The following is a 121896-nucleotide window of genomic DNA, read 5'->3' as shown; positions in this document are numbered from 1 at the left end:
CTGTAGGAAGTGTTTCCTTAGCTCTGCTAAAGTCTTGTCCTCGTTAGTGAAAATGCAACCTATTAGAACAAGTGCCAACAAGCACAATTTAAAAAACTGGCTGTTCTTAACCTTAATGGGCCATTGCTTGTTATTTTGCAAGTAGTCTGAAGTCAGTGGTACCACTCATGGAATTAGATGTATGCCACTCTAGCAGGTATGTCATTTGCACTGCGGCAGAGGGGCCAGTTACCCCTTCCCCAAAGCCTTAGCTTGCCCCCCACTCCCAGACTTTTCATACCACAGTGCTGGCTGGCAAGGAGCTATGTCCCCCAGGCCTGCAGGAGCTCCTGTTCTGGCCTGGGCTCCTAATCACCACATTGTCAGCACCAATCCCCTCTCCCCACTGGCCAGACAGGAAGCAGCAGTGACATCCTGGGCTGCCACTGAGCCTGGAGAGAGCCAGGCCCCAACCCCTGCCCTGGGCTGGTCATCAGTGAGAACCCCCTCACCGCACATGGCATGCCACCTTTCTTAGAGATGGGACTGGCCTGCCAATGCCCTACAAGCAGTTGCAGCCCCAGCAGGGGAGGTAGAAGGGGAGATGCTGACAAAAGTTTCCTCCTCTAAAATTTTTCTGAAATGACACCCTTGCTACTCAGCAAGAATAAGGGAGCCACAGACTGGTCCAGAGTAGTGCAAATGTTTATACTACACAGCAGATAATACAGGACTCCATCGTGATGAAAACACCACCACTTTTGTCACAAGCAGATTTCACACACAGACGAACCTAACACTGGTGCTTTCTGTATTTCTAACTGCTGCACAAACATTATCTAATCCATCTGATTAACTAGTTAATGAACTAACACCATTGTAGCTTAACTGAAATAAATAAATACATTAATGCTGTGAATTAGAGTAGCCACCTTTTGATGGCTTCTGTTATTCACATTGCTTAAAATGTTAGTTTTACTCCAACTATTGAAGGACACATCTCCTCATGCCCCAGGGAAGATCGGCAAACATTTTTATTGGCCTTTTATTTTTGTACCATGTTTACTTCATATTTTTTCCCTCCCGGGATGTTTATTTTCAGTAATGTGTTTGGCAAACCTATAAAGCAGTAAACAAGCAAGGGAAATTGTCAAATCTTAACAACGACAAGACTGAGTAGCAATTTAAATTGGGGATTTTCTAAAGGGCTCTGTGTTGGCCTAATTCTCCTTCCACAGAAGTCCATAGGAATTCTACCTAGGCTTTCAATGGGAGAAGAGTTAGGACAATGCTGAGCATTTTTGAAAATTCCACTCACTATTTGTAGTCTTTTTGCACTAAGGGTTAAATCTAGCCCCCTTCCCCACCGCCCCAAATGGCCCCTTGCCAGTAAAACAGTTCCGTTCCCTACTTTCAGGGGGTTGTGGGCTGGATGATGCAGGGAGAGCAGAGGGAGCACATCCACTGTGTGGTGCAGAGTCCAGTTCTGTGTGGCAATGCGGCTGCATCCTTCCCCAAGTTGAAGGGCTGTGTAATGCTTTATGGAGGCTACTCTGCAGTCCTGGCGCCATGGATTCCTCCCCTCCCAATCCTCTCTAACCCATGTGCATCAGCCCAGTGACCAAGCCAGCTGCTTAGGCTGGGAGGTGCATTCTAGATCTCATCTTAAATGTGCTACAACAATGGTACCCAAACTATTGTCCACCTAGCTTTAACTAAGCTAGTGTAACGCCGACAGATCCTGGTCGTCGGTGGGCGGGATCGAACCGGGGATCTCTGGAGCTTAGTGCATGAGCTTCTAATGCATGAGCTAAAAGCCAAATGGCTGTTAGCTAAGGCTGTAGAGCAGACTCATTTTTTACCTCTCTCTAAGTTGTCTCGGTGCGACTAGATGGGACAGAACACCACTCCCAGGAGGTATGTGAGTTACCCTAGCATGGGTAAAAGTAGCAGAGAAGATGCAGTGGCATGGACTAACATACCAAAGGTCCCAGGAACACCTGTATTGCCCATGTTGAAGCCTGTACTGCCACATCTTCGTTGCTATTTTTAGCCATGCTAGCTAGATTAGAGCCAGAGTGGGCCTATCCTTGCTACAGTCACGCTTTTGATTGCAGGATGCTTAACCTGTGGGCCAAGCTTGTTAATCTCCACTCAATGCAGATTGATTACTCCCCGCTTTAATTTTTCTTTGAAATGATAAATTCATCAATTTGGGGGATATCTCTAGAAGAGCACAACTGACTTTATTTTTTTTTTTAAATGACCCTGGAATAAATACATTAGTCTTGCATGAAGCAAGAACATAAAATTTCAACTGAATGAAAGTCTGAGTCTATAACCTAGTACACTCCTGAGATAGCCCAATGCTGCTATTACATTTATTAATGAGGGCTGTGAGATCTTAACAGGAATGCTGGCACATCACTGCCATTTTGCTCTGTTGTTTTATAGTATTGGGGAAAGATTAATAATACAGATGATTAATTATAAGGGGATCTACTCATTGCAGTGGTTGGCTCTGGAGAGAAATGTTTCCTTTTTCATTCTGCCTAATTCTTTACCAGCTGTTATGCAACACTGCTACATTATCTGATGGTGTCCAGAATCAGGGCCCAATCCTGCCACCCATTAAAGTAGCCAGCAGTTTTATCATTGATGGAACAGCTGAGCAAGTAATTTGAGAATATGTTTATTTAAGAAATTTGGCTTTTTCTGGTCATCGCTATCAGTTGCTCTAGTTTCTAATAGGGTTGGTGGTGTTAGCTTCATTACCGTGCAATCACTGCATAATTGACTTGTGGCGCTGATGTTAGTGGGGTGCACAGAGAAGTAAACAAAAGGCAGCAGGTGTAGTGTTGTCTTCAGTTGCCTGAAATAGCTAATTTTAAAATAGCTCTTTTCCTTTGTAGATCTCAAGTAGCTTTACAAAGAACATAAGTAACAGTATCCCCATTTTACAGATGGTGGAGGCACAGACAGGTGAAGTGATTTGACCAAGGTTAGTCAGCAGACCACTAGTAAGATTGTCAAGTGGTTAGAGCACTAGGCAGGGACTTGAGAACCCAGGTTGAGTTCCCTGTTCTGCCACAGACTAGCTGTGTGGCCTTGGGCAAGTCACTTAGTCTCTTTCTCTGGCTTAGTTTCTGATCTGTAAAATGAGGATAACAGTACTTTCCAAACTCACAGGGGTGCTGTGAGGATAAATACGTAAAGGGTATGAGGTGCTCAGATACCACAGTGATGGAGGCCAGTTACCTTGACAGCAGAACCAGGAATAGAATGCAGGTCTCCTGAGTTCCAGCCCAGTGCTTTATCCACTGGGCCACACTGCCTCCTATTTGAAATAAGTTATGCAAAAAGCAGGGCAAGAATGCTACTTTCCAGTTTCTACGAGGGTGTCACAGCAACTGAAGGGCAAAGTTTTTAAAATGTTTGATGAAGCCTTTCTAATTTCAGAACTAGTTTTACAAACTTGGGCAAAGGTCTGAGCTTATGAGGAGCTGAGTGCACCCAGCATAGAGCAAAACACTCAACTCCCTGTAGAATCAGGCCCAGGGTTCTACCTCCACCTCCCCTTCAAAAAATAACACTAGGTTTGCCACACACCACACGTTAGCAGTTGAGAGCAAAACTGCTGCAGCAGCAGGAAGCTTGGAAAAAAATCAATGCTGAGCATTCTTCGTGTCGCCTAAGGAAGCAGTCTCCAGGCCCCTCATATATGTCCTTCTCCTAAGGAAGTGGTTTTGTGAGGGTAGAATGTCTGTGACTCTAATTCTGGTTTTTACAGAAACCATCAAAGGGAACCTTTGCAGCAGTGATTCTGCCAAGCTTAGCACAGCACATCCTTGTGCTCCAGAGTCTCTCCTGGGCTGTGGGCTTGGAATCTTTGATCACCATTGCTTGGGTTTTTTTTGCTGACACCTTGCAGCCTTTGTTTTCTCATATCCTTCTCTGCTTTGTGTAGACTTTTGTAATCATGGAAGGTGTAGAAACTTTCATATTAACCCCTTGTTTGCCCTGTGCTGTAAAAGAGCTCTAAGCCCTTTCTGGTTTTGTCATGCAAAGTCTTCTCTGTTTAGGGAGAAATCTGCCCGGCAGTGGAGGGTCCATTACAAACTTGAGCTTCAACACAACTACTGTAACCCCCACACATGCGTTCCCTGGAGTGTAAGGTAGGGTTGCCAACTTTATACTCTCACAAAAAAACAAACACCCTTTCAGTGCCCTGCCCCTTCTCTGAGGCCCCATCCCCCCGCTCACTCCAGCCCCCCTCCCTCTGTCTCTCACTCTCCCCACCCTCACTCACTTACTCATTTTCACCAGGCTGGCTCAGGGGGTTGGGGCACAGGGTGTGGGGGAGGGACCGTGAAGGCTCCGGCTGGGGGTGCTGGCTCTGGGGTGGGGCTGGGGATGAGGGGTTTGGAGGGAGGGAGAGGGATCAGGGCTGGGCAGGGGGTTGTGGCATGAGAGGGGGGTGAGGGCTCTGGCTGGGGGTGTGGGATCTGGGGTGCAGCTGGGGATGAAGGGTTTGGGGTGCAGGAGGGGGCTTTGGGCTGGGGCAAGAGGTTGGAGTCCGGGAAGGGGATCAGGGCAGGGGGTTCAGTCACGGGACAGGGTGCAGGCTCCAGGTGGCGCTTATCTCAAGCAGCTCCCGGAAGCAGTGGCATGTCCCCCCACCAGCTCCTATGTGGAGGCATGGCCAGGCGGCTCTGTGCGCTGTCCCATCTGCAGGCACCACCCCCGCAGCTCCCATTGGCCACAGTTCCCAGCCAATGGGAGCTGGCACTTGGGCTGGGGGCAGCCCTCAGAGCCCCCTTGCTGCCCCTACACCTAGGAGCCAGAAGGGGGACATGCCTCTGCATTCCAGGAGCCGTGTGGAGCCAAGGCAGGCAGGGATGCTGCCTTAGCCCCGCTGTGCTGCTGACCGGACTTTTAATGGCCTGGTCAGTGGTGCCATCAGGGTCCCTTTTCGACTGGGCGTTCTGGTCAAAAACTGGACACCTGGCAACCCTAGGGGAAAGTGGGAGTAGAGAGGCCACAGAGAGCATACACAGGGAAATCCATAGTCCTTTCCCTATAGCATGGCTGAGCTCAATAGGAACCATTGATGAGTGCCCAGTGGGAGTGGACAGCCAGGGGATTCATGAACTGTGTGGTACAAACCCCATATATGGGGACAGGAAGGGGGTGGAGTGGGTAACACACTCCTTATGGTGCAGTAGTTCCCACAGACTGGCTGTTTGGGTGCCCTGCAGGCCAGCTTTAAAGGGGCTCTATTGGAGTTGCACTCACTTAGACCAAGACTCAATCTGACCCACTGTCAGCTCAATGCCCATCATGGTAGAGGAGAGACAAGATTAGATTAGAGGGGTACTTTACTGAGGTTACTAGACACAGACAGATCCTGTTGTTTTGACAGTCTAGCTTCCAGGGCAATGCCTTCCTGGCCTGTCTACACTACAATCTGTATTGGTATAAACTAGATTTTTCCAATAGGAAAGCATACTGAATAAATCCAACATTTTGCTGTTATTTTCCCACAGCATCTTGAAAGGTGGATTTTAATGGGGCGAGGTGCCCCACTCCCTGAGGAAAAGGGCTAGAACAGGCCAGAGAGGCTGCGCAGACCAGCAGCCAATCAGCAAAGGCCTGTGCAGAGCCAATCAGGGTAAAGGTAGAGGCAGCCAATCAGGGCCAGCTTGAGTCCTATATAAAGGCTGCCTAGCAAAGGAGAAGGTAGTCTCTCCCTGACTAGCAAGGGAGTGGCTCTGCCTCCGCCTCCTGAGGTAAGGAGGTAGCACCTGGGACAGAGCAGTGCTGGGCAGGCTTGGGAGAGCAGAGGAGAGCTCCGGCCCGGGTACCTGCCAGGCTGCGGCCCCTGGTAAAAAGGGTCAAGAAGGTACAAGGGGCCAAAGGGGAAGTGGCCTGGGGAGCATAGGTGGACAAGAGGGAAGCGAAGGAGGGCAGAGAGAGGCTGCCAGTAGAGGGTCCCTGGGTTGGGACCCAGAGTAGCGGGTGGGCCTGGGTTCCCCTCTTCCTCCCTACACTGCACCTGGCCACAGAGGAGTGTGGCCAAGACAGACTGCAACTTGCCCCTGAGGTGAGAGGCTAGACTTTGGGGTTGTGGTTGGCCACCAAGGCAGGTGCAAACCGAAGGACTGCTGTTGCCCCCCCCCCCCCGAAGGTGGTGAGAACAGAGTAGGGGGGCACTGCCAGAGGGCAGTGTCCTGAAGCGGACACCGCCGAGTGGGGAGCCAGGCGATTCCCAACCAGCAGAGCAGACAATGGGCAAGACACCCCGCGCAGAGGGTGCCCTGCAGCTGACAAGAGCTAATTCCTGGAGAAACCAGCAGGAGGTGCCGGTGGTGGTGAGTCCTGACCCCGTCACAGGGACATAAAAATTATTGGAGCTTTTTACTTTTAGTCCAAAATACAACTGCATTTTTTGGCATTATTTTTATGATGGCTCATTTTTGCTGATATAGTTTAAATCCTGTCTCCATTCAACCACATCCTACACCTTCTTCTTTTTTTGTTTGTTTGAAGAAAAGCAGAGCTAAGAAATGATTTAGGGCTAGTCAAATCTCTGTGGATTTTTTTTGCATAAAGACGCTGAGTGCAAAATCCAGTGCAAACAGCTTTCCATGAAAATAGAGAAATAGCCATCTCTAAATCCTCAGTCTTGCAACGAGCTTCATCCAGAGCCCCACTGAAGTTAGTGGAGGTCTACGTACGGGTATAGCTCGTGACATAACCAGAACCTAAGTTCTTGCCTAAAGCTGGATGAAATTTTTTGGAAAAAATTTCACTCGATGAAAAATGCTGCTTAAGTCGAAGAAAACTATTTGTGAACTCGACCCAAATTTGCCAAGTAGTTTTGGTCAAAAAAATATTCAGGCTAGATTCACCAGAGGACTTGGGAGCCATTTGCAAAGGTGGTGAGGTACCCTTATGCCCTGTAGTTACAGCACTGCCACAGTATATGGGAGATGTTGCTTCAAGTCCCCACTGAGTCTGCTTTGTAGTATGGATTTGAACTTGGGACTACTTCCCCTTAATGCCCTAACCACTGGGCTATGGTGTGTGGGTCTCAATATCTTCTGGAGTGGGTCTCAATATCTCCTTCTGGAGCTGTTCCACTTTGGTCCACTAAATATTTAATTACGTATACAAAGAGACTCCATAGCCTGGTGATTGGGGGACTCACATGAGAGTGGGGACATCTGGGTTCCAGTCCCTGCTCCAATGGCTATTTCAGTGTCTTGTACAAAGTGGAACAGCTTCAGCAGGAGAGACTAAGCCTGTTCCCAGAATACCCCATAGCCCAGCAGTTAGGGCACTCACCTGCAGTGTGGGAGACCCAAGTTTTCAGAGCCCCGCTTTGAATCAGTCAGAATAAGGACTGGAACCCAGGTCTCTTCCCCCCAGGGGAGCATTATATCCTATAGGATATAAAGGTGGCTACCATCACCTCTTCCTCTTGTGACTGGGGTTTCCAAATTCCCTTTGCTTTTATTATTATTATTAATAGTTAATTAATAATTAGTAGTGATTACCTAGTGTCTGAAATAAAAAAAAAACTTTTTTGACCTGAAATCAAGGGGATATTTTTTTTTCAGTTTAGTCACCAAACCAAAAAAGAATCAAGTATTCACACAGCTCTAGTCTTGTCTACATTAGAAAGTTGAACTGCTTTGATTATATGGCTGTAGTTAAAGAAGTATAACCCCCTAGTGTGGATGCAGAATCTGTATAAAGGTGATTTATATACCTGTGAAAAGTATAGCTGTTTCTCTATGGAAAGGGGAATAATGATACCTGTGTAAATCACCTCTTCAGTAAAATAAAAACATACCCCTAACCAGTTTTTACTCTTAAATCTTAGAGGTATAGACTACACTTAATACTGCAGTAGATTTAACAATAAATTGCAGGATTCTTTGCAATTCAGCAGTGAAAAGCACCGAAAACAAAAGTGTTCCCAGTTGGATTTAAAACCAGAAATTGATTGTTTTCTTGAATATGAATAAGGTTGGTGCCATAATTAAATCACATTGTTTACTTTTATTAAGAAGGTTTATCTAGAGCTCTGAGTGTCTTACAATCTCTCTCTCTCTCTTTTTTAAAAAACCCTATAAACACTGTGGGGCATAACTAAGGGCCTGAACTTTTCTAGAAGTAAGCACAACAGATTGTCCAGGTAACTGCATGTCTAAGTACTTGTCTGCAAGCACAGTTATCAGTTTGCATGCAAAGAAGGAGTGTTTCTGGGAGGTTAAATCTGTCTTCATACTGTGTTTGCTGAGGCAAAATCCACCATCGAACGTTTGGCCCACAGATCTCAAATTGTAAATGTCTCTAAATTGTGCCAAATCAGGGAAAATCCAATAACTTGATAAGTTCTGCTTCAAAAAAACCAAAGCAGAACAGGATAGCGTTTTTTTTGTTTTTTTTTTTTTTTTTGGGCAATCAGAAAGAGTGTTTAAGCCTATTTGCTTGTCTTTTGGTTCCATCAGTCATTTCCCCATTATCAACACAGAGCAATATCTGAAAGATGACCATTAAGTGGGAATCATATATCTGTAGCTAGGATCAATTCAGTGTGATGCTGTGTCAGTTTCTATAACCATTGACTTCACTGAAGAGCAAGAGAAGCAAGCAAAGGACAAACCTCACTTCTGCTCTGTGCTCTTTAGAAATATATATATTAGGGCTGTCAAGCAATTAAAAAAATTAATCGTGATTAATTGCACTCTTAATAATAGAATACCATTTTTATAAGTATTTGTGGATGTTTTCCACATTTTCGAATGTTGATTTCAATTATAACACAGAATACAAAGTGTACAGTGTTCACTTTATATTTTGTATTACAAATATTTGCACTGTAAAAAACAAAAGAAATAGCATTTTTCAATTGACCTATTACAAGTACTGTAGTGCAATCTTTATCATGAAAATTGAACTTACAAATGTAGAATTATGTACAAAAAACCTGCTTTAAAAATTTTAAACATAAAAACAATGTAAAACTTTATGCACCAAAGTTATGTCATTATGTCCATGCTGATGCAGGTTCTTCTCGATAATAATCCAAAGCAGTGCGGACCGATGCATGTTCATTTTCATCATCTGAGTCAAATGTCACCAGCATAAGGTTGATTTTCTTTTTTGGTAGTTCAGAGTGCTGCTCTTTTAAGACTTCTGAAAACATGTGCCACACCTCATCCCTTTCAGATTTTGGAAGGTACTTCAGATTCTTAAACCTTGGGTCGAGTGCTGTAGCTCTCTTTAGAAATCTCACATTGGTACTTTCTTTGCGTTTTGTCAAATCTGCAGTGAAAGTGTTCTTAAAATGAACAACATGTGCTGACTCATCATCCTAGACTGCTATAACATGAAATATATGGCAGAATGTGGCTAAAACAGAGCAGGAGACATAAAATTCTCCCCAAAAGAGTTCAGTCACAAATTTAATTAATGCATTATTTTTTTAACTAGCATCATCAGCATGGAAGCACGTCCTCTGGAATGGTGGATGAAGCACAGAGGGACATACGAATGTTTAGCCTATCTGGCACATAGATGCGTTGTAATGCTGGCTAAAAAAGCCCCATGCGAATGCCTGTTCTCACTTTCTGGTGACATTGTAAATAAGAATTGGGCAGCATTATCTCCCATAAATGTAAACAAACTCGTTTGTCTTAGCAATTGGCTGAATGAGAAGTAGGACTGAGTGGACTTATAGGCTCTACAGTTTTGTATTGTTTTGTTTTTTTGAGTGCAGTTATGTAACAAAAAAAATCTACATTTGTAAGTTACACTTTCACAATAAAGGGATTGCACTACAGTACTTGTATGAGGTGAATTGAAAAATACTGTTTCTTTTGTTTATCATTTTTACAATGCAAATATTTGTAATAAAAAATAATATAAAGTGAGCAGTGTACACTTTGTATTCTGTGTTGTAATTTAACTCAATATATTTGAAAATGTAGAAAAACATCCAAAAGTATATAATAAATTTCAATTGGTATTCTATTGTTTAACCGTGCGATTAAAACCGCGATTAATTTTTTTAATTGTGATTAATTTTTTTGAGTTAATTGCATGAGTTAACTGCGATTAATCAACAGCCTTAGATTAATCGACAGACCTAATTTATATATTTTATCTATAAAATATGCATGCATGCTAGTGAAAAATTTCACAAAATTCTTTCAAGTTTGCACAGTGCCTCTTCTTTCTTCTCTTGCCCCAAATCCTATAAAGCTTTCCTGTTTTTTCTTTCAAAAATTTAACCTAAAGAATTAGTTTCCCTCAGTGCTAGTGCTGAGCTAAAAGAAATGGCTTCTTCCTGCCAATGTTATATGCAAATCATTGGATTTGCTGGATGCATCTTGGGCCATCAGTTAAATGACTTCTTGGTCCATGCTTGATTTAGGGATAATTATTGTTAACAGTAATTGAATTAGTACCTAAAGGCCTTGACCAGCTCAGTGTCCCACATACACACTTTAACTGAGCTTAAAATCTAAAGAAATAAGATGTAACAGGTTGGTGAAACAAACAAGCAGTCAGGTGTAGAGGGAAAGCAAGGACACAATCATAGGAAGTTTACCATTGACTGGCTATCAATTGTGCACGCTGCTAACCAGTAGCAGCGATCAGAGCTCACCATTTGTCTAGCCATTATATGAGGGTAGTTTTTCTGTAGATGTCACGGTGGAAGTGAGTTTTAAGGGCTTATTTTACTGGTGTAGTTTTAAAAAATGGTTAGAGGAGGAAACCATATATTTTCAAAGAGGAAATATTTCTGACCTATGTCACCACAGATTAATGAAGGGATGGAAGCAACCTGATTGTATAATGCTGAGGTTTTCAAAGAGGGGATCTTAGGTAAGTGCCCAATTCCCATTGATTTTTCAATGGCAATTGAGTGCCTCACTCTCTTAGGCTCCTTTGAAAAATCCCAGTCTAAATAAACAATAATGCAAGCTCCATGAGGAAAACTTACTCTTTCACTTTTCTGTTTTCCTTCCAGATCCTCCACTTCATAGATTTTTAGCTGCATCTGGGCTATGAAGGGGAATACTACTTGGGAGAAGTCTCATGCATTACCACTAAAGTTCCAGGGCCAATTAAGAACACATCTATAACGTGAAGTGAGGTGAGAGAGCTAGTAGAGTGGAAGACCAGCTCTTCTTTCAGATCAATAGATGAGCTGACACTGAAGCTAGAGGACGGATAGAAGTAGTGGAGACGATAGACTTATTGGGCAGATTTCTGAAGGCATTCAATAGAATGAAACAGAGATGGTGCTGATAAATCTATAGCTCTAAGGGCAGATTAGATTGATGTTCTGAATGTATATGGAACTCTTCTAGCCGGGAAGACCTGAGCAACCGCTGAGGGAATAGATAAGCAGAGAAACAATTTCATATTGTAATATCATTTTAGTGTGGCTTTTATTTAAAGGCAATCCTGGAAATTCAAGAGTGGTTTCCTCTTCACAGCTGGAAAGCTAGATCATACAATGAGATGGGGTTGTACTGCTACCCTTTACGTTCCTTTTGCTGGTTGTTCTGGACTAAGTTAGCATTTATGAATAAATTATTGTTTGTGACAAAACCATTTGATGCTAAGGTTAACACCAAGCCATAATTGGGAGAATTGTGCTGTAAGTTCATTGGCAGAGCAGGAGTTGGCCCTATCTCACAATGTATATTATTTGTGCGTGGGTGTTCTCCAAAGCATATGATTGTAAGGAACGCATTATGGCAGAATTCCAAACCATGTGGTCACCAAGACTTGGGGCCTAATATATACCACCACTGAAGACAATGGGAGTTTTGTCATTGACTTCAATGGGAGCAAGACTGGGCCCTTATATACAGGACTTCGTACTGCTATTGGCCAATCAGACTGCCCCTCCAGTCTATGCATTTTATAAGACGTCATCAGCAAAAACAAACCAGCCTTATAAAGTGACATTAATCATCCTAAACTGCCTGGGCTGATATTGCAGCTGTTGAACTGTACTGATTAATATTATTCAAGTTCTTCCTTGACTCCTCCCCATCTTCACCCAAACTCTGCTGGAAGTTCAACTTGAAAAGTTTTCAGATTGGTGCTGCTCTTGTGTTCACCAGATGCTGAATTAAGGGATTGTTTACGTTAGTGGAATCTTTAAGCAGCCTGCGACTGAAACATCCTGGTGTTCAGAAAACTTAGCAAAGGTGGTTCTAAGCCACTATTTTGACTTCCTCTATCCTGAGCTTGGCCCAAAATGGACTCCAGCACAAGCCTGAGCAGCCACAGGACTTATAGCAGATAAAATGGTAACTCGAGAGGCTGGGGCTTGCCAGAGAGTCTGTTAAATGAAGATGTATATTACCCCAAAGTATTTTTCAAAAAGTTCTCATACCCTCTTGAAAATATGAAACCCCATTGATATAAAAGGCCTGTGAAGGAGGAAATAACATTGGTGCAGTGAAGTTAGTGGTTTTGTTTTTACTGTGCATACAGCTTCATCATAGACTCACAATGTATAATCCAGGGGCTCTCAAACTGGGGGTCGTGACCCCTCAGGGGGTTGCGAGGTTATTACATGAGGGGTCGCGAGCTGTCAGCCACCACTCCCAAACCCTGCTTTGCCTCCAGCATTTATAATAGTATTACAAATTAAAACCACATTTTTTATATATTTAAGGGGGGGATCCATACTCAGAGGCTTGCTGTGTGAAAGGGGTCATGAATACAAAAGTTTGAGAACCACTGGTCTAATCTGTTGCCAGCAAACTGTCACAGGAATAAAACAGTCCTGAGACATTTGCATTCTTAGTAATGCAGTCTTAGTAATACTTTGAAGGCTCTTGCCTCTATCCCTGCTGTGCTTGTTGTTGGCAAAATTGTCTCCTCCAAGATCACTGCCCCCCAAGGTGTCAACAGCAGGTAAGGCTGCTGCTCTGCAGGGCATTTCAATTAATTAGACTGTAAAACTGGAGTCTGGTGCAGGTAAAAACCAAGGGGAAGTGAAGATTAGCAACAATTTAGGGCTTTTATGAAATGCCCAGAGGGACTCCAGGATGGATTTCTTTACTCTGCCTTTTAACGGGTGATGGGCCTAAGCTGCAAATTTCAGATCTAGATCCAGATTTTCAAACCCCTTCCCACAAAAAGCTTGTGGATGTTCAGAAAAACGGGGTTTGGATCCACTGTCTGTACAGATAGAGGTGATATTTGGAGCTGGATGCACAACAGATTCCCAATATCCCAAAGGCGTTTGGCTCTGGATTTTTAGCTTGGTCGCATCTCTACTTTTAATCAAGGCAGCAACAGAAACATTGGAATAGAAATATCAGTTTCTCCACCAGACACTTGAGGGTGAGTATTGGTCTTAATTCCCTTGTGTGCGCACACCCACACATGCTTCTCCTTTCACAGTATGATTGATAAAATAACTACTTAGAGTTTACTAGAATCATGTATGATTTTTGTGGCCAACTGATGACATGCCTAGATTACTTTTTTGGAAGTCCTCTGAGCAGCAGGGTGTGTGCGTGTGTGGGGGGGGAGGTGAGGGGGAGAGTCTGTATGGCTTGTGTGCTTTTGGATGGGCTGTAGACCCTCCAACCAACAATTAAAATATGGTCCAGGTTGGGAGTGGCTGATTAACAGATTTTTCAGGCCAAAGCATTGGCAGCTTTGGGGCAATGTTTGTTCTTGGGTTTTCTGCCTGCTGTCTTGACTGTGAGCAATAAGCACCCAGGCTGATTTTGGTCTCACTGTGAAACATGCATATATGATGCAAAAACAATCTAAAAGTTACCAGTAGAGATGGAACTAAGCCAAAAAGTTTGGAATCAAATCTGCTGGGATTGGGAGGGGGAGAAATGGACAGAGAGAAGATAGAGAAATTTCTCTATTTCATTAAAAATCAGTTAATCTAAGGCATTTTAAGGATTTTGGTTCTAATCATCATCAACTGGTCAATTAACTGCATCACTTGTTGTTAAGGTTGTTTGGGCAGAATTAAGGTTGTTTGGGTGCATTAACTATGTGTATATCCATGTTATAACATAACTGGATTTCTTTTTAGTTTCATCTTAATTCTGAATTTTCTAGATTTATAATGCTTATTTAAAATAACTTTAATAGCCCTGTCATGTATTTTACCCTACTGGGGGGGGTGTGTGTGTGTGTACTCAGTGTTAACTCCACTTTCACATGTTTTTTGTGTGGGAATAAATATAGGTGATACGCTGACTGGTGGCTCTGGCTCTGGCCTGGGACCCAGGAGATCTTCATTCTCTTCTTGGCTCTGACACTGACCTGCTGGGTGGCCTTGGGCAAGTCACACACTTCTTTCTGCCTCTGTTTCCCTGCTCTTCTCCCGCCCCACCCCCTACCACAGCATACCTTTGTTCTGATTTGTCAATTTAGAGTGTAAGCTCTTTGGGATGGGGCATGTCTTTCTATGGTGTGCACAGTTTGATGCAGGCTTGATCTTGGATAGGGTCTCTAGGCACTATTGTGATACTACTAATAAACCTCAACTGAAAAGTTGATGGTGGAGCTAGTTGCAGACGTATCAGTGGTTTGAGTACAGACTACCATTCATGAACCCAGGAGTTAAGAATAACCTACCACACACACATCTGCTGGGAATAAACTAAACCATGGGGCTAAATTCTTCCCTGGTGCAGTGTTACACCAGCATGGCATTTGGCCCATTTCATCTGCAAATTAAACCAAGACATGAGTCTAGATTGCCAGAGGTGAATGATTACTGCACTGTTCCCCAAAGCTGCCACCCCCTTGGGTTGGCTGGTTTTTAGTTTAGTTTTCTTTTTGATAGCCTGACCTCGACTGGATGTGAAGACAGCGGCTCTCGAACTGAAAGGCTGCTGTCTCCCTCCTTACCTCCCACTTTCCCCTCTCCCCACCCCAGTCCTACTGCGTTCTTCAGCTACTGTCCAGCAGCCATTACCATCCATCATCCTAGCTAACATTGACAGTCTCCTGTCCAATGTGTTCTTATTGCTTCTGCTGCATTGATGTCACTGACAATAGATGGACACATTTGTCATAATTACATGCAAATCTCCATTAATTGGAAAGCATGTTGCTTGCCCTCAAGTCTGCACAGCTATCGATGTCAGATCACTGCGCTGGAGTTCCCTCGGGACTCTGTATCCGAGAGGAAACAGAACAGCTTCCAAAGAGCCTAACAGCTGCACCCTGTCAGCCTGTTGAAAAGCAATCTCCTTTAACAATAGACCACAACATTAGCTCTACTGCATAGACATCGCAGGCTTAAGCTCACTGAGCAGTGTGTTTGTGTATCTCATGGTTGCCACATTCAGGACCTTTCCCATCCATCAAGATCATCACTTGGGCGGGGGGGAGCGGTGGGGGAGGGAGGGAGGGAATAGCAGAGATGTTCCAAATGGCTTCTCACTAAAAGGAAGCGGCAGGCGTTGTGTTGGGCATGGTGCATTGGAAGTTCAGATGCTGGGCGGCACCTCTTGCCACAGACAGGCTGTATCAATCGCCTTCAGGACTTAGCGTCCTTAATTAAAACTGGCAATTCTGACTGCCTCCTGCTTAGTGAAATGTGACTGCTTGTGAGAGCACAAATGTGGGAGCCTGTTAGCCCCCACCAAAAAGGTCTCTATGATACTACTGAAAGCAAAATTAGCCCTCCTTGTCTTGGAACTTTGGGCATCGTTAAACAGAAACAGCTCCCTCAAAATCAAAGGCTCCCCTTTTGTTAATACACCCGAGCTCATGTGGCAAAAATCCCAGTTTGTTTTCAGAAAACTGGTTGATGATTAATACTGCCCTAACTAACTGCACCCCCCGGCACCGTTAGAGCTCTGAAAATCAAACTGAACCCTCCTCATGACGGCATTGGCCCTCTTCCCAGCCCCGCAACCACTGCAGAGTTGAAGCTTATTGCAAACGTAAAATGACTATCCAAGAACAGAGCAATTCCTAACTGCCAAAAGCAGATTTATATCAGCACAATAGTTGTTGGAAACTTGCAGAATCTTGTATTTCTGATGAGGGCTGGCTGAACCAGCTCTGTCTGATGGTATTACTCCTGTTGAGTTTTACACCAATCAAGCTTTGTTACTTCTGGTTTTTCCAATTCCTATCCAACGAGAGGTACAGCCACTAACAGCATTTGGAACCAGTGGCCCTGGCTTGCTGGCTGGTACTTAAAAATCTTCAGCACTGGGACTGAAGTTGAGATGTTTTGACTTCCCCGTTGGTTTCAAGGAAAGAGGTGGCAGGGAAGGAGGGTGGGGGAAGAATCACACTATGCTACTTCAGCTTAGATTCTATAGGACAGGGACTAGATGAATAAAGCCAGAAATATTAGATAGCTACATAGATGTGTCCTGAAAGTCAAAATGAAAGGCACAAATATGTTAAACCCAGCCACTACACCATTTGAAGTGAGTTTCTATATTCAGAGGAGCCCTGGATTTGAAATAGCAGGAGGTTTCTACAGGTTCAAAGTAAGGTTTTGTTAGCAGAGTGATCAGAACGTAGAGGTAGAATAGCAAGGTTGATGTTGAAGGCCAACATCCAAGTGTAATGGTAGACTGTGGGGCAAAAGTAAAGGGAGGACTACTAGACTACCTGAGGGTATTTCAGTTCAGGGTTGAGACATGTTGCCTAACCTGTGTATGGGGAGCTAGGACGGCAGCAGTAGAAGATGATGCAGAATGCCAAGTAAACGTGAAGTATTGAGCAGTTCAGCAGCGGGAAATACTAGACCATATATCCAAAGACCAAATAATATTTTCGTGATAGCCTTATCTAGTGTTACCTTGGTGCATGTGTTGCAGGGCAGTGTTGGGGCATTGTTCTCCCCCACAATTCAAGCAAAGGACCATGTTTTTCAACTCAAAAGCCATTCCTACGATATTTACCCTGAACACAAGAGGACGAGGCATGGGAGCTGTTCCACTGTCTCTGTGCCACTGGAAGATCTGTCTACAAGGAGTAATCCTCCCACAAACAAATAAACTATTTTTTCAGGCACAGTCTGCTACAGAGCACCCAATCTGGGGAGTTCATTGCCACAAAACAGAGTCAAATAACATAGTAAGATTGTAAAAGGGATTATACAAATTGTGTGCACAAAGAATTCATCTGCATTTACAACAGATGAGTTTATAACACTTAGCCCTGGTCTACACTAGGAGTTGAGGTCAAATTTAGCAGCGTTAAATCGATTTAATCCACACGACAAAGCCCTTTTTTTGACTTAAAGGGCTCTTAAAATCGATTTCCTTACTCCACCCCCAACAAGGGGATTAGCACTGAAATCGGCCTTGCTGGGTCGAATTTGGGGTACTGTGGACGCAATTAGACGGTATTGGCCTCCGGGAGCTATCCCAGAGTGCTCCATTGTCACCGCTCTGGATAGCATTCTCAACTCAGATGTACTGGTGAGGTAGACAGGAAAAGACCCGCAAACTTTTGAATTTCAATTTCCTGTTTGGCCAGTGTGGCAAGCTGCAGGTGACCATGCAGAGCTCATCAGCAGAGGTGACCACGATGGAGTCCCAGAATCACAAAAGAGCTCCAGCATGGACTGAATGGGAGGTACGAGATCTGATCGCTGTATGGGGAGAGGAATCCATGCTATCAGAACTACATTCCAGTTTTCGAAATGCCAAAACATTTGTCAAAATCTCCCAGGGCATGAAGGACAGAGGCCATAACAAGGACCCGAAGCAGTGTCGCATGAAACTTAAGGAGCTGAGGCAAGCCTACCAGAGAGGCGAACGGCCGCTCCAGATCAGAGCCCAAAACATGCCACTTCTATGATGAGCTGCATGCCATTTTAGAGGGTTCAGCCACCACTACCCCAGCCGTGTTGTTTGACTCCTTCAATGGAGATGGAGGCAACATGGAAGCAGGTTTTGGGGACGAGGAAGATGATAGCTCACAACCTGCAAGCAGAGAAACCAGTTTTCCCGACAGCCAGGAACTGTTTCTCACCCTGGACCTGGAGCCAGTACCCCCTGAACCCACCCAAGGCTGCCTCCCGGACCCGCCAGGTGGAGAAGGGACCTCCGGTGAGTTACCTTTTTAAAATACTATACATGGTTTAAAAGCAAACATGTTTAATGATTGATTTGCCCTGGCATTCATGGCTTTCCTGGATATACTCCCAAAGCCTTTGCAAAAGGTTTCTGGGGAGGGCAGCATTATTCCATCCACCATGGTAGGACACTTTACCACTCCAGGCCAGTAGCATGTACTCGGGAATCATTGTAGAACAAAGCATTGCAGTGTATGTTTGCTGGCATTCAAACATCTGTTCTTTATCTCTCTGTTTCAGAGTAACAGCCGTGTTAGTCTGTATTCGCAAAAAGAAAAGGAGTACTTGTAGCACCTTAGAGACTAACCAATTTATCAAGAGAGTGATATCATTCATGGTCACCTGGTTGAAATAGGGTGCTTTTCTTAAGGGGTCATTCAGAGGTGCCCATTCCTGCTGGGCTGTTTGCCTGTGGCTGAACAGAAATGTTCCCCGCTGTTAGCCATGGGGAGGAGTGAGGGGTGAGGGGCTAGCCATGCGCTGGGGGGAGGCAAAATGCAACCTTGGAACAAAAGCACACGTGCTATGTATGTAACATTAACAGCAAGGTTTACTGTGAAAGAGTGTACCCATTGTTCTATAAAATGTGTCCTTTTACATACCAGTGTCCCCCATTTTTTTCTCCACCAGCTGCATGTGTTTCAAGGATCACAGGATCTTCTCCTTCCCAGAGGCTAGCAAAGATTAGAAGGACAAAAAAAACGCACTCGCGATGAAATGCTCTCTGAGCTCATGCTGTCCTCCCACACTGACAGAGCACAGACGAATGCGTGGAGGCAGACGATGTCAAAGTGCAGGAAAGCACAAAATGACCGGGAGGAGAGGTGGCGGGCTGAAGAGAGGGCTGAAGCTGAAAGGTGGCAGCGTGATGAGAGGAGGCAGGATTCAATGCTGAGGTTGCTGGAGGATCAAACTAATATGCTCCAGCGTATGGTTGAGCTGCAGAAAAGGCAGCAAGAGCACAGACTTCCGCTACAGCCCCTGTGTAACCAACTGCCCTCCTTCCCAAGTTCCATAGCCTCCTCACCCAGATGCCCAAGAACGCGGTGGGGGGCCTCCGGCCACCCAGCCACTCCACCCCAGAGGATTGCCCAAGCAACAGAAGGCTGGCATTCAATAATTTTTAAACTTTTAAAGTGCTCTGTGGCCTTGTCCTTCCCTCCTCCACCACCCCGCCTGGGCTACCTTGGTAGTTATCCCCCTATTTGTGTGATGAATTAATAAAGAATGCATGAATGTGAAGCAACAATGACATTATTGCCTCTGCAAGTGGTGATCGAAGGGAGGAGGGGAGGGTGGTTAGCTTACAGGGAAGCAGAGTGAACCAAGGGGTGGGGGGTTTCATCAAGGAGAAACAAACAGAACTTTCAAACCGTAGCCTGACCAGTCATGAAACTGGTTTTCAAAGCTTCTCTGATGCGTACTGCACCCTCCTGTGCTCTTCTAACCACACTGGTGTCTGGCTGTGTGTAACCAGCAGCCAGGCAATTTGCTTCAACCTCCCACCCCACCATAAACGTCTTCCCCCTTACTCTCACAGATATTGTGGAGCGCACAGCAAGCAGTAATAACAGTGGGAATATTGGTTTCGCTGAGGTCTAACCGAGTCAGTAAACTGCGCCAGCGTGCTTGTAAACGTCCAAATGCACATTCTACCACCATTCTGCACTTGCTAAGCCTGTAGTTGAACAGCTCCTGACTACTGTCCAGGCTGCCTGTGTATGGCTTCATGAGCCATGGCATTAAGGGGTAGGCTGGGTTCCCAAGGATAACTAAGACATTTCAACATCCCCAATGGTTATTTTCTGGTCTGGGAATAAAGTCCCTTCCTGCAGCTTTTGAAACAGACCAGAGTTCCTGAAGATGCGAGTACCTTTTCCGGCCATCCCACGTTGATGTTGGTGAAACGTCCCTTATGATCCACCAGTACTTGCAGCACTATTGAAAAGTACCCCTTGCGGTTTATGTACTCGCCGGCTTGGTGCTCCGGTGCCAAGATAGGGATATGGGTTCCGTCTATGGCCCCACCACAGTTAGGGAATCCCATTGCAACAAAGCCATCCACTATGACCTGCACATTTCCCAGGGTCACTACCCTTGATATCAGCAGATCTTTGATTGCGTTGGCTACTTGCATCACAGCAGCCCCCACAGTAGATTTGCCCACTCCAAGTTGATTCCCGACTGACTGGTAGCTGTCTGGCGTTGCAAGCTTCCACAAGGCTATTGCCACTTGCTTCTCAACTGTGAGGGCTGCTCTCATCTTGGTATTCTTGTGCCTCAGGGCAGGGGAAAGCAAGTCACAAAGTTCCATGAAAGTGCCCTTACTCATGCGAAAGTTTCGCAGCCACTGGGAATCATCCCAGACCTGCAACACTATGCAGTCCCACCAGTCTGTGCTTGTTTCCAGAATCGGCGTTCCACCGCATGAGCCTGCCCCATTAGCACCATGATGCCCACATTGCCAGGGCCCGTGCTTTGAGAGAAGTCTGTGTCCATGTCCTCATCACTCTCGTCACCGCGCTGACATCGCCTACTTGCCCGGTATCACTTTGCCAGGTTCTGGTGCTGCATATACAGCTGGATAATGCATGTGGTGTTTAATGTGTTCCTAATTGCCAAAGTGATCTGAGCGGGCTCCATGCTTGCTGTGGTATGGCGTCTGCACAGAAAAAAGGCGCGGAACGATTGTCTGCCGTTGCCCTGACAGAGGGAGGGGCGACTGACGACATGGCTTTCAGTGTTGGCTTACAGGGAATTAAAATCAACAAAGGGGTGGCTTTGCGAGAAACTGAATGGCCCCCTCAAGGATAGAACTCAAAACCTCAAGGATAGAACTCAAAACTGGGTTTAGAAGGCTGTTGATTTCACAGAGGGAGGGAGGGAGGAGAAAATGAATACAAAACAAATCTGGTCTATTTCTTGTTTTGAGCCACTTCATCTATCTTTATACATCTTGCTGGCAGCAGACTGTGCAGTACAACAGCTAGCCATCGTCATCTCCTGAGTGCTCGGCAGAAGACGGTGCAGTATGACTACTGGCCATTGTCTTCTGCTAGCTGCAGATGAAAAGACAGTGCACTGCTGGTAGGACTCAATCGCCGTGAGACAAAACAAGGGAAATGACCTGGCTGAGTCACTCCCATGTTTGCCCAGGTGCCCAGTTAAAAGAGCACCCAGGACTACGTCCACGACGGCTACCAGTCATACCGCACTGTCTGCTGCTAAAAGGCAATGCAGTACTGCGTCTGCCAGCACCCAGGAGACATACGGTGATGGTTAGCTGAGCAGGCTCTGTGCTTGCCATGGTATGGCATCTGCACAGGTAACTCAAGAAAAAAGGCGCAAAACGATTGTCTGCCCTTGCTTTCGTGGAGGGAGGGACGATATGTACCCAGAACCACCCGCGACAGTGTTTTAGCCCCATCAGGCACTGGGATTTCTACCCAGAATTCAAATGGGTAGCAGAGACTGCAGGAACTGTGGGATAGCCAACCACAGTGCAACACTCTGGAAGTCGATGGTTGCCTCGGTACTGTGGACACACTCCGCCAACTACATGCACTTAGAGCATTTGTATGGGGACACACACAATCGACTGTATAAAAACTCTTTCTACAAAACTGACTTCTATAAATTCAACCTAATTTCGTAGTGTAGACATACCCTTAGAGAGGCTACCAGTCAACAGGCTTCAGGACATAAATTCATTAGCTACCACAGTCAGGAACAAACTTCTAGAGCTGTGCAGGGGACAGAAGTTCTGCTTCATGAAGTACCTCACATTTTGAAATTTGGCTTCATTCTGATTTGGAATGAAAATTTAAAATTTCCCACAAAGGAAAATTTCCAATGTTTTAGTTTTGGGTCCATTGCAGTGTTTTATTTTGACAAAAGCATAATGTTTCTTCCTTTCAATTTTTACTTTACATTTTTGTACTATAAAAAAATACAAAAAAAAATCAAAACAAAGTCATTTCAAAACAAAATTAAAACATTTTGTTCTGCAAGCATTGGAATGGGCAATTTCTATTTTGTGGGAACTTTTTTCAGCTTTCTTCCAAAACAAAAGGTTGGTGAAATAGACCAGATTTCAAAACTTTTCAATTTCCATGGAAATACATATTCCAACAAAATATTGTTCAATCAGAATTTCTACAAGCAGCTTTACAGATTTCCTCCATGCTTCACAGATGTCCAGGTTTATGGGTTGGTAGCTTTTCCTTTTGGATCTCCTTCTGAAGTGTCTGTGTCTTTGTCAGACAGTATGATATTGGACTACACAGGCAAGGCTACACTCCCAGTCTGATACTCTTCACCACCCAGTACCACTGTATTTTAACCAGCAGAGGTAGCTACCATATCCAGATATTACTGTTTCATACATTGTGTTATATGTGCAGATTTGACAAGTAAAGCATTTTCTGACAAACAAAACCAAGCCTTCCTCTTCTGTCTCGCTAACCTTTAGACAGCTGATTTAAAAAAAAAAAAGGAAATATCCTTACATAACAACAGCCATAGTTGGTCTAACCAATGGTCCATCTAGCCCAATATCTGTCTTCTGACAGTGGCCAGTACTAGATGCTTCAGAGGGTATGAGCAGAACAGGGCAATATTGAGTGATCCCTGTCATCCAGTTCCAGCTTCTGGCAGTTGGAGGCTTAGGGACACCTGGAGCATGGGGTTTTGTCTCTAACCATTTTGGCTAATATCCACTCTGGATAATAACACTGGAATGCGTTACCTAGGGAGGTGGTAGAATCTCCTTCCTTAGAGGTTTTTAAGGTCAGGCTTGACAAAGCCCTGGCTGGGATGATTTAACTGGGAATTGGTCCTGCTTTGAGCAGGGGGTTGGACTAGATGACCTTCTGGGGTCCCTTCCAACCCTGATATTCTATGATTCTATGAATCACTGATGGACATATCCTCCAGGAGCTTATTTAATTCTTTTTTGAACCCAGTTATACTATTGGCCTTCACACCATCTCCTGGCAATGAGTTCCACAGGTGCACTGTGTGTTGTGTGAAGAAGTATTTCCTTATGTTTGTTACTTTCATTGGGTGATCTCTGGTTCTTGTGTTCTGTGAAGGGGTAAATTACACTTCCCTATTCACATTCTCCATACCATTAATGATTTTATAGACCTCTATCATATCCCCCCTTAGTTGTCTGTCTGAGGCCTGGTCTACACTGGGCAGGGGAAGGGGGGGTTTCGATCTAAGTTCCGCAGCTTCACTACGTGAATAACGTAGCTGAAGTCGATGTACTTAGATCTACTTACTGTGGTGTCTTCACTGCAGTAAGTCGATGGCTGACGCTCTCCCGTCGGCTCTGCCTGCGCCTGTCACCCTGGTGGAGTACCGGAGTCGACGGGAGATTGCTCGGCAGTTGATTTATCGTGTCTAGACTAGACGCGATAAATCGACCCCTGCTGGATCAATTGCTGCCTGCCGATCCAGCGGGTAATGTAGACAAGCCCTAAGATGAGCAGTCCAAATCTTTTAAATCTCTGCTTGTATGGAAGCTGTTCCATACCCCTAATAATTTTCATTGCCCTTCTCTGCACCTTTTCCAATTCTAATATATCTTTTTTGAGATGTGGCGCCCAGAACTGCATGCAGTATACCAGGTGTGGGTGTACCATGAATTTATATAGTGGCATTATGATATTTTCTGTCTTATTACTTTCCTAATGGTTCCTAACATTCTGTTAGCATTTTTGCCGCCAGTGCATGTTGAGCAGATGATTTCAGAGAACTATCCATGATCTCTTACTTGAGCAGTAACAGCTAATTAAGACCCGAATATATTGTATGTATAGTTGGGATTATTCTTTCCAATGTGCATTTCTCTGCATTTATCAACATTGAATCTCATCTGCCATTTTGTTGCCCAGTCACCCAGTTTGGTGACATCCCTTTGTAACTCTTCATAGTCAGCTTTAAACTTAACTATCTTGAATGATTTTGTATTATCTGCAAACTTTGCCACTTCACGTTCACCCCATTTTCCAGATCATTTATGAATATGTTGAACAGCACTGGTCCCAGTACAGATCCTTGGGAGACCCCACTATTTACTTCTCCCCTTTGAGAAAACTGACCATTTTTTCCTACCCTTTGTTTCCTATCTTTGAACCAGTTCCTGATCCATGAGAGGACCTTCCCTCTTATCCCATGACCACTTAGTTTGCTTAAGAGCCCTCGGTATGGGACCTTGTCAAAGGCTTTCTGAAAAGCCAAGTACACTGTACATTGGCCAAACTGGACAGTCTCTATGTAAAAGAATAAATGGACACAAATCAGACGTCAAGAATTATAACATTCAAAAACCAGTCGGAGAAAACTTCAATCTCTTTGGTCACTCAATTACAGACCTAAAAGTGGCAATTCTTCAACAAAAAAACTTCAAAAACAGACTCCAAGGAGAGACTGCTGAATTGGAATTAATTTGCAAACTGGACACAATTAACTTAGGCTTGAATAAAGACTGGGAGTGGCTGTGTCATTGCACAAAGTAAAACTATTTCCCCATGTTTATTCCCCCCCTCCCCACTGTTCCTCACACGTTCTTGTCAACTGCTGGAAATGGCCCATCTTGATTATCACTACAAAAGGTTTTTTTTCTCTCCTGCTGGTAATAGCTCACCTTATGTGATCGCTCTCATTATAGTGTGTACGGTAACACCCATTGTTTCATGTTCTCTATGTATATAAAATCTCCCCACTGTATTTTCTACTGCATGCATCCGATGAAGTGAGCTGTAGCTCACGAAAGCTTCTGCTCAAATAAATTTGTTCATCTCTAAGGTGCCACAAGTCCTCCTTTTCTTTTTGTGGATACAGACTAACACGGCTGCTACTCTGAAACCTATATTGACTAGATCACCCTTGTCCATATGCTTGTTGACACGCTTAAAGAATTCTAATAGTTTAGTGAGGCATGATTTCCATTTACAAAAGCTGTGTTGACTCTTTCCCCAACTTATTATGTTTATCTATGTCTGATTATTTTGTTCTTTACTATAGTTAGAGCCCTGCACAGATACACGTTTATATACGCGGATGTGGATATCCGCAGACATAAATCGGTATCCATGGAACCGCAGGGCTCTTCCGGGAACCACAGAGGTGAAAGGAGCAGAATGTGGGGCCGCTGCTCCTGGGAGCCAGTGCCCCACACCAGCAGGTCCCCTAGCGAGGCTCTTCCACCGCCACCCCTGCTCACTGGGGTGGGCACCAGACTCGCCGACAGTTGCTCCTGGTCACGCTCTTGTGTTCAAGGGTTGCACAGGCCCCCAGACAGGAGATGTGGATAGCTGCATGGAAGGGACAGGGACAGGGCTGTGAGCGGGGCTGTGGGAGGTACTGGAGGAGCTGCCAGTGCAGGGCGCTGGCTCCTGGGAGCAGCGGCCCCACGTTCGGCTCCTTTTGTCACTGCGGTTCCTGGGAGAGCCCTGCGGTTCCGCGGATACCGATTTATATCCGCAGATATCTGCATCCACAGATATAAATTTGTATCTGTGCAGGACTCCAACTATAGTTTCAACAAATTTGCCTGGTGCTGAAGTTAGGTGTATCAGCCTGTAATTGCCGTGATTGCCTCAAGAGCCTTTTCTAAAAAATTGGCAATACATTAGCTACCTTCTAGTTATCTGGTACAGAGGCTGATTTAAGTTATAGGTTACATATCATAGTCAGTAGTTCTGCAATTTCATATTTGAGTTCCTTCAGAACTCTGGGGTGAATAGCATCTTTTCCTCATGACTTATTACTGTTTAATTTATTAATTTGTTCCAAAACCTCTTCTTTTGACAGCTCAATCTGGGACAGTTCCTCAGATTTGTCACCAAACGGAATGGCACATTTTGTTATCAGAAATACTATTTGATCAGTGGCCAAAAGGCCTGCAGTAACCCAACTATGAATTCTAGCAATTTGGTCTAATTGTGCAAGGTTTTATTAAAAGTAGTATTTGAGACTTTAGATTTACTTAGGGTTGGAGCAGGGTTTTGTTTTTACAGAGGAAGAACACATGCATTTCAGGAGCTCATAATTTCAAGGATGATTTGCTACTTCAGAGGTATATTCTTGTTTCTGTGTGTTTATGGAAGTGATGCATTTGGAGACTTATAACTGAGATAAATTCTGCAAATATAAGAAGAGTTGTATGCAATTCCCTTAACTTTTGGATTAAGAACATGCTGCTCGCAGCATTTAGGATTAGAGAAATTTACAGTTCCAGTGGTACTTGTGCAAAGCATTGTCTCCATAGAACAAGCTGCTGGTGATGGGACAATGTATCTGTAGCTGTATAGTGAATTCTTCCTCCCTCTTTAGTGTGATCACTGCAATCTTTTTTCCTTTTGTTTAAAGGGATCAATGAAATTGTGTATATAAAAGCAGAGAAGCCCAGGGGCATCTTGGAATCCTCTTAAGGAAATCGGAAGAAAAATAGTAAATCATTTGTGCTAAGAGATCGAAAATTACTCGTCTCTCTTTGTAAATTCACCTACTTATCCTAAGCTTTCCCCTACCAGAGTAGAATTGGAGACCACAACTGGATTCAAGTCTCACATGCCCATTTAAATGATTTAATTGCAAGAGGGGCGTGGTTGTTGTTGTTTTTTGGTAAATCTTTGTGTTTATATTTTGAAGACTTTGAGCAGAGATGAGAAAAAATCATTGTTACATTTCCTAGTGTATTACAGCACTGACAATTTTGGACTAAGAGCTGATCTAGAAGAAGAGTTGATCAAGGAACAGGTAACGTCCATCAATTCTATTAATTCCCTATATTGTTTGGACAGAGCCTGAAGCCAGTACCTGTCTGTATTTCCCAGGTGTGTATGTTTTGTCTTCTTTTGCATTCTCAGAAAGGTAGCCAGGGCCCTGATTCTCTGTTGACCTGTACCTTGTAAAGTGAGTGTTAAATTAGTGTAAAATGCTGCCAAACCCTACTGACGGTATGATCAATTACTAAGGCTGGTTGGGAATCCTTGTTGCCAACTCTTGCATTTTTATTGCAAGTCTCGTGATATTTCGTGTTTTCCTTAAAGCCTCAGTTGCTGGAGGCATGTGAAAATCTGTGAATCTCAGCTTTCTTATTTTTTTAAATAAAAGTTTAGCTATTATGGTGGTGGAGAAAAACTAAAAAAATGTGACCTCCAAAGGCTTGAAAACCAGAAGGATTATTATTTTAAAAATCTCGTCATATTTCAACAAGTTGCCCATCTGACTCTAAATCATTTTTGAATTCTTGGAGCTGGTAATATTGGGAATTTTTCATCAGCATGTTGATGGAAAAAGAAAAGGAGTACTTGTGGCACCTTGGATGCTCCAATAAATTTGTTAGTCTCTAAGGTGCCACAAGTACTCCTTTTCTTTTTGCGAATACAGACTAACATGGCTGCTCCTCTGAAACTTGATGGAAAATGTGGCTTCTACAAAACAGACATTTCCTACACACACAAAGGTGTCAGTTTTACCAAAGTGTTTTGATTTCCTGACAGAAAATAAAAACTGTTTTGTGTCAGATAGGGTCAGCCAGAAATGAAATGTGTTATATTGGGTCAGCTCTTCATTAATCTGTGTCTGCCTCAGCTGCTGTGGTGCCTCATGCCGACATTTTACCCTGTGGGCTGGACTCCCTCGCAGGACTACACCTCCCATGATGCACCATCAGGGCTGACTCCAGGCACCAATGGGGCGGCAATGAGAATGGGGCAGCAGTCCGTGTCCCGCGGTGGTAATTTGGTGGCAGCTCTGCCGCTGTTGTGGCAGTGGCAATTCGGCGGCAGCTGCTCGGGGCGGCAAAACTGGCAGAGCCGCTCCCTGTGCACCGTGGTCTCGTCTCTGATGGAGCTGCTGGTGTGCATCATGGGAGTCCGGTGTCCATGGTGCGTGTTACACAAGTTGAAGGAAACTGAAAATCAGACTCAGATCTGTTAGAAACTACCACCTCTGTTCTTAAACCATCCAGGAGCATTTCCATTCAGAATACCCATCCTTTCAGGAGGAATTGTGTTCATTTAGTAGGAGTGAAAAGGTTCAAGCTGTCTGCTTCAATCTTCAAAGTAAACGCTGTGAAGGCCACAAAACCATTTGAGACCCTTGTAGGGGTTCTTAGTAGAAAAGCAACGACGTAAAGGTGCCTGGAGAGGTACTCGTGTACCCTAATCCTGATCTGGAAGTTCATTGGCTAGCAGGTAAATGTGGGGAAGTCTTCACTACATTGCCCATGCTGTACTTATCCTGTGTATCAATAATAGAGATGACCTAGGGACGTGAACTTCCAATAAGGAATCAGAACTTTTCCCATATATAGGAGAGCTCAGATGCAAAGCTCCATTTAAGGCCTCTACGAAAGATAGGCCCAATACAAGCTTTGGGCCAGGAGCTGTTTACTGATCTGAACTTCTTCAAAGTTTGTGGAGTTTTTGAGCCAGGATTCCCAGTTCAGGCGCATACCTAACAAGTAAAGAATGACCGTCTGCAGAGCTATCTAGCTAGGAACTTCAATGGCCTCATTTATTTATGGATTCCTCAAAACAGCCCTATGGAATAGGATAGTCTCCCCATTTTCAGATGTGGAAACTGAAATACAGAGATTGTGACTTGCCCCATGTTGCACAGGGAATCTCTGGAAGTTGATCTCACTCACATCTTATAAGTCCCAGTCCAATGTCTTTAAAAATAAGACCATCTCTCAGTCTGGGTCCTTTCACCAACACTGAATTCACACAGGAAAAAAACAACGAAGGAATCTGGCATGTTAATGGAAGGCAGGTGATGCAGATATCATCAGCGCCACATGTACAGGAGGTTCTACAGAGCTACCCATCTGTTCAAAGTGTATGAACTTTATGAAACTTATCTCCCCATGTGTTACACCATCTGGACAAATGAGATCTGAAATATATTTAGGCTGAGATTTTCAAAACCACCTAAGAGTTCCAATAGTATCCAAATCTGTCAAGCAGCTTTGAAACTCTCAGCCTTAATGTTATCTGACTCTAGAGAGCTGATGATGAAATTATTTTCATTTCCACCCTTCTGTTTACTGTACCAATTTCTAGGATTTATGCACTGAGGCCCAGATTTTTAACAGTATTTATGCATTGCTCTGCTCAGCGTTGCAACACCCAAGTCTCAATTTAAAAGGTGGCGTTAAGCATTTAGGAGTCTAACTCCCATTGACTTTCAATGAGACATAAGTGCCTAAGTCACTTTTGAAAATTAGATTTTGACTCCTACATCAGTTAGGTATTGCAATGCTGTGTGGAGCAATATATAAATGCCTTAAAAAATCTGAGCTCAAGCTCTTTGGAGCAGGGATCTTGTCTTCCTGTGTAGGTAGGGTGCCTAGAACAATGGGGCACCAATCTTAAATGAGCCTCAGGAAGCACCATAATCTGAGCTTTTTTCAGATTGGCTTGAATTTTAGAATTTAGTAACTTTTTCTTAACCTTTGATTTCTCTTTCTCAGCACAGAGTATGTACAAAATCGTCCAGATAATAATCTAATCTATCACCTAACTGCTGATAAAGCACAGATAAGAGAAAACCAGACATGAACGTAGACACAAAATTTCAACTATGAACTTGTTTGACCCTCACAACAAGAATCATAAGTTCTCTAAAAAATATTTTCCATTTTCACTCAGCTCACTTCCTGGTTATGCCTGGGAACAAGAAGCAAGGAAGTACTACAAATCTTGTGAAAAAGTCTGGCAGGATTCCTAGCTCAGTTTTGCTGATGCTTGAGTTTTGGATCATTTGGATAAGCGTCCCATAAATACCCAGACCTGTGTGCTTCTCCAAATCAAATCCAAACTCAAAGCCTCATGAGGCTGACCCATCACTACTGGAACTGTCTGAACTATGCCCTCTGTTATCCAGCTTTCATTCATGTATGAAGCACGAAATACAGTTGGTTTGCTTTGTGGATGAACTTGGTGCTCATGTAACTTAGTCTGATAGGACTGACTAGAGCCAAGCATAATACAAGCAGCTGTTGAGCAAGCTTCCTTCACATAGCTCTGCCAATGCACCTTCGTCCTGACCAGTGATATTTCATGCTATTCTGTGATTGGGTTTCTCCTGAGCAGATTTTACCAGTTACGCACAAATGTCCACTCAGGCTTAGATTGCAACTATGAAATAATTTTTCCTTGTGCAACCTAAGCTCAATTTGAACCCAGAAGAAAGAAGCTGCTAAAACTGACTATTGGTATTGCATTTCAGCATTCTTCTCTTCCGTATGGTCACCTTAATAGTGATCTGTGGCTGGGAGAAGCAAAATAAATGGTTACAGTAGGTTATTTAACATAGGGTACTGTGGAATTTAGAGTGAGGGACTATGCATACAGGTATATGTATAGTCGCTATCCCCAGGTATATTCTCAGTATTACTAATAGACTACTATTATTCTTGAGGGCCACATTAGTCCTGGAAGAAACACAGTATTTGGTTAGTGTGGTACCGAGAACACACTGCCAAAGGGGTCTACCGCCTGTCACACCTTGACTTGTTGAGCACTAACACAGCCCCGGGGATCAGAAAGCTGTCAGTACACAGCATTAGCATAAGAAAAGGAGCGCCCCTCATGTTTTGGCATGTCACACCCCAGTGACAGGGAGCACAAATACAGTCAGACACGCAGAACAGTGCAAGTCAACATCGGCTTTGACAATGTTGGGCACCAAGGCTGTCACTCTTTTGACACGGCCCCTCCTCTTCCCCTACCCACGCTGCCATTTGAAACAGCAGCTCGCCCACCGCTTTTATTTCTACACAATGTGTCAATAATTACTTGTCAGGCCTCTGCTTATAGACCTGGAATGGGGAATAAACGCTCATTATGCCTGAAAAATGTTGCAAGCTTTACCATAAATCTTGTGTTACAAATGCACACAATAGGGGCTATTGACACAGAGGCAAAACACTCACATTAACATGTAAAGTCATGCTGCCGAGAAGGGGATTTGACAAACTAACTTGCAGCAAAGGAGTTTGTTGACCTTTTCTTTGCCTTCCTGGCAACAGAGCTAGGTTTGTCTGAATTAAAAATCCTGAGGAAGGAGAGAAGAGAGGGTGCTGAGTAGTGGATTGTTTATCTCCTTCTGTGCCGAAGCTTCAGGAATGGCATTGTACATAATAAAGCTGCAAAATCACTTAAGCTGTAGGCACATGCTGAGGGCCAACCATTGAGTTTTAACTAAAGCTGACCACAAAGTTAAATATAAACCATGAATATGTTTGAATTCAGCTGCAGGTAGAGATCTGCCTGTGCTTACATACCTAGTAGGGGCCTGTAACTGGGTTGTCGTTTGGACCCACAAACTGGTCATGGAGTCTCTTGGCCAACTACTGTGCTTTAGCTGCATATCTCCTAACAGTTTGAGGCTGCTATTTGCAATGCATTTGGGGTTTGAACCAGATTTGTTGGGGGTAAATCACACTTGCAGTGTTCCGTACACTCAAATGTTCAGAAATCATGAGTCAAGGCCCCCACCCTCTCATGCCAAGATTGTCAAAATAGATTTTTTTAAATACTGCATTTGCCTTCTGAGCTTTAGGATGCACTTGGGTCATATTTCCAAGCTTTTCTCCACAACCTTGAGGGCCAGATACTTTTTAAAAAATTAAAGCTGAGATTCTTCTGTAAGCACATGACTCCAGGAGCTGGAGCTGTAAGAAAAAACACCAACTGTCATCAGACTTGTAATAAAATCTCGAGACTTGACAACACTGCACATGGGAAAAACACATGCTGTTTTCTAACAGGGCCAGTCATTTCTTTTGAACATTTAGGTGCTTAGAAAAACACTGTCGGGTTAAAAATCATGTTTTAAGAAATGTTACAAATAACTCCCTGGAACTAGATCCTGCAGATAGCTCCATGGAGACAGCCTGCTGCATCCACAGGGGTCAATGGGGCTCAGCACAGAGACAGAGCTATGGGCCTACGGATCCCTCTGCAACATCTAGCCCTTAGATAGTATTAATATTTATGCTATTTGCATTTATTTTATAATGTGCCCTAAGGTGTACCAGTGATTTATAAACAGTCAAGAAGGCAGGGCTGTGCCCTGAAGAATTTAAACTCTAAGGCCATAATTTTCAAAAATGGCCAGTGGTTTAGGTGACTGCAGTTATCAGGGGCCACTTTTGAAAGTGTGACTGCATACACAGAGCCATACACAACACAAGATTATTTCCCATTCCATTTTTTCTATATTTTTAAAATGCTTCCCACCTTGTTCTGCCTAACGTGCCCATTTACTTTTATTATCCTTTGCTTTTTAGTCATTTAACCCATGCCAATTTGATTTGATTGCCAGTCTGTAGTATTCCCACTGTCCATTTTTAACCCTTTCATATTTTCATTCATACTTTTCAACCTTTCTTATTTTCTGTGTTTTTCTCAGCTTGGGTGATGAAAACCTAGTTGTCCAATACATTTAACTCTCCAACTGTCCTATACTAAACACCGTAAGGAAATATTTATTTTTATTTAAAGAAATACCGAGTCCTTTTGATTTCTTTTAAAAAACCAAGACCGTGTTTCGATTGGTCCCAAATTTTGTAGAAGTTTATTTATACAAAGACTAAACTTTGGAACACATTTCACTTAATTCCTTTAACCAAGCCCAACACTGATTGGCAAATAAATTTTATGCTGCATATGTGGACTAATGATTTATACATGATTTGCCATAATACAGCAGATGAATGTATAAAGTCGTGTATGCAAATCATTATTTTAAATCACATACATCTATAAAAACCTTTCAATTTACTTTTTGTTGCAAATGAATAATACAAGTCTTAACAGCAACATTCAGCTTTGGAAAACCCTACACATGCTGATCCAAAATCTTACCTGGTTTAGGTTGGTATAACTCCTTTGATTTCAGTAGAGCTATAGCAATTTATGCCAGCTGAGGGTCTATCCCAGGGGTGGGCAAACTTTTTGGCCTGAGGGCCACATCGGGGTTCCAGAACTGTATGGATGGCCGGGTAGGGAAGGCTGTGCCTCCCAAACAGCCTGGCCCCCACCTCCTATTTGCCCCCTCCCACTTCCCGCCCCCTGACTGCCCCCCTCAGAAACCCTGACCCATCTAACCCCCCCTGCTCCTTGTCCTCTAACCACCCCCTGCCAGGACCCCCCGCCCCTAATCTCCTATCCAACCCACCCTGCTCCCTGTCCCCTGACTGCCCCAACCCCTATCCACACTCCCAGCCCCTGACTGCCCCCCGGGACCTCCTGCCCCTTATCCAACACCCCCATTCCCTTCCCCCTTACTGTGCCACTCAGAGCAGCAGGACTGGCAGCTGCGCTGCCCAGCCAGAGCCAGCCACGCCGCTGCACTGCCCGGCAGGAGCTCACAGCCCCGCCCTGAGGCTGTGAGGGAGGGGGGACAGCAGGGGAGGGGCCCGGGCCTAGCCTCCCCAGCCGGGAGCTCAAGGGCTGGGCAGGATGGTCTTGCATGCTGGATGTGGCCCGTGGGCTGTAGTTTTCTCACCTCTGGTCTGTCCCATGAAGTCTAATCCTACATCTTTTACTCACATGAGTAATCCGTGGGAGTGATAGCTCAGTGGTTTGAGCTTTGGCCTGCTAAACCCAGGGTTGTGAGTTCAATACTTGAAGGGGCCATTTATGGATATGGGGCAAAAACTGGGGATTAGTCCTGCTTTGAGCAGGGGGTTGGACTAGATGACCTCCTGAGGTCCCTTCCAACCCTGATAGTCTATGATTCTATGATTCTATACTCACGGTAATAGTCAATTAAAGTCAAGGAGGCTACTTGTGTACATATAAAGGTTAATCACATGTGTAATTATTGCAGGATCAAGTCTTTTTTAATTATTAGAGAAATAAGCACACATATAAACAGGTCTTTTTCATGCAGGGGAATTGCTAAAATTCTGACACTTGTCCATCATGAGGGATGTGTGATGAGATGACTTTCTACCTCAGTTGTCTCAGGCTACATTCTGTTTAGTTACACTTGCATAGGTTTGGAATAAGTTAATTGATTTCAAGATCAACATCAGTGTAGATCAGACTACTATAGCAGAAGTATTGCTCAGTTGTTGGAATCATACTCACCATTATAAGCTAGGAAACTCACCTTTGCTTGCTTGTTCAAAGGAAAGAAACCTGTTGCTTCACATTAGACTCTAGGTTTTTGTTTTAGCCAGTTAGGAATTCTTGATCATGTAGAAGCACACAGGAATCTTCCTTTAGGTGCAACTATGTGTGGAAACTGTTTATGCAGGAAAGTACTAAGGTAGAATTGGAGGCATTGGCCCACCCAGAGCCTTTCTGGGTCTACCTATTCCTGGAGTAGAGGTAACAAAGGCTAGCTGCAGAAGGTAGGTGAGTTTATTATTTCTGTATGAACTTTGGGTTACAGCAGGTCAGAGAGAAGGATGAGGGTTATGGGGAGATTATGCAGTGTGGAGCAGATTGGCATGTGTGAGAAACCCATTTTGCTTTACCAGATGCTTAAAGGGGTGTGGGGGGGGGGAGTGCATGTGTTTTGTATTTTAGGATTTTTTTTTTCTGTAATTATTGTATATTGAATTCACCCCAGGGCAGAGGATGAACACAAGGCCAATAAATCACTTTAGTCCTCAAAATAGAGCTTAAGAGGTGCACAGGCTAACAAATCAATCTGAATAAATAGCTTTGTTTATAGAACATTATGCTAAATTAGAGCAGTTCTGTGTTTAATGACTCCACCTAACAGGTGACAAGTATGGTGTTTTGTTTCGTCCTCTTCTCTCCATTAGCAACAGCCCCAAGTTATTTACTTGTATTTTAGTAACCCAGATGAAATTGTTAGATGTCCCTGTGTCTCCTGCTGTGATTAATTTAAAACTCTATGCAGGCATAATAAGTCACCCTGAACGTCTGGGTTATTTGTTCATACATATATATACATCCTTTCCACCTTCATCCAAATGCAGCTAACCCCAGGGTGGAACACAGCAGCTGCTGTTTAAAAGCACGCAGCTTTGGCATCCCAAGACAGGAAGTGAAGCAGCATATCTGATATAACAAACTGGAGGGGGAATTCTAGGCAAGCAGCATTTAATGACCAAAACTGGAATTTGGCTTGAGCAATAATGCTAATTCCCTGTCTTATAAAAATACTGAACACAAACAGTCGGGATTTCAATTTTACATCTGAATACTCCCAAACGAAGGGTGTCTGGTTCTTGTGCTGAACAAACATAACAGCCCTGCCCTGGACACAGATATGTCGTTTTAAAATCAAGAAGAATATCCCCATGTTTCCCTCTAGCTGTTATAGCCACTTCCAAAGTTAAAATGGTAATATCAGAGAAAATAGGAAGTATGGTGGGCTGTACACGCTGGTTTGTTGTTGTAGGGGTCTCATTGATTACTGAAGTGATGGCACTTTTTAAAAAAAAATAATGAGCTACCGAAGCATCTGTTTATAAAGCAGAATGACGTGAACTTTACAGAGACATGGTGGGTGAGGTAATATCTTTTGTTGGACCAGCTTCTGTTGGTGAGAGAGACAAGCTTTCAAGCTTCTCTGTGTAAACTTGAAAGCTTGTCCAATAAAAGATATTATCTCACCCACCTTGTCTCTCTAATATCCTGGGACCAATGTGGCTGAAACAACACGGCATGGTGTGATCTTGAGAAATGATGAGCACCTTGAACTCCTATGTAATCAAGCCCCCAGATAGATACAAGAAGGGAAAAAATATAAAATAAAATAAAATGGAGGGTTGGCCAGCTTTTTCTCCTTAATTTAAAGCAAAAACATAATTTAAATACGCAATGACTCTGCTTTTAAACCCAAGTGGTAGTAAGGACTGAGCGGAACTTCAAATTTGGTTGCAGCTGTTTTCCTGTGGAAAGTTTCTTGGAGTCTTTGTTTGAAGGGTGCAAACAGAGAGGTCACTCAGACTGGGATATCTTGAGAAGGAACAGGGAAACTATAGGCTTAAGGTAATCACCATTTCAGACTTCTTCGAGGTGTTCCTTGGATCTGTCAGCAGCATGACTTCTGGTTTCTCCTGGTGTGAGTTGCTGGATATTTCCTGAAATGAGCAGTCATTCACACTGCTGGAAACATAAGATGCATTCTGCATAATGTTAAGGAAACCCAGAGGTAGTGATGGCCACAGCTTTTTTTAATGTGCTAATTTAATTAAAGCTACCACACATATATCTACCTGAGCTGGCAATAACACCCCAAGCTTCAGGGTAGATGTACCCTTAGTCTCTCTCTGCCTCAGTTCCCCATCTATAAAAAGGGCATACTAGCACTTCCCTGCCTCACAGGGAAGGGATGTTGGGATGATAAATACACTGAAGATAGCACTATATTTGTGGGAGCCATGTAAGTGCCTCAGATAGATAGAGATCAAAATATCCCAGGTTAGTAGGGACAGTCCCTATGTATTCAAGAAAAATATTTATACATTTTGTCTTCTAAACCCATTTAAAAAAATCCATATTTTTCAATGCACTGGAAGGGAGCTGATGGAATTGCCCGTATTTTTGCTTTCCAAATATTCCTGTTACTTTAATTACTTTAGTGTTGAATTGTGTGCCAAAGTGAGTGAGTTCTTAATTATCTGCAACTCCATCGCTATAACTACCACTGATCTAAGACAACTTTTTAAAATTACATTGCAGTTATGGCAGGTCAGTGAATTATGTCCATTTCCCCATCAATGGCTTCCTTAGTCAATTTCCTCAATTTACATGTCAAAACAAAATAACCTTCTAAAATGCTAGTGTGATAAACTGTGCCTGGCACCTGAAAATCAAACTGAGCTCTTTTCTGCTCTATGCCGTTGTCTGCATCTCCTTGCCTTTAGTAAAGACTGCAGTTGGAACACACACCTCCATTCTGTTGTTGATGTTGTGCATAGCAAAAAAGTATAAAACTCGCTCTTCAAAGCCTCTATAGGCTTTGCACAATGGACAGCAGTAACATCCTGGTTTTAGTGAAAAAATGAATCAGCTAGGACTTGGAGATGCAAAAGAAATAGGGTATGGGCAGTACCACAGTGCCATTTTTAGGGAATCCCTTTATTGAACTTAACCACTTTTAATACAAATTCTGGAGCACCCCCGCTTCCCTTGTTTCAAATTCTGCTTTGGATCCTATCTCCTTCCCTGGAGCTGATACAGTCCCAGTGTTAAACAGCTTTGGGAATTTTAATCTGAGAGATATTGAGTGAAAACACATACTACAGAGTAACACCTGATCCTGATGCCAAATACTCCATGGTTTGGTGTGTTTTGCTCTGAGTCTTTTTCAAGCCCCATTATAAAGGCAGAGGGACCATTTTCAACTTTCAAAGCCTGATCTAGACTGGAGTTTCATACACACTCCAGAATTGGTTGCTCTGCCTCTTACAGGTGTATATAGAGGGCTCTAGTCTCAGGCCAAAGGATATAGTAACTCCCATTGAGTTCAATGAGAGTTACTCAAGCCCCTAGTGTATACAAGAATTGGTCTTGCTTTCTACATATTTACAGTAACTAATCTGCAGTTTTTGTGTGCAATTACAAAGAATTAAATCTGAGGAGCAATAAAGAGCAAGATTAAGAGAAAAACTTCCTTTCTTGTTTTTCATAAGCACCAGCATCCTGTGAGTCAGTGGCATATGACTGTGTCCTTGGAGGTTACAAATGTGGGATGGGGACAAGTAGAACGAACATTCTGTTGTCCTGAGTAGAAGAGCACACTTTCAGCAGATTCACTGCCCTTATCTCTTCTTGTTTACAGTTCCTCTGGGAGGATGATGACCTTCTATCTCCTTTTCCACCAAGGGTGGATTCTATTTTGAAAATATCATTTTCTAGATTAGTGCCACAGCCAATTGGAGTCAATTTCATAAAACCTTACTCCTCAAAAAGGCAGCCAAAATGCAACGCCAGCTGATTGTTGTTTTTGACTTGTAGTGGTGATATGTACCATAAATTTGGAGTGTGTTAACCTCTCTGCTGCTGCTATTTTATGCATTTTGCTGTTTGTTTTGTGAATGTATTTGTCTGAATCAGGTCTAACTGCTGTGGAACAGAAAACCACAATTTTAAGTGCAGACTACTATAAAGTACTGTTTTTCAGGCTCTTGTATTGACATGCCATTGCTACAAAGCAGAATGTATATGCAGTTACTTCAGATCACAGCCTTGCCTTTAACTCTTGAGGGTAAAATGTATACATTTAACTAGTTTATACATAAAAAAAATCAATGTCTCTAAACCAATGATCTATATGTGCTATTAGGAGTTGTCAATTAATTCTTTTTCTTCCATCAAATCCCTGCAGGAAATTTGAACTTCCATTCTAGTAAGAGCCATTAATAACTTAAACCTTTAGAGGACACTCTGTCCCTGTGCCTTACTCCTTGCTATATGTGAATCCAATCTTTGGTAACTAGTGCTTCTTTTGGCAAGTTACCTGTCTTTGGTATGTTTGCAAACAAGCTTTCTTACAAAGAGGCCTCTATCTTATCCTGTTTCTATGATGTGATCTTCCCATTCACTCCTTCAAGAGTTGTCCCCAAACTTTACCAATCAGTCTTCCCTCTCTGCCACTCTGCTGATCCCTGATGTGGAATGAGACACAGATAAGCTGGAAAGAACAATATCTTCCTCTTTGGTGGTTTTTTTTGTTGTTGCTTTTTTTAAATACTAACTTCTCATGCCCGCCAGCCCATCCAAAATGCTGCTGCCATAATCCTCTTTCTCACCTGTCGCTTTGACATGGTCCCCTGTCTTTGAATCATTTCACTGGCTCCCTGTTGCATGTATAACAATTTAAACTTCTAGCCCTTGCCTTTGAGACTATAATCATATAGCACCTGCCTACTTCTCTCCCCTGGTCTCCCACCTTCTGCCTTCTCCACTACATTGATGCCAGTTTCAGGAGCTCCTTCATCTTATTCCCTGAGGACTATCCATACTTTCATCCATGCTTCCTCCTCTGCTTTGAAATCTTCCACCAACCTGTTTGTCAAGCCACCACCTGCACCTCCTTCAAATCCCTCCCCAAACCTGACTTCCTGCCATCTTGCCTATGAGAAAAAGAGTCTAATATTGCCTCATTGCCCTGTCACTGTCACACTCATCCTTCATCTCCCAGTCCCATTTTTCTCTGTTTAATGACCCTCACCTATTGTTGCATTTTGAATATAGATTTGTAAGCTTACGACTAATAGTTTTCTGTTATGTGCCTAGCACACTTACAGGTACTCAAAAATAGTAATAATGATAATACCACACCACTTCTACTGCATCTTACTTTCCTGCCTCCGGGTAAGATTTCACAGGATAAGAGCTTGAAGATTTTCTACTTTTAAAAAAATGTATCTCCTCTTTGGCAGGCATGGGTTTTATGTCTTAGAGGTTCGATATCAATACGCACGTTTTTCCATTCACTACTTAAAAAGAAGGAGCATTATCAGACCTTTTCCAAATCCTGCTGGGACTCTTCGGGGGAAATGGAGGGACCATGAGAACTTCTTCCATTTTATCTCAGCATTAGGGCTCTCCCACCCCAACATCTTGATTAACATACAAGGGACAGTGTTTATTTAAACCAAGCATCAGTCAGGACCTTCTTTAACCATCACTGAAATACCCTAAAACACAAGCCAAGAGGACTTAGTAGTTTCTCCTTTACATAGACTGAATTTTGCTGCCTGCACTCACCAGCAGTAGAAGTCAAATGGATGCCCTGTTGGCCTTGGTGTATATGATTGCCAGTCCTTACGCTGTGTCGGCGGGGGGAAGGGAAGGAAGGGTCACTATCCAATACCAAATTGGACCTCCTATGTGGAACCAAATTTAATAGACCAAATTTATCCTGGATATACTAGAACTTCATTGCATCATGGAGTTGCACCTGGGATGAATTTGGTCCACTGCTTATTTTTAGACCTGTCTGGGTTAGTTCATCACTGAATTTTAGAGGTTTCACAATTGTTGCACTGACAGGAATTTCTCATCCAGCTGGCAAAACTGGGACTGGGAATAAGCCAAACTCTGTGCTAGTCGGAAAAGCAGAGCTGTACTGAAGACATGCAGTAAGGGCTGCATTCACCTACGATGTGGTCAGTGAACTCTGAGGATTCCAGCATATATAGCCATCCCAGTCTCCCTTTTCAAGAGGTGCTATGGGAAGCAATGGCAAGACAGGAAAAGATAAATGTAGAATTAAAGGAGAAGGAAGAGAATGCTCCTTTTGTTCTTCAAAGCCTAGGTCCATGCCATCTACTTTGGGTAAATGAATAAAACTACCAATCTAAACAATACCATTCTCCAGTAGGTGCCCTGGAGAACAGACCCTACTGTCAGAGTCAGAGATCAAACACATGCTTGGCACATGCCAACAAAGGAAACCACTTCAGGCCATGTTGATCCTTCTGCCAGTGCCCTTGCTTTTGATGTGGCTGCCACATGTGCACAGCTTTGCCAGGACCCAATCAGGCAAACATTTCATTAGAAAGAAAATGGTCAACCACTATTTTTACATGCTTCTAAGAAAAAAATGTCTCTCTCTCTCTCTCTCTCCCCTACCTCCACTTCTGTTGTTTAATGAGAGCGAAGCTTTCTGAATTCAAAATTGAACAGGTTTTTGATATTGTGTGACACCAGAACCAGATTTATTTAAAAGATTTTGCCACTTTAAAACCAATACAGCTACCTTAGGGCCTGTGACTTCAAAGGGGAGTTCTATGTGGTCATCTCCTGGGATGATAGGTCCCCTGGTGTCTTAGTGGATCTGTGCTTTGGAAAACTAAGAACTGAGGTCACACTGAAGCCTTATCATCCAAGGGTTGGTGGAGCTCAGAACTGCTGAGGAGATGAGGGCAGGGAGGGAGTCAAGTGCTGTAATTCTGCCGCTCAGTGCGTTGGTATCCAACGTGGAAGAGGTTGCTCGGTTACCCTTGTGTTCACAGCTGCCTAGAGGGAATGTTGGGTGTGATCTATTTTGTGTGATCTTGAAAGTATTATGGTTCATTGGAGTCACGTGTCCACGTGTTCATTTAATCTGTGAGTCAGTATCCTGGATACAATTATTTGGTTCTTGTTTTGATCTGAATTCTTGTCAAAATGTTCAATGACAAAAGGAGCTCATCAGTCTCTGAAATCAGCCAAGAAAATAGGGAATTCTGGTAATCTCCTCAGTTAACTTGTTACATACAGCAAGATAAGCATAAAAGGTCATTATAATGTAACCCTATTGTACTCTGAGTTACCTAACAATATAACACACAGCATTGAGACTAGACCTGGGCAAAAAAAATTCAGCCGAAACTCTTTTTCAGTTAAAAATATAGTTTTGGGTCAACCAAAACATTTAGCCAATTCATATTGAACTTTGCCAAATTGTTTAATTTAAAAAACAAAAATAACAAAACCAAAAAAAATCCAAAAAATCAAAATGTTTTGTCTTGACATTTTTTAAATGAAACATTTCAATTTTTTTATTCAAAATGACTTTCAATTTTATGGACACAACAAAAAACAAAACAAAGAAACAAAAGGAATATTTAATTTCAGCTGAAACAAAACTTTTTGTTCTACCTGAAATTTCACATCCATCTGAAATGAAACTTTTTTTGATTGTTTTGGTTCAGCCACTGACCCTCCCACCCCCAATCAGTTATTTGCACAGATGTCATCCTGACATATCACGCAGCAACTCCATGGACTTATTGAGAGGGCTCTGTAGTACCAGAGTACCCCATATACTATGTCAACCTGTATTGCAATTTTATGAATGCTGAACTCCCAGCATGCCCAAGAAAGGGAAGAATGGACAGATCAGAACACCAAAAACGGAATAATACAGTAATTTAAAGAAGAACAAACAAGTAACTGGGGCTGGTTGAAAATTTTCCCATATAAACTGCTTTGGATGGAAATTGTATTTTTGACTAATTAACTTTTTCACAAATAGTATCTGATTTTAGCAGAAAATGTAAACTTTTAATTGAAAACCTCAAGAAATCAAAACCTTTTTAGCCAAACACCAAAATCTTTTTGGTATTTCTATTAAAACTCAACACTTTCTCTGGAAAATTTTTAACAAAAGCAAAATATTTTTGTTGTTACAGAAATGTCTTGTGGAAACCTTCCTCCACCCCACACAATGTTCCAACTCGTTTTGTAAAATACCACACAGATAGGGATGGATGAACTGGTTTGGAAATAAGTCTCCTATCTCAAAACAAATACTTACAACTCCAACTGAACCTTTGAAATAAAGGTCATTTATCTGACTTTTATATTTTGCCTTTTAATGCTCCTGTACACTTTCAGGTTCTGGATGCAACTCTATGCAGAAGTATCAAAATACTACAAAACAGACAATCCTTGTGGTATTTTTATTATGACCGGAAGCAGGAATTACTGGAAATCTCCTGGAAAAAAAACTGTCCTCATGAGAGATCAGACCCAACTATCAATACTTTTTGAGGTTCACCCATCATTACATGCAGGTACTTGTAAAACAGTGGAGAGAGATAGATATCTTCATTGGGGTTTCATAGGCTGACCCTTGCTTTACTATTTCACCTCCCATATGGTGGTGTAATGATTGTGTTTACACTGCATGAGTTTTCACACAGCAATGACTCATCACCCCAAATCGTGCCCTGGGCTCAATGGAAATCATGGTATGCATTTTCCTGGGATGTTCCCTTCTTTTGGTGTTCCATAGTCCCAGTTAGGAATGTGGAGGGATCCATTTTTCTACCCTAATCCCCTAAAACATTATAGAACCTTTCCAAATTCAGTTTGAAGTAGGTTCATTATTTTTTTCCCCAAGCAGAGGTCTTTGAGTTCACAGCATTTGAAGGTTTGAAAAGATTCAGGTTTGAGTTACTGTTGTTGTCCTATGTTTAAATGTCCTACAGTTAAATCACAGAGTAAGTTTCAGTTTGATGGATGTAGCATGACATTCAATCTTTCACTGGAGATGGAACAAGTGGGGATAGTGGAAAACATTGTGGCTATATCTGTATGTGTGTGTGTGGGGGGGAGCGGGTTCTGGCAAAAGCAGTTTAAACATATAACTCACCAGTGAACAAAAGCTTATAAATATTCACAGATATCCCAGTAGTGCAAAAACCTTTGCACAGCAGTTCAGAGACCAGAAAAGTTTGTACGAACCACTACTGGCCCATAAATGCAGACTGAATTCAAACCCAGGCTCATTTTGCATAATTTTGAGGTGAGAGATGAATGTTTTACACAACACTGATTGAGGCCACTTTGACAATTGGGCCAGAGCTGTAAAATAATTTATTTACTGTAGTACGCATTGTGTTGGGAAACAATACGAGGCATTTTAGTTACTGACTGGACTTGAGAAAGAGAATATGTCTTAGAAATACTCATGTGGTTTATATGGGGCCTGCTCGATCAGAATATTTAGGCACTTGGTTTATACAGAGTGTTTTAGGACAGGTGTGATGCAGTGAATTAAATATGTAGGAATCAGACACATATGAGTTCCATTTTCAGCTCTGACACTGACTCCCTCAGTGAATTTAGATAAATCACTTAACCTATTAGCCCTAAATTCCTTACTTATAAAGAAAGGGAATGATTGTGCTTACCTCACAGGATGAGGATTAATCAATTCATGTTTGTAAAACCTGTAGAACATGAAAAGCTTCATGTAAGTGCTAAATGCTCTTACTGAAGTAGCACCAGTCTGTGAAGAATCATCTGTGTCTGAATAAAACACTTTCCATAAAATGACTTCAGTTCCTTGGTTAAACAGAATCTGAGTGTAACTGGGCCCACAAAGGACTTGAATCTGTGATGTATAGTACCAACAGAGTGATGATTGACTGCTTGAGGCAAAGGACTATACTGGTCAGGTCTGTAAAGTTATGTTGGTGCCTAAAGATGCAGATAGTAACACAGCGTGATCTTCAAAAGCACATAGGCAGCTAACTTCCATTGTTTTCAATGGGATTCCCACTAGATCCCTATCTGCATCTTTAGGCACCAACATAACTTTACAGACCTGACCCTAAGCCCCTTAGCTGGAAGGAGTAGCATACTCAAACTTCTTACATGGACTGCTTGTAGAAGGGGACGAAACCCATGCTTTCCTAGGGCTTGTCTACATGGGGATACTTCAGAACATTAAGATGAATTACTAAAATTGTGAAAAAGAAAAGGAGTACTTGTGGCACCTTAGAGACTAACTAATTTATTTGAGCATAAGCTTTTGTGAGCTCACGAAAGCTTATACTCAAATAAATTTGTTAGTCTCTAAGGTGCCACAAGTACTCCTTTTCTTTTGATGGATACAGACTAAAACGGCTGCTACTCGGAAACCTAAAATTGTGAAGTGAATGTGGATAAGTTAAAGTGCATTAAACTTCCATGTGGATTCAGTTAGTTCACCTTCATCCTTTCTATAACACCATCCATGACACCATGTTTTCAGAGCAACTCCAGAAGTGCCTCCTCCCCCCGTAATCAGCAGTTTCAGGAATCACTTAAAAAGGCAGAAAAAGAGGATGGCCCAGTGCAGTGATGAGATCTGCAAACACCACTCTCTGTAGGTGGCTGATCTCTCTTCTAAGGAAGCCATTCCGCATGGTTATTCTATTAATATTTGGTTCTTCTGTATTTTGACTGGCTGAGAAAACCACTCCTTTACTTGCCTCTTTAATAGACAGCTCTATCTAATCCCTTTTCCAGTTGTTGATCTGAGGGGAGAAATGTCTCCTCTTATTTAAAATGTGCTTCGATAGGAAAAAGGCAGATGGGATCACCTTGCATGGCACAAGCAAAAAACGAATAAAAGCAGTTTAAATAAAGTAACAAACGGGCTTCAACCACGATGCAGATCCCAGTCCGCCCTTCAGACTCCAACTGCTTAGAATCCTTGACCCATTCTAAAAAGGTCCATATATTTCCATGTGGTCTAACTTGACTGCTACAGAGAAGAAGGCATAGTAGAAATCTTTCATTTAATGAAAATTGATGTACAGATTCTCAATCAAGAATGAGTTAAAATTCATCCCAGCAAGTGATGGATACTTAGGCCTTGATCATGCAATTGGATCACTGGTGTGGACAGCTGCCTCCTTGCAGTGTCCCATTGACTTCAAGTCAAAAGTTAACACAAAGGATCTGATTGCAGGACTAGAGCCCCAGTTAACTCTAGTCTAGAATAAACTCAGAAGTGGATATCACTATAAATGTGATTTAAAAAAAAAAAAACTAAGAAAATCAAGGTAATCAATAATATTAGTGACATGTAAATAAAAGCGGGTTGCATACACATGCAGTCTGAAATGGGATGCAGTAAAGAGTGAATTGAACAGGAGTCCTGTAGTCTCAGTCCAGCTGGATACTAAAGATGTCAATCAAGCAAACGGGAACCAAAGGAAAAATCATAGCTAATGGAGAGGACTGTTGGTATCTGAAGTCTGGTGGCTTAGTTTATTGCTACTATGGGTGGTGACTGGTTCATTGAATGAGTGGCTAAGTGAAATTTTGTATTGAAGATTGTAAATGATGTAGCAGTTACTGCAGGTTTTAAGTGGTGAGAAGTCACGAGACTCTGGGACCAGATGTGGATCAATCTAAATAAGTAAAACAATTGAGGGTGAAAAATTTACATTTGCGATTTGTGGGTGCACAAAGGGAGACATGCTTTGGAATATTTGACCCACCCTTAGTGTATTGAGTATGTGATTATTAAGTAGCTGAAAGATGCCATCACATACAGAGATAATAGCAGAAAAGAAACAAACTGCATCCAAAACATTTGGTGACAAAAGTGAAGAATTTTACACAAGGTAAAATTTCACGCAATTTCAGTCACCTCTGTAAAGTTAAAGCCATTTTGTGAAACTGATGAGCACAGAGTGATTGTGAGATTTTTTCTTCTCAATCCTTTAAAAATGCAGACAACTTGTTGATGTTTAATTAGAGAGGTAGTGGTTTTTCTAACAAACAAATGTGTCTTTGATACTGAAAAACAGTGTTACAAATCTGAGTGGAGCCAGAGGAATAGCATTCAGTAAACACCAAAGAAAGTACTTAGCCGATCTATTTATCTAGAGTATGTACCCTTCACTGATGACAAAGACAACTTATTACAACCACTGTAGCACTTTCATCTGAAGGCCTCAAAAACATTCTACAGTCATTCATTACTTAAGTCTCACAACACTCCTGTAATGTAGCTGAGTATTATTATAGTACCCATGTGACAGATGAATAACCTGAGGTTAAGCCATTTGCCCAAGGTGTCACAGAAACGTAATGACAGTACCAGCAATAGAACACAAGTCTTTGGAATCCTGTGCTCTAACCTTAATCTTTGGCAAGAAATATGGTGTTTTTTTACCTACAGTATCACATTTTTAGAGGGCCAGTAAAAAAGCCCAAATTTACTCATTTTACTTTGAGGAGGAACATTTTTCACAGCTCCACTTAGTAAAGTAATTGGAAGCCTGATCCCTTTCCAGTCTAGCAGGTAGCCATTGGGGCTTGTTTATACTTACCATACCACAATTTCTTTTAACCTCTTGTTGGGATTCAAAGCAAGGAAAATCCAAATCCATTCTACAGTCAGTGAGTGCATTAGGATCACAGCCCCCTGGCATGTGGTATTCTACATTTTCCCCACATTTCTTCCATACAGTAGGATAACTGTAGTTCCTTCTTTGTTTTCCTCTCTAAGTAGCTGAAAGATATTGCCGGTAATGTGTTCTGAGTCTATCGATCTTTCCTTGTCTTCCCAAGCCCTGGAGGAGGTCAGGAGAACAGGGGCTAAATAAACCACAAGTAAAAAGCCCAACCCTCTTGCTGAAAACATGACAGTGAGATTATATATATTATATGTTTCAGCCACTGTCTGAGTTTTAATTGAACTAATGCTGTTCTCTTTTGCAGAGCATATCCTGACAAAGGTACAAGAGGCTATGTGTGTGTCTTTTATGGAAGAGGAAGAATTGTAAGAGTGAATAGAAAAGGTATAGGACTTTTTTATACTTTTATACTTTTTTATACTCAATGTACTTGATCACACACTAGTGTTCGAAACAACAAATTAGTTACTGACAATGCAGTGCCAGTAACTGTGCTATAACTAATGTGTTAACCTTACGGAAGTCATCGAGAGTTCACACACTGCATTAGATATTGACATCTATCCCAGCTAGAGAGGGAAGGTTATCAGAGAAGCAACTCCCTTATTTTGGGTTGAAACATGTCTCATTTTGTTTGAAAGTGTCTTGAGTTTTTTACCTTCCTTCTAAAAGGATATTGGCTTACCGTGCCCAGGACAAGAGCCGATTGAACAAAGGGAAAATTTTAGGAAACATTTTTCACATTTTCAAAGTTGTTTCCATTTCTCAGACTTTGAAATGGACCCATTTACTCTTTCACATGATTTAGTGATTGTTTTAAATAAAAGTTTGTATAGATATTATTGAACTTTATTCATCCAAAATCACTGTCATAACCATTATACAAATGTTTCATTTATTGAAAAACACATTTTTACAATTAAAGCCAAGTTTTTGGGAAAGGAAAAAGGTGAAAAATTTTGAAAAAAAAATCAAAATATCTCATGGAAAATTTCAAAGAAACAGCTAATGTCAACAGTTTTTTCAGAAAAAGTTTAATTTTTGAAAAAAAGAAAAAACCTTTTAAAACAGAAAATTTGTACGAAACATTTTGACAACCTGAAGATAATACAGTGCTCAGGGGAAGAGGTGTGAGATTGTGTGTTGAAGAAAATCTGGTACATCTAACTGAGTATCTGAATTTCGAATCACTGTGGGTTGCAATCATTTGGACACTTCACACTACAGGAAGGTCTGTGTCGCATATTTTGGACCTGGAATTGGATCTGAATCTAAACTTTAGAGGGATTGGTTCTTGTGTTCTGTGCTGGGTTCATTTCTGCTTCAAACCTGAAAAGATCCTAAAGCATTTTACAAACACCAGGATCACTTTGTCCATCATAGAAATACAGATGCCTCACCCCTACATAACACTTTAGGACAGGTTTCAAAGTAACAGCCGTGTTAGTCTGTATTCGCAAAAAGAAAAGGAGTACTTGTGGCACCTTAGAGACTAACCAATTTATTTGAGCATAAGCTTTCGTGAGCTACAGCTCACTTCATTCGACTTTAGGACAGGAACCTGAGAACTGAAATTCAAGGAGAATTTTAGGTAGACAGATGTAATTGCCCAAATTGGAATTTGGCCAGTACATGGGGTTAGCACTTTTACTCTTGCTAATAGTGCCCTGATGTACTTGAAGGCCATGGATTTCCAAAACCTTGGTTTTACATCTGGCATGAAGGCCAGCTCCTCAAGCAGCACCATGCCATTTACTACGACCAGGCTGGGGTATTAGTTCAGGCCTAACTCAGAGGGAAGAGATCTCCTGGCTGAGCCACCAACATCACTTCCTGGAGGATAGAGTCTGCCCTGTGTACTCGTTTTAAAGGATCCTCAGGTTACAATGCCTGATTTATTGCATGGGTTTTGATGTAGTAGCAACAGAATATATTCTGTTACAGTTATAGGTATGCGGAAATACTGGCTATTTCCTACAATTACATTTTGACTGGATATGAGGAAAGACTATGGGCATTTGGAATTTCCCAGAACAAAGACTGGCCCTTTCCAAGAACAGCATTATGGGCAATTAGTAATTATTATTTGGGCTTTACTGCACATTAGAATAGTGAAACAATTATTTGGCACATGGGAACTTCACTTTTCACAAAATTGGCAAGAGAAAAATTCTACTACAGCCCTCAGTGAACAGTTTGCTGGGGTGAACATTTTTGTTCTCTCGATGACATTGTTTCCCTCCCTCTCTCCAGCCTCTCTCCCCTCCAAGTCTGTGTATAGATTAGGGATTTAGGACTTCTGTATGATCTTGGGAAAATCACTTAGCTGCTGTCTGCCTCAGTTTCCCCAAGGAAGAGGGACAATAGTACTTATTTACCTTATAGGTGTGAAAATTAATGTTTGTAAAGTGCTTTGAGAAATGTGGATAAAAGGAACTGTATGAGTGTAAAGTGGTGTTATATTTTATACATCCCTTTAACTGGTATTCTTATGACAGTGGGGTGCTACTTGGTAGCAGCTCATGAGTTCTGTTACCAAGAGCGTTCTTGTGGCTGCCTTCTGGCTCTCAGGACCCTTACGACCATCTGTGGCCACAGTCGAGGCTAAAATAGCTCCTTTCGGTGTCCAAGATCAATAGCTTTAAAAAGAAATGAGAGGGACACAAGAAGCCACTAACCATCATTTCTACCAGGCTCAATTGATTTCTGAAGTGCTTCGGCTAGTTTCCTTTGAAGTTGCATTTCCATCTTTTATAAGTGTCCAAAACTCAGAGGCCCACCCACATCTGTCTTGCAGTAGGCTTGCTGGGCTGGCTGTAGCTGCTCAAGAGAGTCTTTGCTGTTTGGATGTGGGTGGGCCTCAGTAGTGTTTTGGGAACCTCTCCCAGATCCTGGAAATATGATTTCAGAAGCCAGTTGAGGTGGTTCCCAAAGCACCATGGCCTCAGTGGAAAGTGGGCCTGCTGCTGCTGCTTTCCTGTCTGAATCTTGGATTAGGAAAAGAAAGAAAAGGGAGGAAAGGAAAACAAAATTAAAAAAAAAAAAAGCACCACTCTACAAACTCACAATCGAGTGTGGTTCAGATCCTCAGCTCCACTGCAAGACTGACTGAGAGGAGTTGCTCCCACCCCATCATCTTCTCTGTACATGAGTAAATAAGTCATTACATCAGCAGCCTAAGGCTGGGCCATTGGAAATAATTTGTAGGTTTCCAACAAGTCATCTACAAATTCCCCTGGTCTCTTAGGTTCTGCTATGCTCAGCTACAAGGCTAAGGGCTGCTAGTACTATAGTTTTTCTCTCTCTCCCTCTCCATTTAGAGCTATGCAAAAGGTACACCTAGAGTTCTGAGTCCACGCAAATTCAACCTCAATGCATCATCCCTTTTTGTGAATTCAAATGTATGGTTGCAGATTTTGCCAAGTGGGTGGCTGGGCCCTCAGCCCTTTAAAAATGTACATTGTTATGCCTGGGGCCAGATTTTCTAGTTGTTTGCTCACAGTTGCATAAACAAATCCTTTATACTCAAAAGTGTACATTTGTACAAATCCCACAGGTGCCTGATTTGCAATTGATTTAATTCTCAGCTTGTATGTGCAAATGAACGCCATGTGTATAAACTCGTGTCATAAATATAAAGGGAAGGGTAAACCCCTTTGAAATCCCTCCTGGCCAGGGGAAAGCTCCTCTCACCTGTAAAGGGTTAAGAAGCTAAAGGTAACCTCGCTGGCACCTGACCAAAATGACCAATGAGGAGACAAGATACTTTCAAAAGCTGGGAGGAGGGAGAGGAACAAAGAGTCTGTGTCGGTCTGTATGCTGCTCTTGCCAGAGACAGAACAGGAATGGAGTCTTAGAACTTCTAGTAAGTAATCTAGCTAGGTATGTGTTAGATTATGATTCCTTTAAATGGCTGAGAAAAGCATTGTGCTGAATAGAATAACTATTTCTGTCTGTGCATCTTTTTTGTAACTTAAGGTTTTGCCTAGAGGGGTTCTCTATGTTTTTGAATCTAATTACCCTGTAAGATATCTACCATCCTGATTTTACAGGGGGGATTTCTTTATTTCTATTTACTTCTATTTTTTATTAAAAGTCTTCTTGTAAAAACTGAATGCTTTTTCATTGTTCTCAGATCCAAGGGTTTGGGTCTGTGGTCACCTATGCAAATTGGTGAGGCTTTTTATCCAACATTTCCCAGGAAAGGGGGGGTGCAAGTGTTGGGAGGATTGTTCATTGTTCTTAAGATCCAAGGGTCTGGGTCTGTAGTCACCTAGGCAAATTGGTGAGGCTTTTTACCAAACCTTGTCCAGGAAGTGGGGTGCAAGGTTTTGGGAAGTATTTTGGGGGGAAAGACGCGTCCAAACAGCTCTTCCCCAGTAACCAGTATTAGTTTGGTGGTGGTAGCGGCCATCCCAAGGATAACGGGTGTAATATTTTGTACCTTGGGGAAGTTTTGACCTAAGCTGGTAAAGATAAGCTTAGGGGGTTTTTTCATGCAGGTCCCCACATCTGTACCCTAGAGTTCAGAGTGGGGGAGGAACCTTGACAACTCGGTCAACAGTATATATATACAATAACATGCCCAGTTGAACATGCACAAATAGAGGCCAAGTTTTGAAGATGTGTCCTATTATGTCTTTCTGTCAAAAAGAGATGCCATCCACACGTCACTGAGTTTCTAGGTAAGGGAGACACTGATAATCTCACTTCAAGAGATACCTGCTTGAAAAGGGATTGTATAACATTGCCTTTAACATGTTATTTATATTTACCTTTGCCCTTCCTGCCTTCCTACCTGCTGCTGCAGAAGTCTATTATCATGGTATTTGCAGCTTGGGTGAAAGCAGGTTGGACCAGAAATGTCTCATAAGGGCTTGATCTAGCAAGATTTCCAGCCCAGATTTACAGCTTTATGAACTGTTGGCTACTCATCCAGTCCAAACTGCCTGCCCTTTCAGGGTTCACTCTTTACAAAGAGTCCAACAAGGATGACCATCTCCCAGAAAGAGAGAGAGAAATTCCCACATTCAAGCCAAATGCACAAAGAGTACACTGGAGCAAATGAGGAGGAGGGCTTCATCACAGGGACAGACATGTACAAACAAAATTAAAATGTTCACATAGCAGCTACAGTAAAATATGAATATGCAAAGACTGGGAACATGGATTCCCAAGTTCCTCTAACCACTTAATAGCAGGTTCTTGCATCTCATGCACGAGTTTCCCTGTTGGAACTGATCCTGTTATACAGGGGCTAAATGATGATGGCAGACTTCAGTGGAAGTGGAGCCAAATAGATGCAGGCCCAGGAAGATTTATGAGAGCGACACCCCCCATGAAGCATCTCTCTCAGGGAATGAGAGCCATGATGTTATTTTTGGACAATATCCCCTCATGTAGAAGTGATGCCACCTTAACCCACTTCTGTTTTATTGTCTCTTTCTCTCTGCCCTGGAATATCCGTTGTGCGGTGCCCAGAAGGAGGGCATCTGCTTGAATTATACCATTAGAGAAGGCTCAGACTCCAAGACTGGGCTCTGAGGCTTTTTTTGCCCCATTCTCTCTTTTTTTTATTATTTTTCACTTTAGCTGATATAATGAAGTTGTTTCCTGCTGCATCTTCCAGGATCAGTTTTAATCATAAGAAAAGCAAGGAGATCCCTCTTCTCTGGAGACCCCACATGTCTGTGTTTCTTGGGCTGGCTCTTCTCCTGAGACAGCAGAACTGGAAGAGGAAGCAACAACTAACGGCTATGTCCCTCGTCTCTCAACTGCCCCCCTCCCAAGGAGCTCAAGCCGTGCTTCCTCCTTTCCCAGCAGCTTGAGACCCTGAAAATCTTAAGGCTAGTGGTAGTGCTTTCCCACTTGGATCTGGACACCAGGGAGGACTTGGCCAATTAGCAGAGCTTCCCATGTGATGGCTCTCTCCGAGCGTGCATATGTTTGGCATATCAGCAAATCTGAGACTCGACCTGGGAACCTCAAGGCCTTGTAGGCAGCAGCTCTGTCAACTGAGCCACCAGGGAGCCTCAGTAAATGATGTGATTGGTTATGCATAAGTGCCAATGTATTTTCTGCATGGAAGGCATAGAAAACATTCTTGATGTTGGACATTATGGTGCCAACAAGCATAATTGAAATTCCTGGTCTTCTGTCCGTTGGCCCCAAAGTCTCTTCTGTACACCTTCATGAACTCACATGCTTCCAGAGGAACAACCGTGTTAGTCTGTATTCGCAAAAAGAAAAGGAGTACTTGTGGCACCTTAGAGACTAACCAATTTATTTGAGCATGAGCTTTCGTGAGCTACAGCTCACTTCATCTGAAGTGAGCTGTAGCTCACGAAAGCTCATGCTCAAATAAATTGGTTAGTCTCTAAGGTGCCACAAGTACTCCTTTTCTTTTCACATGCTTCCAGTAGTCATAGTGCAGATTTCTGTACAGTGGGTGCTTCCAGTGGGCGATGTCAAAGATCCACTGGCTACCTCATCTGATGACAACAGGGCAGAACTCTGAGTGAAATCCTGGCTCCATGGAAGTCAGTGGCAAAACTCCCAAAGACTTCAATGGGGCCAGGCTTTCACCGTTAGTCATCGCTGACTGGCTGGTATGGGAGCCCCCCATATAGCCTGAAAAGAATGTATTTCACAAACCAGTTTGTTTGTGAGGAGAGTGTTTGAAACCATTAACTTCCAATCACTTTGCACGCTGCTAATATAAAAACAGGCAAGTGATTGTCTAATTTGGATGTGGAGAACATGTTTGCTCCTGGGGCTCTGAACTTGCACTAGATGCCAAGTGTCAGCCTAGATCAAATATTTACAGATGAGTTATGAACCCCTAAGGCTCACCTAACCCTTACTGAAAAGAATGAGACCATTCACTTAGAGAGCGAGAGAGGCTTGTTAATCTTTAGGAAAAGGTTGCCAATCCATTTACCACCTCCTTTTACTTGGATGCATTACTCACCCCTGTTTCTTGAGAACTCATGTTTTGTAACATTTCTTGTTAACTGGCCGTTTGTCATAGATATAGATTTTGCTACATCATCACTAATGCTATGTATAATTGTGGGGAACAAATGCTTGTGTTTCCACTGAAGAGTCTTAGTGACACCAAGGTCTCAACTTTCTCCATTGTATGACCCCAAGTTACAACAGCACCCCTCCCATCTAGCTACAAAGAAAAGGAGGGTGGGCCTCGCTCTCACCCCCACCTCTGTTCACAACCACCGGCTTAAGAGTCCATGTTGTTAACCAGGTTTTTTTGTCCAATCAGAACCTCAGGACTAAATTGTACTTGGAAGGCCTGTTGCTCCATTGTCTTGGACCTTGTTCAATCAGCTATGCCTGTGCAAAGTGGATGTGAAATGCTACCTGATCGGCATGGTAGCATTTTATGCCTCCTTTGCCCATGCAACACTAGGTATAGATGGTGGGAAATCAGGCTCCCATACTGGCTATTTGGAGGGTATGTCATTTAGTAAATCAATTTGTAGCTTTCATTTCTACTAATTTGCAGTCTGCCCCTTGTTTTCTCCTCCTTCCTTTTCTCTATTTCATGTTCTTCTCTCCTGGCCTCATGGAAGCCAATGGGAATTTTGCCGTTGGTTTCAGCAGAGCTGAGATTTCACCCCATGCATGCAACTGCATGGTGCAAAATATGTGCACAAATGGGTGACTGAGCTTGTGGCCATTACAGTTTTTCCCTTCCCCCAGTTCAGAGAACATGAACACTGACATTCTGGTGACCTCCTGCACTGACCTCATCTAGAGAAGGATCCCTGCAGTTTCTCCATCACCCTTCTTCTGTACATGTACAAGAGCACCCACATTCTTGGCCTCGTTAAGTAGAGATGACTGGAAATGGGGATCCCAAATCCTAACACTCTTGCGCTTTGGGGAAGGTGCTTGAACTTGACTCTGAATCTGGATTTGGATTTTGAGACTTGGGTTCATCACTGTCCGTAAGTACCCAGCCCTCCGAGATGCTGAATCTCCCCTAAGAGGTGCTGAGCTTGCCCAACTCCTGGCTGACTGCAATGTGCACACAGCACCTATGGGGAAGTGCTCCGCTCCTGCCACGGTTGGACTGTAAAATGTGAAGATTAAGAGTTACTGACATTCTCTCTTGGGCAGGCCGACTAACCAGTGGTGTAAAACCTTCTTAACAGCCTTATTATCCACCCCGTGTGTTTTGGTGAGCAGTCTCCTGAACGAGGAATATTTTTACATGCTACTTTGCAGGTATCAAAATTCAGCCCATTTTAATTCAAGGGCCATTCTAATCATGTCTCTTACCTCCAGAGTGCCTACAAGAGAGTGTGGCAGGGTTCTGTCATTCTAGCACCCACTTTAATCATTGTGGTGTCACAATGGTCTGTCATAGTACATAGCCGTAGATGCTGGAACTAGTTGCTGGGGTGTGGCAGCACCCCCTGGCTTGAAGTGGTTTTCATCCTATACAGGTTTACAGTTTGGGTCAATGGCTCTCAGCACCCCCATTATACAAATTGTTCCAGCACCCCTGTACATGGCCTAAAGTTCCTCTTCCACAGTTAACAGAAAAGTCCCAAATAGCAAACCCCAAAGTCTAATGACTTTGAGCCTGGTCCTCAGCCTCCATCAGGGGTGCATGATTCCCAGCCTCCTCACCTTCTGATGCCTGTACTTTTCTTCTTACTCTGGGGAAGTGTAGGACTGCTGGTCCACTCTCTTCTCCTGGTCCCCTGTTTTAGGTGGATAAGGACTGCTTCATCATACTCTCCACTCCTTCCCTGGACTGCTCCTACCTTCACCCTGTTTGTTGATGTCTCTCCTAGGTCTCTGGAATCTGCCAACCCTGCCTGGGATATATGGTTCCTCACCACTTCTTTGCCAGCTGCAGCTACCTCCTCTAAGCCATTCCCTGCCCCTCTTTCAGCATCTAGGCTGTGACAGGTAATCCTCCATCTTTTGCCTTGGAAGAGTCCATCTTTCCCTCCCCCAAGAAGGAGTTTCTCCACTCAGCCCTCTTCCTCCAGCTAGGGTTGTGATTTAAGTCAGCTGCAAAGCTTTTGCCAACTCCCTTCAGCTGAACATCTTTCCCAGTTAGCCTTCCACTTCTCTTATCAGTGTCCAATTCCTATGAGGGAGGAGGCAGCCTTTATGCTGAGCCCCTTCTCCCAACTCCTTCCCAGTCAGTTGGATGAGAGGGGAACCTTGCCCCACCCTCTCTGCAAGGTGTCAAATCCTTAAAAGTACACTGTCAGGATTCCTTCCCCATGCACCATACATTCCCAGGACCTTAGGTCTCTCTGTATATCTACTGGACCCTTCCAACCCCAAAAAGATCTATGTCAGGTGGCAGGGTATGCTGACCGCTAGGCATTACTGCCCCCAATAGCAAACTAATTCATTGCAGTCATATTCTCTGAAGGTGAAAATTGTAGTCCATTAAACTTCTGTGGAAGGGCATAGAGCTGTGCCAGTTTACACCATTAAAGAATTTAGTCTTAAAGATTCATGGGATTGTTGACAGTACAAATTACTTTCTAGCATACGTTTTAGAAGAGAAGATTACAAATAGAGGTAAGGGAATACAGCAGAGCTGGAAAAGTATAGGTTAGTTTTATTTGTACCATACTGGGGCCTTATTGTGTTAGGCACGGTATGCACACATAGGGAGGGACCTCCCTGAAGCACTTACCATCTAAATAGGTAACACAAGGGCTGGAAGGGGAAATGGATAAAGTGACTGGCCTGAGGTCACGTCTGTGGCAGACTCAGGAATAGAATCCACCTCTATTGACTTCTACTCCTGTGCTGCAACTGCTAGACCACACTTCAACCCCAACTTACTTACAGGAAAAGAAATGAAAGAAATATATATTTTAAATGGGAGACGTATATCCCCTCCCCCCCAAAGGAAAGATTTAAAAATGGGTGAAAGGGGGTTTTCAGAAATTTCACTGTTGGGCAGAGGATAAAGTATGGAAAAATGTAGCTCTAAAGATTATTTTCTTTGGAAAATTGTAAGTGTAAGAATATAAGGATTTTCACTGAAATCGTTTAGCATGCGTCTGCGGCATGTGTTTACTACCAGTGAATGCTATTTTGTGTGTATATGTGAAATGATTTTATTCTTGTTCTTCATTATGGTTTGTTTCTGAAACAGTCCATTCAGTAGTCAAGGAGGAAAAACCATTGGGGTGAGGAGGGGAGGCTATATCTTCTTGGGTGATAGATGATCAGGTGTTAACTTTGGCATAAGCACAGGTCTCTATTTTCTGCTGGCTAACTGAAGTCCATTGTATTTATTCCTCGGTGAGGTAGTGTCTGCCTTGACATCTCAACTCACTGAGGTTTCTAAAACGTATAAAACGCATGAAGATACTTCTCTCTTGCTCTCTCTCCCCTTCTCAAAAAACCTTAAGGTGTTGACTAGTGCCTCACTGTAGCACTTAGTATATTACCAGCCATTCACACCTCTCCTTGCCTACTGTCCCCACCTATTCTCACACTTTCATTTTTTTTGACAACTGTGCATTGTCAGGTAGTTGAAGAACGATGTGTTGCCAAAGTAAACTGTATAACGTACTGAATATATAGAAAGAACAAGGGGGTATTTCATGACCGAGAGTTTGGGAGCTGGTAGAGAAAGAAAGAGGAAACTGCTTCTGACACATCTAGCAGCTGTGTTATAATAGAGTTGTGTGAATGCTGCAAAATAGAGATCCTGAACGTTCATTTGAACACGTAACTCTTCAACTCAGCAAGGAGAGGAAGGACAGTGCAGTGGATGTAGTGCTAGCTTGGAACTCAAGAGACCAGCATTCAATTCCCTGCGCTGCCATAGGCTCCACTGGGCAAGTCACTTTTCGGGATGTCTATGCTGCAGAAAAAGACCTGCAGTAGCAAATCTCAGAGGCTGGGACAACTGATTCAGGCTTGTGCTACAGGGCTAAAAATAGTAGTGTAGACATTCACACTTGGGCTGGAGCCTAAGCTCTGAGACACTTGCTAGGTTTTGGAGCCCAAGCCCAACCATCTACACTTAGGGTGACCAGACAGCAAATGTGAAAAATCAGGACACGGGGTAGGGGGTAATAGGAGCCTATATAAGAAAAAGACCCCAAAATTGCGACTGTCCCTATAAAATTGGGAGATCTGGTCACCCTATTTACGCTGCTATTTTCAGCTCCATTAGCTTGAGTCAATTGCCCGGAGCTCTGAGACTCGCTGCCATACCCTTAGTCTCTGTCTGAGTTCCCGACCTATAAAATAGGGATAATAGTATTTCTCTACCTCCCAGGGGTGTTGTGAGTTTAAATACATTAAAGATTTTGAGGCGCTCATATGCTGGGGGTGGCCAAACATACTGACCCTCCGAGACCCATATGATACTCTTTAGAAGTTCGAGAAATGGGAGTGCCTGCCAGGGCTTGGAGTTTCAGACCTGAGGGGCACATCTGCCAGGGTTCCTACCCTGCCTTGCAGTGGGGTGGTGGAGGTAGGAAAGTCTGCCCTGAGTCTCGGCAGGCACCTCCCATTGGGCAGAAGCCCCAAGCCCCACCCGCTCCATTGGGCAAGCTGCAGTTTTGCCACCACTGTCATAGGCTAAAGTAATGGGAGCCATATAAGTGTCTGAGATAGATATGTTTGTGCCCCTTTTTATTCATGACCATTTGCATAAAAGATTGGGCAATGACTGTTCATGTGAATGACTATATTCACCAGGAACAATTATGCATGAACAAGATGATTTGTTCTTCTATTTTAAAAATTCCTAAAATCCAATCAGGGAGCAAAAACAATGTTCCTGTGACACAGGTGACCAATCAAACACCACAAATAATGAACAGCAAAATATGAATTGCAAACAACTTACAGGCTGAAAATTGTTCATTGAACAATACTGAATATTTTTCCCCCAGGGAACGGATGGGTAGGATCCCCTGGGGGGCTAACATGAAGGGGAAAGGAGTCCAGGAGAGCTGGCTGTATTTCAAGGAATCCCTGTTGAGGTTACAGGGACAAACCATCCCGATGAGTCGAAAGAATAGTAAATATGGCAGGTGACCAGCTTGGCTTAACGGTGAAATCCTAGCGGATCTTAAACATAAAAAAGAAGCTTACAAGAAGTGGAAGGTTGGACATATGACCAGGGAAGAGTATAAAAATATTGCTCGGGCATGTAGGAATGAAATCAGGAGGGCCAAATTGCACCTGGAGCTGCAGCTAGCGAGAGATGTTAAGAGTAACAAGAAAGGTTTCTTCAGGTATGTTGGCAACAAGAAGAAAGCCAAGGAAAGTGTGGGCCCCTTACTGAATGAGGGAGGCAACCTAGTGACAGAGGATGTGGAAAAAGCTAATGTACTCAATGCTTTTTTTGCCTCTGTCTTCACTAACAAGGTCAGCTCCCAGACTGCTGCGCTGGGCATCACAACATGGGGAATAGATGGCCAGCCCTCTGTGGAGATAGAGGTGGTTAGGGACTATTTAGAAAAGCTGGACGTGCACAAGTCCATGGGGCCGGACGAGTTGCAACCGAGAGTGCTAAAGGAACTGGCGGCTGTGATTTCAGAGCCATTGGCCATTATCTTTGAAAACTCGTGGCGAATGGGGGAAGTCCCGGATGACTGGAAAAAGGCTAATGTAGTGCCAATCTTTAAAAAAGGGAAGAAGGAGGATCCTGGGAACTACAGGCCAGTCAGCCTCACTTCAGTCCCCGGAAAAATCATGGAGCAGGTCCTCAAAGAATCAATCCTGAAGCACTTAGAGGAGAGGAAAGTGATCAGGAACAGTCAGCATGGATTCACCAAGGGAAGGTCATGCCTGACTAATCTAATCGCCTTCTATGATGAGATTACTGGTTCTGTGGATGAAGGGAAAGCAGTGGATGTATTGTTTCTTGACTTTAGCAAAGCTTTTGGCACTGTCTCCCACAGTATTCTTGTCAGCAAGTTAAAGAAGTACGGGCTGGATGAATGCACTATAAGGTGGGTAGAAAGTTGGCTAGATTGTCGGGCTCAACGGGTAGTGATCAATGGCTCCATGTCTAGTTGGCAGCCGGTGTCAAGTGGAGTGCCCCAGGGGTCGGTCCTGGGGCCGGTTTTGTTCAATTTCTTCATAAATGATCTGGAGGATGGTGTGGATTGCACTCTCAGCAAATTTGCGGATGATACTAAACTGGGAGGAGTGATAGATATGCTGGAGGGCAGGGATAGGATACAGAGGGACCTAGACAAATTGGAGGATTGGGCCAAAAGAAATCTGATGAGGTTCAATAAGGATAAGTGCAGGGTCCTGCACTTAGGACGGAAGAACCCAATGCACAGCTACAGACTAGGGACCGAATGGCTAAGCAGCAGTTCTGCGGAAAAGGACCTAGGGGTGAAAGTGGATGAGAAGCTGGATATGAGTCAGCAGTGTGCCCTTGTTGCCAAGAAGGCCAATGGCATTTTGGGATGTATAAGTAGGGGCATAGCGAGCAGATCGAGGGACGTGATCGTCGCCCTCTATTCGACATTGGTGAGGCCTCATCTGGAGTACTGTGTCCAGTTTTGGGCCCCACACTACAAGAAGGATGTGGATAAATTGGAAAGAGTCCAGCGAAGGGCAACAAAAATGATTAGGGGTCTGGAACACATGACTTATGAGGAGAGGCTGAGGGAACTGGGATTGTTTAGTCTGCAGAAGAGAAGAATGAGGGGGCATTTGATAGCTGCTTTCAACTACCTGAGAGGTGGTTCCAGAGAGGATGGTTCTAGACTATTCTCAGTGGTAGAAGATGACAGAACAAGGAGTAATGGTCTCAAGTTGCAGTGGGGGAGGTTTAGGTTGGATATTAGGAAAAACTTTTTCACTAGGAGGGTAGTGAAACACTGGAATGCGTTGCCTAGGGAGGTGGTGGAATCTCCTTCCTTAGAAGTTTTTAAGGTCAGGCTTGACAAAGCCCTGGCTGGGATGATTTAATTGGGGATTGGTCCTACTTTTGAGAAGGGGGTTGGACTAGATGACCTCCTGAGGTCCCTTCCAACCCTGATATTCTATGATTCTATGAATATATGTGTAAAATCAAAGTTTGATGGCAACAGGAGTTGGTCATAAATCAGCAAAAAATGCCGTGTAATATTTGTTGAACTATTTTTGCTGCTGGTTAATTGAAATGTTGATGAACATTTTAATCAAAATTTTACAAGCTCAAAAAATGTTGAGTAGCTCTATTTGTATATATAAAAACGAAAAAGTGAAATTAAATCAATAAATTTTGCTCAGTTTCGCATCTGACTCACAAACTCACCATTTTCACAGTCATTTCAATGCAGAAAGTGTGCACTGGCCCAGGTTCACTTTAAACTGTGGTCCAGTTTCATTTGAAAGATTTGTGATCCTTAATTGGGCTTTGAGAGGACCTGGGCTTAGGGTCATATCTGTAACTGCACCTCGAAACTGAGCAAATTTTGGACTCCCTTTGTATACAGCTCTTCCCACTCTTCAGAACCTGACACTGCAGTGATGGTGCAAAACTTTGATTTTGTTACATTTCCTAGCACTCAGAATTTTAAACAATGGCTTGGCCCTTTAAACGCTGGCTGCACTTGACAGGTGTGTGGCAGTACTTTGTTAATTGCAAACAGCCCTCCCCAGTAGAACCTCAGCTAGATAGAGTATTTGTTCAGTGCACATAATTCTCTCTCCCTCATTCTTTCTCTAGTATTGATTCATGTGGAAAAATATGATTAAAACATGAAGGTCTACAAATGATTCAGAATAACAAGAGAAGAAAGGCCACTGTGTTTTGCATTGACTATACCAGATTGCTGTAATTACAGATGAATGGTTGTACACCTCTCTGTGTCCCTCACAAGACTTTAAGACCCTCCATAGCCCACGGAAGTACCATTTAAAAGCAATGTTTTCCCTAGCTAGGCTGTTTCCTTGACCCATTAACAACCTTTACCTTGGCACATGCTATCTCTGGCATAAGGTCATGCAATGTTGCGCACACACAAAACCCCAAAACCCAACCCTTCAGACATCTGCTCTGGTGTTTCGGCCAAGAACCGGAGCGAACCCTGTGCCAGTTCAGCAGCCGCTCCTGCAGACTGCAGTTGGCTTATATGCATTGCCACCGTTAATAATGCGGGCTTCCTGCTGAGTGGACGGCACTGCCAGGTTTCTAATTAGAATCTGCTAAAGGCAGCTACGGCTTAAGTGGTCATTCTTTTTCCTCCTCCACCCCCCTCCCTTCTCCAAATATAATGTTTATTCAGCATTTTTATTTGGGTCATTTAGCACAATGTGAGGGAAGAGGTAGTGTCCCAGAACCTCTTTCCATGTCCTCAAATAAAACAGTCCAGGAGCTTGATATGATGAGGATAAGGGCCCATGCACTTGAAGGTTTGTTCACTCTTACAGCTTGTGCAGACTGCTAAGTTGGACATCCTCCCCCGTTTCATTATGAATTTAACTGGGACAACCACCCCACTTCCCTGGGGACCTATGTCATTGGCAGGTACCTAGCCAAAGCAATTTTCAGTCACTGCCCCACATCTGTTGCACCCAAATAATTAAATGGAACAAATACTTCCTCCCCTCAACCCTTAGTCATCTATTTAGACTGTAAGCCCTTTGGGGCAGCAGCTGTCTTTTACTATATTCAAGCACAGCATCATGGAGCCCTCACTCTATGTGTCAACAACAGAGTTGTCTAAGCACCAGCCTAGCTAAGTCTCTTTTGGCCAAAGGATGTGCAAAGTGGGTAGGCTTGGTTTCTCTCCCCTACTCTTGAGCCCTATTTAGAGAGTTGTCAGCCCTCCTCTCACTGGAGGATGGGAATGACACTCTAGAGGAGTTGTTCAATCCTGATCTGCTACAGCCACTTGGTCAGCGCTGGGCCAATCAGCTGGGTTGGATACCCTTGAAAAGGGCATGTGGGGAGGGCGGGGAGTGGAAGAAAGGGATTGCTGGGAAGAGGCTATAGGCTACTGGCAAAGAGCATGAGCTGCTGTTTGTATAGATGCAGAAGGCTGACAGATTAGCCCAAGGAACAATCAGGATGCATGGCCACAGCTAAGCCTAGAGGAACCAGACCAAGCTAGAAGACAGGTGGAAACCATTAGCCCAAGGGAACCCCCTGCACAGCAGGGCCTGGTTCTTGCTAAAATGCTACAGAGGCATCTGCATTTGATGGGAGAAAAAGAATATTCAGGATAGGTTTTTCTGAATTTATCTTTCCTCAAGATGAGTCCGAAATGACCTTTGTGAGTCAGAGTTACTTGTCTTGGTGGCTCATTGAACTTATGAGTGGAGGAGGAAGGCAAGCAATTTTTGGCCAGTCATTTTCTGACCATATGGACTGAAACTAGGTGATGCTGTGCCACTTCCATTGTTTTACTCTGAGTTTTTGCTTTTGTTTGAACCTGAAACTCAGGGCATATGACCTGGCACAAGTCAAAACTGAAGGAAAAGTTCCTGTGAACTCTTGCCAGCTGAAGTTACTGTGTTTCCCACGGCTCTTATATAACTGGTCGCTAAATCTGTGGTCAGGTTCTAGCCTGGGAAACAGCAATAGCCAGCTAATCAACAATCACTGTCCCCCTTTTTACTTAAATAGCAATCTTTGGTATTGCCATGTCTTTTCACAAGTAATGCAGTGTGATGTGTATTACAGTACTTGTCCTAAATATAGAACAATCTGAGTTGTTTAGCAGGAATACTCTAATATGAGCCCATAGCCCACTATAAATACAGTTTGATTGACTGACTTTCATGAAGGGAAGGAAACTTCTAGTTCTTGATACTCACCAAATGCTTATTATAAGCCAGTAAATACCATTTAGTTAGTGAATTATTTCAGTAGATGGCTATTTTAGTCCTGTGAAATGAAGCCATGCCAACGAGTGTTTTCAACCATCTGCTAATTAAGGTTATAATATTTATATTACATATAGGCACTAGAGAGGGCTTATAATGTATGCATATGTACGCATAAGCGAGAACTAAGGAATGCTCCTCTCAAGTAGAAACATCTGATGGAGGAAAGGAAAAATGTGCCTTCTATGATGGGGTTCTCAAACTTTTTCTTTCTGAAGCCCCCCCCCCCCAGTGCTATAAAAACTCCATGGCCCACTTGTGCCACGACAACTGATTTTCTGCATAAAAAAGCCAGGTTTGGCATGAGGGGGTAAGAAGCAGGGCAATTGCCCAGGGCGCCGTGAAGCTCAGTTGCGCAGGCTTCAGCTTCAGCCCCGGGCGGTGCGATGGAGGAGCTTCAGCAAGTCTAACACCCGCCCTCCTTGGCGGATCCCCTGAAACCGGTTCGCGGTCTCTCAGAGAGCCATGGACCCCTAGATGAGGACTGCTGCTCTATAAGGTGGCAAATGAGTAGCTTTGGTAATATGGTACCTGTGTAATGTTTCTGAAATGGCCACAGTTAAAGTTCATGCTGCATTAGGAAAGCAAAGTGGTTTACATTGAAATTTAATAGAAGTCAATTGTGTTTGTAACATCTGATGCAGAAATATGGCAGCTTATGTTTTATGGGAGCAAAGAGCTGCATATTTTGAGCAAATTCTGTTTCTAAACATACAGGTGCTCTCTCTATCAGTTTGAGATAATCGAGGTCTGGCGTTTGCCCAATCACTCGTTCTAACTAGAATTACATAAGACATTTCCCATTCCCTACACACACACACAAACACCATGGAACTAAGCATTTATTTGAGATGAGGGTGGTCAGGTACCCTTTTTATACAAAAGTCTTAATTGTTTGTACATCTCCATTGTGATAATATCCTCTTAGACTGAGAATAATTATTTACCAATCAATCCATTTCCATTTGAGAATTCCTGTTCTTCTCCCTTCCCACCCCCTCATGTTTTTATTGGAGCTGATATTAACATGGTTCTTGATGCAGAACTTAGACTTCTGAGGTTCATATTGTGTTTGGCTCTAGCAAAATACAATCTCCGGACTGCTGTAGCTCTGTTTTATTCCCCTGGTTATCCTGGAAGCAGGACAGAATTTATTTTCTGTCAAGAATATTTGTTTCTGAATAGACATAATTATGGATTAACCTCTGAGCCAGTGGGGTAAATTTTCACCTAGGCATATACCCAGCTTCCACTACTGTAGGCATATAGTGATGTGCACACTTCATTGTGCCTTCACTTTACAGGTACAAATTCTTGTGCAGGCGTGTGAAATAGCCTAACATCTTTTCACCTACATCTTTTAGAATTCATACCATCATAAACCATTGTGTAACTCCTGAAAATGCAGAAGACATTCTTACATTGTGGAGGTGCAAACAAATACTTGGTTAAGTGTGCGCATGAAATTTTTAACATGCAAAAGGGGAGCCAGCCTATGAAAATTTTATATAAAATAACTTGCACTTTGGTAGCATCTGAGGACCTAGAAAGTTGAGGACCAAATCCACATTCCTGAGCTTTAACCACTAGAATATGCTTACTCTTTCTAGAAATGGCCAGATTGTCAGAGAAACACTTTAATCAATCACATATCTTTTTTGAGGTTCAAAATAATTCAGTAAATGTCTCTTTTAATACATGGAATTTCTGCATTTCATTGTGTTAATTAGGGCAGGCAGGGAAGCCAATATATGAAAATGTGTGAGGCTGTTCTTATGCTTTCAGCACTCAAACAAGAACTAGAAAACTTGTGATAATCTGATATGGTTCAGGTTACATGCATGGATAACGTGAGTATCAGTACCCAAACCAAACTGTACCTTTTGATATTCAGGGAATACATGGTGGCATAAAATCTTTATACATATGTTAAAGAAACCATTTAAAAAAGTAATCCCAATTTTTTTGTTTCCTCTGCCCCTAAAACCAGGTCCTTGATTTTGCATCTGCTGATGTCAGTGGCAAAATGCCTGTTGTCTTCAATGCATTGCAGATTAGGCCCTATGAATCCACTTGTATGGGGCTATGTGGGAGCCATAAATCTCTAATAATGACCTAAAATAGCTTTAGGTGCAGTAAAGCTAGTGCAAAAAGGTCTAGCAGTAAGTGCTGTGTGTTTCACTGGGAATCTCCTCTTTCCAGTTGGCAGTTTCTGCTCCTAGATCTGGAGAATTGCTTGATGTCAGACGTAGGCCAAAAACATTTTCAGATGAAAATATTTGGGCTTTGGTTATTGGGCAAAAAGTTGAGATTTTCCTTGTAGGGATTTTGTTTTCCCAACCAGTTCTGTTATATAGTTGATATTAGCTAGATATAAGGGCATTTCCCATGCTTTACATTTATCTTTAATTAGCTATGATTAATGGAATTAAGATAGGTCTTTTGAAATGCACATACGTTGTGCACTAAAAAGGTGAGCTTCAGCCACTGCCCTGATTCAATTCACAGATGTTACTAGGAATGAGTCTTGGTCCAGAATTGGGATCTGCACAAGTCATGGAGGCCAGACTACTATATGGTATATTTAATGTGCCAGTGTAGTAAAATATAGTCTCCTAGAAGCTATTTATAATAATATGGAAATTGGTCAATTTTGTATTGTTTTAGCTCTTGCCAAGTTCATAAATAGAAGGACAAGATGTATCATGAAACAGTCTAAAACTGTGTGGAAAATATTTCACTCCGTAAGGGAATGTGATAAAATAGTGAACTGTGGTGTCAAAACTCTACAAACTCTGCTTTAACCTTACATTTCCTGGGGAGATTCATTATCACCGTATTAAGGTTGCAAGTCAACCTCCATTATGACTCCCTGTTTTTGTTGGCTTTTTCAGCATTTTTTCTTTCTGTTCTAAAACTTCTCGTGCATGGTATCAGCCCATAGGTGAACATGTGAAGGTGGTTTTACAGTTAGATGGGAGGAACAACAATATCCATTTCTCTTTTAGGGCCAAATTTTGCTGCCCTTGCTTACACTGAGCAGTACCTTACTTCTTGAGTAGACCCTAATTTATGGGATTACTTGTGTAGTAAAGTATTGCTTGATATTAGTGAGCTGGCACAATCTGGCCCTGAAATATAGCTCCGACCACACAGTTCAAAGAGAGCTTAATTTTAAAGCATCGTATTTTGTTGGCTCATCCTTAATGAGCAAGTTTCTAAGATTCAAGAATGTGCAGCATGGAATTTCTGCTAGGCTTTAGTTGTGTGATTTGATAGTCCTATACCAAGTTCTCAGACTCTATAGAGAGGCTTAATTTAAAAACTAGGGTTTCAAAGTTTATCCCTTTTTCCTTTCTTTTTATTCTTTTGCCACTTCAAAAGAAACCAATTAATTGAATTGCAAAACATTTATGTTAATGCAACTTAAAAGTTGTAAATTAAAACAGTGTAAGGAAGGAAATGCAGTATTCTCATGTCACCATTAACATTGCCATATTACACATACAGTATTGCCAAGTCTCAAGATTTTCTTGTGGTATTGGAAAGTTTTCTTTCGCCCCAGCTCTTGGAGTCCTGTGACTATGTGAATTTCTAGCCCTCATGCTTGCAGAGGAAAGTATGAAAACTTGATCCTCGTGCAACTGAAAGGCTCAGAAACTAGAAGGCAAATGAAAAGAAACCCCCAAATTAATACTTTTTAAAGCCAATCTTAAGATTTTTTTTTTTAAATGCTCAGTGTTGGCAATGCTGCTCTGGCCTCAGTTGTGTAACCCTTACTCCTGCTAGTGATTACTTACCTGGGTAGTTCTATTACAGCCTCTGTATGGTTGCACATTTGGGCACTTTATATATGTAAGAGTAAGGCTCAGTATTGCCCCTGTACTGAAATCCAGGAAGGAGAAAAGACAACTCTTCTCTCTGTGCAAGCAGTAGGGCAGGATCCCTCCATTACACTAGAGGGCTTGGCCAGATGGCCAGATTGTGTGCCAGTCCAGGCATGACCTCCCCAAGGGAATGTGGGCCAGGTTAAGGAGTCATGACAAGTCCCCCACAGCTGGCTAGCATGAATGCTGTCGTCAGCAGCAAGTACTAGCCTGGAGCACACACTGCGCCCACTCGCAGCAGACGCAAAGTGCACTCCCCAGCACGATGCCATGGCCCGTGGAATCCTGCTCAGGCGTGTAGGAGCAGAGGGCTCTCAGAATATGTCTCTCCCCCCTCCCCGTGTGCACTGACCTGATTAGCAATTGAAAATGCAGGTGAGCCCATGTTGCTGTGCAAACCTTCATGTCCATATTTCCGGACTCCTTGGAGTTTAACTTCATAAGGTTAACATTACATTAATCTGGAGGGGGAGAGGATGTTCCCCGCATTGTATAATTTCATTTGCACGAATCTCTTTCTATCGCTGCCTCTCTGTTTCCTTCTTCCCCTCCCAGCCCTACACATCAGTGATCACAATCCTTGACTGCTAACTACGCTCTCTTTCTCATCTGCCAGACTCCAAAGAGCTGCAAGGGGCTACTTCCTGCAGGGCTGTGCCAGGCATGTAGCATATGCTAGGCATCCATAGGCAGATGAGATTGGTTAGGGCCTGTGAAGCATGAGAAAACATGGGCTTTGGGAGGAAGAGGCTAAAGCACCTCAGCATGCAAGTCAGATGGCATATCCCAGCCGATGTTAGCAGCTTGTTAATGTTCCCTGCAGTGTTCACAGGTCAACACGATAGGTCAAGGAAATTAAGAGCTATTTTCTTAAGGAAATGGAAGGCAAGGAGGGTTAGATAAATGCAGTGGGTACAGGATTCAGTGTAAGGTACGGCCTGAGAGAGGGGCAAGGGGAATGCTTCACTTCAGTCACTGCCTGACTAGCTGGGACCCACCATCTGTCCACTTTTTACCTGGGATTCTCCCCATGCTGGGTTGAAACTCACTTCATTAATCAAAAGCAAACTTGCCCAATGGCACAAGACATTGAGAAGCAGCTGATTCAAGACCCAGCCAAAGACATGGGGAGGAGGAAAGAGGGCTTGCCTTTGAACCAGGCTGTGTAAGCATATGGTGGGTCATGTACTTTAGGACTTGATCCATATGCTCCACTTCAGTGCCCATATGCTTTAGGTATTTATTTTAATCAGGACGAGTCTGTGATCTTAGTCCTCCTCTTGCTGTTGTCTATAATTACATTTGCTTGTGCTAGTGGAGATAAAGCAACAAGGTTAGAAATGAACACCAGCACTCTCAGCTGCATCCCTTAGCTCTTTCTCATCCCATGCATTTAATGTAGGGGATTGTTGTCCAAGTGAATGATCTTTAATTCTATTAGTTTACATTTCTCCTTCTTGATGCTAAATAAGAATAGCTATGAAGTAGAGTTTCATTGACGTTACAGTTAGGAGAGAGACACCAGAGCATTTTACAAACATTGACTAATCCTCAAAACACCCTGGAGATAGATAGGTACGTCCTTTTATCCCTGTTTCACTGGAGAAAGTGTTTTAAGAAAGAGTGGCCCAAATTGTGTCCTTATTGACACCCTTCCAGTCTCCTACCAAGTGGAGCGGAGTTTGAGCCAAGATTTGTAGGTGAAGTAAGATGGCATCAGTCACTCTTTGCATTCCCTTTGCTATTGTGTTGAATATTTTGGCTTCAGTAAGAGATAATTTGCTTGTATTGTATCTCCATACAGACTAAGCAAAATAGGCTTTCAAACAAAAACGTATCACTTTAGATTAAGGAAAACAGCAAGAAAGGGCAAAAGCTAAATGTTCAGAAGAGAGCATAGTGTGTGTCTCTCCTCAACAGACTTCCCTGAAAACAAAATGGCTGTGGAACTCTGCACATGGGAGAAGTTCTTGGGGAAGGGTGGGAAATTAAAGGTGAAGTACAGACAACAAGAATTAGCTACATTTACCTAAAAATGTTTGTTTTTCTTCTTCTTCTCAGTTCTTCTTTAGTCTGCAATAGGTCTGGAGGGCAGATTTCTTTCTTTAGGAACAGAGAAGAGAACAGAAGCTCATCTCTGAGTCAAAGAAGTTTATGATCAAATTATTTCAAACCCACTTATCTTTTTATTGCCCTTGCTAATCCAATTAATAACTAAATCTGATGTTTTATTGTATTTCCAGAGTTCTAATCTGTGCAACAAAAAGATTCCTATTTTGTTTTTGCAGTACTAAAATGCAGTTCCCTGGGAAGGAGTTCATTGCACACACAACCACTAGCTAATGACACTGTATTCTTCTGAGGATTCACCCCAGTAATTAAATGCATATTCCCCACTTTTCATTCATGGGGATTGAGTGTTTCCTGCATGAATTGATAACATCTGTGAGTTACTTTGAGGGAAATGTATGCCCTTATTGCAGAGTGGTAACTCATGTTAACAAACTTAGAAGTCAATGGGAGTTTTGCCTGAGCATAACACTTTGGCTTCTTAATGATTTTATCACTGGAGTTTTTACAGTCACAAAATTCCGAGACATTGGGAAGCCCCAGTGTCCACAAGGGATGGAAAAATGGATCTTAAAAAAAGAACTGCCCAAAACCTTTCTCTAAACCTTGACCCAAACATTTTTTAGTATGAAAAAGGTAGTAAATATTTAGTTGTCATTTTCAATTTTTACATTTCCTCTGAATTTCTTGATTTGTGGAGATGAAAGTGCCAAAATATTGCATGAGAGGCTCGTGTTTCTGATCCCATGAGAAGCATTGCAAATCTGATAAGAAAGCTGGTTTCCATGAAATTTTAGAGCCCATTTTCCAGGCTGAAGAGGTTAGAAATATAGCTGGTCAGAAAATACCATTTGTGCAAAATCAAAATTTTCTACAATGCAAATGTAGCACAGCCCAGAGAGGAGAATAGGACCATGAGGTACTCACACTACAATGCCCGTGAGGCACCACAGCGACTCAAGAGGCTGCAGTTCAGCCATGAACCGTATCTAAATGAATTCAACTTGGGCATGTCAAAATGGGGTTTTTCAGTTGGAAATATCAAAGCAAAATATTAAACGCTCTTGAATTGTGTTTCACAAAAAAATCCATATTTTTGACTTTTTGTGCTGATTTGGGATGAAAACAAATGTTGAAATATTGGAATTTCCCAGGGAATGGAAATGCCTATTTTTGACCAGCTCTAGTTAGAAAACATGGCATTTGAACTGGGGGCTTATGCAAAAGGAACACCCCAGCTCCAAAACTTAAGGTTTATTCATCTTTTGTAGGTACTTATGACTCCCATTACTATAGCTTCTGAGCTCTTCACAATATCCTTGTGAGGCAAGGAAATGGACCCCAGTCTCCTGAATTCTAGGTGAGCCCTCTGGACCAACCTTGCTTCCTTCCGCACTACCAGACACACAAAGGGGAAGCCACTGTTGGTTTTTCTAGCAATGGGAGATGAGAACAAGTTGGGGGCTTCGCTGTAACTTCGTGTAAAAGCAAAACATGATCACTGAATCCCTAGTAGCCAGGACAGTCACAGCCCCACTTAGATTCATGTGAAAATCTTCATTATGTGTCCAGGACAAACCAAGGTATATTTTACATTCTGAGGAAAGTTGCACTGTACCTGTACCAGGGCAAATCATGGAAAGCATCATCTCTTTATATTATGGCAAGCCTGGACAGGATTTATCAAGCATAGGTGGACGGTAGAGATCAAAACTAGTTCTATTTTGATTTTAATAATCCTTCTCAAGTGGGGTGCATTCTTAACACAAAGCAAAAGAAATCAAGGTAAAGAACAATGTCGGCGGGCTATGTAAGATGTGTTGTTGACTCGCCCCACCCTGGAATGTCCTGTAACTGGATGTGGCATGCTGAGTTCTGAGTAAATGGAGACCATGGTAACAGCTGCCTTGTATGGCTATAGGGATCTCCATCCATTCTGGCCCTCCCCATGCAGAATTTGATAAGAATGCTGGACAGTGTTCATACTTCGGAGGTTCTCATTGCCCTGAGCAGGAGGAATAAAATTCCAGGGCTTGTGTCATTTGTCCTTCTTTTGCCACTTGCAAGGAGGTGAAATGTGAACCAAACTGATCTGCAAGTGTCTCCCGCGTCAAGCCTTGATTCACTCTTGCTTTAATTCACTGCAGTGAAAAATGGGCTGGTGTCCTACTGTGAATTTAAATACTCCCAACCCAGGAATAAATGGATCCCATGGCTCATTTATCTTTCAGCCATTAATTAATAGTGGTTAATTGTAGTTATGAACTGCAGTATTCCAGTCTCCAGCATCTATACATTTTATTTAATATATTCTGATTAAGGTGGAGTCAGCGAGTTGGAGAATAATTAAAACAGCCCCTCACTATCAGCTCCCTACAAAACCCCAGGTCCCTCATGAATCCCTTCCTATGGGGAATGGAAAGGATGCTATGTCCACCTTTTTAGTGGGAGGGTTGTTTTGTGGCTAAAGCATAGGACCCTCCATTTCCCAGGGCTGCAGCATCGGGAGAGGCACTGTACCTACAGCCGCAGTTCCTGGGATCACGTGATGAGAACAATGTCAGTTTTCATTTTTAAAAGAGGTTTCTATCCTTCATGGATGCAAAGAAATGTTTGACGATGGGAACAGTATAACCCATATCAGCCTGACTCTGCAAACAGCCTGAAACAATAGCTCCAAGAGCTGTGAACTAATCCCCTTCATCTTAACTCTGAAACCTGCAGCCACCCTAATGAGGGGTGGGATCCTGGTGCAGGGGTGGGCTACATAGGGGGCATACTGCCTTAAAATGCCTGGGCCATTTCCCTTATGTAAAATGTGAATAATAACTAATTCTCCCCTGTGCTGTTCTGAGGCTTAGTTTGATCAGTGTTTGCATTTCCCCTATGGGATTTCAGTGTCTTACAAAGTGCTATGTTATTTTAATGAGTTTAAGGTCTTTGATTTCAGAAAGTATACCAGGGAGTGTTATTTTGGGTGCAGACCTTCATTTGGATCCAGACACAATGGGGGCCCATGTAGGGTGACAGGTGTTACCTTGCAGTGCATGTGCAGTTTAAGGGCTGTTTCCTATGAGACTTCCTGTCATGTCATCCTTCTAGAGCCAGCCATTGTTTCTTTAAAAGAAAGCTATATCCACTCTGCATGCTGTAGCAGCCTGAACCACATGTAATATGCAGCAGAAAAGTTGAGCTCTGAAATGGATGTGAAGATAAAACCTTTCTTTAAAATGAAGTATTCACGGCTGAGCCAATCACTCTGGCAGAGGGACATCTTGGTGGAAAATCCACTTCAATAACGAGTGCTATGCTGGGAGCCCTGTAGTCAATACAAACAAACTGGTTTCCTCTCTGAAATTGCTAGCTCATCAAAAGCAGAGCCACTTTATTTCTATTATGGCATTTATGTTCTATTATGTTCCACCGAGGTGGAGATTGGTTTACAGTGTAAAATCGTGGCCCTATTCAAGTCATTTGCAGAACTCCCATTGACTTCATTACAGCCAGGATTTCATCCACAGTCGCTGCATAAAGTTCTTCACTTCCCATATAAGTGAAAGTTACTTTTCTTGCTTTCATATTTGAATGAACAAAAATTACATTAAGGCTGAGATTTTTCAAAGCTTGTTGGGGGGATTTAGAAGCACAATTTGCATTAATTTAAATAGGAATTGTCTCTCTAATCTAGGCATTTCTAGAACTCTTAGGAACCATGTACACTTTCTATAGCACAATGATGGTCTGATTGGTTTCAGAATAGCAGCCGTGTTAGTCTGTGTCCGCAAAAAGAAAAGGAGGACTTATGGCACCTTAGAGACCAACAAATTTATTTGAGCATAAGTTTTCGTGAGCTACAGGTCACTTCATCGGATGCATGCAGTGGAAAATACAGTAAGAAGATTTTATATACACAGAGAACATGAAACAATGGGAGTTACCATACACACTGTAATGAGAGTGATCAGTTAAGGTGAGCTATTACCAGCAGGAGAGAAAAAAAACCTTTTGTAGTGATAATCAAGATGGGCCATTTGCAGCAGTTGACAAGAATGTGTGAGGAACAGTAGGGGGGAAAAATAAACATGGGAGAAATAGTTTTGTGTAATGACACATCCACTCCCAGTCTTTATTCAAGCCTAATTTAATGGTGTCCAGTTTGCAAATTAATTCCAATTTAGTAGTCTCTCATTGGAGTCTGTTTTTGAAGTTTTTTTGTTGTAATATTGTGACTTTTAGCTCTGTTTTTCCCACTGGAGTCAGTGGAATTACAACAAATTAATTATTCCCCTAGCTTTCAAAGTGCAACTGCCATACGTTTCGATACCTCACTGTATACAATACAGTATAGTATACCTTCTAATACCCCACTGTACACAAAAAGAAAAGGAGTACTTGTAGCACCGTAGAGACTAACAAATTTATCTGAGCATAAGCTTTCGTGAGCTACAGCTCACTTCATCGGATGTACACAATATGCCATACCTTCTAACCCCCCACTATATACAATACAGCATACCTTCTAATACCCCACTCTGTGTACTCTATTTTCAGAGCTTGCAATTTATAAGCCCCTATTCGGTGTCCATGTATTATAATAGAAATAATATTGAAGTATGTATGCGTGTAACACTCAGCCACTGCAGGGATGGGTGCAGTAAGGTGACACTCAGGATCACTACACACCTGTTGTGTACTTTGCACCTGGTGGGAGAGAGCAGCTAACAACACTTTGTCTTTATCCTTTCTTGGCAAACTCTTTGCAGTGAAAACATTGCCATCAATGCAACTTTCTGTATTTCCAATGTGGGCTGGAAGTGGCTCTTTTGTTACATAGGAAGACCACCAAAATGCTACTATGGGAATAGGGCGTGTATGCTGTAGACCTACAGAAATCAGAGTGCTAATGCTAACAAACCACCTGACCTGTCCAAACTTCTTCAGTCAAAAGACTTTACATATGAAAAGAGGTGCCACCTCGGAATGTGCTGCTAAGGGCATAGCATGAAAGGAGGCCATCAGCTAAACATGCTGAACAGTTCTTCCAACATTAGATACAAATCACACTCCCAGGAGAAACAGGAGAGGGGTTTGTGGCTCTCAGAGGAGCCTAGAGTCAGCAACTGCTTCTGTCTCAAGGCTACGAGAGAGGGTGAATAATGAAAACCAAAAGACACATTGCTGGAAAAGTTTCAGAGTAACAACCGTGTTAGTCTGTATTCGCAAAAAGAAAAGGAGTACTTGTGGCACCTTAGAGACTAACCAATTTATTTGAGCATAAGCTTTCGTGAGCTACAGCTCACTTCATCAGATGCATACTGTGGAAAGTGTAGAAGATCTTTTTATATACACAAAGCATGAAAAAATACCTCCTCCCACCCCACTCTCCTGCTGGTAATAGCTTATCTAAAGTGATCACTCTCCTTACAATGTGTATGATAATCAAGTTGGGCCATTTCCAGCACAAATCCAGGTTTTCTCACCCCCCCACCCCCCACACACAAACCCACTATCCTGCTGGTAATAGCTTATCTAAAGTGACCACTCTCCTTACAATGTGTATGATAATCAAGGTGGGCCATTTCGAGCACAAATCCAGGGTTTAACAAGAACGTCTGGGGGGGGGGGAGGGGGGAGGAAAAGACAAGGGGCAATAGGTTACCTTGCATAATGACTTAGCCACTCCCAGTCTCTATTCAAGCCTAAGTTAATTGTATCCAATTTGCAAATGAATTCCAATTCAACAGTTTCTCGCTGGAGTCTGGATTTGAAGTTCTTTTGTTGTAATATCGCAACTTTCATGTCTGTAATCGCGTGACCAGAGAGATTGAAGTGTTCTCTGACTGGTTTATGAATGTTATAATTCTTGACATCTGATTTGTGTCCATTTATTCTTTTATGTAGAGACTGTCCAATTTGGCCAATGTACATGGCAGAGGGGCACTGCTGGCACATGATGGCATAGATCACATTGGTGGATGTGCAGGTGAACGAGCCTCTGATAGTGTGGCTGATGTTATTAGGCCCTATGATGGTGTCCCCTGAATAGATATGTGCTGGAAAACACACCCACAGCCCTGGAATAGATAGATTGCTGGAAAACACACCCACAGCCCTGCTTATTACACAATAGAGCAATTTCCCTCTGTAAAGCCTATACCTGAGGGAAGAATGGAATGTGGGGATATGACATTGACCCACCCTGTCTAGACTAGGAAATAGGTTGTATTGAAAACTGTGATAGTTCAATCATGTTAGCAAACACGTTTTTAAACAGTGCCTTTTTCCCCAGTTTAGACCTCCTCATTCAGAAGAGGGGCAAGGAAGGGGCATTGGGCATGTTAGAAAGTCCCAGTTCAGACCACTTGAGCATCCAACTAGAGAGCTCAAGCAGTTACACCCCAGCCCAGAGAACTCAGCTGGCCCATGGCCTTGAACCACTCTTGTCAATCCCTATAGCAGGGGTCTTAGCAAGGCGAAGTTCACTTGTCTGCAGACATGATGGTATGAACAGAAAATCCTTGGGATTTGTGGTCCCACCATAGTTAATCCCGAGGGAGGAAATCCAGGGTATTTTAATTCTGACGTAGGATTCTTGGAGGGCAATGGAGTGAGTGGGCGAGCATTCTCCCCTGGGCTACCACTACATACACAGACTCTACCTCTTATCCTACAAGCCAGAGAGGTGCTCATTGCTTCTCTTTGTTTCAATCTTTAATAAAAAACAGATGCCCATCCAGCCAGGCTGTAACTCCCCACCCCTTCTGGAATGTGCCCCCCTCCCCAGGCATTTGGGGAGGGGCATGTGACCATTCCCGTCCCTCCCTAGCGTCGCCCCGATAGCCATGATCTTAATGCAGAGCTGAACGTGTTATGTTAGCAAATATAAATGCTTGACTCCAGGAGCTCGGGCCCTAAGCACAAGCTTGTGGTGCACATGCCTTAATCTGTTCCTGTCCTCAGCTCTTGAACTAGCTCTCCACTTGCTCCAAAATAGTCCTAGTTTATTTACCTTCAGTGCATGCTGTAAGGCTCATCCTCTGCGCACAATTTCTGAGGGAATTGTAAAGGCTGTTGTCGGAGGTTGTAAAGCTCTTTTGCTGGTGGGTTATTGGTGATGGCTGTGAGGTGTGTTAATTAATGGGGGGAGGGATTGTTTTCATAGCTGTGTGTTCTCTCCCTTTACCTTATTCTGCGTCCATCTTGTCTTTTTTAGAGAGTATGCTCTTCAGCGCAGGGACCATCTACTACTCTGTACCACACCCAGCACAATGAGGCCCAGACTTTGGTTTGTTCCAAGGTACTCTTGCAATAAACGTGATTAGTAATGCACACATTAATCTAAATGAATAAAGCACACTTGTAACCAGAAATGCTTTGAGAAATTTCTTGTGTCCTGAATCTCTGGGAACAGCACTCAGAATGGAAAACTCAGCACTTGGGTAACTACAGTACTTACCTTGGGGTAGGTGCAGCTTCAGAGACTATTTCACCTGCGCTTTCCTCCTTGCTTCTCTGTGCTGCCATCTCTGCTTAAAGCTTCTGCTCATGACTCCAATCAAGCGAGCACCCAAATTCCTAGAGGAACCATTTTCTAGCAATGTGAGCCTAATTGTTTCTAGATTGAATATTTTCATGGGATATCAGTTTCAGAGTTCCTGGAATTAGCATGCTCACTGAAGGATTGAAGATGCTTATCGGGCCCGACAGTTTTAGTGTCAGCGGGATCGTCGACAGCTCTGTGAAACTGTGCGGGCTGGTGACAATATTTATTTATGCGGAATGGAGACATATGGGCAGAATCATCCGCTCCCTTTCCTCAGTAATTAAAACATCTGGGAGCACAAAAGGGTTGCATGAAGAAAATCCTCTCTGTGCTAAATAATACAGGAGCATGGTGCCTTTGCATAATTGTCAGGGCTCTCTCTTGTAATAGTGGCAGTGTCCCCAGAGGACCACCTCTCTCTAATGTTTGCCGAATGTGTAACAGCCAACCTGAGTGCAGCGGGACTGAGGACAGGGCTCAGACTTTTTGTTAATGCAATATAATTTTCCTAAGGAATGGATTTTAGTCTTCCTGAGAAGAATCACAGGATTATTTAAAGAATAATGGAAAAAGAGTAGCCTTCAACTCTCTTACAGTCCACATTATGTTGATGGTTTCCTCTGTCTTTTTGGGTGAAGAGGTCTATTGTACATGTCTGTGGGCATACAGCTTTTCACCTGTAGCTCTGAGGGTCAAATTCAGACCAGGTCAGTAATGATGGAAGCTGTTACTAGGTGCTAGATATTCAGTGGCATGTGCAAAATATTTCAGTAGTTCTGCACAGCTTCCTTGAGGTGAGATGTTCACATCACCAAAACTTGCTATCTCCTTGATGGCCACTGCTGTATATATTTAGCTATAAGAAAAGGAGTACTTGTGGCACCTTAGAGACTAACCAATTTATTTGAGCATGAGCTTTCGTGAGCTACAGCTCACTTCATCGGATGCATACCGTGGAAACTGCAGCAGACTTTATATATACACAGAGAATATGAAACAATACCTCCTCCCACCCCACTGTCCTGCTGGTAATAGCTTATCTAAAGTGATCATCAGGTTGGGCCATTTCCAGCACAAATCCAGGTTTTCTCACCCTCCACCCCCCCACACAAATTCACTCTCCTGCTGGTGATAGCCCATCCAAAGTGACAACTCTTTACACAATGTGCATGATAATCAAGTTGGGCCATTTCCTGCACAAATCCAGGTTCTCTCACCCCCTCACCCCCTCCCAAAAACCACACACACAAACTCATTATCCTGCTGGTAATAGCTCATCCAAAGTGACCATTCTCCCTACAATGTGCATGATAATTAAGGTGGGCCATTTCCAGCACAAATCCAGGTTTTCTCACATCCCCCCCACCCCCATACACACACAAACTCACTCTCCTGCTGGTAATAGCTCATCCAAACTTGAGCTCTCAAAAATGGATACTCTCATAAAAAACCAACCTTCCACACAAACTTCCTTGTGGCTGGATTTTACTAAAACTAGACAAGCCATTTACAACGCACACTTTGCTTCTCTACAAAAGAAAAAGGACACTAAACTTTCTAAACTACTACATGCTACAAGGGGCCACAGCAATGGTTCCCTCAACCCACCTAGCAATATTGTTAACCTATCCAACTATACTCTCAGCCCAGCAGAAGCAGCTGTTCTATCTCGGGGCCTCTCCTTCTGCCCCTCCACCCCCACGAACATGATACAGTTCTGTGGTGACCTAGAATCCTATTTTCGACGTCTCCGACTCAAGGAATATTTCCAAAATACCTCTGAACAACATACTAATCCACAGAGGTCTCCCTACCAACACTACAGAAAGAGGGATTCTAGGTGGACTCCTCCTGAAGGTCGAAACAGCAGACTGGACTTCTACATAGAGTGCTTCCGCCGATGTGCACGGGCTGAAATTGTGGAAAAGCAGCATCACTTGCCCCATAACCTCAGCCATGCGGAACGCAATGCCATCCAAAGCCTCAGAAACAACTCTGACATCATAATCCAAAAGGCTGACAAAGGAGGTGCTGTTGTCATCATGAATAGGTCGGAATATGAACAAGAGGCTGCTCGGCAGCTCTCCAACACAAGTTTCTACAAGCCATTACCCTATGATCCCACTGAGAGTTACCAAAAGAAACTACAGCATTTGCTCAAGAAACTTCCTGAAAAAGCACAAGATCAAATCCGCACAGACACACCCCTGGAACCTCGACCTGGGATATTCTATCTACTACCCAAGATCCATAAACCTGGAAATCCTGGGCGCCCCATCATCTCAGGCATTGGCACCCTGACAGCAGGATTGTCTGGCTATGTAGACTCCCTCCTCAGGCCCTACGCTACCAGCACTCCCAGCTACCTTCGAGACACCACTGACTTCCTGAGGAAACTTCAATCCATCGGTGAACTTCCTGATAACACCATCCTGGCCACTATGGATGTAGAAGCCCTCTAGACCAACATTCCACACAAAGATGGACTACAAGCCGTCAGGAACACTATCCCCGATAATGTCACGGCTAACCTGGTGGCTGAACTTTGTGACTTTGTCCTTACCCATAACTATTTCACATTTGGGGACAATGTATACCTTCAGATCAGCGGCACTGCTATGGGTACCCGCATGGCCCCACAGTATGCCAACATTTTTATGGCTGATTTAGAACAACGCTTCCTCAGCTCTCGTCCCCTAAAGCCCCTACTCTACTTGCGCTATATTGATGACATCTTCATCATCTGGACCCATGGAAAAGAAGCCCTTGAGGAATTCCACCATGATTTCAACAATTTCCATCCCACCACCAACCTCAGCCTGGTCCAGTCCACACAAGAGATCCACTTCCTGGACACTACAGTGCTAATAAACAATGGTCACATAAACACCACCCTATACCGGAAACCTACTGACCGCTATTCCTACCTGCATGCCTCCAGCTTTCACCCTGACCACACCACACGATCCATCGTCTACAGCCAAGCTCTGCGATACAACTGCATTTGCTCCAACCCCTCAGACAGAGACAAACACCTACAAGATCTCTATCAAGCATTCTTACAACTACAATACCCACCTGCAGAAGTAAAGAAACAGATTGATAGAGCCAGAAGAGTTCCCAGAAGTTACCAACTACAGGACAGGCCTAACAAAGAAAATAACAGAACGCCACTAGCCGTCACCTTCAGCCCCCAACTAAAACCCCTCCAACGCATTATTAAGGATCTACAACCTATCCTGAAGGATGACCCAACACTCTCACAAATCTTGGGAGACAGGCCAGTCCTTGCCTACAGACAGCCCCGCAACCTGAAGCAAATACTCACCAACAACCACATACCACACAACAGAACCACTAGCCCAGGAACCTATCCTTGCAACAAAGCCCGTTGCCAACTGTGCCCACATATCTATTCAGGGGACACCATCACAGGGCCTAATAACATCAGCCACACTATCAGAGGCTCGTTCACCTGCACATCCACCAATGTGATATATGCCATCATGTGCCAGCAATGCCCCTCTGCCATGTACATTGGTCAAACGGGACAGTCTCTACGTAAAAGAATAAATGGACACAAATCAGATGTCAAGAATTATAACATTCATAAACCAGTCGGAGAACACTTCAATCTCTCTGGTCACGCAATCACAGACATGAACGTCGCTATCTTAAAACAAAAAAACTTCAAATCCAGACTCCAGCGAGAAACTGCTGAATTGGAATTCATTTGCAAATTGGATACTATTAATTTAGGCTTAAATAGAGACTGGGAGTGGCTAAGTCATTATGCAAGGTAGCCTATTTCCTCTTGTTTTTTCCTACCCCCCCCCCCCCCCCAGATGTTCTGGTTTAACTTGGATTTAAACTTGGAGAGTGGTCAGTTTGGATGAGCTATTACCAGCAGGAGAGTGAGTTTGTGTGTGTATGGGGGTGGGGGGGATGTGAGAAAACCTGGATTTGTGCTGGAAATGGCCCACCTTAATTATCATGCACATTGTAGGGAGAATGGTCACTTTGGATGAGCTATTACCAGCAGGATAGTGAGTTTGTGTGTGTGGTTTTTGGGAGGGGGGTGAGGGGGTGAGAGAACCTGGATTTGTGCAGGAAATGGCCCAACTTGATTATCATGCACATTGTGTAAAGAGTTGTCACTTTAGATAAAGAGCTTATCACTTTAGATAAGCTATTACCAGCAGGACAGTGGGGTGGGAGGAGGTATTGTTTCATATTCTCTGTGTATATATAAAGTCTGCTGCAGTTTCCACGGTATGCATCCGATGAAGTGAGCTGTAGCTCACGAAAGCTCATGCTCAAATAAATTGGTTAGTCTCTAAGGTGCCACAAGTACTCCTTTCCTTTTTGCGAATACAGACTAACACGGCTGTTACTCTGAAACCTGTCATATTTAGCTATAACACCATTGCATCCTCAGCTCCCATTTTATCAATGGGAGTTGAGTCTGTTCCGTAAACGAGGGTCCTTATTTTTGGTGTATTGCACCTTTAAATCTCTGAACTCTGTCTGAAGCGACAGGCCACCATTTTTAGAGGTAGAGTTATACCTGAGTCGGTTATACAAGAGATGCGTCCACTGTACAGCTGGGCAAATACCTGATTTTTGTGGTTGGGCCAGCAAACCAAAAACTCAGGAAAAATATTCATCTTCAGTTTTTGTTCTGAAAATGTTAGCAAATTGGGAAAGTTTGGTTTGGGACAGCAAATTATGTCCATCTGTCCCCTTTTCTAGCCCAGTGCTTAGGTCACTTGTCTCAGATGCAGGAGAGACACAGGTCTGGATCTGGAGCAGGGAATTGAAAACAGATCTCTGCCCTCCTTGATGCTCATCTTAACCACCATGCTATAGGCTAGTCTGGGGTGGATTGCTCTCCTTGTCTCTGTTGAAGCTCTTTCACTTTGTAAAAATACTTAAATATTAATTGGGCCAAGGAGAGAGAGTGAGTGTGACTCTCTAGCCTGGTGACCAAGGCACTTTTTGGGGAGCTATGAGATGAAAATTCAAGTCTTCTCTCTGCCTATTTATAGGCGGGAATTCAATTCCCATCTCCGTCTCAGCACAGAATTTGACTGCTCCCTTCTGGCCTTAGAATCTGGGCAGGTGAAACACACTGCCATCCTACAGATCAGGAGTGAGGCATATAAATGGGGTTCAGGGGGAATCTTGCCTTCTGGCTACCTGTGCTTTTGCACCTGCAGTATTGCTCTTTTTGTGGGTTTCAAGTAGCCACAACTGGTTAATCTAGCACTTTTAACAAACACTTAATAGTAAAGTGTTTTACTTAATAGTAAAAAAAGATATTTGGCCTAAAGAAAACTCACCACAACACAGTGCTAGTCAAATACATTTATATTACAAACAATGGAAGCCTTGGCTATATCTAGCTCAAGGATTCAATTGAGGCCAATCCAGTTGTACGTGTAGTTCCTAATTAAACTGTCTGACATCCACAATGACATAAATACTTATTCTTTATAGACCATATCCTTAACAGCAAAACAATTGTCCCCAACAACATGAAAAACATGAATACTTTCCATATGATGACTCTATTAACTGCACTAATAGCTTAAGTTTCAGCAGGTGTCATTTTGCAAACTGGGGAAGAATCTGTCAAATGTATTTGGAAGAGGTTTAACATAGCTGGGGCATTGCCAGTTTTAGTGTGAGAGGAGCAGATTTCTGTAAGAAGTCCCTGGGTCCAATTCTGCAGCTCTCATTGGAACCTGATTCTCAGTTACACTAAGTCCTTTGACACCACTTAGGCAGTGTAAAGGACCTCAAAGTAGGTGCAAATATAATGACTCTGAAGTAGAGCCCTGCGCAGGACTATTCTTTAATCCCACTATTATGGTAGCAGGTCCTGTGGGACCTGCGGGATCCCAGTCCCACTTCAGGACTCTACACTTGTCCCACATAGGGCTTGTCAAGGTTCCTCCCCCACTCTGAACTCTAGGGTACAGATGTGGGGACCTGCATGAAAAACCTCCTAAGCTTATCTTTACCAGCTTAGGTCAAAACTTCCCCAAGGTACAAAATATTCCACCCGTTGTCCTTGGACTGGCCGCTACCACCACCAAACTAATACTGGTTACTGGGGAAGAGCTGTTTGGACGCGTCCTTCCCCCCGAAATACTTCCCAAAACCTTGCATCCCACTTCTTGGACAAGGTTTGGTAAAAAGCCTCACCAATTTGCCTAGGTGACTACAGACCCAGACCCTTGGATCTTAAGAACAATGAACAATCCTCCCAACACTTGCACCCCCCCTTTCCTGGGAAATGTTGGATAAAAAGCCTCACCAATTTGCATAGGTGACCACAGACCCAAATCCTTGGATCTGAGAACAATGAAAAAGCATTCAGTTTTCTTACAAGAAGACTTTTAATAAAAATAGAAGTAAATAGAAATAAAGAAATCCCCCCTGTAAAATCAGGATGGTAGATATCTTGCAGGGTAATTTAGATTCAAAAACATAGAGAACCCCTCTAGGCAAAACCTTAAGTTACAAAAAAGATACACAGACAGAAATAGTTATTCTATTCAGCACAATTCTTTTCTCAGCCATTTAAAGAAATCATAATCTAACACATACCTAGCTAGATTACTTACTAAAAGTTCTAAGACTCCATTCCTGGTCTATCCCCGACAAAGACAGACTATAGACAGACACACAGACCCTTTGTTTCTCTCCCTCCTCCCAGCTTTTGAAAGTATCTTGTCTCCTCATTGGTCATTTTGGTCAGGTGCCAGCGAGGTTACCTTTAGCTTCTTAACTCTTTACAGGTGAGAGGAGCTTTCCCTGGCCAGGAGGGATTTCAAAGGGGTTTACCCTTCCCTTTATATTTATGACAGGGCTCTACTCTCAAGCCCATTTTGCCTAATGGGAGTTGCCTCCGTGTGCAAGCTGCTGAGAGCCATTCAACGCTCATTGTCCTAGTGGGAGCTTAGTATAATCGGCAACCTAAATGAGGCCTGAACTGCATCCTTGACTTATCATACTTCAAGAGGCCACAGGGTCCTAATTGCCTCCCCTCTCATCCCAACCAACACTTCATCCCCATCTGCCTCCATTTGTTTTTTGGCCTTCCGACCAGCCTAGAAACTGCCCAGTCTCCGTTCAGTTCCAATGTCATTACTCACTGTTATCTCTGCCCCACAGTCTGGTGCAAACCAGTGTTTCCCAAAATCTCTAAGGGCCACATTCACTGCTTTGCGTAAGTCGATGTAACTTCTGGCTTTGGAGTTTTTCCTGCTTTCCACCAGCGGTGAGTTTTCCACCAGCGGTGAGTTCTCTCACCCTATGGCGTCAGGAACCTAAACTCTGCTAATTCCAGGGTTAGGCCACAATGAGGTTTAGCATATTCTAGTCCTGCTTATCCACCAATAAAGGGAAGAGCTCAGATTCAGAGACCCCCTGCTGACAAGCAAAAGCTAAACCAGAGTAAATGAGTCTAAACCAAGATGTTATACATTGCTAAGCATTTCCGCTGCACTTCTTTAGCAGCTTTCATTTAACTCCCATTCCCTTCCCTTGTGCTTTAGCTGTCAGTAGAAATAAAAGAACCCAAAGCATGTGACAGCTCAGCAAACAACATACACTTGCATTTATCTAGAAATAGGCATTTATTTTTAAAGGAGTAAATAATCACTCAAATCCCTGATTCCAAGCAGGAAGAGCACAAGTCATAAATAGTGCAACAAGCTTGGTGCTAGGTGAGTATCTACATATTTTTTCCATTTACCACCCTTTCCTCCAGTGGCATTACAAGGACTTAAAAATCAAACTCTTTCTCTCCACATTTCCACCCCAGCACAATAGCTTGCAAAGCGAGCACCCCCTCTTCCTCCACCTGTCCACCTCAATTGTTTTTTGTGACACCTTATGCCAGAACATGTTCCATGTGCGGGTACACTAACAGAATATGGCAGTGGCTTTGCAACATGCTTTGTTCATTTAGAGCAAGGCTAGACAAAGGTGTAAAACATAGTTTCTCGCCAGGGGAAACTCTAGTTCTCTGCCTCTTTTTCCCAGACAGATCTCTGTTTGAAAGCGCACTATTAATAGATCCCCATGGAGATGTTTATCAGAGAGCAAATGGTAGAATGGGGAAACCAACAGAGCCTTATCACAGAAAGCATTTATCGGACTTGTTACTTGGGAGAGAAGCCTGTATTTACACTCCATGGCTGTGTAGCTGGTTAGTGTTAACATTGCTTCTGCGAGCTTAGGGGGAATTGTAGTAAATCTTCCAAGAATGGAGAGCTAGTTTCATCCTGTTTGACACATTGGTTCCTGATAAGAACTGCTGGGAAAATACTTCAGCTCAGCAAGCTTGTCAGACAAAGCTTGCTGAGCTGCCAGGAGAGACTCTGAACCCACAAGGTCCCACAGGAGGTGGGGATGGGAGATGAAAGAGCCCAGATCAGAAGGGAGGAGGGGACAGATTGTGGAATGGATGGACATTGGTGGCAGCTTTCTGAAATATGGGAAAATATGGATGTGACTGGAAATCAAATGTCTGTTTGGCAGCAGTAGAACAAAGGAAGGGGAAGCGTGGGTTTTAATTTTCTCCATGATTCCCTGCCTCTTGCGTGCTGCTACTTGCTCTTATTAGTGCCTCTGCATGGACTCTCCTCTGCTGAGTGAGAATCTAGGTTTGAATGTCTGTGTTTGATTCCAGCTGACATACATAGAGGCTGAAAGCTGTTACTATCAGATGGTGACATGGTGGTCTGCAGGGAATGAGCTCTCACTCTAGTACCCAGTGGATACAGGTGGCCATGTTACAACTGGCACTAATTTTATACCCCAATTGTCAATCTCTGCAAAGGGGACACAAATGAAGTAGGCCATGAAGACTGAATTCCTTTTTCGTTCATCCAGACCATGGTTGAGGGGAAGAGGACTGACCTCCTGTAGGCTGCTCACGTGCTTAACGTTGGGCACATTCTTGAATGCCTTGCTGAATTCAGGGCCGGAAAGAACACCTATCCAGTTGCAGACAGAAGATGCAGCCTCAAGAGGTGATGTGGGCATCAAGTAACTCAGGTGTAATAGGAAAAGGCTAAATCACCTATCCTTAGGTCAGAGAGCTGCAAAAAAACCCATAGAAAATACAGGTCAAAGGTGAGGTAAAGAGTAAAAGGTGTCTGTCACCTTTTTAATATCAAAGAATTCCCAAAAAATCCATGCCCCTTCACTGTCCCAGCACAATATGAGAGATTCAGAACTTACGTGAAATTCCTCCTCGTCTCTTGGTGTCTCAGATACTAGCACGTGCCATTTGGAAAGAGTCACATTTCTAATGCCCTTTGGCTAATTATTAACTCTGCCACTGGGCCCTGTTGGAGACTTAAAACAGCCTGCCATGCCCCAGAGGACCTATTAAAATCTTGAGGCTGCAAAATATTTTTGTAGTTGCATTTAGAGTTCCCATATGTCCAAAATGATCTCTGAAGATCCCACTGATGCTCACTGAAATAAGTCTGTGTTGCAGAGTGGAATGTATCTGAACAGTGTGTGTGTAGTGCATATTCTGAAACCTCAAAGCATGTTCTCTTGTGGATTTTTTTTTTAAAGGAGAACAAGGTCAAACCCCAGTCCATGTTTACTGAAAAACTTACTAAAACTTTGTCATCCTGTATTGCAAACCATGGACCAATTTTTCATGAGTTCCATGTGATTTGATTACAACTAAGTTTGTTCAGACTCTGAAAGTCAAGAGTTGCAAGCTTAGATGAAATAAAACAGAGGACAGAATTCCCATGAACCCCTGTGAACTTCAGATTCAGTTTCACAAAAACTCTCAACTGAGTCATATTCAGTCCTGAACTACACTGACTTCACTAGAATTAGAGTGGTGGTTATAAAAGGCAATGGGAGATGTGTGTCTTCAGCACCTCTGAAAATCAAGCTGCTTTATTCAGATGCCTAATTAGGATTTCTGCCCCTTGGCAAATTTTGGCTGACATGTTTCTTCTGATCTGAAAACTTGAACTGGGTTGAAAGGTATTTCCTATACATATAATGGGCAATGCCAGTACAAGAAAAAAAGTTGAAAGTAACGTACACAAGGGATATATTTGGCCCAGTGTGTCAGAATATAGCTAGGGCTAGCAGTCTGCTTTGCATGAGATAAAAAATCGCTCTGAAATGTTTTTGTGTCATTCTAGCAAAGCACCTATTTTATATAGAATGTATACAAACAAGTGACACCCAATGACAAAGGTTTTAAAAATAAATGGACATAATTTTCCAAGCAGTTGTTAAAAACGTAGATACATGTTGGAAACCACCCCAGTGATGTCTCCTCAGCCTTCTGCATTTTTCACTACCTAGCCCTCGCTGAATTCTGATACACAACCAGCATAAGCAGAGATGCATTCCCTTTACAAATTAAGTTGTTAAAGCAAAATGGGAACTGGAATGAAAAGCTTATAAATTACCTATGAAGTTCTGTAAACATCAGATTGCTGCTTTTTTCATTTAATTGCTGCTTTAAATGTTTAATTCGGAGACTTTCACAGCAGACGCTGTAGAGGATACTGATGGAAATGCTGCGACACAGAGTCCTGTCTGTCAAATGGACAGCACTCCCAGAAATAATAACCCAGATTCCCCAAAAGAAATCTGTGTCAAATTGATGCTGAGCTGGTCTGGCATCTGAGAAGCATCTCAGGATGACGATATTAACCTCCAAGATGCCCTGGGGTACACAGTGCATGTCATGTGAATGTAAATGCTGCCAACTTCAGGCGGGGTATGGAGCCGTGTGGCACAAAAAGACTTTATAAGACTGGCTAAGGGCTAAAGTTAATTCTGTACCCCCTCCCCACCCCCAGGTATTTGCCGTAAGAAGAGATACTAGAGTATTTCAAAGCGGGTATAGACTGTGTGGCATCCTTTATGGTCCAGTCTTATGAGACACTGAGCATCTCTTGTAAGTGGCTGAGTACCTTCATCTCCTACTGGAATCACTGGGAGTTGAGTGCTTAGCACTTCACAGGGGTCACTCAGCACCATGCAGGGTTGGGCCCTTTGGTGGTTGAATGGCCCCATAGGGAAATATTCAATACTATAGGAAATCATAATAGTGAAGTGACATTAGTCATTCATGTTAGAATCCCTATGCTAGCCATTGCTACCTTGATACCATTAATATGATTCTTGAGCTAAAGAGCCAGATCTTCAGCTAATGTAAATTGGCATATCTGCATTGAAGTCAATGGAACTAAGCTAATCTATGCCAGATAGACTTGGCCTTTGTTACATATTACTAAGCTAAGAGTGCTTTGCAGTTATAGATATACTGGTATACAGTACGGCACAGTGCTCCTAGCATGGACAAAGCTGGTACCGGAAAACCCTGTGCTGTTCCAGCAGCCCCAACTTCCACCTGCCATTTCTGAGCAAGAGGAGCTATACCAACAAAAGCACAATATTGGTGGTATAAGTACACCTATGCTAGGCATCGCGTCCCCACACGCCCAACGTAGAACAGTTCATAATGCAGGGAATGGGATTGTTATATTGCTTGACATGATTATGAGGTTGTCACTATTTACAGGGGAATCTCATAACGCTGAACTCGGATCTTAGTGTGGAGGTGAAACTGATTTTCAGATATTTTACTTTTTGAATATATTGTTCAACTGTAAGTCTACACACAGAGAATTAATGGTTTGGGATCCTTAATCAACTTTAGTGAGCCGGAGGTTATGGAAGCTCCTTCACTAGAGGATTTCAAAAGGAGGCTAGATAGCCATCTGTCTTGGATGGTTTAGACATAACAAATCCTGCATTTTGGCAGGGGGGTTAGACTAGAAAGCTCTTGCAGTCCCTTCTAGCCCTATGATTCTTTTTTTTTCTGGTTTATTCTAAGACCCTTTAACAATGCACTGGCTGTGTTAAGAGATGTTAATGTAAATGAGACTCAGTCTCTAATATGCTCTTTGGGAGGTAAACTGCAATCTTCTCTGTGACCATTGAGAGAGTTGTTTTGACATTTTTGTGCATACATTATCTTAAATGTAAAGCACTAGGGTCTGGCTGCAACCTTAATACATGTAAGTGGTCCCACGAAAGTCAAAGTGCCATTTTTAAAAAGGGACTTAGGCTGTTAGGAGTCCAAACTCCAATTGAAAGTTAATGGGACATGGGTTCATAAGTCACTTGGGACCAGATGTTTAAAGGTATTTAGGTGCCTAAATATGCAGATAGGAGCCTTGTGAGATTTTCAAAAGTACCCAGGCAACTAACTCCCTTTTAATTTCTAATTTTTCTGAAGTGTCCACCACTTTTGAGTACCTTTGATTTTGGGTGCCTAAGCTAAGAGTTCTAAGGTCTAATTCTCAGGGGTGTGGGGCACCTGAATTTCTCATTGACCCCCGCTGACCGCAGGAGTTGTAGATGCCTAGCCATACTGAAAACCAGCACCTACGTGTGTCAAGTTAAGTTACCCAACGCTACTGGGCACTTCTGAAAATGCTGCCTCTTGTGAAAAACACATTTATTTGTGGATGCCAAAATGAAGCCATATGAAAGCAAAATAATGACCCCAATTTGGGGGCCTCCAAAAATATAAGTCACTGAGACATCTCATGAAAATAAGGTCTGAAGGATCAGATTTCAGTGTAGGTTGAACAAAGCACTGTGCTTGGTTTACCAAGAGAGTGGAAGCTGTAGTCACTTAGAGAGCAAGCAGGTTTGAGGTCTTTAGATGTCTGTCACAGTGCGGAAGCCCTTTCTTAAAGCTAATTAGAAATGTAGCAGTGATACTGTTAGATGTTGGGAGAGAAGAACAGCCTCATTTGACATGAAAACTTCATATTGACCTATTCATTGTGATCACATATAAAGACGATCAACCCATTAGCCATAGACCTTGCTCTATGTGAAGTCACCTATACCTCCATTTCTGTCCGTCATCAATACCTTGAACTTCTAAACTGGCATAGAACAGAATGGTTTACATCTAGCAAATTAGATCAATTAATTTCTAAAGCAAATGTAATGGGCATTTTAGAAGAGGATTTAATGTCTCATTTATTCGCTATAGCTATATTGTTAAATGCCAATTAAGTATCTAAATATTTCTTACAAGCTTAATGAATTACAGTATAATAAGTAATAAGTGATTACCAGCTTTTGCTAATGTATTGGAGTCTCCTCTTCACTTTGGGACACTACCATTAAATTTCTCACACACACTTGTTTGTATCATTACGGAAATTATTTTTAACACTCAGATGATGCTTTATTAATGTGGAATAACTGGTTTAATGTAGAGCTTATCCTCTAATAGGACACTGTCAAATAGCAGACATAAAGCCAACCTCAAGAGTCAAATGTGAAACAGTTTTAGAAGCTCATTTGTGCTCCTAAATAGTTCAGACAAATATTGCAGTTTTACCTGATTGGCTATCTGCACATGTAATTAACCTATTTTTTCATGCATAATTGCTCAGGTAAACTGTCTGAAAATCTGGACCCATATTTATTAAAACCTGAAGATGATTGCCCTGTGGAATGTAAGAGCCAAACTTTCAATGTTCCAAATTCCTTTGCATGTGTACTGAATACCTACAAAATTTGTCTAAGATATTTTCACTTTTTTATTATCATGTCTTATTATTTGATTGTGGGTAAAAATAAAAAAGTACTTAAGGGTAAATTTTTACTTCGGCTGAGGCCCTGCTTTCCTTTGTTTATAGGTACAATTTATACAATAAATATCTAACTTTTAAACATTGTTCCATTTTGTTCTAAAGGGGGGAAAAAATCCCAATAGTCAGTATGAGCCAAACACTTCAGCTGGCTTATGTGGCAGTAAGAGGTGAATAAAGCCACAAAAGGTCATGCTAACTGGGTATTTTGGTGAAGCAGACAAATGCATAGGAAGGAGCAGAGATACAGCACATGGCTGTAAATGGTTGATGTAACAAATGCATCAGCAGTTCAGGCTTTCCCAATAATTAATTGTCATTGTGCATCAAACTGGAACATCTCCGGAGTGGAAACTTCATTCTCCATGACCCACTCAGTTCTTAACCCTCTCTCCTGAAGTTACCATTAACAATGCCACTTTTCATGGAGATTTTTCTACATGATGTGCAACTGTTCCGTAAAAAAACAGAAAGGAGAGCCATCAAATCGCTTGTAGGCAGGACCCCAAGCAGCCATCAGACAATAAAAAGCCTTCTGTCAGGTTTCCAAAACTGCTTAGTGCCCACAATTGGAGACACCCGCTCCCATGGGGATATTTAAATGCAGTGGGTGTATTTTCAAAACTGCTGCTCAGCAGCTCCTGTTGAGAATGATGGGACATGCTGGGTGCAAGCATTCTTGGAAATCTCCCCAATTCATTTAGGTGCCTGCATGGTAGCTGTTGGGTGCTGAACCCTTTTGAACATCTGACCCTTTGGGCTGGGATTTCCAAAGATGCCTTAACGAATTAGGTGCCCAATTCCCACCTAGAACAGTCCTTGATGATCAGTTGTACTAAGACATTTTTATCCCACCTTACATTAAAGAAAATGCAGATATCTTTCAGGTTGCTGATTCTTTTTTAAAAAAATATCCCTTCTATTTATATCCATGGTTGGTTTACTGTAAAAAGAAGGCAACAGAGGAAGCACTGCAGCCATCTGGCTGTGCAGTTCCCTAAGTGCTTTTTTCCAATTTAGGAAATAAACAAACAAACAAACAAAATAACCTCCAAAGTTAAACTAATATGAAATGGCCCCAGCATTTGAACTTGTCGCACAAAGCTGGTTTAAATTTTAATGTGAGCTCTGGAGTAGATTTGTGTAAGGAAAGGTAAAGCAAGGTCCATGAAATATTGATTCTGTACATTTTCTTATGAATTTTTATACTCCAATTTAGTAAATTTTTCATCTCGCCTGCACTTAGAGGTTGCCTATAAAGTCGTTACTACCAATTGTATTAACTGTTGTAAATAAATCATCTTGGTTTGGGCTATTTGTATGAACATGGGCCGACAGGACTCAGTTTTGTTCAAGCTCTGACATTTCATGGCCCCAGCCTGAAAGGGCTAAAAAGGGATAATCAAAATTTAAAACCCGTCATGGCAGCAAAGATGCAGTCCATAAGTGACTAACAGAAGCAGACTGCTCTCCCTAGCACTGCCCATTTAGAACAAACAATAAAACATGCAGAAACTCTATTTTATTACAAGCCTCCTGGAGTTCCTTGCTTTGTTCCACTTTGAGAAAGAAAGAAAGAAAGAAAGAAAGAAAGAACGAGGGTCTTCAGCTGTTTCCTCATCCTGCAATCCTTACTCACTCAAAAATGCCCACTGATAATGCAAATAAAGACTACAAAGACAAATAAAGACTACAAGACAAATAAAGAGGATTTAGTTTTGTTTGAATATAGCCTAGATGTTGCAAAACCCATCATTCCTCTAAGGTTTCAGCCTAAAAGGGGCCACAGGAACAATTTATCTTTCAAGATTTCCATCATTCAGGATTATGCTGATTTGTGCTGAAACTTCAAGAGAGTAGCTCCTCATTTTCTGAACCCTATGTCTTTATTCTGGACTGAACCCAAATCGGGCCCCTATACCAAGCATAGTTCTGCTCTTAATGCTGCTTCCTCATCTCTAATTATTACATATTAAATATGTATGTAGATAGCATTTGGTTCATAGGTTTGAAAATGTAATTCTTCAGCTTCTTGTACTAAATGAGATAGAACTAAGGTTTTCTGGCAGCTTTCATATTAAAGGTATTTCAAAGCAACTTTAACAATATGAGGTAACATTTGGTAGTGAAAACTTAAAATTTGAGTGCTTAAATGTTAGTGGAAAGAAAGCAGGACATGAGAATATTAAAACAGATTCTTTTTTTAATTTTGAACTGATACCCATGGAACTTTGCATGGTTTTTTTGCTTGTTGTTGTTTTATCCCCATATCTATGGATTAAGGCCCCAATTTAGCATGTCTTTAAACTTAAAGTTAGATACATCCAGAGCTATCTCATAGACAAGGCCTCAACTCAACATGATAAATGTAACACTGAGAGATCACAATTGTCAGAAGTTGTGTTATATGAGGGCTTAATTCAGGGAAGCTTGTAAACATGTACTTATATCCCATAAACTTTAAAAGAGCTTAAGTACATGCTTAAAGTTAAGCAGGTGCTTCAGTATTGTCCTGAGGAGGGTTGCACTCCTGAATTAGGGCTGACCAGGGGTAACCTGTAGGTGTAGACAAGGACAAACAGTACTTACTACACTTCGGCTAACTGTGATTATATTTCTAGGTTTGCAAATAACCATGATGTATTGGTTTATTCAGAATTACTTGGCACTGGATTCCTATGATTAATGTGTGGTGCAATTTATTCCACAATAAGTTTTTGAAAATTAAAATTCAGGTTATTTTGATTAGAAAAACAGAGGTCACATAGTAGATTTTTGTTCCTTGCTCAATTAAGTGTAACTCTTACAATCAGCTTTCTGGTGCAATGGCTCGTAACTACAAACTTGAAGTTCACTTTTGCAAATATCCTAAAGTATTCATTATTCTGGAGAACTCTCCTGTCAGTAAAATCATGTACTGGAGTGGTGAGAGAAAACAAAGACAAAAGAGGTGAGAACGTGGCTAAAGCCAGTTTATTTTAAAAAAAAGAAAGAAAGAACAGTCAGATTTTCCTGTCTTTATTTTTCTATCATCAGCTCAGTTCTGCTCACAAAATAGATACATCCTGATGTCTGGTGTGCTGCTAACAAAGTTGATATTTTAAATATTAAAATACTTAGATTTTTAAAACTTAATTTTGGAATAAAATTATAAAGATTAATAAATAGTCATTAATTGCCCCCCCATATCCCTTTTTAGTTTTTTAAATTCACTTTATTGTTGTGCTTTTAAAGAGAATCAGGCCTACATTAGTTAAGTGATATTCCATGACAACCCCCTCATATTTAATTCCATTTATACTAGAATGAAACTGACCTTTTGGCTGTCTGTGTATTTTTATGTGTTTGTGTAAACAGCAAAGGATCCAGTTAATTACAGAGCCTTCCTTCCATTCAGCAGAGTGATGTCCGGCCTTCTCTGATTGCAAGTGAGATAGGAGAAGGCCACTTGGAGACAGGAAAGAGCCTGCAGAAAGGGAAAATGGCAGTCAGGAGACACAGAAGAGTGCACACTAAACTAAAGGAAAGTGAAATACAGAAGGGCAGAGAAGTATCATCTAAAGTGGGCTTTCAGGAAGCTGAAAGGGAAATGTATAATTGTAGGGATAAATTCTCCACTGGCATTTGGTCTGCAGAGTTCACATGACTCAAGCTGTTGAAGTTTAATTCTGCATTTGAAGTACAACATAGGGGATTGACAAACTGGTTTCCATTTAACAGGAACGGATCTAGATTTCTCCTTCAAATTCAAAGCCAGCCTGAACCCCAAAGATTTATTGAGATTCAAAAAATTCACACTTTCATGCACATCCCTGCACGGTCATTGGCCGACTGATCAGAAAGCTGTCTTCTTTGTTCACGAGTCTTGCACACTTGAGGTTGGCAGTTCCGTTCTTCCGGCTGTTGTGGGAGATCATGAATCATAATTGCACAGGGAGAGCTGGCCTCCATGTGAGGTGCCTATTCTTGGGAGCCATGGACTTTGCACAGAACAGTGGAAGGAATATTTCAGTGGAGAGTGGGGGATAATAGACTCATCCTGGAGTTGGGAACTACAGTTCCTTCCTTACCAAGTGTCTTGTATCTTGCCTTAGAAAGATGGAGTCCTGTAGAATGATGCAGGTGATTATCTAAGAAAAACAAATTATGCCCAGTTTACGGTTATGGCTGTGTCCAATAAGCTATTATAGCTCTTCACGGGGGGCCTAGTCCTGCAAGGTGCTGAGTGCTCTCAGTCAGTAATGCTCAGTACCTATCAGTAGCTTTCGAGACTGGTTCCCAGGACTGGTGCAATGACGATATTTTGCTAGAATTGGGGCGGGAGGCAAAGCCCCTTAAATTGGTAATATTTGGGAGACCATAGGACCTCACTCTTCCACTGTACACTGGGGTTTTTCCTTTAGTTAGTTTTCAAGATGAAAGCAAAATTCTACCTTTTGACTGGAATTGGAAAACTGTAGCTTGATCAATAATAAATGTAAGCCTTTGGAGAGCAATTAGAAAGCAATGCTACCTTAAGGCTACATATTTGTGCTTTATTTCTGCTAAATGTAGCAACAGCCTTTATTAGCCATATTTAAACTAAAAAATCTTATTTGCTTATGATGGTTTTGTGAAACTAATATAATTTATAATGTACATTGAATGTATCATTTTCAAATACGATCAGTGCAAATAACTGATGAAGGCACAGCCAGTTAATCTGTGGATAGTATGTCAGAAATGAAGAGGCAGTAGAATATATTTGCAGAGCACCTCAAAGATACTCAACCTAAATGTGAGAGTTGGGAACCAGGAGCTTTCGTTTTTGCTATGATCTTTGCATGAACTATGGTCCTTGGGACTGGCTGCTTCTGAAAGTGATGCTGGTCCAATATGATAAAAATCATCCTCATTATAATAAGGCTCCCAGCTATAATGCTTTATACTTACATAACAGCTTTCAACTGAGGAACTTAAACACTGTGTAGATGTTAATTCCCTAAAAGTGTCCCTCTTCCGCTGTGTGGTAGGCCCTGCGAGTAGTATTGTACCAATTTCACAGATGGAAGAAACTGAGGCTCAGAAAGCTTGATATTATGACACAAAGATAGTAGTAAATGGCATAAGTTTTCAAACCTGGGTTCTTTAATTCTGCATTTGGGTGAATAATGGGTACTTGGATGCCCAAATACTGGTTTTAGGTACTTACATGCTGGCCTGATTTTGGGCACCTAACCTAGGCATCTGATTTGGAAACTTATCCTCTGATGTGAGCTCCCTTAACTACCATTGCTGAGAGCACTCAACTTTCAGAGTTTTAAGGTGCTCTGCACCTCACAGGGTCAGGCATGAAGGCCTGCTATTTCCAAAGAGCTCTCTAATTTTGGGTCTCTTGACTTGAGGCCCCCAAGCCTCGACTTTCAGAGGTGCTGAGCATCCACATCTCCATTTAACCTGCTTCTGTGATGAACACCAGAATTCTATGAAAGAGATAATGAGATCATTTCATTAAAGTACACTTATCCTACACCTGTGTAGGATCAAAAGGCCAGAATCTTGTTGATTGGCCACATTAGTCTTGAATTTTTCAAACAACTTCAAAGGAACATATTTTGCCTTCCAATAATTGATGTGGGAGACCTACAGGGCCTGGGCTCACGTTTTACACATAGACCCATCAAAACAGAATTGCATCCACTCACTCTAAAGCTCAACTGGTGAAAGAGAAAAGAACATACCACAAGCACACGTGATCCTTCTGACTCCCAAGTTCATTATACAGCAAGTGTGTTTCAAAGGACCTTGAGAGCATGTTTCCAAGGGAGGGGGCAAGGTCGATGCTTGGATGGGAGAAGCCAATTGAAATCAATGGGAATTGATTTAGAGTCTGGGGGCACTGTGTTAAAATCTCTAGTCTTGCCATATAGCTTCATGAATATTAACAGGAGTAGAATCAATAACCAGCTGATTTTCAGATGCAAAACTGGCTCCTTTTTGTCTGTAGATTAAAGAAATGGCACACTTTCTTTAGATAAGGTTCAGAACTCCAGAAAATGGTGGCACGGCATTCAAAGCTAATGCTGAGGATTATTTAATATTGGTTTTTAAATGTGTATCTTCCTGATAATATTTATCCCCGGGGCTGTTTGTCCTGTCATCTGGCAAAACACAGGTCAGGGGGGTTACTTTCTGGGCCGGGTGGTATTAGGATGCCTTGTTTCCAAAGGTGGCCATTGCCACATAAAGGCAAAAATTTTATTTTACTGCACTTCCAGAGTTCTGGAGGAACCCCAAAGGATAATTCTCCTAATCTCCTATCTGCCAGCAGATGGCTGCCATTCTCTTATTGATAGGTAGTTTTGCACTATACATCTTCTCTTGTGCTTGGTGGAAAGGTGAACAAGGGCAAGTAAGTTTTGGATTTGTCCTCATGTTCTAATGGCTTGCTTCCCAAGTTGCACTCCACCCATGTGAATGCCCATCCCATCTGCATCACATGTGTGGAAGTAATGGGAACTCTTCAGGGTTCAAAGGCGGAAAATTGTCTTGCTACTGATGGGAGTGCATATGCTGAAAACCCACAGAATTTTTCCAGTCTTGAAGGCTGCAGCAGCTGTGAACATGGGCTTCACAAAGGTATGACTTAAGAAGAAATGCACCTGAATCAAAACATCCTGTTTTTTGGACCATTTTTGGAAAGTTCAGATATGGGTCAGGAAGGGTCACCTGGTACTGATTTCTCTAATGGGCTGGAAAATCACCCCAAATCCAAACAACTTACTGAAAGTTTGGGAATGTTCAGTCCAGCATTTTTGGCTCTTCTCTAGAGCCAACAAAGATTTCATTATTCAGGCTGGTTAATAACAAAGGATCATGTCTGAGTTTAAAATAATAAAAAACAAACAAACCCTACCCTAAACAGAGAAGGATTTGGGTTAAGCTCTGGAAAATTTGTTTTCACTGTTTTCTTTGTTACCAGGAGTGTCACTTTAAAACCTCCATGAGACTCTACCTCAAGAGAACACTGTTAAACAGTGCCTGCTTAGCAGCTGAGTTTTAAGCAAGTGTGTGTGTGTGTTTGCGTGCGCATGCTTCTTCCCATATTGGAGCCTTCAGGACTGTGTAAGTTTACAAGTTGTTTCAAGCTTATTTCTGTTGGAATTAATAGAAGCAGTTCAGACTCTGGATATCAGGACACTGGGGAAGGGGGAAGAGAGAAGGAAAGCAATCCTCTCATTTGTAGGAAGGCAAAACTTGAAGAAACGTAGTGAATGTTCCTCAAAACAAGCCTTTAATTCGAGATCAGCCCAATCCAAATCCTGAGCTCTGAGAGGGGAACAATAGATCCACCCCTGCAGCCCTACATTTCAGCTTTTCGTTTATTTAAATAGCTAACACTACTTCTCCATTTCCCCACATTTAGGCAGTCGTGGTACATGGTCATTGTTACATACTCTGTTTCTTGAGCTTTGCGTCCTCTAATGAAAATTTAGGCTATATTAACACTACATGTTTAACCCTGGCTCTTTACCTGGGTGTTGGCCTTAGGCCTCCCACCCAGCCATCATCCACACAGAAAAACCTCCAACCTGAGTTTGGAGGTACTTTAAGTCTGAGCTGGCTGACAATGTGGGTTAGAACCTGAACTCTGCTTTAACGCTGGCTAGAACCTGCCCTCTTTGCGTGCCGATACAGGTAAAATCACTTGAGCGCTGATAGTCTTCCAATGTCTTCTCACTATTTCCCCCTGAAGGACAGACAAGTTCTCCTGCAATTGAGTGGAAAAGAATCCTAGAGCATCTCAGCACACAGAACCATGGGATAGTTTCCCCAGGCACACAGATGAGTGTAGCACCAATGAGGACCCAGTAACCCAGGTAGGGCTTTGCTGTAAGGGGGCTCACACAAAGGGCAGGCTAATCTTGGAGCTCAGCTATGCATTGTAGCCTTATAGTTAACCATATGTGGTCCCTTGAGTGAGTATCAGTTGTACATCCTGAAGTATCCAATATATGAACAATATGGTAGTGCTCAAATCCCCTGTCAGGATTGTGATTGGTGCTGCTGTACACAATTTAAATAGAAAGCAACCCCTGCCTTGCAGGGCTTACAGCATAAAACTTTCAAAAGCACCAAAGTCCCATTTTCAAAGTGACATGAACACATCTTCACTGCCCCCTCCCAACCCTCCTCCCCTTCCAAAAAAGCTCCTCCCGTGAGTCTCAGAGCTAACTGACTTGGACTCATGCTACGGGACTAAAAACAGCTGTTAGGCATCCCAGGCTCTGAAACCCAGCCAGGGTCTCTGAGCCCAGGTGGGAACATCTACAGTGCTATTTTTAGCCCTGTAGCATGAGCCAGAGTCAGTTGACCTGGGTTCTGAAACTCGCCACCACAGGTCTTTGTTTTGCAGTGTAGACATACCCGAGGGACAGATCCCAAAAGGAGCCTTAGGTGTTGCAATGCTTAATGTCTAGGTGCCCTGATGCCTGGTGGGATGCTCAACCTTAAGTTAGGGCCTAGGCTCCTCATACAATGCACGGGGAGCATGAGTAGGCATTGAAAATGGGATCCAGAGAAGCCAGCAAGCTGAGTGGGGAGCTGCCTAAACTAGCCACTAGGAAATGCTGAGGAGAAGGGTGTGGCCTAAGCCCCACCCCTCAAATATAGTTAGGCACTTATCACCACTCAAGATTAACAGCTAGGATCCCCCTCCTGGAGTAAGATGCTGAAGCCAGGTCAGTCCTCTCTCAATAGCAAGAGACCCATACATGTGCTGCCATCCTATCCCCTCCATCCATTATAGCCAGTAACCTGGTGGTAAGGAGATCTATTTTCAAATCCCCATTCTGCCTGAGTTGGAGCAGGGATAGAGGTCTCCTGAATCCCAGCTGGGTGCCCTAACCACCAGGCTATAGAGTCCATCTCTTTCTCTGTCTGGCCCAATTAATATTTATTTGTACAAAATGAAACAGCTTCAAGAGGAGCGATAGAGACCCACACCAGAATACCCAGAAGCCTGGGGGTTAGGCCACTTAGTTAGCATGTGGGAGATTCAAGTTCAAATCCCTCCTCCAAAGCAGGCCAAAGGGGGATTTGAGAACAGGTCTTCTGCATCCCAAGTGGATGCCCCAACTAGTGGGCTATTGGGTATTCTGGAGGGGACACACATACCCCTGCCCAGAAAATTCCTGCTCTAGTTACCCCCTGCTGTCCTTTTCATGAGGTCTGATCTGGCAGGCATTCTCTGAGCAAGACTAATGGATTAGGCCCTGCAGATAAGATAGGAGGGGGAACACCTAGCTTGAGAATCCTGCCAAGGCTTAGGTGTAAGATGGAGTGCCATACAGCTCAAAAGTGTAAGGAGGTAGACAGTTTTGTGTATGCCCACTGGCATCTCCAGGTTGGTGGCAGCTGAGCAGGGGTTTAAGGATCTCAGTGATGCCTAAATGTTGGATTTAGGCACCTATCATGGCAGTTAAGTGTGTAAGGCCTTTTGTGGATCTAGCCCTCAGTGCCTGTTTTTGAAAATGGGGCTTAGGCTCCTAAGTTACTCAGGTTCTCTGGGAAATTTTACCCAGAGTCTTAAAAATCAAGAAGGTTGGGGAAGAGAATATCCCGTGCAAATGAATATGGTGAAGAATTAGTAGAGTTCTGTTAGTTACATGTATGTCCTTATAATAGGGCTTTAAGGCGGCTTCAAGCTGGCCTTTAAGTGACAGAATTTAAACATCTAAGGGCCCTATCCAAAGCCCAATTAAGTCAATTGAAGATCCCCCGTCCTTCCAATGGGCTTTGGATCTGGCCCTAACTACAGTGGAGGAATTACAGAAGCTAATTCCTGTTCTAAAGATGTTACCAGTATTCCCCATTTTAAGTATACAGAAGATCACTGAAAATATCTGTAGATCATTTTAAATGTACCCATTGCAGCTTATTAGCCACTTGGTTTAAGGGCCCAACCATCAGACTAGATGATCACTGCCCTTAGAGTCCATGAATCCATTTGTGCCTGCAATGTGCCTTGCATTGACGCAGTACATGGTTTTGCATTACATGGTTTTGGAAAACTTTCCTGAAATGCCAGCCCACTATAGGAGGACCTTCATCTGGCACAACAAGAGGCTGCAATAGGGACTTAGCAGCAAAGTTGGTGGGTTTCTAGAGTGGGCTGAAAAATTATTTTTTAAATTTTTTTGACAGAAAATAGCTTTCTGAAAAACCAGATGTTTTCATGGAAAGTTGTTCATTTTCATCAAAATTTTTCAGGTTTTAGCCAAACCCCCTCATTTTTGCTAAATGAGGTTTGGGGTTTTTTTGGGTTTTTTTTTGGGGGGGGGGGGTTACCAAAAACGTTTATAACTATATATATATATATTTGTTTTCATAGAATTTTTTTCTGTTTTTCATAGGGAAAATATTTTTCTCATCCGCTCTGTGGGTTATTCATTTATCTCGTGTATGGAACTAGAAACAAATCTCAGGTCCTCTGACTTCCAGCTTTGTCTTGGCTCCTGTGTTATGATTATGCCTGGACAACCACCAAGTCTAGCATGTAGTATTTATTGTGATGTGAACAAACATTCACTAAGGACTAGGCAGAGATCATGGACTACTAATTCACTTATGACCTATCCAGAACATTAACCCAGGTCTTGGAGATAAAGTGTTAATGCACTAGTGTTAACGTTCCTTGACACGGCACCCTGGCATGATCTCTTTTAACCTACAAGGTAATAAAGTCTAATCCAAACATCTTAAAAATGACACTTGTTTTAGCAACTAACTGGGAATCTCACAGCCTGTGTAAATCTTGAAACAAATGAATATTTTAACAAGGCAATCAAACCTTGCCTTACCATAGTGCACATGAACACAGCAATAGCTAACTAGGCTATGGTAAATATTGACAAGGTTCTGGTGAAATTGAATTTTGCTGCAGTTTTTTAAAAGCTTGGCTTAAATTTTCAATAGTGACTAGTGATTTTTTGGGGGGCGGGGGCTTGTTTATTATTATTTTATTTTGGATGCTCAACTTAAGACTTGGAGCTTAATGGAGTCTGATTTGCAGAAAGAGCTGAGCACCCTTCCTCTGAAAATCAGAATTCTTGAAGGTTCAAGAAACTGATGGTTTTGAAGGTTTTAAAAAAAATTGATGCTCCCCAAAAGCTAGTCAATTAGGCCTTTTTTCCCCCAACACTATTTTTTAAATGCTTCCCATCGGTTTTTAAAGGCCCAAACAAAGACCTAATCATGGCAGTTTTTGAAAAGAAAAAGTCTTAGGGAGGAAAAGGCAGTAAGCAATATAACACTATATAGGATGAGTTCTGAAACTTTGCTTGTCCATACATTATTCATTGCGGCTAGCGAAAGGCAACTTGGCTTCTGTTATGTTGTTGACAGCCAAGTGGAAATGCTGAAACTGTTTGTAACTTCCATTGTGTTCTCCTCTAATTAGACGAGGCAAATAGTTTATGAAGAGCAAGGGCAGAATTAATCATGGGCTTTTGCTCGTCACAGCTGTGTTCTGAATGCCTGAACAGATCCGCTTTATGGCATTTTTTTGATGTATAGAACTAGATGTACAACCAAGCATGTCGTTTTGTCGAGCATTATTGGTGGCCCTGTGCTGATTTTTATTTTAACCTCAATTACTGAGCACAAGCAATTGTCGGTGGCTTCTGAAAATCTCAAGCCCTGACTGGCCTTTTAAAATAGGAGGTCTGAGGTCAGTATATAGTTTTGTGTGTGCATTTTTGTGTGTGCATTTTTTGTGTACATTTTCATGTCCAATTCCTGTGACTGTGCAAACAAATCTGCTATATTGTGAATACAGATGGTTAGCTAGGTGTCTAGTTAGCTCTCTAGTTGCACATGCATAAAAATAATGTGGCCTTCAGGCTACTGATTGGACTGAAGTTCTACTGGTCTCTGAATACCTATAGCTGAAGCCTATATATATATGAAATTATAAGTATGTGCATGTTATTTCGAGGGCTCTGGTATAAATAAACAAGACACCTAAAATAAATTATTGTTCACAGATTTTAAAACTGACATCACTTACTGGTGTTTTTACATTTTTTTATTTATCTGCTCTTCCATATTTTTTTTTCCTCAAGAAAGGGCAGGGGTTAGTGGATTACAGCTTGTGATAAGCCATAAATCCAGTGTCTATTAAGTCCATGATTTTGAGAGTTTAGCAAAGTTATGAATTTCAGGTCTCAGGCTTGTCTTTTGAAGGTGTTTTCTTTGTGGATGAGGACTGAGAGGTCAGATATGGAGTGATCGCTTTGTGAAAAATGTTCACCCACAGGTGATATGGAATTTTTTGCCTTTATCATTTTTTGGGTGAGTTCATTTGAGAGCGTAGTGATTTTCTCCTTTCACCCATGCAGTGGATTTATGTGCACAAATCCTTCTAGCATGTGGAAATCTTAATATTTGCATGTGTAAATAATTGTGCACACACACTGTAGAAGCTGGTTTAACTTTCACAACTTTCAAACATTGGATCACTGTATAATTGCGAAACATGATCTGTCAACATAAACACCATTTTATTTTGATGTGATGACCATGGCATGAATCAACTATGTAGCCACTAGGGATGTTGAAACAGAATGGGGGAGGGGGACTCACATGAATTAACCTTGGCTCATTAGAACAATATTCAGACCCTTTTTTTTTGTAATATACTGAAATACCTGAATGTTTTTCCTCTTCTCATTTCCTGCCAGTTCCGGGTCTGAAATATTGAAATTTTGCAAGAAAGTCACTACTTGCAACACTTCCATTGCAACTGCACAAACTCCAGAGTTTCAGACAGTTTATGTAAGTATCTGAATATTTAAATGCTTTGCTGAACCAACATTGATCTCCAAATCTGTTGAGGCTCCCCCACCCAGTAGGATTTATGCTTATGATGGATGGATCAAATGTAGTCTTAATGATTCATTCTAATGCACCAGTGTTTCTAGAGGGGGAAAAATTACTCCTGACTCCATTATACCTCCTAGAAATCACAGCAAATTAACAAAGGCTGGCCTGTTGTTAACTCAACAGCTTTCAAACACAGTTGTCAATTTCAATGTTAATTTCTGTTTTTCACCTGGCATAGGCAAAAAAAAAAACTTCTCTTGGGGAAACAAAGAAAATTCCTGATTTCACAGGAGCTCCTTCTTAAAAGAGGTCTTGTTACTTTTTAGCTCACGAAAGACAAAAGGGCTACTGCTTAGTGGGATTTGATGTTTATCTCAGCCTAGCAAATCAAAGTTTTACTGGGTTCAGAAATGCCAAAGCAGCACATTTTGTACTCTGCACCAAAAAACAAACAAACAAAAATAGTGTCTGGAAGTGAAAAACATCTGCATCTAAAACAGGACAATTAGCAACAAGACACAAGTGATGCTAACGCTTTTGGTCTATTTTTGCTCACTGGCTACGTGATCAGGAAAAGCAAAGAATGTAACTACTTTGGTTAACTCTTCTTGTGCCTCTTTCAGTGCATTTCTCCTTATTTCCAGTGACAGAATGTTTGGTCATATCCTTGTCTGCCTTTTTAATTAGTTCTGTGCCAGGACTCTGGCAAGGGCTTGGCTTTTGAGAACCCCATTCTCGTATGTCAAGTAATGTGCCATCACATATGGAATATATCCCTGGTATTGGATTGGTTGACCTTAAATTACCTGTTCATTCGTGCAAATAGTTTGATTTAACTGAATATAGGATTGCACCAGCTTAAAATTAACTTCCCATGAGTATCTATTAGTAAAGCTCAAATTTTCAAATGCTTGAGTTAGATTGCCATAAAAAGGCTGTAAACATGGGTGAAGCAAATTCATTTTTAAATTCAGGTATAGTCACACATTTTTTTATGGTCTTCAAGTAACTTCCTTATTGCATATTATACCTTACACCTGTAAAATGGGCATATGGCACTGACCTCCTTGGTAAAGCACTTTGAGATCTAACTAATGAAAAGTGCTATATAAGTGCTGTGTGTTAATACATCCAGAAGGATCCCAGGGCACTTTTATAAAGAGTATGCAGGGATCACAACACTGTTTCTGAAAATGCAGCAGCCTCTAAGGTGAAACACAACCGTTGTTCGACAGCTCATAACATCATTATGTAATAATTAAGGACAGAAAGAAGAAGAAAAGCTGATTAAAACTAGTTACCTGAAATAGAACTTATCCAGGATACTGGATTTAATCACCCTTATTCTCATGACAAGTTCCACGGGATCATTAATGGTCAGAAGTAGGCAGAGCCTTAGTTTTACTTGTTTCCCCCCCAAAAGGGAGAAGGCCAGATCCTCTGCTGGTGTAAACTGGTGTAGCCACTTTGAAGGAAATATTTTTGAAAATTGGTCCCCAGTTGTGGTACTGAGCATGAGGAAATTTTGCCCTAAGCTCTTCTGAAAATCTCTCTTTAAGAGTAGTGTATTATTCTCCAAGCTTCTTTTGCATTGCTCTACAGGGTAATCTCTGTCCTTATTTATGAGATTTGCTATTCCAGTCCTGGCTTCCCTTCAGCCATGCATGCCCGTGTCTGGAGATTCCCAAAACTATCATTGCTGCCAGATTGTCTGTTTATAACCTGTGGCGCATGTTCAGGGAACTTGGATGGAAGCCATCAAACTTTATATGAATTTACAGTAGGTTTCCAGAGAACAGAGATAAAGGTCTAGTGTAGTTGGCCACTATTTGGACCCTATACATCTCTTGATTTATTTATGTTGGGGCAATCTTCTTATAATACAATAATTAGGCAAAGGCACTATGGAAAACATGATGCAAATTACCATAAAAGCAGGGGTGATGATCACTTTTGATTGCACATCATAACATTTCTTCTAAGCCATTTTAACCTTGGAGCATCTGCGATCTTTTGGCCACTTGATAGAGCTTTTCAGGAGCACTGAATTATCGTGGACAGATTCAAAATTTCAAAGGGCCCCATGCAGCAGCAGCAGCTGAGACTGCAAAATGTGGCAGCTTGCATATTCAAACAGCTTTAGGCACACACTCGTTTTCTGTGCTTGCACATGCAAAAGCTTATTTGCATGCAATACTATGCCATTTGCAAGTGGAAATGCAAGGGTTTGTGGGCTTATCAGGGGCATAAATATCTGCCTTGCTCTTATGGTTCTTTACAAAATGAATCCTAGGAATCTTAGAAAAACTGCACTTGTCTGAAAGACTTGTTCCCTGCCTTTGGAACCTCACCTTCAAATTGCTTTGATTCTTTTCCCCCCCTTCTGGATGGATGGATAAGGCCAGTAGGAGACCCTGAATAAATTCAAAAAAGGGCATAAATTAGGATCCTGGTGGATTAAATACAATACAGTCGACTGTAGACTTTTCCTAGGGACCAAACCAAATGGCACTGAGTTAATCAAAAGACGGTGCCTTCCCCATTAGGACGCGGAATGAACAACTTAGCCCTCACTAATAAGGTTGTATAAGGACATAATAGAACTGAGAAAGTACTGATGGCAGAGAGTGCTCTGTTGGAGCTCACATCTGTCAAGAGCCTTCTCAACAAGGCATGTCAAAGAATGACTAGTTTAGGGCCTTTAGATGCTCGGGAACTGCATGTGTCAGACTCTTCCCTTACAGATTAAAGCTGGACTTTCTTGTGAGTTATACATTATTTAGAGCTTTGTCTGTCTACTTTTAAACGAATGGGCTTTTGTTTATTTAAATTCTTTTGCTTTTGGGAGCACTGACATTGTGTAAAGGGGATTTTGTAGAGCTTACCACTTCTCCAGCACACTGGCTGGGGAAGAGAAAGCATGGAGCCAGCCATCAGCGCACAGTAAAAGGCGTCATAGGTCAAGATTTTCCGTGGTGAGGGTGACGAGTGATTTGGGGGATTCTGAATTTTTGAGTGCCCAATTTAAAACACCCAGAAAGAGCCTGAGGGTAGATGCTCAACATGTTCTTAAAACCAGGCCCCTAGGTGTGTCAAGATGGGTACCTAAAACTTGAGGTATGCAAAATCACTAGTAGCTTGTGAAAATCTTGGCCTTAATAGCGAAACAGCCAAACCTACAAATTCTGCCTGTGAGTGGCATTTATTCACATTAGTAGAGTAACCAAAATTAATGAGATCACTCACTAGTCAGGATTTGCAGCAGGCCCTAATTATGGAGTTAATTAATAAATCAATCATTTTTGTTCACTTTAAAATATTTTACTAACCTAAATTCTCCTTCCATTTCCAAGTAGATACAGTATTTCCCTGTACTCCCTAGATTATTTGGTGATGTTTTTGTATGCTACTAAACTGCTGGTGTTTCACTAAGGGCATGGCTACATATCAGTAGCTCACAGGGGTGCTGGAACAATTTTTATAGTGGGGGGTGCTGTGAGCCATTGAACCAAACTGTAAACCCTGTATATAATGGAACCCTCTTCTAGCCAGGGGGTGCAGAAGCACCCCCAGCACCCCTCGTTCCAGGACCTGTGGTATCAGGTGAAATGAATCCTGTGTACAAGAAGGGCAAGGGAGTTAATCTGAAAATTCATATATGGAATATATTAGTTATTGGATTGTTGCTCTGTTTAACACATGCCATCCAATGGGGGAGCAGAAACAGTACCATGTGACACAAATGACCAACCACATGACACAAATAATGAGTAACAAATAATATAAATGAACAGTTCACAAACAACTCATCATAAATAAACTATTCATCCAAACTATATTGGGGGGAGGAATAGCTCAGTGGTTTGAGCATTGGTCTGAGTTCAATCCTTGAGGGGACCATTTGGGATCTGAGGCAAAAACTGGGGATTGGTCCTGCTTTGAGCAGGGGGTTGGACTAGATGACCTCCTGAGGTCCCTTCCAACCCTGATTCTATGAATTCTATTCAGTCAATATGTAGGGGGAAACAAATGCACTTAAATCAGGAACAATTCCCTAATCCAAATCAGGGCTAAGTGTGCAATGAATATTCTACAAAATGAAGGCTTCAACCAGCTTTAATATTTATACATGGAAAGATTCATTGTTATTTGCATGAATTTTGATGGAGGAGATCAGGGCTAGCTTGACTCTCACCTTGAATGGGTTCACAAGTCGGAATAGGGCATAAAGATCCACATTCCACTCACAGCTTCCCCTTGCTCCCCCATGCAAGGGTCAGGCACAATCTCAATCCTTTCTATCATGGCATGGGAGGGTTTAGTGGTGGAAAGCCCATGCAGGGAGAGGGGAATGGTGGGGTGGAAGTATGCTCATGATCTGAACCAGATCTGGGCTGGTGATGAGGGAAATACAAACCCATTCTATTAAAGATGTAGCTGCAGCTACTGCTATGTATAGTGGTGTATTGTGATCTGATCCCAAGGATTTTGAACTCAGTGGAAAGACTTCCACAGACTCCACTGGATTTTGGATCAGGTCATTAATGTTCCTGAAGGCATTGCATCTTCATAAGGCACAATATCTTTGGGAGATGCTGCCTTGGCAGTGTCCCCTACTTGACAGCCCCTAACTATGAGCTTTGCCTTAAAGCCACAGTCTAAACTTGGAAGCTTGATTTGCAAATATTTTGGTGGTGTTTTCTCTCAAACACTTAGCAAGATGCTAATTGTTTGTTCAAAATGTAGCATGTGGAAAAGTCTAGACTCCTATCAGGGACACTAACGAAATCCTATTTCCTAAAATGATTTTTGGTTTAACTGGTGATCAGGTAGAAGTGACAACAAAAGTGGGGCACCTGTTCTCCTCAAATTCCAAGTCTGGTATGTTTGTAACTTTCCCTCTGTAAATTTGGATTACAAATAATGGGAAAACTATCTTTTTGGGTATGGAGTGAAATGTGTTTACTGATATTTACTATTTAATCAGAATCCTTTCATGCCAATTTATTGGACTCTCAGATAAAGAACAGAACACCCTAGCAACAAACTCTTGTTTTTCTTCTCCAGAGTACATAGATTTAAGGTGACTGCTGCCATCCCATTATATCTGTTGGACTTTTAAAAGGGACTAGTTATCCTATGCAAAACAACAGAGAATGCAAATCAATGAGGCTACCTAGCTGTGTTAAGCCAAGTCCCTGAACTAGGGATGATATGGGTCTGCACCACCTCAGTGGAAATAAAGCCTCCATGTTGCCCTTAAAGAGCCTGATCTAAAGCCCATTAAAGTCAATGGAAAGGTTCCCACTGAGGTCATTTGGGTTTTGGATCAGGTCCTAGGAGGTTGTAGTGTACACTTCCTTCTGGTATGGAGCTGTCAAGGTTCCTTCCTCACTCTGAGCTCTAGGGTACAGATGTGGGGACCTGCATGAAAGACCCCCTAAACTTATTCTTACCAGCTTAGGTTAAAAACTTCCCCAAGGTACAAACTTTGCCTTGTCCTTGAACCATATGCTGCCACCACCAAGCATCTTATACAAAGACCAGGGAAAGAGCCCACTTGGAGACGTCTTCCTTCAAAATATCCCCCCTTTCCTGGGGAAGGCTTGATAAGAATCCTCACCAATTTGTACAGGTGAACACAGACCCAAACCCTTGGATCTTAAGAACAGTGAAAAAGCAATCAGGTTCTTAAAAGAAGAATTTTAATTAAAGAAAAGGTAAAAGAATCACCTCTGTAATATCAGCGTGGTAAATACCTTACAGGGTAATCAGATTCAAAACATAAAGAATCCTTCTAGGCAAAACCTTAAGTTACAAAAAGACACAAAAACAGGAATATACATTCCATCCAGCACAGCTTATTTTACTAGCCATTAAACAAAAGGAAATCTAACCCAGTTCTAGTTAGATTACTTACTAACTAACAGTTGTAAGGCTGCATTCCTGATCTGTTTCCGGCAAAAGCATCACACAGACAGACGAACCCTTTGTTACCTCCCCCCCTGCCCCTCCGCTCCCCTGCTCCAGATTTGAAAGTATCTTGTCTCTTCATTGGTCATTTTGGTCAGGTGCTAGCAAGGTTATCTTAGCTTCTTAACCCTTTACAGATGAAAGGGTTTTGCCTCTGGCCAGGAGGGATTTTATAGCACTGTGTACAGAAAGGTGGTTACTCTTCCCTTTATATGTATGACAGGAGCAGTGGCTCTGCCTCTTCCCTGCCCTTCCCCACTTCCTAGCAGTATGAGCTAATTGAACTCCTTGTGCCTAGCAAGAGATACAATTGTGGCTAATCCATGCTTGGGAGGGATAAGGCAATAGGGACAGAGTCTCCTTTCCAGTCTCTCTTTGCCCTTTCCCCTTTCTTCCAAACCCATTCAAGGGCCAGGTACATTCTGGTCCATAGTCTTTGTATCTTGCTCACAACCTCTCTCTGGCCTGGTCTACACTACGAGTTGATGTCGGATTTAGCAGCGTTAAATCGAATTAATCCTGCACCCATCCACACAACGAAGCCATTTTTTTTTGACATAAAGGGCTCTTAAAACAGATTTCTGTACTCCTCCCCAGTGAGGGGATTAGTGCTGAAATCGACATCGCCATTTCGAATTCGGGTTAGTGTGGACACAATTCGAAGGTATTGGCCTCCTGGAGCTATCCCACAGTGCACCATTGTGACCGCTCTGGACAGCACTCTGAACTCTGATGCACTGGTCAGGTGTACAGGAAAAGCCCCAGGAACTTTTGAATCTCATTTCCTGTTTGGCCAGGTGAGCACAGGTGACCGTGCAGTCCCAGAATCGAAAAAGAGCTCCAGTATGGACCGAACAGGAGGTCCTGGATCTGATCGCTGTATGGGGAGAGGAATTCATGCTATCAGAACTACGTTCCAAAAGACGAAATGCCAAAACATTGCAAAAAATCTCCGAGGCCACAAGGGACAGAGGCTTCAGCAGGGACGCAACACAGTGCCGCGTGAAACTTAAGGAGCTCAGACAAGCGTACCAGAAAACCAAAGAATCAAACGGATGCTCCAGGACAGAGCACCAGAAATGTCGCTTCTACGCTGAGCTGCATGCAGTTCTCAGGGGGCCGCCACCACTACCCCTCCCCTGTCTGTGGACTCCGATGATGGGGTACTCTCTGCTATGCCTGAGGATTTTGCAGACGGGGAAGGTGAGGAGGAGGAGGAGGACAAGCTTGGGGAGAGCACACAGCACACTGTTCTCCCCGACAGCCAGGATCTTTTTATCACCCTGACTGAAATACCCTCCCAACCCAACGAAGCCAGAGAAGGGACCTCTGGTGAGTGTACCTTTTAAAATATAATACATGTTATAAAAGCAAGCATTTTTTAATGATTAAGTAGCCCTGAGGACTTGGGATGCATTCATGGCCAGTACAGCTACTGGAAAAGTCTGTTAACATGTCTGGGGATGGAGTGGAAATCCTTCAGGGACATCTCCATGAAGCTCTCCTCGAGGTACTCTAAAAGCCTTTGCAGAAGGTTTCTGGGGAGAGCAGCCTTATTCCATCCTCCATGGTAGGACACTTTATCACGCCATGCTAGTAGCAAGTAATCTGGTATCATTGCATGACAAAGCCTGGCAGCGTATGGTCCTGGTGTTTGCTGGCATTCAAGCAACATCCGTTCTTTATCTCTCTGTGTTATCCTCAGGAGAGTGATATCGTTCATGGTAACCTGGTTGAAATAGGGGAATTTAATTAAGGGAACATTCAGAGGTGGCCATTCCTACTGGGCTGTTTGCCTGTGGCTGAAAAGAAATCCTCCCCACGGTTAGCCACGCAGTGGGGGGGTAAGGGGGCATTGGCGCTGAGCTGTTCGCATTTGGCTAGCAGGGATCTTCCCTGATACCAGCCATGTGGTGGGGTGAGGGGTAAAGCAATCATCCCAGAGAATTGGATGGGGGGGGGGTGTTAGTTTGGTTTCTGCTGCTGCATGTTAACAGGAAAACTGCAGCACTAAATGGCCAACTCAATGTGCTTTGCTTGGTATGGGAGAGGAGGGCACTGCTGTTATGAAGGTTGCAGAAGCCAAAAGACTATGGCTTACCACGGCCACCTGCAAGCCGAATTCTGTTGCCCAGCCCTGCGCGTGTGATCTCTAAAACCAAAGCCGCAGGCATTCAATACAAGATGCAAAATGTGACCTTGTACCAAAATCACATGTGCTATGTAATGTGAATAGTATTGTTCACTGTGAAAGAGTATAGCCATTGTTCTGTAAAATGTATCTTTTAAAATACTTCACTCCCTTTTTTTCCTCCAGCAGCTGCAAATGTTTCAAGCCTCCCTCCTCTGTCCCAAAGGCTATCTCAGATAAGGTGGCAAAAAAAACGAATGCGCAACAAAATGTTCTCTGAGCTCATGCAGTCGTCCGGCACTGACAGAGCTGTGTGGAGGGACACAATAGCAGAGTACAGGAAAGTGGCCGATGAACGTGAGGAGAGGTGGCGGCAGGAAGATCAGAGGAGGCAGGAGGCAACACTGGGGCTACTGCATGATCAAACGGACATGCTCCGGCGTCTGGCGGAGGTTCATGAACGGCAGCAGGATCACAGGCTGCCGATGCAGCCCCTGTTTAACCACCCTCCCTCCTCCCCAAGTTCCATAGCCTCCTCACCCAGACGCCCATGAACACAGGGGGGGAGGCTCCAGGCACCCAACCGCTCCACCCCAGTGCACAGCCCAAGCAACAAAAGGCTGGCATTCAACAAGTTTTAAAGTGGCCTTTTCCTTCCCTCCTCCCACACCCCACCCAGGCTACCTTGTGAGTTATCTCCCTATTTTTATAATCAATTAATAAAGAATACATGTTTTTTAAATGATAGTGACTTTATTTCCTTTGCAAGCAAGCTGTGATCGAAGAGGGGAGGGCGGATGGCTTACAGGGAATTTAGAGGCAACCAAGGGGGTGGGTTTTCATCAAGGAGAAACAAACAGAAGTGTCACACAGTACCCTGGCCAGTCATGAAACTGGTTTTCAAAGCTTCTGTGATGCGCCGCGCTTCCTGCTGTGCTCTTCTAACCGCCCTGGTGTCTGGCTGCGGGTATTCAGCGGCCAGGTGATTTGCCTCAACCTCCCACCCCACCATAAACGTCTCCCCCTTACTCTCACAGAGATTGTGGAGCAGACAGCAAGCAGCAATAACAATGGGAATATTGGTTTTGCTGAGATCTGAGTGAGTCAGTAAACTGCGCCAGCGCGCCTTTAAATGTCCAAATGCACATTCTACCACCATTCTGCACTTGCTCAGCCTGTAGTTGAACAGCTCCTGACCACTGTCCAGGGTGCCTGTGTACGGCTTCATGAGCCAGGGCATTAAGGGGTAGGCTGGGTCCCCAAGAATAACTATAGGCATTTCAACATCCCCAACAGTTATTTTCTGGTCTGGGAAGTAAATCCCTTTCTGCAGCCGTTTAAACAGACCAGAGTTCCTGAAGACACAGGCATCATGAACCTTTCCGGCCATCCCACGTTGATGTTGGTGAAACGTCCCTTGTGATCCACCAGTGCTCTCAGCACCACTGAAAAGCACCTCTTGAGGTTTATATACTGGCTGCCCTGGTGGTCCGGTCCCAAGATAGGGATATGGGTTCCGTCTGTAGCCCCAGCACAGTTAAGGAATCCCATTGCAGCAAAGCCATCTAGTATGACCTGCACATTTCCCAGGGTCACTGCCTTTGATAGCAGCAGCTCAATGATTGCATTGGCTACTTGCATCACAGCAAACCCACAGTAGATTTGCCCCCTCCAAATTGATTACCCACTGACGGATAGCTGTCTGGCATTGCAAGCTTTCACAGGGCTATTACCACTCACTTGTGAACTGTGAGGGCTGCTCTCATCTTGGTATTCATGCGCTTCAGGGCAGGGGAAAGCAAGTCACAAAGTTCCATAAAAGTGCCCTTACGCATACGAAAGTTTTGGAGCCACAGGGAATCATCCCAAAACTGCAACACTATGCGGTCCCAGCACTCTGTGCTTGTTTCCTGGGCCCAGAATCGGTGTTCAATGGCATGAACCTGCCCTAGTAACATCATGATCTCCAAATTGCGGGAGACCACCGTTTTAGAGAAATCTATGTTCATGTCCTCATCACCGTGCTGCCGTGGCCTCCACGTCTGTTTTTTCAGGTGCTGGTTCTGCATAAACTGCATGATAATGAGCAAGGTGTTTACAATGGTCATAACTGCTGCGCTGAGCTGAACGGGCTCCATGCTTGCCATGCTATGGCGTCTGCTCGGGCAATCCAGGGAAAAGGGCACGAAATGATTGTCTGCTGTTGCTTTCACGGCGGGAGGGATGGTTGACTGACAACATTTACCCACGCGACAAATTTTTGGCCCCATCAGGCATTGGGAGCTCAGCCCAGAATTCCAATGGGCTGTGGAAACTGTGGGATAGCTACCCATAGTGTACCGCTCGGAATGTCGACGCTTGCCACGCTACTGTGGACGCTCACTGCCGACTTAATGTGCTTAGTGTGGACACATGCACTCGAATTTATACAATCTGTTCCCAAAAATTAACTTCTGTAAAATCGGAGTACTTTTGTCATGTAGACATGGCCTACAACATAAAGGAAAGCAACTGAGATATAGGAAGTTCCATTGCAAATATGCCTGTTTAAAAATAAAGCTCATTGTATATTCTTAAAAAGCTGTATTTCATTCCAATGACTTTCATAGTTCCTTGATTGAAGCTTTGGCTTAAGCTATCAAATACCTCATGGGAGTAAGTCTTAAAGTCACCCACTGGAGAGCACAATGCGAGCAGGAAATGATCCTTCATTTGGAAGTTATTGCAGCTGCAACTACAAATAAAAAGAAAAGCTGTTGCCATTTTGGCTGGTGTTACTTACATTCCAGGCATTTTCAACATTCCAAATGCCTCAAAGTTCAACAATTTATTTAGTGAGTAGAGTGAAGCTTTTGGGTCTCTCCCGTAGCACATTTGACTAGGCCTTGTCTGTATTAGAAAAATTGCACCAGTATAATGAAAGTCCATGTGTTGACAACAATGCAAAGCCCCACCTAATATAGACATTTAGGTCTGTTTAAATTGCACTTAAACCTCGTATTGAAGGAGTAACTCCACGAGCTAACAATAACAGTAGGCTGTTATCCTCTGTGTGTACTTCTAGGTTTCCATTTGACAGCTTTACATCTTAATGGGGATCTAGATGGAGATGTGACACACACACGTTAGCTGCGCGTTATAAAGTTGTTTGTGGAGTTTAGCTGTTTGTCGCAGGGAATGAATTTACAGAAATACAAGGAGTTTTGTGGGTGGCTGCTGCATTTTTCAGAGGAGTTTGAGAAGCGTTTGGGCTATTGCAACAATTTTTTAACTGGGGCTTGAGGAGTTTTCTGGGTTATCAAAAGAACTTTTTAAGGGTATGTGTGTTTCAGTGATCATATGGGGTTTTATTTAAACCTTTGAGAATCATTTTTATCTTAGTCTGAAATGGTGTGACTGATGTAGCCCTTTCATGGATGTCTAGTTTTCCATCCTAATTTAAAACTAATCTGACTTTGCTACAGAGAAAATAGGGAAATAAACAGCTGACAGGAGACCCACAGAAGAACTTAGCAACACAAACCCCATTTGATTCTGTTTCATTGCGAATTCCAACCACACTTTCACATCCACCTCTCCCTCAGCCCGCTGCCCCCATCTCTCTCTCTCTGGACCATACCCATGTTTAATCTTAGGCATAGATGTAAGCCTGTCTGTCCATTATTTTGCATCTTTCAAGTATTATTATAATCAGGCTAGTTTATTAAGAATTAATGCCTCTTTGTGAACCGAGGGTAATGGAACGGCCACATTTCCCTTTATGCTGGACTGTGATTTACTAATAGGAGTTTTCAGGGAAAGGATCATAAAAGTGAGGCCCCCACCTCTGCATTAATATTTAATCGGGTGTTAAGAGAGCCTTGTGCAGGATCCCAGAGTTGCTAGGGGAAACCTGAAGGGGAAATGTGAGGGCCCTATATCTTAAACGGGCAGGCAGTTTCTTTTCATGTAGAAAGAAAGGTCTGTTACTAGAGAAAAGTGTAAACCACAACACTTGGTCCAAACCCTCCGAAACTTTCAGGGAGTTTGGATCTGAATCCAGACCAGGGCCTTACAATTTGTTCCTCTTGCTTTCATGAGCCAAACCAGAACACTGAATCAAAATCCTTCCTGACAAGTAGGACAGCATGAACTTAGATCTGATTCTGGATCTAAGTCTCAGGTCATGAGTCCATCTCTAGGCAAACCATTCAGCTTATATTTGCAGGGAGGCAGAGGCCCATCCTCTGTTTAGGGGTTACATCTGCATCCACTAAATCATATGCAATTGAGAATCAGAGCAGTTACATCACTTAGAGCCTGATTTGCACTTGCAACTGAGCAGTCAGAGGTGCCAAGACTCAGATTTGTGGCCACAATTCACTGTGTGGGTGCACACTTTGAAAGATACAAAACATAGGAGGTGGAGGGCACCCTTTTGAAAATGTATTCCTTAAATCCAATTTCTTTCAAGTAAGTAGCATTTTCAACAGTTGTAATATTTCCCTCCCAATACAATTGCTAACTTGTTTTATGCCATAGCCAGGTCCCATATACACTATGACCTGAAACAGTGTTACCACCTTTTTTTGGGGGGGGGGGTTGTTAAAATGCTTGGCAAACATGCTTTGAACTACAGCCTTTGAGAACAGCATCTAGATAATGTGGAATCTCTGCCAGTCATAAAAGAAGGTAGGGCAAAGGTTTATGTTGTATTAAGGGCAGTTGGCTCAAGGCAGGAATGGGAAATGAGTTGCCCTTGTTGTTTCCCATTAATTATCTCACTTGATGGAGATGGGGGTGCAAAGAGGAGCCTCTTTCAAAATGGAAACTTCACCTGTTCACCACACAACAGCTGGGAAGGAGTTAATGAGGCAGAGAGGGGCCAGTTAACCAGCTAGGCCACAGCTGAGGTGAATTAGGTGGCCTAAGTAATCCGCTATAGTGACCTGGCTGGAGGGCTGAGTCATGAATGAGTACCCTGAGTCCCAAAGACAGAGAGAGACCACAGGGCAAGGAACTGACAGGAAGGGATGTCATACCTGGAACCAGCTAATCCCCAGAGCAACCAGAAGGAGGTGCTCCAATGGTGCATGGACCCCATGACAATGATCTAGATTTCCTTTCATGCTGTATGGAATGTTGGTGTTCCATCTGTTGGAAAAAACACCCCAAATGGACTAGGCTGGTTAGCACAGTCCCTCATCATGTGGTTAATCTGGCCACTTTAAGCCACACCATAGTTTGAAGAAAACCAGTTCAATGGGTGAATAGTAAAGAATTTTCCTCCTACTGGCTGAGTTGGTGCCAAGTTATTTTCCAACCCCCCCAAGCTGAAAATGGCCCTAGCATACATCACTCACAAAACTGTTTTTCAGGAGCAGCCTAGCATGATCTTTCATATAGCATCGCATAGTTCAGAGTCATAATGTTTTAAACCTGTGTACTGTGTAGTTTTGTTTTGATTGACCTCAGTTTGCATCTGTTCTCTATGCTCCATGCAATATCGTGCTCTGTATTTTCGGGAAAAAAATAACAAAGCCAATGAAAAGTAAGTGTGTGTGTTTGTATCGAGATATATCTTTTTCTCTCCCTCTCCCATTCTCCTTTTACACCCACAGCAAAATGAACTCTGTACATGATATTATGTTGGATTATTGGATCATGACTCATTATGTCTAGCTTATTTAGAGGAGGATCTTCAGGTATTCATTTGATCTGGTTTTGGCTTTTGATACAAAACTGAAATTCAGGCCTACATTCAAAATGTTCATTTAGTGTCACAAATATTTTGAGAGAACTTAGGTAAGTTTGTGATCTTTTTATTGAAATCCTGCAAAATTCTTAGGTTTATTTGCATTGGGATTTTGAGCCTGAATTCAAACCCCAAAAGAGAGACAACAAACACAAAGTTCACATGAACCAGCACGTTTCCCAGAGCTCTATTGCAAGGGGGTTTCATATCTCCATAGCATGAAATATTGTCTGATGGATACCTTCCCCTTCCATTCATGATTCCATGGACCCACCCCACATCCACTGATGAACGTGTTAACGCTTTTGTTGCAACTACAGCAAGTGCTTAACATGGAACAGTAATATTAGGAAAGGAATTAGTGTGTTGATCATTGGCTTTTACTGAGATATGGCACCTGGAAATGAGGAGAAGAACTACAGTACTATGTAACCAGATGGTTACTCCGCCACCAGCAAGTGCTCCGAGGACTGCTAGTGCACATCAGGTGTTTACTGTGCACATCAGGTGTTTGGTGGAGATTGGTCATGAGTTTTTGAAAATGAGCCCCTCATGCATGGGTGTTGAATAGTAAGTTGCGTACCTGCCAAAGCAAATGGCTAATTCTGAACCCAAGGCATCACTTGCACATGCATTTGCCTGATTTGTATGTGCAATCATGGTGTTAGTTATGTGACTGCATGTACATCTTTTCATTCATGACCTTTCAAAAGATCAGGCTCAATGTGTCACTGCAATATCTTCCATACACAATATGTGGAGCAGAACAATGGCTTTTCCTGGCCATCATTTTAGGATCTCCTGACAAATTGACAGTATCACTTTGCTCGTTTTCAGTGTGTAAAAAATACAAAGCAAAGCTCTGAATTTCTTTGCCACCCTGAGAATGTACTGAACAGTGCTTCAGCTGGCTTCAGTTTTTAAAAATTGTTCATTTAATAGGTATATTTTTATCTTTAAGCTATTTTTAAAGCCCTGTGATTGTGAGGTGCCTTTGGGGGCAAAAAATGAAACCAATGTTTCCTGTACAGAGGAAGGCCAAACCTTGCTTTGCTCTGTCTAGAAAGACACAGCTAGAGAATTGGATGGATGGAAACATTTAATAGCAGACTTCTTTAGTGGGTTATAATTAATACTGAGAGTTTTCTTGTTACAAGTGTCCCCTGCCTCATGTAAGTTTGCCTGCTCTTGAGTTCATAAAACTGAGAAATTAGAACAATTTTCAAACAGATTTTCTAAATTGTTTGAAATATTTTTTTTTTTACTCTTGTGACTGGAAAAAAATTGAAATGACCGTTGTCTTGAAGATTCAGATCTGTGAATATGGAAAAACGTGGTGCAGCAAGAGGTGGTAAAGTTCGAGGAGGAGGAAGAGCTGATGGAGTTAATAGCAGGAAGAATGTGGGAAAACTCAGAAATCCCCTTTTGTAATTTCCCCAGCATGGAAAGGAGCTCTCTTCCCCCCTGAAATGGGTACTGATGCATGCACTTTCATTGGATAATGTAAGGAGACACCAGTAGCCCTGGAGCTGGAGATGGTAGACATGAAGTGCTGAGGGGGCTTGTGATGTTCCATATTCTTTATGGAAATATGCTTATGATATGCACATGACATAACTGAGATATACGTTATGCAAGATGGGTCTTGTAAGGTATCATTGGAAAGGCTATGATTTACTAAATGCGATTATCCAATTTGTATGCATGTGTCTAAAGTTAGGAATATTGACTATGTAACAACTGGGTGTGTATTTGGAAGACACCCACCAGACAACAGGCGATCAAATTTGATGGGCCATCAGGAAGGAACAACAAGACCATGAAGATACCAATATCTCTCCCTCTTGGGAAGCATCCAGGGACATAACTGTGACACTACTAGGTCAGATAATTTGCGGTGGGGTAAGAGGTTGTGCATACCTTCCTCCACATTGAGGGAGGAGGTGGATTTCATAATATATCTTTGGGTCTGCACTCCAAGGGAGGTGGACACCTGAATGCTGGGGCAAGTCCCTTAAGCTGAGCCTTCCCAGAACTGATCTCAGTGTTAGTTTTGTTCTGCAGTTGGGTGTGGCCTTGCCTGTATGTGTGCTGGAGAAGGGCTTAATAGCTTGGCTCAGCAAGAGCACTAAATAGGGTGCCCAGGCTGGCAGAACAGGCAGGCTCAGGATATCTCAGCACATCAGGTGGCATCCTAAGGGAGGCAACCTGTCACAGGGGTACCCTTGTAAAGAGGGTCTTACAGGGAAAATGAAGAATTGTGTGCTGTTATAAATGTGGTGCAGCCAGTTAAATGCAGCACTGCATGTAATAGGATGCAGGCTTTGCATTGTCCTGCAGCTGTTGCATGGGAATCTCTTCTTTCATTTAAAAAAAAATAGTATGTTTCTAGCTCTCATGGCTGGTGGAGAAATGCATGGAAACTTGACCTGAATACACCCTAAAGCCCAAAGGCAAACAAACTGAACTGCCTGCTTGTTTGACTTGAAAATGATGAGATTTAAGGTAATGTCATGATTTTTTTTTCTGAGGGGTGGAAATCTAACTTATGGTTTTTTGATTGCCTTGGGTTGGAAATATTGTAATGTAGCCATATCACCTGTGTGAGGTAGGGAAGGTTTATTGCCCCATTTTGCAGGTGGGAAGTTGAGACACAGATATTGAGTGACTGACTCTGAGCCAGGAGAGCAGGAATGGAATCCATATCTACTGAGTCCTAGTTCAGTCCCTTAACCACCAGACCACCCATCCAGCTTTCCTCCCAACAGGAATCAATTCTTGAGAGAGAGATTTTCCATGAAAATCTCCTTCCAACACTATCTAGAAGGATATGCTTGTTACACTTTATTTCAGGCCGTTTCAGTTTAAAGGCAACCGCCTTCATTTCTCCTTAATCCCAGGGATGAATGCAGAGTAAGAGGGCTCTGTCAATGTGCAGCTTTCCAGATGAGGCTGGCAAAATTCCTTGCTGGGCCCCTGCTGGCTGGAGGTAGGAACCATGGCTGTATTAAAACTCTCCTCACTGGAGCAGTAACCAATTATACAGCCTTTTAGAATGGCTGGAGAGTGAGACCATTATTACTGGAGAGAAAGCATTGGATTGTGTCTTAATTTGACAGTAGACGGGAATTGATTATAGTAGACTGTGTGGTGACACCATTTTAGAAGGGAAGCTTGTTTTGCATTTAATGAACTGGAACTTTTAATTCAGCTTATGAACCCTTCTTGAAAATATTACAAAATTCTACATAGTGGCCCCTCGCTCTGCAGGAGACCTTGTCACAAGTTGTATAGTACTTTGCTCTAAGAGAATATATATGGGAGGTGTGCTACATGCAAAGCATTCACCTGAGCGTTCACATACAGTGGGACCCAGGCCTGATATTTTTTTCACATCTCTGATTTTTCAATGCCAAAACTATTGAGTTTTCTCTATCTACAGATACGCCATGAATGCAGAATATAATGTGGTCCCTCAGCCGAGCAGTAGCAGATTTTGAGTCCTTGAAGTGGGTCAGTTTCCCATGAGTAGAGAAATGGGTGATATGACGTCAGGACATTTTCCAGTGTTTGTTTATTTACAAAATGTGCACAAATCCTGTTTATGTGCAACATAGGTCATCAAAATGGCACATGTTTCTGAAGAAACCTCATCTAAGAAACAGCTCTCTTGGTCACTCGCCCTCTTCATCTCCAACTGGGATGCTAGAATTAGGGGTTCTGGGAGTGTAGTAGATTGAAGTAATAACAACAACCAAACAACCAAATATATAGTTTCTGCTTTCAGGACCCCCATTATGGAAATGGTTCCAGAACCTCTGCCTATGATGTTAGAACACTGTCCTCTTTTTGACCCTAACTCCCTTAAAACCCTGTCATCTCCTCCCAAAGTCCCCGAGCTTTCTACCTAGGAGATATGCATTACATTAACTATTACATTCCTTCAAAGCCATAACAATGATATTTTATTCTCTCGTGCGTGCACCCCCCAACCCCATACCTACATACCAGATGTGGGTGGATCTTTCTCTTCATTTATCTATCCTCCTCACCTTGGTATCTGAGGACCTCTGCAAATACTGCAGGAAAAAAAAATCACATGAACATGTGCTCAAATTTGTAAACAAATTCATTCCTGGATCCTTTCCACCAGGATTTGAGTGATCATGTTTCACTGACTGGCGCTCCCATCTATAGGCACAAATGAGTATGCAAGTAAATATGGGGGGACCGGGGAAAGGGTAGTTTTGATGCCTACAGGCAAATCCTACCCTTCCTTCAGACATTGGGCGTTTTTGCCAATGACTTGGTGGGCCAGGATTTCACCCATGATGCTTTGGGGAAAAAAACAAACAGTTATTACATATCACCAAAACGTCAGACACT

At 42.7% G+C, this 121896-nt stretch overlaps 2 long non-coding RNA genes across 3 annotated transcripts; both read left to right on the top strand.

The window, feature by feature from the left end:
• Positions 1–7635: 7635 nt before the first annotated feature.
• LOC142068731 (uncharacterized) lies at positions 7636–76925 on the top strand. 2 transcript variants are annotated; one of them, XR_012664636.1, is made up of 7 exons: positions 7636–8182; positions 11027–11152; positions 17509–18083; positions 42454–42632; positions 47065–47144; positions 75479–75560; positions 76791–76925. It is a non-coding gene; the product is annotated as an uncharacterized LOC142068731 (long non-coding RNA). The 2 variants fall into 2 exon arrangements; XR_012664637.1 differs by lacking the exon at positions 17509–18083.
• A 33466-nt stretch (positions 76926–110391) lies between these two features.
• On the top strand, positions 110392–112518 carry LOC142068730 (uncharacterized). Its single transcript, XR_012664635.1, has 2 exons — positions 110392–110977; positions 111963–112518. It is a non-coding gene; the product is annotated as an uncharacterized LOC142068730 (long non-coding RNA).
• Positions 112519–121896: the final 9378 nt, after the last annotated feature.

Source organism: Caretta caretta, chromosome 13, assembly GCF_965140235.1.
Source record: "Caretta caretta isolate rCarCar2 chromosome 13, rCarCar1.hap1, whole genome shotgun sequence".
NCBI classification, from domain to species: Eukaryota; Metazoa; Chordata; order Testudines; family Cheloniidae; genus Caretta; species Caretta caretta.
This window is presented reverse-complemented; position numbering and strand designations above follow the sequence as displayed.